Source organism: Mustela nigripes, chromosome 4, assembly GCF_022355385.1.
Source record: "Mustela nigripes isolate SB6536 chromosome 4, MUSNIG.SB6536, whole genome shotgun sequence".
Taxonomy (NCBI): Eukaryota; Metazoa; Chordata; class Mammalia; order Carnivora; family Mustelidae; genus Mustela; species Mustela nigripes.
In genome coordinates this window covers 185104835-185247883 of record NC_081560.1, presented here as the reverse complement: position 1 = coordinate 185247883, position 143049 = coordinate 185104835, and the positions used below count along the sequence as shown (strand labels likewise).

The window sequence follows — 143049 nt, the reverse complement described above, 5'->3', positions numbered from 1 at the left end:
CCACTTAGTTCCCAGCTCAGAGACCCATAGAAGTAAAGCCGGGGTGAGGGCGGCTGGCTGCGCAGGGGTGTGGACTCACCGTTTCGCTGCTCCCACATCCTTGAACCAGATCCATGCCACCACCCTCTCCGCAGCCCTGCCCCACATCTCCCAGCCCCCAGGGGCATTCTGGAGAACAGTGACACCAGTGGCCTCGTGGCCGAGGTTCCTCTCCTGTCGTTTGCTGGAGTTACTTAATAGCCAGGCATAAGTTGAATTAAACTGTTGACCCTCCCCTGGGTTGTTAAAAAACTTAAAAAGAAAAGGTGTTCTTATGCCCGCAGAGAAGCGTATAAGCTCTGAATATATAGCGTAGTGCGTTGTCATGCCAACGGGGCTCGTCACCCTTACTGGGTTTTGAGCTCAGGCAGAGTCCCACAGTCGTGGGACTTCCCTTTGGGTTCTGATGCTGGCATGGCCTTTCTGGAAGGGTCAGAACCTTGAGTCTAAGAACATTCCAGATCCTAGCTCATGGTGGGGAGAGTGGCTTTCCATGTGAGTTTTCTTTGTGTTAACAGGAGCTGGATTCCCACCCCCACCCCCACCCCCAGCCCCAGCAGCTAAACTGGTGAGCTCTCTGGGTGTTCTGTGAAGCCGCGTCCTGAGTGAACCACAGCTCACATGGAGGCTGGGTTCCTGTCCCAGCAGGGCTAGCTGCGAATGCCGGTGCCGGACATTTGCTTGCCAGCTCAGGCTGCTTTCCGTTGGCCCTGAAGCCAGAGAACTTACCTGGGGGCGGTCCTTCAGATAATCATTGGAGAATGGCTCTGCTTCATTAAGGAGTAAAACTAGCGAGGTAGGGACACTCTGGTGAAACTCAAACCCGAAGTATGCAGAACTTGGCTAAGAAAGAAGAAGAGAACAAAACTGGCTTTGAACTAAGTAACCAAACCAGAAAGGTTTCGTTCTTCTGTCTTTCTGTGACCTTGACCGCAGACCTCAGGCTGCATCCCCACTTCCTCACTCCTGGGGCAGGGAGGGGTCCAAGGTGACAAAAGACACATTGGAGTGGCCGGAAATGAGGAGAAATCAGCCAGCTGGATATACTAATACCCTCTCTGGTTTTCAAGAAACTGGTTTCTGTCTTTTTGTTTCAGGTTCTCCGTTTACGTTGGGGTGCTCCTCCCTTGAGGGTTGGAGCTCTACCTTTTTTTGAAGATTTTGTTTATTTGGGAGAGAGAGGGAGCACACATGTGCATCCGCCTGAATGTGTAGTGTGGGGCGGGCCACAGGCAGAGGGAGCAAGAGATTCTCAAGCAGACTTCTCCGCTGAACACATGGTGGGGCTGGATCCCACCACCCTGAGATTGTGACCTGAGCCAAACCCAGCAGTCGAAACTGAAAGTCAGACACTCAGCCGCCTGAGCCACCCAGGTGCCCCTGAGCTCCCATGCTTTGAAGAAGGATCCGTGACCCTCCAGTGCTTACTTCGAGCATGGGGGTGGGGGGAGCGCTTCTCTCCCAAGCATGCCCCCAAAGTTGGTTTCCCTCCCAAAGCCTGAATTTGGGGAGTTTGGAAGAAGTGCTTGCCTGTTCCCCTGATGGATAGACCGGAAGGAAACTTACCTGTCCGTGCCCCACCCATTGCAAGTTCAGCAAACACCAGCCCACCACTGTCCCAGCCACACAGGATGAGGGTCAGGAAAACCAAAGCAGCCAACTGAGCGGTGAGGATCCCAGGCAAAGTCTTCCGCTCGCACAAGGTGTCTTCTGCCCTTGAACGTGTGGCAGGGCCTGCCCTTGGTCGATAACGTGTGGCTTTCACAGAGTTGGGCTCCATCTAATTGCTGGACCATGCAAGTTGTTGATAAATTCATGGCTCTGGATGGAAATAAAAAAGCAGTCGACGGTGTGTTTTTTTTTTTTTTAATGCATTTTAAATCACTGGGTTCCTACGGGGAGGTGGAGATGGATATTAAATTACAGCGAGCTCTAAAGTTTGGGGTGTCTGAGGGCAGCACTGCACAGTGATGCTATAGGAGTGGGGTGTGTGACTCTGCTGCAGGTGCACATCCCAGGGCCCCACCCCAGGCCAGGGTTAGGGACACTTTGTCCTCCACACACTGTCCGGCCTTGAGAACTGGGGTGACAGACCTGGGGGCCTGCAGTGGGTCCGCGTGCTGCCTTGGTTTACTCGGGAAGTTTGTGCTCCATGAATGAATTTGCAGAACTTCCATTCCCAGTAAAGCTGTCACCGATGCCAAACATGGCAATAACTCAGGTGACAGACTTAAACCGCTATTGAGTTTGTGCCGTCCTCGAGTTGATAAATCGTAGAGCTTCATTTGGTAGGAATCAGCAATTTTATGTGGCAATTAATTGTTAACTCTTGGCGGGGAGCCAGAGGCCTAGAATTTCACCCTGGTTTTGTGCACGTCGAGAGGAGTGTGGTAGTTTTGCCGCAGCAAGAGCGGAGTGGGGAAGGCCCACAGGGGATGTGGGGGGTCGGGTGCTGGCTCGCACAGCCTGTCCTCTCTCGCTGCTTCCTCCCGGGCCAAAACCAGGCTGGGAGCAGACGTTTGCACCCCATTGGCACGTGAAGAGCCTCGTGGGGTATGTGTAACGTGCAGACTTGTGGCCTCCGGATTAACAAATTCTCCGAGTTTTCTTTTCTTTTTTTTTTTTTTTTTAAAGATTTTATTTATTCGACAGAGAGAGATCACAAGTAGGCAGAGGGAGAGAGGGAAGGAGGCTCCCCGCTGAGCAGAGAGCCCGATGTGGGACTCGATCCCAGGCCCCTGGGATCATGACCTGAGCCGAAGGCAGCAGCTTAACCCACTGAGCCACCCAGGCCCCCCCGAGTTTTCTGAGTATGATGTTGTCCCCACTTTCCGGATCTCTTTGAAAGGAGGAGGAGGATGTGATCACTTGCTCATTGTTTTTTTCTTGCTTCAGCCACCATGGGTTTGTGCGGGGCTGGTGGTGGGTCCAGTGCTGCTATGGGAGGCCACCTTTGAGCCCCTGTCCTCCTTGTAGGGACCCCGGCCCATGGTGTGGGACCCCAGAACCATCACCTGAGCACAGCTGTGCTCATGCAGCCTCCCTCCGGGCCTCCCCGGGAAGCTGCAGGGGGCCCAGTGCTCCCCATCAGGGATGATGCCCCCTGCAGCCCCCCGTGTATGGGGAGCCGGCCTCTGCCTGTGATGCCCGCGGCAGCTCTGCTGAGGAGAGGACACCGTCCCCATTTTACAGAAGGGGAGCTTAAAACACACACACACACACACACACACACACTTCAAAATCTGCAAAAGCAGAGAAAACTGTGTCCTGAACGCCCACGTCGCCGTCAGCCAGCTCGGCCACTCAGCGACGGCCGCTCTCATTGCGTGTGCACCCCCCGCACGGCCCGCCGGGCTGTCCTAAAGCGAATCCTAGCCGTCATTTCGTTGCCTTGGTAAACACTGCGGTTTATATTCCTGAAAGATCAGGACTCCGTGTAGAAATATCATGCCTAAAGAAAGTGCAACAATTTGTGACCTTTATAAGCCACTCCGGTGCCCCCTCCCCACCCCGGTCCAGGGTGGCCTTTCTAATTCTCTAGAGGTGAGGGGTGTGGACTCGGGGCCTCAGCGGCCCCCTCCCCAACCTGCTTTGCAGACAGCATTACAAATGTACTCGGTCCTGTGCTTGCAATGAGCCCCCGCAGAGGTGCTGTCCCAGATGCTGGTGACTGTCCACACACACCACCGCCGTCGCCTTGAGTGGGTTTTGCTCTGCTCTGGGCCTCAGCTTTGTCATTCTGAGTTGGGGCCGATAGCCTGGCAGTGATGTGTGCAGGGACCCAGGTGGGCCCATCACGGCTCTCTGCCTCCCTGCCCCAACTTGGGGCCTCCCTGCTTGGCTCTTCAAGGCCTGTGCTCTGTCACCTGGTGGCCGAGTTCTGGGTCCTTCCAGTAAGGACTGGGTGTGTCATTTCCAGCAGAGCTGAAGACAGTGGTGGTTGGTGTCAAACCTTGCCTGTGCCTTGGAGCTGGCAGCGGGGAGGAGAAGGAAAGGCCCCCACACCCCACTTTCCCTCCTTCCTGAAGCAGAAACCACCCCAGGGACCGTGTGGGTGCCCCACCCCCGTGTGCAGAGGGAGAGCCTTCTCCCTGGCCCGCGTGGCCGCAGCAGCTGGGTCCACCAGAGGGGGCAGTTCCGCTGGAAGTCCTGTCGGGGAAATGTCGCTACAGTGCTTGGCTGGCCTAGCAGATAAAAATAAGATGTTTGCTTTAGCAATTTGCTTAGTCCTGAAAACATTCCTAGACAATGCCAGGGCCTTAGTTAGAAAATAGTCCGCTCAGCTCCCTGGGATGGTCCCAGGAAGGATGTTTTGAGTGAAAATAAAATGATACATACCACGGCTGTTCGCCTCCGCGGGAATCCCGCGAGAGCTCAGGATTGTCAGGGCCAAGGGGAATGTGGAGGAAATGGGGGCTGGCTGCAGGTCCCCTAGGGCGCACCTCCTGGACAGGCCAGAAGTTTCTAGAACAGGGATGAAAGCCCCTACAGATGGGAGGCTGCACATCCTTCCCCGTCCCCTTTCACCTTGGCACCCTGCCCGTGAGGGAGTGTCCTTACGAAGCCGCAGCCCAGGATGACCCTCGCCAGTCCGCAAGTCCGAGGTTGGGGTGGGGACCTCCTCTCCAGGGGGCCTGGCTCACACCGGGGGATCAGCCTTTTCATGACTGTGAGGAACTTCTTGATCCGTCCGCGCGCTCCTTTTGGCCTCCTGCCCTCCAACGTGCTGGCTCTGCCCCCACGGATGCACTCTGTCCCCCTCCTGCAGGACTGCCCTGCACATCACCACAGCCCGGATCGGCTCCGGAACTTGCCGTGCCAGGCCGTGAGCAAGGCCGGCTCTTCCCCAGCAGAGCTCTGAGTTGCTCGCTCTCTAAGAACAAGGTTGCCGGTGAGCTGTGACATGCACACACGCACGCACGTACACGGTAGTGGGGAGTAAGAACGGGGCGTTTGCGGTTAAAAGCCACTTGTGACCTTTTTAAGAAAAAAAAAAAACACAACACAAAAGTGCTGGTATCCTTTGCAATGACTTCATTTATGACCCCTGCCTCGGAGTCCGGGTAGCTGGCGGGGTGCGGGGACAGCCCGTCTCATACACGCGGAGGCCCGCGTTGCCGAGGGCCGCCGCGGACTTGTTTTTCTTCGTGGACTCCCTTGGCAGTGTTTCGGGGGAGTATAAACATAGCACACGATGCCTTAAAAATAAGAGGCTGCGCGCTGCCACATATGTTCAGACCCTCCAGTCGCTCCCTCTGCAGGAGGATGACTTGGAAAAGTGGTTCACGGCGCCCGGCACATCGCGGCTCGGGGATTATGTGGACGAGACCTCCGTGCCTCTCTGGGTGATGGAGACAATCACGGGGTGCTGGCCCCCCGTGGGGTTCATCAGGGGAGGGCCTGGGGAAGCCCCTGTCTGTCCCGAACTCCATCTCACCCGCAGCAAAACGGGATCCACACGGGATCCTAGATGCGCCCTTTCCTGGCTCTGCCACCCTCCGGCTCCTGGGGAGCCCCGCCCGGGGCTGGCACCACCTTCTCTGACCCCTGGCAGTCCCTGCAGGCGGCAGGCAGGGCCCACTCCAGCCCTCGGAACGTCGCTCCCAAAGGCAGTGGTAGAAATGATGGGAGATGCTCTCTGCAGGCATCGGGCTTCGTCCTGCTCCGGGTCCAGAAGGGCGATGCTGTCGGGGCAGGTCAGGGTGGCGCGTGTCGGGTACAGATGAAATTTTCTCTCCATCCTGTTGGGTTTTTTTTTTCTTACTTGTTTTTAAAAGATTTTAATTTATTTACTCTGAGAGCAACTAGAGGGAGGGGCAGAGAGTGGGGGAGAGAGAACCCCGACCAGACCCTGCAGAGCCCGATCCCACAACCCTGAAATCAAGAGTCGGATGCGCAACTGGCTGAGCCACCCAGGCGCCTCAAACCCTGCTATCTTTTGAAGTTACGTGTTAGGTTTCTTCCCTATTTTTACTACAGTTGTCCCCAAAGCCGAAACGGGAGTTCAAATTCTTCACTTCTTCGATGAGAACACACGCGCCTTACTCTGCACCTAACAATGGCTGATTTTTCTCCTCCGTCAGCAACCCAAAACTCAGCAGAATGCTGCAACAACTTAGCACTTTCTCCTTACGCGTGGACCTCTATTTTTTTTTTTTTTAATTCCCCTTTGGGTCGCGAGCAACTGCATAGAGAAATTACTTACTATGGCATAGAGTTGTGTGTGTTTAATCTCTACATCCTACATCCAGTGTGGGGCTCCAACTCACGATCCTGAAATCCAGAGTCGCACGCTCCGCCGACTGGGCCAGCCAGAGATCCCCTGGAGTAAGTACAGGGTGTTTGGGGCCGGCTATATAAACCTCCTTGTGCCGTCCCTGGTGGTAAAGAAACCTTTTTAGGGTCCTAGAAGACCGATAGGCCTGGGGAAATGGAGTTAGGTAAACACAGAGTCTGTGGGCACGGGGCTGACTTGATTGTCCGATCTCCCTGTGTCTGCATTGTGTGGTTTCATGTTTTAACAAGGGGTAATTATGAAACACATTCACGCTTTGCTGTGCTAACTCGTCCGTCCTCGTGCTCGGTGGTTAGTAAGGAAAGGCAAAAATTAGCTGGGGCGGAGGTGGGCCTGGTCTTTGGGGCAAGGACGGGCGAACGGGATGGTGTGTGCAGGAGGCCTCCTGTGGACACGTGTCATGTGTGCAAATGCAAGTTCAAGTGCAGGAGTAGCGCTTGACTGCCGAAAGGGATGAACTTTCTGGGTCACCTCTTTGGAAGTTTCCTTGTGTCTGTGACTCTCGAACGTTGGACACCTCTGGGAAAAATGGAAACAGTAAATTCCTGGCCTCCTTCCAGCCTGATCTTGAGAAAGAGGCTCATTCTTTTGGACGAGGATGAAGCCAGGGACCCAGTTTGGGCCACTGCCTAGGGGTGGTTGAGTTCAGGGAATAGCCCAGAGTTTCGGCTCAACAGTCAGGACGTCTGTAAAGCTCTGTTAACTGTCCATAAGGAACAAACAGCATGAATTCCAGGCCTCCACGTTGTACGTGATTCCAAAGAGAAGCCCAAAGTGGGTCCCCAGTTTACAGAAGGCCCCAGGCCTGACTCCTGCAGTGGCCGTGCCAGCTTCCCCTGAGCCTGTCCACGGGGCTTGTGGACAGGAAGCGGGCCGGTCAGGCCCGGCTCCAGCTCTGTGACCTGTGTCAGATCCGTAACAAAGACCAGGCCAGCCTGTCGCCCGAGGGAACAGGATGGGCTCCTCGAAGAGGGATTAAAAGGTAAGTTGGATCGTGGACAAATCAGGCCAACAGGCTTAGGAGGCTGAGGTTTTGTCAACAAATGAACTTGGCTCTATTTTAAGCCATGTTATGTACCAGCACTTCCTGTTTTTCCAAAGAAACCTCTTGTTTTGGTTTTTGTAATGATGGATTTATTGAGACGCTTGCTGTTCAAGGGCCCCTGCGTTGTTTCCCAGCCAGAAAGTCGCACTGGAGATTCTGTGGTGGGGAGAGGCGACCCAGACCCACAGCAAGAGCATGATTTCCCCCCCGAATAGTTTAGCCTCGGTGGCTGGTCAGTGAAGGAACAAAGAACTAATTGCCAGTCAGGGTCCTGGACGGATTTCGTAGCTCAGAGTTTGGCCTCTGGTTTAGAGGGCGGCGGAGGCTGGTCAGAGGACAATTGAAAGGGGTTTTTTGTTGTTTCTCTGGGCTAAGTCGAGCCATGTGTGTGTCTCTTTCTAGGAGCTCTGGCCTGGCCAATCAGGCCGGCGTAGATCCCACTCACTTCCTGCCGACCTTTCGACACCGACAGATGTGTTTTCTTACAAGTGTCACGAGGGCTCTCCGCTCGCTGACCTCACTGCATTTTAGTGAAGCCATTTTCCCAAGTTTGGTTTCTCAAATTCCTTTCACCCCACACTGAGTTCCCGTGTAAGAATCAGATCACCTCGCCTGCATTTTGTGCCCCTTTCCGTTCTGCTTCTTGGACCCGGCGGGGGGATCGCAGCCCACGCCGGGCCCCCTCAGCCTGAAGCCTCCGGTGCCCCGTGACCTGAGGGAAGTTGTGGCTTGAAGAAAAGGTCTAATGGAGACACACAAGCCAGGATTGCGACAACGACCCATCATGTCCCCGTGAGAGAGAACCTCCCAGGATCTCTAGGTGTTGCACGTGGACGTGTGCCATGACTGGGGCTCATCAAACACTGGGAGCCCATGGCTGTGACCGCGAGCTGGGTCCCTGGTCGGTGACGTCATGGCAGCTGTGTGACCTGGACAAGTCACTGCCCATGGCAGGGGTGGGAGGACCATGTCAGAGGTCCTAAACCCCTGAAAGTTTCTGAAGCGGACACCCTCATGCAAGAGCAGACGCAGGAGCTGTCCTGGAGGCCGGAAGGCGGTGTTGGTGTTCTAGCCTTTTCCTGGAACTCAAACACAGCAAGCACTGCTAGGAGACTAGTGAGTTACTGGGGCGCCCGGGTCTGACCCTTGATTTCTGCTTAGGTCGTGACCTCAGGGTCCTGAGCTTGAGCCCTGTGTCGGGCTCCTTCCTCGCCCTGCAGGGAGTCTGCTTGAGAGTCTCACCCCGTCCCCACTTCCCCTTCTGTCATGTGCATTCGCACGTGCGCGCTCTAAAATAAATAAATCTTGAAAAAACAACAGACCAGCCAGTTACAGGAGGGGGTGAGTCTGGAGCCACAGGCCCTGACCCCTCAGGCCCTGATCTGGGCTTCCTCTGGGCTCACTCTTCTGAAAGCGTCTGGGCTGGAGGAACACCTGGGTTCGGTGATCACCTGCGACGTGGGGACTTGCCTGAGGTTAACCAGAGCAGGTTTGACAACTGAGGTGGTGCTGGGTATGTTTGCAGTGTAGACTGCAGAATTATTTCTCGACCTGAGCAGAGTGGAACTTGCCAGCGGGTGACGTCATGCCCGAAAGCACCTAGCGCAGCGCCTGTCGCACATGAAGCACCCTGCGAGTGTTGGCCCTTGCTGAAGTGCCAAACCTCCCAGGCACTCCGGGCTGGACAGTGCAAGCTCCTTGCTCCAAAGGCCGGGTGTGCTGGTACCTGGACGCTGTTTTCCTACTCAGTTTACAAACGGGCAGTCTTTGTTTCTGCGGATATTTCGGCAGACTGCAGGTGGGCCCTCCCTCTGGGGTCTGGATAATTCCAGATTGGCCGGGGGCAGGGGCAGGTGTTAGTTGTGTTTTAGGGACGGTGGGTTTAGCTCAATGGCATGTAGCTGTCACACACATTTTCAGCCTGGCTTGTGTGGCCCAGGCTGGCTCCTGGGCTTCCAGACTCTTGCACCTGCCCAGCTGCTGGGTGGGGAGTTTCTTGGGGACCCTGGGGGCTGAGCAGAAACAAGGTCTGTAAAGGCTGGGAGTGACCCAGCGTCCTTGGGTCTCTTGTTCTTCATCTGTGAAGGCAGCAGTTTGGATTTGGTAACTTCTCAAGTCTCAGAATATTCCAGAAATGCCATGGTTCCAAGAAAATATCAAGGCCCACACAAGTGTGTGACTGTGTGTGTATGAATGCACACGTGCACGTGCACACTTCTACACCACGGCCCCACTCCCTGCCTTTTTCTGCCCTTTGGGCTCTGGGTGAGGCTCGCTGATCATCTCCGAGCTCCCATCTGTCGTTCACGGTGCGGGAGTGGCCGGGTGTGCGCTCTGGCGCTCCGTGCAACCTGCCTTTCCTGTACCTGTGCTCTCCTCGGGCTGGGAGAGCTCAGCAGTAGCGAGGGCTGCAGGGGACCAGTTCTGAGCCCAGGAAAGCAGGAGCGCCTGTTTGTCCAGGGACGCGCCGTGCCGAGGGTGGCCTCGAAGGCTGCATTCTCAGTGTGGGGCCAAGCCCCTGGTAGATCTTGTTTAGTGTCCCCAGATTTATAGGTGAGCATGACTCAGAGTGGAAACCCTGGGTCCCTCCATGAACTGTGTGCACACAGAATGCAGCCCACAAGCGTACTCGAGCATTAGCCATCTGGGGTAAGGGAACACCGCCACCGGCTCTCTGTTCTCCAGGCCTGTGGGCCTTGCCCACACGAGGAGGGCGTCGTGTACCCCGGAGCTCACAGAAGCAGGTAGATCACAGTCCTCGTTTCGGCGTGGGCAGCTGAGGAGTGACAGCCTCCTGGCGGCTTTCTCTGAGCATTCGCTGTCCTGTGGGTAGCACAGATCTGGTGCTGGTGCTCTACAAGGGCGTCATTGTTTTTTTGGTTTTTTTTATCTCTTCTGTTGGACTCCCGTATCCGTGACCACAGTGTGTTGGAAACTGTGCATTCTCAGCTTGGGGAGCAGAACACAGTTTAAAGGGAAGGTTAGGGCATTTTTCTGTTTGTGTCGCTCCCTGAAAACAGAGGTCTCTTTCAGGAGGCATGGGCTAGGGTATTAAAGGTATCAGAGGAGGGGTGGGTAGGCTGGCAGCCCACCCTCACCAGCCCAGCCCAGTCCATTCTGCTTGCCTGGCATCGCAGCTGTGAGGGCCCAGCACCTGGGCCTGTCCACATTTGTTGGAGTTTGGGGGCACACGCCTGGACTTGGGTTGACTTGGTGTGGGTGTTGTGAACAAAGCCAGGATTCTTGACGGGCCCCCCACCGAGGTGGTCCTGTGCTTCCCTGAGCATCACTGGTGCAAGGTCCGATGGGATGTCTTGGGCCAACCATCCCCAGTATCCTCAGTAGACGTGGATCAGTCTGCTCTGGACACTGTAGCCAAGTGCCAGCTGCCGGGTGTGTGGTCACGTGGCTCTGGAGCCTGACCGTGTGAGCGCAGAATGTCAGCAGGGTTGGTTTCTAATGCAGGCTGGGAAGGAAGGACCTCTTCCAGGCCTTTTGTCTTGCTTGTAGATGGTCCTGTCCCCCCTGTGTCATCATATGCAGTCCCCGTGTCCGAATTTCCCGTTCTTAGATGGACTAGAGGGACTTAGAGGGACTCTGGCCCTATTGGACGAGGGTCCACCCCGATGACCTTAGTGTAACTAGATTATCTCTGTAAAGACTGTATCCCCCAAGTAAAGCCACATTCTGAGGTGCTGGGACATCTGACTTGAATGTCATTTTTGTGAGGGACGGTGCATAACTCAGTCCATATACCATGGCACTTACCCTGCGTGTGACCGAGGGCACTTAGCTGAAAATGTGTGTTAAGCTTTGGGGTGTTCTGATACCAACAGTGAGACCACAGATACGCAGTTTGGGCAGCAAGGAAGGGCATTTGAGAAGCTGCCTTCCCTTAGAATGACATCTTGTGCCATTTGCACATTTTGTTGGTCCGGGGACAGAACATCATGTCCTGATATCCCACCTTCTCCAAGCCTCGCTTCCTCTGCCTGTTCTTCTGCTGGCTGGGGCTCCAGAGCCTGCAGCGCCCCCCAAAATCAGCTCAGAACGGAGTTCTCAATGGTGATCACCTTGTCAGGAGTTCTTTGATAGGGTTTCTTGTAAAATTAATATCTCTGGGCAGTAGCACAAGGGCGAGCTGTAATTGTCCATACAGGTGACTGTATGCACGTGACCTGTCCCGTGGTAGCCCTGTGTGTGAAGAACCCAGTTTATTAGGACAAGGGTTCACACCTCTGGAACGTTCTCATGGGGAATGTTGCCACCTGCTTCCCTTGTTCAAGCAACCTCTCTGCAGCCATCATTAGAAACGTTCTGGGCTATAATAAATGTAAGGATTGTATTGCTCACCCACCAAAGACTCGGAGAACAGAACTGGAGGTTCCCTGTTTTAACACCGGGAAAGTACTCCAGGAATATTCCATTACAGAAAAGCGGAAGGCGCTCTCTAGAGGCTCCCCTTCTTGAATTTGATCAGCAAAGATGAATCTGTGTGACGTGTGAGTGTCCTCCCCCATCTGACGGACAGCCAGCTGCCCTCCTTTGGTTGCCATCATGGATACAGACCCTCCCCACCCCGCTGGGCTTCCAGTCCTCCTCCCCACCCCCAACCTCCACATTGAAACCTTGTCAGACAAAATGAACAGTGGCCCAGGGTTTTATTTCATTTTGTTAAATAGCGACATCGAAGATGAAGATTTTCCTTTTTGTGACTCAGCTTGAAAAGATAAGGTCCGGGCAAAAAGCATTTCAGTCAGAAGACCTTCTGGAGTTAGGGATGTCTGATTTTTGGAACCTGCCGCCTGAGATGGGGCACCCTGTGAGCCCACAGATGCCCCCACGACGATAGCCAGTGGGTTTTCTCGTAGGGAAATGTGGCGATGGGCTTCGGTTGTTTGTAAAGATCCATTGTCAGAAAACAAACCCACGACTCTGTCCCTGAGCTCTGAGTCAACTTTCCTGACTTCTGTCTTTGTGACTCCTCATTAGACTCTGCCCTGGCATGTGCCCTGAAGCACCGGCCCCTCCTTCCCGGACGCCGAGCACTTTCTCCCCAGGCTGGGCTGGCCCGGGCCGGGTTGCAGGGTTGCTCAGGAGTGTCTCTGGTTTGGTCCTCGACTGACTACTGTAACCCATTTGGCACCAGACTGGGCAGGCTGGAGCTCCCTGCTCCGTCAGGCAGGTGGGCCGGTTCAGAGTAAACTCCTCGAGCTGTTCCTCAGAGATCACCTTTCCAGACACCAGCTTCTTGGAAGCAAACAAGCCATCGTTTGGATGGCTAACTTCATCTCCAGTAGACCAACTCCATTCCGCTCTCCTGGCAGCCTTGGACCTGGTGAGCCATGCCTGGCAGCCTTCTTCTGTTTCTCCTGGGTTGTCTGGTGGCCCACATGCCATGCTGGGTCATCTCCCCAAAGGGGGCAGTACAGGACCATTGTGTCCAATGCAGAGAGCAAAGATGAGGGGACTCGTGGAACGCTCCCCAGAGAAGGCTGAGTTGGGGGTCAGGTGGGACACCGTGGCATCTCGGTGTGGGGTTCTTCAAAGACCTGGCCTGCCAAGTCGGGGCCAAGAGGCCGCTGTGCTGCCCAGTGGCGTCCTGTTGCGTGCCAACGTTGGCTTTGAAATGGTGCTAGGAAAGGAGGCTGGTCTTGGGGAGCTGTGGATCGGAGGAGGCAAGTGCCTTACCCCTACTTCAGTGTCTGTGGATGAAGCCAGGCGCGCTCACTCACTCGCTCTGTCTCTCTCCCTCCCACAACCTGCACCACCCAGGTGCCCGCAAGTGTGGAGAAGGGAGCTGATTTACTGCATCCCTGTGTTGGCTTCTTAGAACCTGGTGGTCAGAGAAGACTGGGGAGGTCCGCGCGCTCTCTGCTGTGCTCACGGAAGGGGTTCGGGGAGAAGGCCCTGCCTCCAGGCCCCCGCCCGCTGGTCAGAATTCACTCCCAGCTGTGGTTGGAAACATTCACTTTTTTCACCTCCCTCTCTCGGTTCATGTCTCCCGAAAAGTTGGCGTATTCTCAGGTCGTCTGTGGTTCACAACACACTGAGGCTGGGGGTCACGGAGAATTGCGCAGTTACCAGCTGACCAGGCGTGGGGAGCGCAGAGCCTCGTGGGGGGGGCACCTTTGCTCCGTTCCCACCTCACCTTCCCTCCCCAGAAACGGCACCCCTGCCAAGTTTTTTTTATTTTTCATCACTGTGGCTCATTCCTCATTGATGTGTCCTTAAACAAGGAGCATGGGCGTCATGGAAAACCCGTCCTTGAGGGGGGCTGTGCCCTTCCTGGATCAGGGGAGCCTCTGCTCCGTGACCCACCTCATGGGCTCACTCAGCCCCAAAGGGGCAAATCTCGGCCACCAGCCCAGGCCAAAGATGCGGGGGTGCGGGGGTGCCTGGGTTCCCTTTCCCGCAGCTGGTCATGTCATGGTCCTGAATCTAAACATATCCGTGGTTTTAAGTGTTCGTTTTGCATCGGAGATTGAGGGAAGATGCAGTGCGCCACCCTGAAAGCAGCTCGGGCCTTTCCTTCTGGAAGCATCTGGTTTCATTTTCTCCAGGTTCTTGGTAGAGTCCAAGTTGGGGTTGAAATGAACAAGGTGAGTCCCAGAGTCTCGTTGGGCTCTGGGGCCTGGGAAGGCCACGCCGGGCATGCAGTGCCCTCTGCCGGCCAAAGGGCCCCATCGCTGGCCTCCAGGCCTGCTCCTGGGAACGCTTAGCCTGAGAAGGTCCACCCCACACCGGTGGTTTCCCAGGAGCTTTGCATAAGAGCCAAGCCTGCAGAGAGCATCCCCTCACACAGGGATTCCAGACTGCTCACTGTCAAGAGACAAGCAGTCTGGGCTCTTCACAGAGGTAGCAAGACAGTGGTGTTCCCTGAGGAAGGCAGACACTCCAGGAGGGCAGCTGACAATTCGGGGCCTCCCACTGGCAAGAAATTAGGAGGCAGAGGTCTTCAAAATCTAATGTTAAGACTTTTTTTTTAAAGATCTTGGCGATTTGTTTGCGAACAAACTAATTCCTATAAAATGGTCCTTATTAGGCATTGAAATACAAGTGCAATTCATGTTAGAATAAGCAAATGATCCAAACTGCCTTAAAAGTGTTAAATCTTTCCTCTCCTCCCGTTCCTCCCCCATCCCATCCCACCCCGCATCCCTTAGACTATTTTAAAGTCGGTTTATTGGGGCATCTGGGTGGCTCCGTCGGTTCAGCATCTACCTTGGGCTCAGGCCATGATCCCAGGGACCTGCTTGGCGGGGAGCCTACTACTTCCTCTCCCCCTACTCATGCTTGCTCTCGCTCAAATAAAAAAAATTTAAAATTTTTTTTTTAAATTTCTGTTTTAAGTAATCTCTACACACAGTATAGGGCTCCAACCCCCAACCCCAGGATCAAGAGTCACGCGCTACTCCCCCTGAGCCCACGTGGCACCCTCTGTTGACTGTTTCTAAGTTCAGCACAGCGTCCCCTGGTGGCTCCTGCCTTACATGCCCGCCAGGTCCCGGCCCTCGGTGGCTGTTCATTCGCCGTGCTTTTACTCTGCCCTGGACCACAGCAGGTGCAGACATCACCTTCAGGTGACCTTTGGGGCCCTGGAATAGCCACCCCAAAAGCCTCCCATTGCTCACAAGCCCTGCAGGGGCCAGGAGAACTTTCCGATGTCCCGAGGTTTCCTCTGTACGGTGTTCACATCCGTTCACTCAGATCTACAGTAATTTCGTACTCTTGGTAGGTAACGAAAGAGGAGTTACCTGGTCACGATGGAACTTGAGGCTGCTCCTCCCTTCACTCTGTCCTGGCAGACTTCTCCTCTCCAGGTCGGGACTGTCATGCCGGAGGAGGGAAGGGTCAGAAAACTGGGGAAGGAAGCATCCATCTGTTCCCATGATTCCTCGGTCTCAACACCATGGAAAAAAGGGGGTATTTTACATTTCTTTCATTAAATGAAAATTTGTTTATTACCCTTTATCTTTTTTGTTGTTTGCTTTTGTTTCTTAAAGACCATTTCATTATAAAAATGAATATTAATTTTTGCTGCATACTTGTAAGTGAAGTGCCTTGGAAATGTGTGGAAATCCTGAGCAGGGAAGAGCCTCGTTTCCTGCAGCACGGGAAAACCAGCACTCCGTTTTCATTATGACACAAAACAACCAGTCGGGAGAATCACGAAGCGGTGCTGTTCACGTCCTCTGTTCTTGGTGATGGTTGCTAGCAAGTGAAAATACTGAGAATTCTTGAATTTCTGCATTTAACGCCGGGAAAGGAATGTCATGTACTAAGAATCGTAGACGGCGCAGGAGGGCTCACTTGGCGCTGTTGGCCCAGGAGCTGGTCTCAGCACAAGGGAGGCTTTGATATCCGCTCCTTCCTGGTGGCGGCCTCTAGCCTCACGGGACTGACGCCCTGCGCTGGGCTTCCTCGTGCTAGAAGTCTTGCTTTCTGGGTTGGTGACCTTACAGGCTGTCCACTCTTCACCTCTCTCCTTCCCTCAGAGCTCCAGCGAGTATTTTGCAGGGGGACTGGAAGGAAAGCCTTAAATTCCAGGCCCACAATTCTTAACCTCACATCCAAACTGTAGAAAGTTCTGGAACCTTTGATTCTTTGGTAACCCATTTTGGCAGCAGAGCTTTGACCGGGCCTGCACTGCTGAGTGTGGTCGCTGGGTCCTGTAGTTCGTCCAGTAGGGTGAGCACATTCTTCTGTCCTGGTGCAGTTTTAATGATTGATTTTGGGCTCTACTACAATACAGTGTAAGAACTCTGGCCTCTTAAAATCCAAACGCATTTGACTTTGGAAGCTCACCTGGCCCCTGGGTGCTGGAGGAGTGCAGTGGGTCTGTGCTAAAGGCACTTGACACTGGCCATGCACTTTGATTATCAGAGGGTAGGGCCCATGGAATGGATGGAGGGCGTGTGACCAGGGTGCCCTTGGCTTGGGCTCCTGGGGAAAGGTGAGGAGCCTTACGAAATGGTGTACGGGTCTGGTCCAGGAGCCAGAGTGAGGCTTCACTTATGGAAGGGGCCTGCTGCTTACCTCTGTCTGGGATCAGGACTGGGAGTCCCCTCTGCACCTTATGCTAGGCCACTTGTCCAAACCATGGGGGTTTCCCCTTTCAAAAAAAAAAACCCTAACTACGCCCAGAAGTTCCTGAAGAAATAAGGAGCAGTAGTAGCTTTGAAACATTTACAAAACTGACTTCAGTGAGCTTATTTCCCACAACTGATCTTGCCCCAAAGCATCCTTTTCTTCCTTAAAATGCAGTTTTAATAATTTTGTTGTTCATTGTGCCGTGATGTCAGCCACTTCCTGAAGGCTAAGCCAGTGTTTTTCCCAGTGATCCTGACCCTGTCGCATATTTCTAAAAAAAAAAAAAAAAAAAAACACACACACAAAAAAACCCACAGGCCCTGTTCAGAGACTTCTACCCAGCTGTCTCCCCAAGAAAGGAATCTGTTGTTCCACTTGGGCTTCTGAAAATGCTGGAACAGGTCCTTTTGGGGGTAGCCTGAAGACCAGCGACTCTGCTGAGTCTCAGCAGAGTCAGAGTGTCCTGGACAGTTGGCCTTGGTGGGCCCACAGTGTCAAGGCACTGAGTATGCTGACCTTGTGTGACACGGCAGGTGCCTGGCCTGCCGCCCTGCTGGGTCACTCACAGGTTGGCGAACAGGCCTGTGGTCCTTACTAGAGCCTTGTAGGGTGGGGTGAAGGGACCTGAGGAGGGGTGCCCTCGTCCCCTTAGGATCCCAGCTCGGAAGGGAGGGAGCCGTTGTTGTGCCCATGCTGCTGGGGGGCCCTGGGGGCCTTCTCTCCTTGCACTGGATCGTTTCAGCCTCTCAAGTGGGAACTAGCCCACTTGTGGGTATAACAGTGCGATAGATTGAGGACTCAGAGGGTTTACTCAGAATTGAGCGGCACCTGCTTAATTGTGATTCTGTTAGTTTGTCCGCACGTCACACAACTTGATCTCTCTTTATGAACGTGGTGTGTTTACATAGATTTCCTTAAAAAGAATTGAAGGTGATTGCCATGGTTTCAGAAGACTTTTCCTTTGGAAAGACATCAGTTACTTGGTGTGACTTCTTATCATCTGCCCAGTGTTTACGAAGACAAGGAATTAGAATAAAGAAACTGGGGGCATTTTTAAAATTTGGGATTTTATTAATGTAAATGAGCAAGGACTCGGGGTTTCTGTGCCTTGTGGAGTTTCGGTCCAGGCAGGCGGGCTTTTCATGGTCATATTTAGTAAAATCCGTCCCCCAGATTTTAGACCCCCTCACTCGTTGGATGAGGGGAACAACCCATTTCTCCTGTACTCCCTTTGGGGTGTTTGTTTTGTGTTTGATGATGCGAGCGAGCAGTCGGAAGATGAAGCGTCCTTCCTGTTGGCTGACCTGCTTCAGTCTCCAGTTTCTCTCGGAAACCCACGTGGAGCAAATATCCCACCCTTGCGGCTGCTTTCTGGTGGAGACCGGAACCTTAAGTATCTTTCCCACGCAGGCATCTTTCTCCTTCTGCAGTGAACCAGATTCCCTGACCCCAAACCTTTCAGCCCGGGATCACCGCTCTCATCTCACGCTCCTAGAAGGTCAGGTAGGGCCTTCTGGGGTGGTTTGCTCTGCAGTTCTGGGATCTCCGTTTTGGAGGAGAAGACAGTGCTGGTTTTTCTGTAAGATTTGGCATTGAGGACCCTCCTCCTGAAAAGACCTGACTTTCCTTCTGACCCTTTTCGAGTTCCACTGAGGTCACCCCCCCAGCCTCAGCTAGAGGGAACGTGGTCTACAGGTGGCTCCCGTGGGCAAGGAACGTAAAACATCCCTATTTTCTACAACCATGGAGCCTGCTTCCCCTTGGTCATCATGCAGGTGATTGTAGAATTTACAACTCCCTTGCGACAACACCACGATCATGGTTCAGAGTTGTACGGCTTGAGCCAAAGAGGGACAGTGGGACACCTCCCCCACCCCTTCTCCTCTTCTACGTGTACTCGATTTGTTGTTAAACACGGATCGTAGGGTCAGCCGATGATAGCAGTGATCAGTTCGGGGCCAGAAAAGGGCCTGATCTGTGAGTGAAGGCAGAGGGTGGCTTTCGCAGCAGGAGCTGTCCGGGAGCCCGGGGCCGGCATGGAGGCTGCGGGGTGCTGGCCGTCCCCGCGTGGACACCAGCGAGAGACGGTAGCTCGTGGTTTCGCTCCGAGAAGGGCCTGTCCCTGTCATGGGGAAGAGGGTTATGCTAATTAAGTCCTCATAAATAGCTTGTTCCCCGGGAGACCCAAGGAGGAAAATGTCACATTTCATACCTTCTTGCTTCAGAAGAGAGAACGGAGGGAACAGAGACGGGGCTCCACAGATCGGTGGTCACTGCCACAGGGTCCTGATCGGACTCTGCCTGGTGGCCTTGTGAGTCTGAATTCACTGTCTGCGTGGGTGGGTGCCACAGCCAGAGGGGCCAGCCACAGAGGGACAGCATAGAGCCAGCCCCCCACACACACACCCAGCCCCAAAAAATACCCAGTGGGAGTCCATGGCCATTTTTCTTTTTTTTTTTTTTTTTTAATAATAGGATGCAGACTATTTGTGTAAGCCGATGCCTGATCTTTCCTTTGATTGCATAATCGAGATTCTACTTATCAATTTTTCAGGACGCCATCTAATTATACAAATTAAAATTCAAAGGAAAGCAAAAAGAATGATTAGGCCTCACTTGGGGAATTGGAGGAGGAGGGTGTGAAAGCCAGCTTGCCTGGGATGATAATGCTGTCATTTTTCATCTCTAAGGCACTTCACAAATATTAACTAATTAATTCTCTCACCCCTCGGCTAACACGAGGCTCTGACTTTACGCCAGTGTGGCGGAGAGGGGCCACACTGCCGCTTGACCATCAGAACTCGGGACCCAAGCAGATGGAAATCACCGGGGCCCGGGGCTGCCCCGTCGGTGTCTCAGGAACACCAGCGCTCACATTCGGGGAGAGGCCCTGCCATGCCCCTCTGTCTGGGACTCTTGGCCTCAGTTTGCTCGAGTTAGGCACCCCCTTGGCTCCTTTGTGTTGTTGCCTTTCCTAAAGTTCAGCAAAAGCAAAACCAGAATTTTCTAGAATGTGTCCATCACATCTGCACCAGGGACCTCCCAGGTGTTGACCTGCTTGCTTTCAGACAAGCATCAGTTCCTCCCTAGTCTGGTGTGGCCAGTGCAGGTTTGGGGAACTCCCCGGGTTTGGAGAGGGTGTCGTATGTTGCATTAATTATTTATGTGATTGGAAATTGTGCTTTTTCCCTAGCTCTTAAAAAAAAAAAAATCGTGTAATTATTGCCATAAATCTTTGGGGTGCGTCTCGTTGCTGGGAAATTAGCCATTAACTACCAGGAAGTCTGCCTTCTCCTAGTCAGACCCGTATTCTGACCTTTGATAAAGTAAGTCCCAGCGTTTTGCATAATTGATGACGGTACGTGATCATCATTATTAGCCCTGGAACCTCACTTTCGTCTCCTGTCCCCCCGTCTCATTTGCCGGTTGACTAAGGACAACTTTCTCTGTGCATGTACATGTTGTTAAAATAAGACCACAGCCATGAGTCAAAAAGCTCGGACATTGTGGGTACAGACGGTGATTTGTGGCCTCAGTTGGTATGTTCCGTGAGCAGGAAGTGAGGGTCAGAGCCTTCCAGCCCCCTGCCCCCGCCTCCCTCCCTCCACAGACGAGCTGGGCAGCAGCCCAGCTCCGCATTCCTCAGGTGGCCTGTGGCTTTCCCTCCGGAGAGTCCCGCAGCCCTCGACCGAGACACGAGCCACCCCTCCTCAGCCTCCTTTTTGCCTGCAGGCGCGCTGGGACAGGCGTGGGCCCGGCCGCAGCTCCCCGGTGCCGAGGCCAGCAGCCTGGACCCTGCTGTCACGATACCATCTGTGGCTCCCTTGAGATGCCAGGGAGGCCCAGGAAGGTGGCAGTGGACACACTTGGCTTAAGTGGTTAGGTGGTATGTGGCTTCCTGCCCCATTCTCTTACAGTGGGGTCAGGGGCTCCCGTGCTGAGCAGTGGCTTTCCGGGGACTGGGCTGGGGGGAGTTTTGTAAACTGCTTGATGGAAGGCCTGGAGGGCACCTGTCCTGTCACCCCAGCTGGGTGTCTGTATCTCAGTGCCAGTGGGCCTGGGACCTGCTCCCCTGATGGTCCAGCATGGTCTGGCGTCTGCCTCTGCCTCTCGGGGCTCAGCACAGGACAGGCCCGGCGGGCCCCTGAGCTGGTGTCTGGCCTTGGAGAACAAATGACAAACAATTCAGGCTGTCGCAGTTGGTGTGGACAGCCCTGAAGCGAAAAGCAAGAGTTCTAGATGCCGTCTTCTGCTTGCAGAAACAAGTGACAATTGTCTTGGGCATGTGCTCCCTTCCTGTCCCAGACGGAGGAGGGTGGGAGCCCGGGACCGCGGACGAACAGCCTCCCTCTCCGGTGTTGGAGGAGAGTGAGCGCTGCCGGCAGGTGCCCGTGTAGGAAGTGGCAGTTCAGTCCCGAATGACCTGTTGCCCTTGCCCCAGGGTGTCCAGAGAGTAAGGATTCTTTTCTCCTTGTTTCAGGGTTCATAGTGGTGTAATGCCCGCAGACTCCTGCGCGTTCCCCTAAGTTCTTAGAGGACCGCTTTGCCTTTTGAATCAGAGAGTTGCAAAGTTCGATAAAGAATGGCCCTTGTGGATAAGCACAAAGTCAAGCGACAGCGATTGGACAGAATTTGTGAAGGTAAGAGCCAGCGTGATTGGCGGTTTGTCACCCGAGGTGCATAGCCCCACCCCCCTCTGACCCGCGGGGACCTGGTTTGTGGTTCGGACCGAAATCCATTACAGCCAGAAAGCCCCGGCCCGAGCACCCCGCGCCTGGGTCCTGGGCTGCGTGGTCAGCAGCCCTGCCCTGCGCGCAGGGGTGCCCGGCTCCCGGGGGAGGGGTGGGCGTAGGAGGATGGCCGGGGAGGGAGTGGCCCTGGGCCTGTTTCTTGCGCACACCCAGGTCACCCTGCAGATGGAGGACACCGTGTGAGAGGGCCATCTTTTTCCACTTTCTGAGGTTTCCGGACTTTTATCTGTTTCCGATTAAGATATTTACAGTGATGAATTCCAAGATATTCCTGAAGAGCCCAGTGTTGCCCCTCATTATGTGTTCACATCCCTAGTATCTTTGAAAATGTCTGGAAGTGTTTTATTCATGAAAGGAAAAATAAACATAATTAAAATCTAATGGAAACCTGGGGACGAACCTCTGAGATGTTGATTAAACACCATCCCCTCCTAATTAGGGAGCAGTAAGAAAGCCAGAGCACGCGGCCCCGGGCGTGGGGTTGAGCGCTCCAGCCGGCCACGGCCACACTGCCCACTGGGTCAGCCCGGCCTGGTGATCGGTGACTTGGCAGCGGGTCTGTGATGGGGGCCATGGAGGGGAGCTCCCCCACCGCACTGCCATGCGCTCACAGTCTGCTCGGCCCCCCAGCTGGCCACATGGGACTGTTGGCCCGGCCTCACGAGGTGGAGACATCAAAGATGTGTTGTACTGTGTGACTGTGTGTCTGGCAAGAGGTCTGTGGTCACTGGCCCCCTACAGCCCTGGGTTCCCCTGCCATGTCGGGGGTTTGGGATTGAAAGGTTTTGATAAACAGAGCAGAACTTTGAAACCTGCAGAAAGATCGATGAACTAGAACGGACACGGAGACTCCCTTCAACAACACTCACTAGTTGAGAACATTTGCTGTCACTTACATTCCTATAGATGTACAGACAGCGATTGTGTGTGTGTGTGTGTGTGTGTGTGTGTGTGTGAGTGAGTGTGAATGATGGGCAGGCTTTCCAGAACCATTGAAAAGGAAGTTGTAGATACAGCCATTCCCTCTGAAGGATGACCTGTGGCATGTGTCTCCTTTTAAGACCTCTCCTGATGTAAACACAGCTCCATAAACTCCCCCACCCTGGGGACTGAACCTCGCTGCAGCATCTCTAATCCAGACTGCCTGTCCTCACTGTCCCGCACACCTGTTCCAGCTGCTTGGTTTGTGCAGAAACTCAGCAAGGGGACCGGTTAGTTGTCATGTCTCCTTGGTCCCCTTCGTCTGAACCTTTTTCCTTGGCCTTTTTGAGTTTCAGAAGCATGGACACTCCTTGAAGAGCTTGGACCAGCTGGTTGGTCACATCCCACCCTCTGGGTTCACCTGATCGTGTGGGGATTTCTTAAATTTAAATTTACCTTTGACCTCCAGTGGAGAGGTGCTTCGTTTTGGGTGACTGGGGCCTCTGTTTGGAAAACTTAGTGAATCAACTCTCCGAGGCTCATGGCGGAATGCCTGTGGTGCTGATTCTGACCCCTCTTCCCCAGGATCCCAGGATTTACCTAGATGTACACCATCGGGGTACATTGGAGAGCCGGTGGCCATTCCCCCTCTGTATCATTAGGGCTGTCAGCAAGGGCAAGACGACTGACAGCTCTTCAGACCCCACCCTCCCAAGCATGGGCCGCCAACCTCCCACCCACTTTTTATAACCGAAATGTCAGAATCTGCTTCATCCGTGAATGGCAGTCCTCAGCTGGTTGCAGCCACAATTTTTTAAAATTTCTTGGTAGGCGCCATCAAGACAGACTTGGGAGTTCTCTGTGTTCCTCGTAATCCCCGATCCCAGACATTGGCTTGCTGTCCCGTTGCGTGTCAGCTGTTGGAAGACGCTTTGTTGGTGACCCTCACATAGAGACCGACTCAGCATCTTCTTTGGGGTCCGGGACCGGCGGCGCTCCTTTCCCAGCTGAGACCAGTGAGACACAGAGCAGCCAGTGTGTGTGCGCAGGAGCCCAGGCAGTGTGCTGTTCCTTATCTGGCTTTTCCCTCCCATCAGTGCTGTGGATTCGGTTCTTTCTCCTTCCTGAAGGCCTCATGTGTCTGCACCCCTAGCTTTGGACTATCCCCAGGGTCTGTTCTATAAACCTGAACTAACTGCTTTTCAGTATTCTTCTAGAAAGTCCACCTAGCCCCGCAAGCTGTTGTCTCCTTCCCGCTGCCGGTGCTCCCTTCCCCCGCCCCGCAGGACTTCCTATAGCTCATTGTTTTTTATTTTTATGATTAAAAGCATGAAAGCTGCCTTGCTTTGTTGTAGCCACTCTGGGCTCCTAGGAACTTTATCATCTCGGCTCTTGGTCTCGGGAAACAAATCTCCAGAATTCTGTCCTTCCAGCTACCTTAAGACCCCAGGGCATACCCCGGCTGTGGGATCCCACACCAGACAGGCCCTCCTGGGTCCCTCTCCTCACAGCCCCTGCCCCCCCGGCCCCGAACACTTCTGCTCTAGCTGAGCCAGTCTGGAGAAATCTGGGCATCATCCCTGCACAGATGCTGCTTCCAGGATTCTTACCTGCCTTCCAAGGCCCAGCCTCTTCCTCCTGGAAACCTCAAGGTCTCCTCCTGAACCCCACTCCCCGTGGCCACTCCTAGCCACTCTCCCCTGTGTGGCTCGACTCAAAGTCCAGGGAAGATGGGGTAGAGGGCAGGATCTGACTCGGCTGCACCTGTCAGCCCCCAGTCCCACCCCACCCCCACTCCCACCCCAGGATGTTTCTGTCGTGATCTAAGCACAGTGCAGAGCAAAGCTTAGCTTCTCACCAGCCAGTCTTTGGGACGCCATCCAAATCAGCTGGAATAATGGTCTTTTGAGCTGACTTAAAAGCCAGATTTTAACTTTTCTTTTTAAAGTGACCACTCTCTTCTGATGTTTATCATTTGTTCTCTGCTCTTTTGGATGCCTGGTATCAAACAGTCCTGGAGTGCTGTTGTGTAAGCACGGTGGAGCAGGGTGTGATAATGGGCACTGGTCAGGGCCAGGCTGCCATCCCCCCCTTTTGGGTGTATAATTTAGGTCTTGGTTTCCCACGCTGTTAAGTTTGTGGCAGAAGTGATACATTGCATTTGCGAATTACACCGTCCGAGTTTTGCTCTGTTGCTGCATCACGGCCGAGCTGGTACGACCTGCCCCAGACACCTGTCGGTCAGCTGGAGGGCTTTCTGTCACTCCGTGCCACACAAGTTGTCCAAAAAGCTTTTTTGGAAAGCATTTGCTGGGTTTGTAGAAGGGTGGTATACCAGAATGGCTTTGCTGATGACTTTTTGTCTGAACAGCTCATTGTGGGTTATGGTAGAACATCATTAAACACCATCCTTTCCTGTGGCTGTGGAGAATGTGATTTGGAAAAGGTAGATACTTCATTTTCCTTTATTTTGTGGAAATGTCTTACACATGTGGAAAATGGTCTTGGTGATGGTATCAGTTGAGCTGTGATGGGCATCCGCTTTATAACGTAACTCAGGACGGGACTCTCCCTAGCCAACAGGTCTTGCCTCCGGGATGTTCTCACGAGCACAGAGGTAAAAAGAGGTGAGAAGATGGGCTGCTTAAATGGACGTGGGAAAAAGAGAACCCAACGATATCTGTTGAACACATGAGTAGTTATAAAATCTGGGAATCTTTCTGTGTCCATTTTGTCACCAAGGAGGACAAGAGGAGTCAGAAAATGTCGCAGGGGTGAGGTTAAAAGATGTTCCTCGAGTTAAAAGCTCTTCTCAGTGGGATGAGCCTGTCACCATGAGAGTCCATCTCCATGCAACGTTCCCCCAAGAAAGTTTATTCATGGTTCCAGAGTGTTCTTGAAGGAAAGAGGTCTCCAAGCCCCCACGTTTGCCAGATAGCTGATGTGGTCCAGGGAGGCATTGGGTCGACTGGGGGGGGGGGGGGGCGGTCTTCCCTCATCAGGGCCTTCATGGCACAGCTCACAGCCACCAGAGCCCACAGAGCAAGACTGGCCAGTATTTCCCCGTAGGTATACCCGAGAGGAGTGGACAGTCCCAGGTCAAAATCGCTTTGTCTTTCATTCATACGCAATTTCGTTTTACCTGTTTTGGTCTTGAAAGCACTTAACAGCACTTTGTACAGAAACTGTGTTGACGCTGGCCATCTCTAGGTAGTCCACAATCGTTTCTAATAAATATCCTTAAATAGCCCCAAAATGTGGATTTTAAAAGGGGGATTCATAATGTTACTATACATTATAATTATATGTTTGGCTTAGGCAATTATGCATATTTCCAGTAATTATGTGATTAGCGATAATTACATTAGCTATGTAAATATACAATAGTCAACTAGACATGACTTTAAACTCCAAGCATAAATGAATATATTGCCACAATGAGCCCCATGTAAAGGACTGGTAAAGGAAGGGGGTGTGGTCAAGTGGAAGCTTAGTGGAAGTTACTTGCAAGGAATAGAAATCCACCTTTTCCCCTATCTGGTCCTCGCTCCTCTCCTGGGGAGCCCGGCGGTCTGTCAGCTAGGGATGGGGTTCCTAGAATTGCCCACCTTCAGGCAGGCCCCAGGTTCTGCACATGAGAGTCAGGTTCAAGGTTCAGTGTTTGCTTCTCTCGCCGCTCATGGGTAAAATGCAAACTTCAGCTTCTCTTTGCACTTGTCGGTGCCACCAAGTGGGCTCTCGCTGCAGCTGGCGGATTTGTTTTCACTCCCCCTGTTTACAGGAGCAGCGTGTCAGGGCCGCCCGCTTCCACCTGGGGTGTCGGGGTCTGCTGTGTTTAGCCAACGGCTGCTCCTTCTGCGCTCTCCCCAGCACAGTGGATCTTGCCCTCCCTCAGGCTGGCCGCACCCTGTCTCGGTCCTGGTTTGGCCTCAAACCTCCCGAGTGCCCGAGAGCCAGCTAGCTGGTCTCCCAGACTGCTTTGCTTTGAGGCATTTCATCTGGTCATGGCACTTTGGAGGAAAGTGAGCCTTTCGGGCTCAGTCAGCACCTCACAGGAACCAGGCTTAGTCTCCTTCATCAGAGTAGATCCAAGGGCAGCAGAGCCATCAGAGACCTGCACACTGTGCCCCCCATGCAAATGTGGAGGATGTCCCTGGGCCTGGGTAGGTCCCAACACAGCTCAACTAATAACAGGTATTTGGGAGACCGTGAAACCAGAACCCCAGGATACACTTGGCTGCCAGCGCTTTGCACCATGACTCCTTTTTCAGAACTTACGAGGGACACACTGAAATGAGGCCCCTGCTTCTGACTGATTTATACTCGGGCCACCAAAACTGTGATTTTTTTATGAACATCCTGATGTTAGTGGGGCTCTTGCTCTAACCAAGCTCAGGGTCCCTGGCATGTCTCTGTCTCCAGGGAGCCCTCAGGTGCCCAGCTGGGTCCAGGCAAGAATTTGTCTCAGCACCGCCAGCTGGGCTATGAGGTCGTGGGAGGAGGGGGGCGGGTTCGGGCTAGCACATGCGCCTGGTCACAGGGATCTCCATTCCTCCCTGTACCCCTTGCCATGTGACTCCCTCGTTGGGAGGGACTGGTCTCATTTCCCAGGTCCTGGTTGGAAAGGTGTGTGTACCAAGAGGGCCCTTCCCATGCACCCTGGAGTGGGTGAAGCAGGGTGGGGAGTCGATCTTTTCATCTCCTGCAGAAGGTCTTGGCAGCCCATCTCCTGACAGCCACTGGGGCCCGTGTGCTGACGCCATGCACGGCAGGCTGTGCCAGTCTGGGCTGTTGCCAGGCAACATTGGTGGGCGGGGCCCACTTAGCTCAGTGCCTGCTGTGCATGGACACTTGCAGGACCCTCGAAGATGGTGTCTGTGCTTCAGCATGGGCATGGGTTCAGAGGCCAGAGTAGTCATGGGTAGGGTCCCCCTGGTGACCACGTACACCTGTCATTTTTTCCCATCACCCGGTATGTGCCTTGAGGGCCTTAAGGACTGACTGTCCCCATCGCGTCCTGTGCCCTGTGCTGGCACACTGGTGTGTTCACTGTGTCAAAGGAACAAGCATGTGACAGAGAAAAGGGCATGTCAGGAAAAATAGGGCTCTGTCACCTTAAGTGAGAGACCATGGGCTGTCTCTAGCAATTGATGTATTCCCTGGATTATTTCGGTGGTGTTCTCCTCTTAATAGGTATCGATTTCTTTGGACTTAGGGACAAAGTGACAAAGAGGGAATTAAAGAAGGTTCCTGGAGGTAGGTTATTTGAGCTGGACCCTGGTGAATGGAAGTGATGAGGGCATCTCAAAGGTGAGAGGAAGGAATTCGAGAATATTCTGAACCCAGTGCAGGGGAAGGGACATAAAACACAGTGTGATGGAGTGAGGGGTGTCAGCGTTGGGGTTGGTTGGGGATTACCCGAGATTCTGATTCTGTGGGATTTTTTGCTGTTATTGGAGGTTTATTGTAGAAAAGAAGGAAGGAAGCAAGTGGTTGTCACTGAGCACCTGCCGGAGCAGACCTTGCGTGGGGAATTGTCGGCTTTTCCTGGTCGAATTTTGTCCTGTGGCTTTATGCCCAGACCCGCATCCCAGCCTGGGGTTCCAGCACACACCTCCCGCCCCCCACGCTCACCCCAAAAACATGCCCTAAAAGAGGAGCTGACTTTCTGCCCCATCACGAGTGGCAAACAAAGCTAATTCTCGTAATAACAGCTGTCATCGTATTTATGATCTAGTTAGGAAATCAAGTCAGGAGCAGTGTGCAAGCCTTTGCTTTCACTTTTCAAAGTGGCTACGTCTTCAGGGGTGCACTGGCTGGGACCGTTGGGAGGACGCTGCTCCGGAAGGCTTGGTTTGGTTCCAGGGTTGGTTACTGGGCTCCATGTCCGGCCTGGGGCGCCCTGATGGTCTAAAGCTTCCGTCTTCCTTTTTTATTTATTTATTTGACAGAGATCTCAAGCAGGCAGAGCAGCAGGCACAGAGAGATGGGAAAGCAGGCTCCCTGCTGAGCAGAGAGCCTGATGTGGGGCTCGATCCCAGGACCCTGGGATCATGACCTGAGCAGAGGCTTTAAGGCAGAGGCTTTAACCCACTGAGCCACCCCTTCAGCTTCCGTCTTTCTACTGAGAGATGGGAACACGCGCTCTGCTTCCCAGGATAGGCGTTGCTGTCCTTCCTTCTGTTGAAATGGTGTCCAGACGTTCTGATTTTCTCCTGGCATTTGTGAAAATGTAGATGCAGGCTGTCTTAAAACACTGCTACGACGTCCTGTCCACTGTTTGACCGGTGCACTTGGGTCCCCCACCCCCTCTGATTGTGATGAGCCAAGTGAGCTCTTTTGATCGGGGCACTGGGGGAGCAGAAGGACAGAAAACTTTAAAGGCAGGAAGCTGTTTCCAAACATAAATTCTAAAACACTCGACAGAAACAACCAACCAACACGGCCTATACACATTGAAAAGTAGGAAGCAGGATGTCCTAGGCCTATTTCTGGCGCTGGTTCTGCCAGAAAAGAGCGCGTAACCCACTAACCTCTGCGGTGTCCCCCAGGAGATGTCGCCTGTGGAAGGCAGAGGTGCGGGCGCTGCTGAGGCTCCGTCCAGGGATCCAGCCAGCACAGGGAAGCATCTCAGGGGCTCTCGTGTCCACTTTCGCTGGCGGAGCCTCCATGGTCTTGCGGCCTTGAGGGCCAGAAGACCAAGAGCTGGAAGGCCGGCCAGAAGCGCCGCAGAGCTGGGCCTGGCCGCCTCCCGAGAAGGAACCAGCGTTGGTGGCCACCAGGCGGGCGGGGAAACGACACAGCTGTCAAGGGACAGGCGGGCAGACCCAGCGCCCTTCACGTGAGCCCGGACTTCAGACCGCCCGCCTCCGCCCCGTCCTTGATATTTACGGAACCCGCTTCTGGGCGAGTGTGAGGCGTTCGGTCTCTCGTGCTTTTCGAGCAGTTTCCTAGGTCACCGTCGTGGTTAGAACGTGAAATGCTTGTTGGTGGTTTGCCCAAGCACTGCTCCGTGGAAGGGCGGGCGGGCTGGTTGGCTGGTTGTCCCCTCCTTGGTTTTCTTCCCTCTTTTTCTGGAACCTTCTAGATCCTCTCTCAGTGTTTTCTGGTCTGCCTTCCGCACAGGGACGTGAAGCATGGGCTCAGGGAGGTGCCGCCTGGAGCCCCTGGCTTGCCATCGGGTTACTCTGTTCCTGCAGCTTTCGCTTGGGTTCGTTTTATTGGCAAGAGAATGTAGCTTGTGTCTCTGGCAGTTTCCAGAAGATGGCTTTTTTACTCGATGCTGTTTTCTGTAGTGAAACTCTGCAGGATTAAAGAGTTAAGTCTGTGAGGCTCATTGCTCTTTCAGAAATTGGTCCCATCTTGCTTTATTTAGTCAACATGGGATTTTCAGAAAAGCGGCTCTCTCCAAAAGACGGCAGTGTGCTTTAAAAAACAGAGCTGCCGGAGTATTTAGGAAAGTGGGAGTCCAGTTCCAGGTGTTTTTACCTCACACAGGAAACATCTGTCATAATATTTGGCAGCTTGTGGAGCTGGGGCTGCGTGAGTTTGGGTGGCTTCCGAGCACGATGTGTTGGGTGACGGAGGGAGACCCAGGCCGCCTCATTCTGGCGTTGGGGGGTGGCGCCCACCTGGCAGCTTCTCCCTGCACCGGCTGCCTCACGTCTGGCATGACCCCTTCCACTCCTTCTCAAAAACTCGTCCGTGGTTTCTTAGGAGCTGCGGGGTCCACCTTCTAGACAGTCCTGCTTCCGTTGGGGAACTTGAACTGTGAACGTGATGTGCGCAAGCCAGGCGGGTCTCCCGAGCCACCCCCGCTGCAGAGGTCCTGCCCAGGCAGCTCTCGGGGTCCCTCGCCTGCCTCTGAAGGGATGCGCCTGCATCACGAATGGGGCCCCTGAGCCCTAGAGCCACACGATGTTATGTTTTTTTTTCTTTTCCTTTTATAATTTATTTTTAAATTTTTTAAAATTTTTCATTTTTTTTTTTTAGCATATAATGTATTCTTAGTCCCAGGGGTACAGGTCTGTGAATCACCAGGTTTACACAGTTCCCAGCATTCCCCATAGCACACACCCTCCCTAACGTCCACCCCCCCGGCAACCCTCAGTTTGTTTCGTGAGATTAAGAGCCTCTTTCGGTCCCGTTTTATGTTTTCTTTATTATAAGATGGGGAGAACAGGAAATGGGTGGATGGGCTTCACCCAACCCCAGGCTTCGGGCAGTTTCTCTCATCAGCTCTCGGCAGGGGTCCCCAGCTCCAGCAGCAGCCCCATGCGCTGAGTCCAAGTTCAGGAGTACTTTCTGATACTCAAGTAGTTAATTTTATAGGTGACCTCGTCAATACTTGGGAGTTTGGGAAACTCTTAAGCAAGTAATAGGATTACTGTGTTAAACAGGTTTCCTTTTCCAGCAGCGGGGCAGAGCCTACCCAGGGTCCGTGCAGGGGATTCTGGAATATAGAGCATTAGCTTTGGCTGAAGTTGGAGTTGGACCTGTGTCCCACACCCTGTGGGCCTGTATAGAGTCGCGTATGGGCAGAGCACCTAGAACGGCGCCTGCCTGGTACAGACATTGGCAGGTGTGGACATCCTCTGATAAGGAAACTGTAAGAAAGACAGGATACCAAAGATGCCTCGTTTCTGGTCACCTCTGCAGGATAAGGACTACGGTTGTCCATCCGCCCAGCCAGTGGGGGAGGAAAAGGTGACAGTGGGGTGTGGTCCTCCCTGAGAGGCCTAGCAGGCCCCTTTTGGCCCAAAACCCCAGGACCGGAAGGGGAAGAGGTGAGGAGGTAGAGGTGGGCAGAGGCGTCTCGAGCATATCTGGTTTTCGGTGTCTTCTCTGAGACACAGAGTGAGAGTGAGACATACTCTGAGGTGTGTCTCGCCCAACCCACAGGCTGTGTCCACACCAGCCTGTCCCTCCTTCTGAGAAGGGTCCCCGGTGCGGTGCCCCATCCTCCCTGGCCTGCTCCTTTCCAGAGGGAAGGATGCTTCAAGCTGCGCCCAGCGGAGGGGACAGCACGCACGAGGTGGGCTGGCCCAGCTGCACCCGGAGATGATCTGCCGTAACCAGATAGCGCTGTTTCCATTTGGTTCGGGCTCTGTAATGTGCGCCTGTCCTTTCTGGTGGATCTTCTAAAGGAACACGTCTTCCGGCTGCTGGTGAGACGCATAGATGCCATCTCGGTGTGGCCGGGCCTGTTTCCTCAGGCCCCTGCCCAGCCAGGCCTCTCAGCCCCTGGTGCCGACGGTGCCAACAGTAGAATTACGGAAATTGGCGCCAGCAGCTCCCTTTTCTACACAGAAACCCAGCGTTGGCACTGCGGCTTGTTAATTTTTTTTTTCCTTCCCATGCATCCCAGGAGGTGGAGGGGATTGGAGGGGGATTTAGGTCTCCTCTCCACCTGCCGGGGAGTTTTTCCAGATAACTTGAGGCTTTGTTGGTATTTTGGGGTCAGAAATGGGGGCGGCGGTGTTCGGGTAACAGCCTGCGTCCTGGGCTGCTTCCCCACCAGTTCTCCAACAGTCAGTGGGTGGACACCGAGCTTGTCCCAGAGTTGAGTTCGTGTGTGCCTCAGGACGCAGGGAGATTGGGGGGGGGGGGCACTGCGCCCCTGAAACTGCCTCGCAGTACCGTGTACCTCCAGCTCCTGGAAACGGACTTGGACCTACTTTCCTCTCCCACAGTAAAATCTCAGTACTCGTTCAAAAAGCAATTTTTCTTTTAACAACTGGATTTTTAAGTGTAAGATTCTAACTGAATCCGGCGCTGAGAGATGCGGGTGAAGACCCCGTTCGTGGGTGTCACGGCTGCAGGGAAGCTCATGATCTCGGTTTCAGATGTTCTCACCGGATCCCACAGTCGTGAGCTTTGGTTCCGGTGTGAGTTCGTGCCTCGGGGCTCCCCTCGGTCGGAGGAGCAGACCCTGCGACTTTGTCCACGGTGCTGCTTCTCGGACCCTTCGGGGTTCATGATTAGGAAGTGTCATGATGCTCCTGGTGGGGAGGTCTTTTATCTCGATTAAAAAACTGGTGCTGCTCGTGTTCCTGCACCCAGAGTCCCCAGTGAGGGATGCAGAAATCGTAATCCATGGGCATACTGGAAAATCGCCTGCAGAATCTCAGAGCGGCCAGCCTGCTGGCATGCTGCTTCCCCGCGGACAGACGTAGAGGCAGGCTCACCTCCGTTGCCGCTGCTCCCCGGTTCTCCTTCGTAACGTGGGGGCTTAGTCGCTGACCTGTGGAGGCAGTCTTAAAATGGTGAATTCTAGATGACCCACAGAGGTGTTTTTTGGTTTGTTTATCCCTGGCAGCATGAAGGGATCTGTATTTTCCGATAATAAAGTAAAAAATGCGTTTGGACTTGAGTGATGTAACTCATTTGACCGGTAACCAGTCCTCGGAGCCAGATTTCGACGTCGCCCGGAGGATCCAGCGGCAGACCTGGCCCATTTCTCAGGGCGCCTCGTGTTCTAGAATGTGTGTGAGACTGCACACCGCCCCTTTCTTATCCCGCCTGCCTGTTCCCATTTAATTTGTTCCTAGCCGTGTGCAGTGGATTAACATTTCATCAGGGTGGATTAAGATCGAATCAGCATTAAAGCGGTCTTTTCCTGTTTTCCTTCTGTCACTTTTAGGTGATCGCGGGCAGGGGTGGGGGGAGGCATCGGGAGGAGGGGGAGGCAGTGCTCATCCCAAAAGTACCCCGGTGAGGACCACGGAGATAAGCCAGAGCTTCCGTGTGAAAGTAATTGGCAGTTGCAGGTTGGCAGGCCTGGCTGGAGCCCTCTGCCGTGTTCCTCCATCTAACGAGATGTCACATGGAACAAAAGCTTTAGGGGTTTTATTTAGCTCCTAATCCCCACGCTGAGAGAGCTGAGGTCCATGTGAGCTCACCCCCTGGAAGGGAGGGGGGCCGGCAAGCCTGGCGCAGCCTCCTTTCTGGGACTGGAGCTGCCGCTGGGGAGTGAGGCGAAGTTACCGTGAGTGTTGTGTTTTGTCTACTAATGTTTCGGAGGATTAATAATTCAGACCGTACTTTGAAATAGAAAACCCCCGGTAGGTCTTTCCTGGCCGTCTGGGAAGGGCTAGAAGGCAGCGGGCCTGTTGGGATGCGTGTAACCGAAGATTAACAGAGACCGGCGTCCTGCCCTGCCTCGGCCTCCGTCCCTCCTTCCCGATGCCGGTCCCCAGCCGCCAGGTCCACATCGGCCGCTCCCAGAGCTGGGATGCCGCCGGCTGGTACGAGGGCCCCTGGGACGTGGCCGAGGCCCCAGCGAGGAGCAGTTCCGTGGCGGACGGCACGGCTGCAGGACCCTGGTACGAGCCACGGGGCGCCGCCGAGCCCTACGTCTACCGGGAGGCCTTCTTCAACTCTGTTGCTGGAGGGAAGAGCCCAGTCACCGACTTCACCTTCTATGACAGCAGACAGGCGGTGATGTCTGGGCGAGGTGGCCTGCTGCCGCGGGATCACTACGGCGACGTGGCAGGAGCCGCTCGGGCACCCAGGGAGGCTCGCCACCCCCGTGACCCGGGACTCGGCCGGTCGCTGCCTGGTTACGGTGTGACAGGTGGCAGGATGTCATGGGATCCGGTGCCAGGCCGGGTCCCTGCCCTGCAGGAGGCCGGCCACCTGTACCAGGACCCCGCGGGCAAAGGGGTGGCTCAGGGGCAGCGGACGCAGAGCCGGGCCCCGTCGCCCACGCGGTGTGGGGGGGAGCTGGCCGACGGCAGGTACGCCCCGGAGGTCCCCGCCCACCTTGCCAGCCAGCTCTACAATGACACCGGCGAGAGGCCTGTGGATTCTGTCCCCGCCAGGCAGGCAGCCCCTACCTGCCTGGTCGTGGACCCCGCCGGAGCCAGCGCCTCTGACAGCGGCACGGGGGTGGCCCCAGGAGCGCTGCACCGTGGCTACGGGCCTGCCCGGGGTGGGGTCCCCTCCAGGATGGCCGATGAGAACTATGAGGCGGACCCGTCCTCCTTCCAGGGGGTCGGGGACAGGAGGAGCGCGCTGCCCGAGTTCCTGGCGCTCCTGCGGGCAGAGGGGGTGGCGGAGGCCACGCTGGTGGCTCTGCTGCAGCAGGGCTTCGACTCCCCGGCCGTCCTGGCCACCATGGAGGACACAGACATCAAGTGCGTCGCACCCAACCTGGGCCAGGCCCGAGTGTTGAGCCGCCTGGCTGGTACCTGCAGGACCGAGATGCAGCTGCGCCGGCAGGGCCGGGGGGCGCCCTCCCCCCGGGTGCGCTCCAGCAGCTTCAGCCACCGCGGCGAGCTCCACGGTGACCTGTCTACGCTGGGCACCTCGGCTTTGCAGCCCCAGCCTGCGGGACCCCTGCAGGCGGGGCACCTGGCTCGCCGCCCCTCCAGCGCACCGTCCCAGCACCTCCTGGAGGCGGCAGCTGCCTACTCTGCCCCTGGAGTGGGCACCCAGGCCCCCCACTTCCCCTCCAGCTCTGGGTACAGCTCTCCCACCCCCTGCGCCCTGACGGCCCGGCTGGGCCCCACATACCCCCCGCAGGCCGGGGTGGCCTTAACTCACCCGGGCCCCGCTGCCCCCCTTCACCCGGGCCCCAGAACCGCGTACTCCACAGCGTACACGGTGCCCATGGAGCTGCTGAAGCGGGAGCGCAGCGTGGCCGCGTCTCCCCTGCCCAGCCCCCACGGCAGCCCCCAGCTCCTGCGGAAGCCCAGTGTCCCTGTGGAGCTGTCCCCACTGCCGCCAGCCAGCCAGAGCCTCCACACGCCTCAGCCGCCCTACCAGAAGGTGGCCCGGCGGACGGGGGCCCCCATCATCGTGTCCACCATGCTTGCTCCGGAGCCAAGTAATGAACCCTCCCTGCCCTTCCTCGCCGGGGACGGTGGTGAGGGGTGGTGCGGGCGGAGATGTGAGCACGGGACTGTGGGTCCTCCCATTTTTGTTGCTCTCCTGCCACGCCTGGGGAGACCAGACCCTACACCCAGGTGCACGCATCTGCTCCCATGCGGCCAGCTAGCCGAGGGGGACGGGTACTCTTGAGTGAGACGGGTTTACGGTTCAGGCTGACCCACGGGAACAGTGGCACGGCCTTCCCGTTCTTGGGTTCGGCCCCAGGTCCGTAAGTGACACTCTCTGTGCTGATGCGACACAAGTGTGTTTCTGGGAAAAACCCAGAAGCCACTCAGAACAGAATGAAGCCCTGGGCTCACGGGGGTGGCCTTCTCTCCATCTCACACCTTCGGTGGCTCTGGGGAAGGTGGGGGTATCTGTGCAGGGCCTCCCACAAATTGGGTGACCCTCACTTGCCATGAGGAGTGTACTGTGGCGTGGAGACGCACCTGTGAATGTCCTGTGCGCAGTATCTGAGGTAGGAAGCACCGGAGAGTTCAAACCGGGTGTGTTTTCCTGGCCTGTGTGTTACCCAAAGCAAGATGACGACATCCCTTAGAACACCCTGTTTCAAAGACAGATGTCGTCTCGTTTTGGAAAACGCAGTTGGGGGATTCTGTTTACTTGCAGGGAACGATACATTTTCAAGTTGAAGACGGAAAGCGCTGTCCTCGGTGGTTCTCTTCAAAGACCGGAGACACGTGGAATTTATTAGATGTGTCTCCTTGGGTTTTGTGGATGAGATTCCCGGTGGACGTTCTCTGAACACCACTCCACCTTGTGTTTTCGCCACAGACCCGTTACTGGTGATTCATGCTCCACATCAGGTGTTTCTTCTTGCCACCCCTTTTTAGAAAACTGAATCCCATTCAAATGAATTTTTTTTCTGAATAACTCGAGTTCTCAGGTGGAGGGTCTGGTGTTTAAAATAAGACGTACCGGTTTGAAAATGCCCCCATCAGCTGTGGGAACCTGATCCTGAAAACCTGAGGGGCTGGGTTGGCTCTCGTGTCCCTTCTGGAGCGGGGGACAGTGACCTCGTGGCTAGCAGGAGGCTGAAACGGCTCCTGTGGCTTTTAAGTTTGATGATACAATATATTTGACTTTTTTCTTCCCCCTCTCCCTCTAATCAACGTGTGGCAGGAGAAATTCAGATGGGCTCGCGGAGAACGTATGCACCTTCTCCCTCGCAAACATTCCTTCTTTGCAACCAACTAATTTGCATGGCGATGACATTTGTTGCTGCAGTAATTTCATCTGATAATGGCCGGGCTTGCAAAGCGGATCTGAAAACATATTCCTTAATTATGTGTTGCTAAGCAACGGGAGGGTTTGGTCATAATCACAGAAAGATTATCTCCTCATTGAAGTCCTGGAAAGGTTTTGCTGAAGGAGGACCTGTAAAATTGCCTTATTTTCTTCTTTCTTCTGTTTATCTTGCGCTGTCTTCTAACAGAAACATTCCCCGTTATTTGGGCGAGGGGTCGGGGGATATTATTTAAGTTGTTTGGAGTAGGATCGTTAACACACTGTTTTGCAGACCAAAGGATATTGATTTTTTGTTTCATTTCTGTGGCAGCCAGCCAGTGGCAAGGAAGCCTGCAGTCGGAAGTCTGCCAGCAAATAAATTTCTCTGTCAGATGATCTGTCCCGGAGCGGTCGTTCTCCTCCTAGATCCTTCTGCTACATTCAGTGTGTCTTTACGACCCTCCCCTGAACATGGTGTGTCAGGGACCCGGGCAGGAAATGGGCTTCTCCTGGGCAGAACTGGCATTGTTGGGGGACAGCCTTCACAGTGTCCACGGCCAGATTCGGATCTCTTGGTTCCTACTGCCAAGCCCCAGTGGTCGCTTTGCCCCCGAGAGGACAGCATGCACACTTAAGGGAAGCACGCCAGCCCTAAAGTCTGGGAACCCAGCATTCCCATGGAGCAGCCCCAGCTAGCCTGTGCGGCCAGGCTGAGCAGGGGGTGGCCGTCCTCAGATCCGGCTTTGGCCGCTGTGGCCATTGACTGCACAGCCAGCACGAGTAAATGTTCATTTTGGTCTTCTCCTAACCCAAAAGGTTTCCCTCTGATCCGGAGAGACAGGGAATGCTCGGGAAGGCGACTCTCTTCACTGTCTTGGGGGAGGCAGTCTGTAGGTTCCCAGTGGGCTGTGTGTTTGGTTCTAAGTGCCTGGTTTGACTTAGACATGCTTTGCGTGTTCTAACACCTCCTTGCTTTCTTCAGTCTGTGAACTACCTGCTTCACCGTGGTTGGCTTTGGGGGTGGGGTAATGGGCTCTTTGCTAGTCTGTGGAGCAGGCACTCCGGGGCGCCAGCCCCATGTGATGGGGTATTAGTGCACGTCAGACCCGGACGAGCCTTGGCATCTGGTGGGTCTGCTGTCACGTACACGCTGACCGGGTTGACAGTGGCCCAAGCTGCAGACCCCCAGCTCTGGCTGCCGCCCAGCATCATCCCCTCCCCCACATCACAAGGTGTCACGCAGCCCTCTCTGCGACCGTGCATCGGGGCGCATCCTGCCAGCAGCGGCGCTGCGGCCACAGTCGGGTTTCTGTCTCCCCCAGAGACTGCAGGGCACGCCGCCCACAGAGGGCTCTCCGACAGCACCGCCAGCGCTCACAGACTCCCACGAGCAATGCGGTGTGGCCCTCACGGCCTGAGGGTTTGTCTCCTTCCAGGCATGTGACCGCGTGCGGTTGGATTTGTTAAGTGTTGTGACCCCCATCTAGTGCCAGGGCCGCTGCCCAAGGGCACATCCAAGGTCTGTTGGCGCCAGGGCCATGGGGAGACGGGTGGTCGCCACCGTGTTCCGGGTCGCCAGAGCTGGTCACGTGTGTGTTTGATGCAGTGCCGACACGCGGTGTGGGCCCCTGGCCTCCTGGCTGGGAAGGCCGCGGGAGCAAAGGCTAGTTTTCAGAATCCGAATAGAGGGTTGGGTGCGTGCACACTTGGGGATTCCTTCCCTGTCCTTGGCTTTCTTGGAGGGACCCTCTGCACGCGACGGGCAGTGCTGGTAGGACGGAGGGGCAAGGCGCAGGGCTGGAGAGGGAGGACTCTCAAACCGCGAGGCAGGAGGGCGGCCACCACTAGACCCCAGAGGCTTCCAGAGCCAGCGGGTCACACCCATCCCCTACCTATATATAGGTAGAGCCAGCCTGGGAGGGCGTGGGATGGGGATCTGGGGACCGTGCCCCTGAGCTGGCACTGCGGGGAAGCGGGGTGATGAGATCAGCCCCTTCTGCCAAAGAGCCTTACTTTGGCAAGATCTCACAGTCTGACTAAAGAGACGTGTAGGGCAAATAGGGCAACGCCTAGGCCCCCCGACATGGAGCACAGACTTGAGTAAGGCCGCCTGGGAGCTTGGTTCTGGCTAATTGATTCTTCAGGTGTGTGTGGGCCCCAGGTCAGCTGTGTGACGCCCATAGCGTGTAACACCGAGTCTGGTCTTGGGATGCTGTGCCACCTGGGGTATCGTCATCGGATGTGGGGCGCTGCCTTCTGAAACAAGGGACACGCACAGGCCCTCCGGGAGCCTGGGGTGGTCTGCGGACTTGGTGTGTGCCGGAGGGAAAGGCAGGGCTGAGCACAAACCCCAGAGCAGCCATCAGACGGCAGGCATCGTGGGCAGTCCCAGGGCGAGGACGCGGCCCCCGCAGCATGAGGGTGCCAAGACCTGTGCACAAGAGTCACCACCGGAATGTCCCGGCTCTGCTCGGTAACTTCCCGGGGCATCTCTGGGGGTTTTTTTCTGGCAGAGGGATTTGCACCTTTGTGGCCGAGGAACTCCAGCCTCAGGGAGCAGGAAGGGGGCTCGTCTGAGGCTGCTTAGCCGAACTCCTCCCTCTTCTCTACAGTGCCCTTCCTCACACATCAAGCCTCGCGGGGAGCTGTGCGCTTCAGAGCTGCTGACGGCCCTTCCTTTCCCAGCAAGGAAAACACGGGAAACGTATCCCATGCCCATAAGATGAATGGGCCAGCTCTCGTCTTGCTTTCACACTCGATCCATCTCTCAGGGCAGCCCCGGTGCACAATCAAGTGGGACTCCTCAGTTCCTGTTTCTCCCTTGCACGGTGGCCCCCTCAGCAGTCATCTGCTCCTGGTCTCAGCATTCAAGATCCCCTGCCAGGGCCCCCATGAGCCCCACCCTCTGTTGGAGGTCACTGGACTCACCTGTCACCCCTGCCCTTCACTGACCCTGTTTTCCCGGAGTGGGAATGGTCATCTCCTACCTGTCCTTGTCTGGGAGAATTTGGACCCTGGTCATTTTCTCCTCACCGGACTAACCTCGGAGCCGGAACTTGATATCGCCCCTTGTTCTTGTAGCTGTTTTCACTGGACAGAGTCTGTGTTTCTCGGTTCTGCTGGGTTCCTAGAGAAACCATGCATGCCGGGGAACAGGACTTCAACCCCGGAACAGAAGGTAGTTGAACACGGGGTGTGTGTCTTGGTGAACATATTGGGTTCTCTTTCTACTCCCCTTGTCTGTCAAAGGAAGGTGGGAACTGAACCTGCCTTGTGGGCATGGGGGGGGGGGGGGGGGGACACAGCCTGCGTAGGAAGTAACTTGAATGTTGAGATCATTAGACCTGCGTGGCCTTGGCTGGAGCCTGGGCCTGCTTCAGGAATGGTGCTTTGCTCGTCGTCTTAGTTTCTTGGTCACTTAGGAGGCTGGACGCAGGGCTCTGGGCCGAGGGGTGCTGCAGAGCTCCGAGGCCAGGCCTGTCCCCCAGCTCCGGGTTTCTCAGGAGCCTCCTCTGACCTTCCAACTGTGACCTGGTGCTTCTGTCTGTGGAGGACCACATCCAAGTGGACTGTGGTTGGGCAGCCTGGAGAAGAACCTGCCGCTGGCTGCTCTAGAATGCGAGGGCCATGCCACCAGGCCTGGGTCCTGTGCAAGATTAGTGGGCCTTTCACAAAACCGGGTGTTTGGGAATTTTTGTCACCTTCTGTGCAGTGTGCCCTCCAGCCCGCACAGTGATGGCTCAGACCCCCTCCACGGGGGGGAGGGGGGGTTGTCAGTGATCGTTCAAGGAGTGTGGCCTGGGAATCTGGTTTTGACTAACTCCACTCCTCTGCCTCGCGGGGCAGGAAGCCCGTACCCCTATGGGTAAAGTGGGCTCCCTCGGTCTTCTTGGAGGGCTTACGGGGTCACCACGGGGTTTCTCCCTGGAGTACAGGACACAGAAGGTGGTTACTGCGGCCAGTCCTGGCTATGCTTTTCTCGGAGTTAGTCTGAAGGAGCTGGCTCGTGTTCTCACAGGGAGGGGGTGCAGCCTCGTCGACCCTGGGACTGGCCACGTCTGCCTGAGCTCCTGTCGCCAGATCTTGTTTCGTGTGGCCTGAGCACGGGCCATCCAGGAAGTTGCCCGGGACAGGTCGTGCCCTCTCTCTCTAGATGGGCGTTCTGTCTTCCTGTTGGAGAAAGATGGGGCCTCGCCCACACTCACGGGGTCCCGCCTTCGGGGAGGGACCTGGCAGGCTTGGCTTTGGCTTCCAGAGAATAGTTTGTGTTTTTCTATCTCTTCCCCCAGGGATGCCTGCCTCCCCAAAATCTTTAAAAGAGGTGGCAGTCCCAACCACCCCACAGCGTGGGCCAAATTTTTCTGGAGGATTTCCAGAGTTGGGGCACAGGGGACTGAGCTGAATGCACAGTGTGGGTGAGTATTGGTAGGATCATCTGCCCAAGAAAAGGGGACGCTGACTGAGCCTTTACCGTGGTACTTTCTCACCTGACCTTTATTCTTTAACTGTGTTATATTTAACACGTGACAGTGTTTAAGGTGTACACCATGCTGTTTTGATTGATTTGTGTACGGCAACACGATTGCGGACGAGGCAGCATCCGTTGTGTTACGTAACTATCATCTGACATGGTCTGTGTTCATTACCCTGCACATCGGGTCTCTGGATGACACGTGTCCCCCGTTGTGTATGGCAACACGATTGCGGACGAGGCAGCATCCGTTGTGTTACGTAACTATCATCTGACATCGTCTGTGTTCATTACCCTGCACATCGGGTCTCTAGATGACACGTGTCCCCCGTTGGCATCCTGAAGCACTGTCCCTCTTGGGCATGGCTCCGCCACCATTCCTTGGTATCAGCCAGTTCACTCTAGTTTTTACAGATTCACCCTTTTTAGAGTCTATGTACAGGTGACGTTGTACGTACATGTCTTTCTCTGTCCGATCTCTCCGGCATAGTGTGATGTGTTCACGGCCCCACCCGTGTTTTTGCAAATGGGAGACTGTCTTACTTCCTCATGGCTGAGTAATACTTGTACGTCTACATCTTCCCTTCTTTAGCCATTCATCTGTTGATGGGTGTTGGGGTTGTTCCCAGATCTTGGCTGTTGGGAGGAATGCTTTGATAACCACAAGGGTGTGTAGATCTGTTGAGATCCTGTGTTCATTTCCTTTGCATATATACCCAGAAGTGGAATGGCTGGTTGTATGATAGATCTTCTTTTAGTTTTTTTGAAGAACATCCATACTGTTTTCCACGGTGGTTGGACCAACTGACATTCCCATTAACAGTGACTGTGATTTCCTTTTTTTTTTTTTTTTTTAAGATTTTATTTATTTATTTGACAGACAGAGATCACAAGTAGGCAGAGAGCAGGCAGAGAGAGAGGAAGAAGCAGGCTCCCTGCTGGGCAGAGACCCCGATGCGGGGCTCGATCCCAGGATCCCAAGATCATGACCTGGGAGAAGGCAGAGGCTCAACCCACGGAGCCACCCAGGTGCCCCAGCACCTATTGTCTCTTGTCTTCTTGATGATGCCATTCTAACAGGTGTGAGTTGGTATCTCATGGAGGTGTTGATTGCATTTCCCTGATGAGTAGTGGTACTGAACGTCTTTCCGTGTATCCCTTACCATTCCGATCCCCTACGTGCCCTTTGCCCTACACTGTAGTTCTCTAACTTCCATTTGGCTTCATCAATCTCAGGGCTCACTCGACCTGGGTCTCACATGGCGCATGCAGCCAGGAGCAGACAAGAAGTCCTCACTAGCTTTTGTATAAGATACGTGCTTTGCAAGTACTGTCTTCCATTTCGGGGCTGTCTTTTCATGTTCTTGGTACTGTCTTTGAAAGACAGGTTTTGACTTAATTTCGTTGAAGCTCAGTTTATGTACCTGTTTACTTCTCTTGCCTTGTACTTTGGTATCATAATCCAAGGTCACAAAAACACATGCCTATGTTTACTTTCTTAAGAGTTTGACCATGTTCACTCTAACATTACGTGTTTGAACCATTTTGAGTCCAGTTCGCACATGGCTGTGAGGTAGGGGTCCAGCACATTCTTCTGCGTGTGGCGGTCCCGTTGTTTCAGGACCCATTTGCTCTTGCTTTCAGGGCAGCCGAGCTAGGGGAGGGAGCCCAGGCCGGGCAGTGCTGGAACCTCATACTGTATGTACTGCATCTGGCAATGAATCATCCAAAGAAAATAGACATTTTTAAAAGAAAACCAACATATATTAAAAGGGAAGCCTTTCAGACATTTGGAGCTAATTTCTTGTCCCCAAGATATGAAGCAAGAATTTTTTTTTTTTTTTTTAAGATTTATTTGACAGACAGAGATCTCAAGTAGACAGAGAGGCAGGCAGAGAGAGAGGGGGAAGTAGGGTCCCCACTGAGCAGAGAGTCCAATATGGGGCTCGATCTCAGGACCCTGGGATCATGACCTGAGTGGAAGGCAGAGGCTTTAATAAACCACTTGAGCCACCCAGGCCAGGCGCCCCTGAAGCAGGAATTCTAAAGCTGTTTCATAGGAGCCTAGCTGGTACATAGGTGTTTTTGGTTTTTTTGTTTGTTTGTTTCTTAAGATTTATGAAATAGAAATAATGCATGTCGTCTGTAATTGATCAGCCAGTGTTAGCCTAAATGTAATCAAACTGTTGCTGTTGGGTGTTTTCCCCATTTTGGTGCTGGCTTGCACAAAGAACTTTTTAGTTGTTTTTCGTGTAAAGGAAAAAAACAAGTCTGTTCACTTTTTCTTGCTCCCTCCATTGCTCAAGGAACAGGAAGGTACACTGCAGTTAAATTTAGCCAAATAGCGGTACGCAGTGTATGAATAAAACAACTTTTTTGGCAAATTGTTAGGAGAGCATAAAATCAAACCTGTAAACGCCCATCCCCACTGAGAAGGTGGGCGGCTCTGGGGACATGTTCTCCTGAGAGCAGTTGAGAATTGATCCCAGGAAGGGTTTGCCAAGTGTGAGTGGAACAACTTGTTGTTTAAGCAAGGTTGCTGTGGGAGGATGCATCCTGGGAGGCTGAGTTTGTGGGAAGAAATGAAGGTTCCTGACGGGAACTCTGACTGCTGGGTCCCAGGTGCGGGTACCTAGACAGCTGGGGGGGCGGGGGGGGGGGGGGGCTGTCTTCCCAGCACTGACAATATGAAAACGTCGCTTCCACAGGACTGCGGGTCTGGGGTAGGGGGTGAATGGGGCGGTGCTTTACCAGCATCGAGAGAATCCAAGTCTGAATCAGTCCCGTAAGTAATAGTGTGATGGTCATGGTTCTGGAGCATGTGAATTCCCGAGAAGGCTCTGAGTAATTCCCTATTAAGATAGCAGTCTTGGGGCACCTGGGTGGCTCAGTGGGTTAAAGCCTCTGCCTTCAGCTCAGGTCATGGTCTCAGGGTCCTGGGATTGAGCCCTGCATCAGGCTCTCTGCTCTGCCTGCCTCTCTGCCTACTTATGATCTCTGTCTGTCAAATAAATAAATAAAATCTTTTAAAAAAAAAAGATGGTAGTCTTGAGGCTTAGAGAGGTTAATACTCTTCCCCAGGTCACACAGCAGGGCCAGGACTTGAAACCAGCCTGTCTGATTTCAGACACGTGACTGGCCACTGTGCCATGAGGAGCCACTGAGCACAGGGCTTCGGGGTCACGTGGGATTCAGCAGTGGTATTGAGCGGGGGCATGGAGACCTGCCCAGGCCAGAAGCTGAGGTCTGTGTCCGCAAGAACAGTAGAGGGGGTGATTCCAGAGGAGTCCCATGGTGCTCCGAGGCTCATTTCCGCAAGTGTGACATCGGGGTGACGGGCTCCACTCGTCCCCAGAGACCCGAGTGAGGAGCATGTCACACCATGCACTAGCCCAGGCTTTGCTCCTGGCCAGACCCACTGCTCTGTGGCAGAGCCAAATCTCCTTCCTCCTACAGTGCTGCCTTTCAGGAGAGCCAAGGGAAGGAATTCTTCTGTCTTCAATGGAGTGTAAATGTTCTTTTGTCCTAAGAGGATTAAGCCTGGCTCTGGGAAATGGCTCTAAAACAGGACAGAGTTGAGTAGAGGGACAAGCAAGCATGTAAGGGAATTGGAAGCTGGGTGGGCGACCAGAAGGCAGAGCTTTCCCCGCGGTCTTATGCACAAGGAGGGCCCTGTCTCTCCGGGCTTCCCACCAACCCTAGTGAAGAGGGAAAGAAGATCATTCACAGTCCGCCCCTTGCAAAATGTCCTTCCCACCTGTCCAGAGAACCCACACTGGCTCCAGACGCGCCGCTGGCATTCTTATGTTCCCGCCACATCATGTCCCAGCCTGCCTCTCTCCGTTCAAGGGCTCTGGACTCGTGACCGCATCCTGTGCATTGTCTTCTAGTTTTTATAAAACGTTATAGCGAAAATTTTCAGTGGGCCTCACCCGGTCACAACTGCTAAGCTCCCATGTGCAGGTTTGGGGCCGGGGGAGGGGGCGCGGTGCAGGGGCTGCTGCTGTTCTGCAGCTGGCCTCTGATTCCCTCTCCAGGCTGCCTGCCTCTTCCCGGCCGGCCGCAGCGGGCATCGCCAAGGCCAAGGGGATGTGGCCATTTTCCTCAGTTGAAGGGGGCTGTGCCTGGAGAGGTGGCCACTGTTGCCAGCCACACACAAAGCGTGGGCCTGGCCACGCTCCCTCGTACGGTCAGCTCAAAGCTGACCTCTCAACCTAACCAACTTCCCCACTGGGGATTTCTCTATTAGGTGCTTTTTATTTGATGGAATAACTATGACTTTGTGATGGGTTCTCGTGTTTCCCCGTGAACTGGGCTTTGAGCCTGGAGCACTTTAGAAGTCATTAGGCTTTAAGAAAAAAAAGTTATTGAGAAGAGTGGGGAGGGGAGACCCCACCAGCTGTTGTGCTTGGGAAAATCAGCTTCCGGGCCACTCCAGGGCCTGAGGGCAACACGCCTGGCCGCAGGCCTGCCGGATAGCAAGGCTCAAGGCTGTTAAAGGGTCTTTAGAATCACTTCCCTTTTTGGTTTTAGGGCCGCATGAAACCAAAGTCGGCTGAAAGCCTTGGGCTTCTTTCCTCCCCCATCCTGGCCTTGGTGGCTGTCATAGCTAAGAAACGGGGCACTGTTGTGTTTTCATGGGCTCAGGGCCTGCGCAGTATGGTCAGAAGAGGAACCCCTGGGTCCGCCAGGCTCTTCCAGGGGCCTTTCAGGAGGAAAGCACAGTGTCTGCTCCTCAGGGGCACCGAAGGAGTCGGGCAGGAGCCGGCAACCGCCGTGGTGAGCAGGAAAGCAGGAAACCCCAGGGCGGCCGGCACGTGGGGGCAGCCCGAGCTCCAAGCCAGCTGTGGCCGCAGCAGGACCAGGGGGTGAGGCGAGCCCGTGGGGGCTGTGCCGTTCATGGCTTTTCTGCGTTCATGGGTCACCTGAGCACCTTCCTTGCTGCTTCCTGTTCTTTGGAAAGAAAGGCCCCTCCAGGCACCAAAAGGCAATGTGGGGTGTCCTCAGCCTGGTCGGGGGCCCAGCCCTCCGGGGGCTTCCCTCCCCTGTTGTATCCCCATCCCTGACTTGCCATGTTCCAGACCATTCTGCCCCCCTCCTCATCCATCCCCTGTGCATCCCCTAAACTGCCATAGCCCCCTGCTGGGTGCAAGGCCCTGTAAGTGCTCCCGGGAGGAGCGGCTGGGGCAGGAGAGTTCTGCAGCGCCCTGTCAGCCCACGTGAGCTGCTGACACACACCGACGGCACACAGACCAGCAAGTGGGCGTGCAAAGCTTGCCTCTGCCAGACTCTTCTGGCAACCGTCCCTTCTTTTCTCATCTTTATTTCATTTTATTTTTCTCAAACATCCCCTTCTGTTGTTGCCATGGGCACATTTTTAGAACTTGAGAAGTGCTTGCATGAAACACACACCACGGGCAGGTAGGGCCTTTTCCGGGAGTCCTGGAGGGACAGCTCTTCCCTTCTCGCCCCTCCCCAGGGCTGGCGCAGGATGCCCAGGAAGGCCCCCGGGGCTAGGCCCGCATCACACAGCCCCACGTTCTGGTGGCCGGGAGCTCGGTCAGACAGGAGCATGGTTTCCGATGTCTGACCACTCAGGAAAAGGCTGTGTAGTGGAGAACTGCCTCCGTGTGCCTGGCTTCTTGGAGCCTTTGAGGTGACGGCTGGTGTTTGCACTACACGAACCCCAGCAGCTCCCTCCCTCTCTGGGACGTGGCTCTCCTGGAGGCAAAGCCCACGTCCTAGGGAAGCAGTGACCTTGTGAGTGCCGCATGGGTTGTTTGCCGTTTTGCATCGGTCGCACCACTTGTGAGAGCAGTTTCACACTTGGCCGACTTGTCCGGGCCCGTCAGGGAGCGGAGTGAGACCAGAGCCCCAGCGCAGGGGTGGGAGAAGGCGAGCGAGGAGGGTTCTCAGGGGCCTCTCTGCGGCGCCGCTCCAGGCTCAGGGAGGTTGCCCAGCGCTCCTGCCAAAGGATGTGGGACACGCCCCCCCCCCCAGGCTAATTGAAAGCCCCAGGAAACAGACATATGGTAAATGGTAAACACCCTCCACACTCAGTAGTTTCTAGGAAAAATAGTTGGTTTGGGGAGCTCTGGGCGGCGAATACTCGCTTTTCCCTCCTCCATCCTCGGTCGATGAGTCCTGATGACTTGGTCGTCTCCCCAGTTACAGTTGAGAAGGGGCAGAACTGTGTTGTCTCCCCCCACACACACAACCTGCCCCCCGATCTGTCCAAGGCGGGTGGTGACTGGCTGTGAGAGACCCAGCACTCTGAACAGCCGTGTCAGCCACTGGCTCCTGCGCTGGTCGAAGCTCCCTCCCAGGGCCTTGGGGGAGGCACTTCCTCCGTCCGAGCCTGCACCTCTGGGACCTGTGTGGGAGGTCCCCAGTAGGTTGCTTCCTGTCCTGATGGTCTTGGAAATCATGTGTTGGGGGAGTGGCGATGTTAATGCTTTCAGGGGCAGAGGTCAAAAGCCGAGGCTGCCATTTCCGGGACTAGGATGTATGTTGGCCCATGATTGTATGCTTGGTCTTAGGGCACTGAGAGTGGCCTGAGGGATAGGGACCAGGAGCTTGCAGCGTGCTCACCATTCTCTGGTGTTCTGACAGGTGAATGCATCCTTTTAGTCTCCATGGTTCTGAGGCTCTAGGGCCAACCAGCAGAAAGACGGACTTGGGTGGGCTGCAGAAGAGGCCCCAGCTTGGAAGGTAGCAAAGAGAGGGAGGTGTGGTTCTTCTTCTGGTGCCACAAGATCATGTTGGAAGACACTTACTGAGATTCATCTCTTGAGCCACAAAATCCAGACCCACCCCAAAAGGAAGGGTCCGTTTCTGCTGTGACAAACCCCAGATCAGGATTCTTGATTTGGTGGCTGTGTGTAATTGACAAATGGCCAGTGTTGCTGTGGAGAGAGGAACTTGAAGGCCTGCCCATCTCCTGAGCTGGGATTACCTGTCTCATCAGACTAGATGACGCCTGGGCCAGGGGTCTGTGGCTCTGTCCAGTGCCCAAGGCATGCTGGGAAGTTTGGGAGGTGAATTTTGACCTTGTCCTTGAACATGGGTGTCCTCGGCTGTTCCCAAGCCCAGTGTCCGCCCAGGCCACGTCCCTCCTCCCCTCCTCCCTCCTCGCGTGCTCCAGGACCACCTTTTGGGGAGATCCAGAACAGGAATCACATTTCACCACAGTCAGAAGCAGAGCCTGGGGGCACCGGGTGGCTCAGTGGGTTAAAGCCTCTGCCTTCTGCTCAGGTCATGATATCAGGGTCCTGGGATCGAGCCCCGCATCGGGTTCTCTGCTCAGCAGGGAGCCTGCTTCCCCCTCTCTCTCTGCCTGCTTCTCTGCCTACTTGTGATCTCTGTCTGTCAAATACATAAATAAAATCTTAAAAAAAAAAAAAAGAAAGAAAGAAAGAAAGAAAAACGGGAAGCAAAGCCTGGCTTCGTAGGCTGCTTTGCTGTGAAAATGTGTCCCACAGCAGCCAGCTTGGTTTTCCATCTTGTCCCTGTGGCCCTGAGCCAGTCGAACCTCAGTCCTCTGAGCCTGTCCCTTCCCCGTGACCTTGGGGGAAGTACTTCCTCCTCTGTGTGTTTCAGCCGGTCAGGCAGGAGGTGCTCAGGGCTGGTGCTCAGCCCACCCCAGTGAAAAGCACCTGTTTCAGGAGCTTCTTCGGGGCAGAGGGATTCACCGGAAACACGAGGCCCCCTGGAGACTGGTGAGGATCATGGGCATAAACACTCCAAGCCAGGAGCCACTCTGGGAAGGGTGCGTACAGGTGGCTGGTCAACCCCCACCGGGCCACGTGTGACTATCCAAGGGGCTGATTGCAAGCAAGTCATCAATGGTTCTTGGTTTTGTTTTGAGGCTCTGCTGGAGAAAGCAGTTTCTGACCCTTTTCTCCGTTTAGGGTCTGCAGTGTGGTGTGGACACTGTATAGTTCATCAGACTGGTGACTCAGTTTCCCTGGGTGCTCTGAGGAACCAGTTAAAGCAGCAACAAATGCTTGTCTTTCTGGAGGTACAGAAGTTCTCCTTTTCTCTGAACAGGGTGTTGTAGACACCCACTTCTGATCCTGAATTGGGCACGCACATGTGCACTGGTTTGGCCGCGATCGCCCAGTAAGCCTCGGTGGGGAGAAGGCAATGGCCAAGGCTCCTGGGAGCCTCCCGCTTGGCCGGCTTTCTGTCCAGCTGTTACCTGAGCTGCAGAGGGGGTGGCCTGAAACCATCTCACTGCGAGGGCCACGACTCATTAAGATCCACGTTTTATTTAAGAAGCTGATCTCCTTATCCCGTGGCCATCTCTCAAGCTTACTTCAGAGAACACTAAAATCAGAGCCAAGGAGTGACTTGAAACCCGGTTGGTCTGTGGGACACAGCCAGCCCTGTGAGCGGTTGCCTTGGAGTTGCCTTGGGGTGGGGTGCTATCACCCCCAGCATCCCGGCCGACCTGTGCCCGTCGGCCCGGTGATGGGTACGATGTGGCGGTTATGAGTGTGTTCGTGGTCCCGTGGAAGATCAGTGTCTCGGGATCTGACTGCCCCCGAGGTGCTGTGCTCCCAGAGCACGGTGTCTGCTCAGAGTCACCCTCCTACCTAGTCAAGCTTCTCATCCCCAGGGGCACTTGGGGCAGCACCTAGAGGGGCTGAGGGTCTTCACGGGATGGCACGGCCATTGCCATGTTCTTTTCCTTTTTATTGCCCAGTGGCTGTTGTGTTCCTGACTCCTGCAGTTTTTCCAGCACTGGCCTGGGGCTAGCCCTTGCTCAGGGTTGAGTTAAGTAATTTTCTGCCATGCAAGGTCCTTGATGGCCTGGTGCAGGGAAACTGTGGAGCTCGGGGCCGCCGGGCTGGTGCTCTGCCCGCAGGCCTCTGCTCGCCCACCAGGCACCTCCTGCACCCTGGCGCCATCTGGGTTCCCAGTGTCTGTGGAGCAAAAGGTTGAACAACTTCCTTCCAGACCGGGGAGCGACCTGATGATGCAAGGCTCCTAGGGCCCTGGCCGTAAGGCTTAGTTAGCATCAGGTGGAGGTTCTGGGGTGTGCCGAGGGAGGAGTCCAAGAGCTGGGGGCTCCTCCAGATAGTGAGGAGACAGGGGTGCTGTTTCAAAGGCCATGGGAGGGTCTCCACTCCCAGTGGCGGCCTCAGGGCAGGGTGGGGGGAGCTCGGAGTCTCCCGTAGGGTGGAGCAGCCTGGCCCTCAGGGGCGCCTGTGATTATGAATCCTGTGACTGACATGCCCACAGCTCAGCCCTGCTTGGGGTGCCAACCCTGCACACGTCTCCTCGGCCTTACACAGACATGATCCATCCTGGTGACACTTGGGGACCAGCTTCCCCGAGGCTTCTGCAGCATCGGCGTGGGTCGTGTCCATGCTGCTGTCTTTATCAGATCGCAGGTGCAAGTGCGTGCACGCGCGCACACACACACACACCCGATGGGACAGTCTGCAGTGCCCCCCCCCCCCCCGCACCCTTGCTGGCTCCAGTGTGAGTGTGGATGGCCCGATGCCCTTGCCTTGGACTTTACATGTCCATTCTGCTATGGGACGTTGTTTAGAGCAAAGTTCGAGGCCAGTCTGTTTCCGGGCTGGGGAAGTATCCCAGCTCGGGAGGGCAAGGTCATGTTGGGGAGAGGGCTGCCTTCCACATGGAAGGCGGGTGACCCAGCCTGTCATGAAGGTTGACGGAAGCGACAAACCACGGTCCCCACTGTAGAGCCCAGCAGAGCAGAGGGCAGTCCTGAAGTGATGGAGGAGGTCACGGGACCCCTGGTCACAGGCCTGGCGGGGGTGGCATAGGAGGTCCCACTGCACACTGAGGCCTGAGCCTGGGCCGCGGGCCTGCCCTCCCTCCTTCTGGGGCCTTCGTCCATCTCCCGGCTCCCTTCTGACCTTCACCTTCCTTTTCCGGTTTCGAGAGGGGATCGGGCTCACTCAAGAGTGGCAGACACACGTCCCCCCAACCTTGCACGGGCACTCACTGGGGCATCATGACCAACAGGGACTCGGAGGCTAAAAGTGCTGAGATCCGTTAGTGAGGTCTGCCATGGATGCAGAAAAGGCACGCGTGTGTTTGCGTCCCTGGGGCGGGTGTGCTGTCCTTCCTTCTCTTCGGGGCTGACGCACCTCCACGGTGCCTAAGGGCGGCTCCCTTCCAGCCTGAGCTGCATTTTTGAGGTGTGCTCCTCTAATCTCTGTGCTAGAAAAGTTGGCCCTCCCACAGTTGGCCCTGATTAAAACCCACTTTGTGTTCCTGGTTGTGAAGCCACCCAGGGAAAAGCCGATTCCCGGTGCCTTTGGAGCTGCTGAGGGGAGCGGCCGCCTCTTGTCCATCTGCGGGTGCCCAGAACCATGCCCGCCCCGCGTGCCAGAGCCCGTCGGAGAGGAGTGAGGCCAGACCCCACTCTGGGGAGTCCGCGTCGGAGAGGCGCTGCTGCCAAGCGGGGTGGGAGCTGCGAGCTGCTATTGGTCTCCGGAACCGACCCAACTTAGGTGTCGGCTGGGACACGTGCTGTGTGTGGGATGTGCACCTGCTCTCGGCCCTTGACCCTTAGACTGAGAGCGTCCGTTCCTCCACCATCACCTCCAGCCAGGCCAAGCCAGCCTCCCCCGTCAGAACCGTCCAGCTGTAAGACGAGACCGCCCGAGAAAAAATCGAGTTCTCCATTCGCGGTGGGGGACACATACGTGCGTGTGTCAAGTTCTCCACATGATCCCGTGGTCTGGGCAGGGCAGGGTGGCCACCGAGAAACGCGTGTTTGCCTGAGGAGAACACAGACAGTGATGTGGACCCAGAGATGAGGTTTCTAAGAGGAGCTGTGTTTTTTAAGCCCGAAAACAGTGCCATGCTTACCAACACACATTCTGTTACAGTCGTGGCCTTGAAGACTCACCCTCGTCTTGCTCATGTTCCTTCTCATGAAAGGCAAGGGTGGCTGCCGTGGGCATGGGTGCCCAGGCCTCCGGACACAGGGACAGTCACTGTGCCTTTGCCGGCTTAACAGACCCACCTTCTGAACAAGCAGGATAGTTTTGGCTGAGACCCCGTGGCTGACTGTGTAGGACCATTTTTACTACGTGGATAAACCATATTTACAAGCAAGGAAGACCTCTCTCCTGGACATGAGGCTTCTGGAACCCCGTGCACTGGGGTAGAGGCTGGGACCCCCACCCAACACAGCCATGTCTGCAGGTCGAATGCCAAATGTTGGATGCAGGTGTATTTACGACCCGAGGTCAGCGTCAGCTCCCCAGTTTGACCGAAGTCATGAGCTTCAGCTCCAGACTGTGGAAATGCAGGTCTGCAAAATTGGCCCTTTATCAGGCCTTTGATCTGAGTCTGTGTCTGGCCTTCTGGAAATTGGGACTGCTGAGCCCAGCGAGGAGGGTTGGTTGGTGCAGGGGTGCGGGAAGTGACTTTGGTTGAGGGGCACCTGCATTTAAACTTTTTTTTTTTTTTTTTTTTTTTTAAGATTTTATTTGTCAGAGAGAGAGAACACAGGCAGGCAGAGTGGCAGGCAGAGGCAGAGAGAGAAGCAGGCTCCCCCACTGAGCAAGGAGCCCGATGCGGGACTTGATTCCAGGAGCCTGTGATCATGACCTGAGCCGAAGGCAGCGGCTTGACCCACTGAGCCACCAGGCGTCCTGAGGAGCACCTGCATCTGAGGGGAGGCCGTTCATGGGTGCGGGGACACCAGGATCGGATCCCCATGAAGCGGTCATGGCTGGGGAGGCTCCAAATGCAGACCTGAGTGTCCTTTCCCACCCGTGAGGATGGGAGCCCCACGTGCTGCCCTCTGCTTTCCAAACCGCCTTGCGGGTTCTGGGAACTGAGGATCCATTCGATGGGCTCTGGGGTCTCTGGCTAAGCATGTCACACGGTGCATTTTATCTCCGATCTTTCTCAGGGCTCCGTGGATCTCGTGGTTCTTTCCAGGTGCTCATTCCAGTGTCCACTGCCCGAACAGCTGGTGCTGGCCCTGCGAGGCCTGGCCTGTGTTTTTTGGCCCCGGAGCAGCAGAGAAGGCCTTGGTGCAAATCCATGCTGCTTGTGGCAGGTCTTCCACCCCCCAACCCATCGTCAAAGCGTACTTGGCCAGTTCCTTGGCCAGGCAAGCAGGGGGTGACCCCGCACCGGTGGAGCGGTCACTTGTGACTGTCATTCTGGCTGACCCAGCACAGATGTTGGAGGGCTGCGGTCTGGGGATGGTCAGCAAGATCCGGTCAGTTGTCAGGCCTCTGCCTGCTGGCCAAACATGTTTACTGGGGCCACTTCGCTCTGGGCTAAAACGGCTTCGTTTCTGAAATCTTGAAACAGCAAAATCAAAAAAGCCTCCGGGTTGACAAGCAACAGAGATCAACTCAGATCTTCAAAACCGAGGCAGAGTTCTGTTGGGAGCGCATTCGTGGCATCTCACACAATGTCTGGAAAGGCAGAAAATGGGTCTCAGACCCCACAAGGTGATGTCGTTGTGGGGTATCGTTTTCCTCCTCACTCACTCTGCTTAGGGAAACCTGTCCCGTTCAGCCAGCTGCAGCCCACTCAGACTGTGTCGTCTGGCAAAGAAGCAGCTCCTGGGAAACCTGCTATTCAGATAAGGTGGCTTTGAGGTTGGTTGACCAAAGAGCTGCCAGGGTCCTCCCTGGGGACCTCCCTTTCCTCCTTCCGGATCCATGGGGCCCACGGACTTGTTTTGCCCTGGACCATCAGCCACTTGTTGCAGAACGCCAGCAACACGGCCTGGTGCCATCTGTGTTTTCCACTGAATGTGTCTGATTTCACCACGTCTCACGTGCAGCTGCAGCTGTAGGTAACACCGGGCCCAAGGACAGCCGTCAGAGCTGGCCTAGAGCTGGGGCACCGGTCCCTGATGGGGAGCACATCTCTGCTTGTGCAGAGGCGAGCCTGAAACCAGCAAGTAATTGACACCAGGGGAGCCAGCGTTGCCCTGCAGAGTTAATGCTGGACAAGTTGTTGAAAGGAATGTGCTGATAGGGGTTTTGTGTGTGTGTGTGTGTGTGTGTGTGTGTATGTGTGATGTGTCTAATGGCACTGGAATTATTCTGAAATAGAAGGCGAGATTGCAGAAAGGGAGTAGTCGCTTTGATTCGGGAGCCACCAGGACCCCCGGCTCCTCGTCAGATATTTCCTCGGGCTCTGTTGGGTCCCTGGGACTGTGTGAGGTGGCTGGTGGTTTTCCTCGGTGTGGCCCATGGTTATGCTTGGCTCTGTCTCCCTGGCCATAAAATGGGAAGAAGAGTAATACAGTGGGCTTCTGAATGTCAGTCTTGGGGTTTGAGCCATGTCTGGTGATTGCTACTCTAGCTTTTGGGCACAGGCCTCCATTTTTAGTTCATTCTCATTAAAGATTCATCATGCCCTGGCTTTCCTCCCCAAGTTTCTCTAGATTCCCCTGGCTGCAGAGGAGATGGGGCACTCCCCCCAGGCCCCCCATTTCCCATAGTCCCTTGAAAGGTTATCTTCAGTAACACGTCAGTTGCATCCTAGTAGACAAAAAATGACTCCAGTTGTTAGAAGCACTGAGAGATGCGTCGGTTAACGTGAGGCAAGATGGAAAATCTGCTGACAGCTTCACCTGGCTGGCATTTCCAAGGCTCTTGTGGGAACCTCTGCCCCAACTTCTGTGAGGCTGTAGCGACAACAGGTGCTGTGTGGGGTGTGGCTTGAATTTCGCTGGGTTCTCCGGTGTGCAGGTAGATGGGAGCTTCGCGCTAGCACGGCACGGTCCTTTTTTCCATAGAATGAACTTCAGCAATGCCTTGGCTAAGCTTTCTCTCATCCTCTGTACTGGGGTTTCGTGCAGCCCCTATACCTCGTGCCGACACACGGGAGTCTTGCCCGTTCCCACCACGCATGCAGCCACCCCCCGCTCAGCATCCATCCCCAGCACAACCCCGTGGGCCTCTCCCTTGCCATCTTTCCCATACAGGGCTTACAGCCCATAGCTGAGCCCGGGGCCTCATCTGGGAGCCCCTGGCTCTTGGACAAGCCTCAGCTGCATTCTGCCTGCCCAGCCTGAATGAGGGCAAAGGGTGCATCTCGCCCAAGAGGAGGCGACCCAAGCCAGGGAGGGGGGGCGATCGCTAGGCAACCTGGAGCTTGTTGCCCAGGTAACGGGATCCATGCACTGATGCTGTGGACGGACATTTCTGTGATGAGGCCCCTCAGCCTCTCCAGATGTCTTGGATGGCTCTAGAAGCCTGCCTTGTGCCTGCCCGTCAATTTCCTCTGTGGCTGCTTTTTAATTAACAACTTGGATTTCTTACCATGATCACGAACTCCGTGAACGCGGTCTGATGAACACCCTTGCCGGCACCTCTGGAGTCCGGTCAGGGTGTTCTGCACCCTGTGGGAGGAGTAGCCTGGGACAGGCCGGTGAATCTGGCCCATAGTCCAAGACCATCAGTCCCGTGGGAGTCCGACCTGGGCTTGGCAGCAGCTGTGGGAAGTGAAAGAACCTGATGGAAGAATCCTTTCAGGATTTGGTCAAAATCTCACCCTTTTCTTGGCCAAAAGGAAGGGCAGAGGTAGGACCTTTAAATGTGTGCACATCAAGTTCACACGAGCTGCGCCCCCCACTTCAGCTGCTTATTCCAGGGGCCACTTCCCGTGCTGTGCCCCGGGGTCCTCCTTCTACTAAAGGGGCTAGGGATGAGACGAGAGGCTGTAGGCCACCATGCGAATTACTGCCCCTCACTGCCCTCTGCAGAGTTGGGGGTAAAAGCTGGTCTCCAGGGGTCCTGATTCACAATGGCACCCTTGGTCTTTGGGGAAACCTCCATTCGTACACACCCACCTTGACCTCTTGTGGAGCCCGCCTGCCAGTTAGGCCAAGAAGAACACTAGCCAAGGGCTTATCAGTCCCCCAGCAAACAGCTTTGGTGCCCCAACCCCCACCTGCCGTGGGGGACAGAGGCTGGTGAGGATATGGGGGAGGGGAGCCCCCGTTTTCCCACCAGTACAGAGGACGTGGGGGCTCAGCTTCACGTGGATGTCCTGCTTCGGGGCCCCAGGCTCTGGGTTAGGCGGTAGTTTGGTTACCACTCAGGCTCGGAGGGACTGATCCCTCGCGAGTCCCAGCTTGGGACTAGAGGAAGACACTCCCATGGGGTGCGGGAGCCACGACCTGTCCATCTGGTTTCATTTTGTACCCCCTCATGTTTGTTTGGAAGGTGTTGGAGTGGTAAGGGTTTGGGGGGAGCCCCTGCGGGTCCGGCTGGTGCTGGGAGCAGGTGTGTTGGAAACAGATGTCCTTGGCCCGAGTTCCACATGGCGATGGGCTTGGCTGCACGGTGGTTCCTGTTCGCTGTACTTGACATTGCTCACGGAGACCCAGGTCTCCCTCAGACATCCACCCAGGCAGACCCAGCAGACAGATGTTCCCCCGCCGTGGTCTATGAGCCAGGGGAGCCCAGGTGGCTTTGTGGGTTTGTGGTCCACCCAGGGAGTCGGGAGGAAGCCCTGGGGTCCAGCAGACCTGATGGATGTGGGTACAGGGGTGCCCTGTCCCCCAGTGTGGGACAGGCCACTGTGCCCGCCTACCCCGTCACCCTCCCGTCCTCACAGGTATCCGCCCCCAGATCATGAACGGCCCCCTGCACCCCCGCCCCCTGGTGGCGCTGCTCGATGGCAGAGACTGCACCGTGGAGATGCCCATCCTGAAGGACCTGGCCACCGTGGCCTTCTGTGACGCACAGTCCACTCAGGAGATCCACGAGAAGGTGGGCCCCACCCCCACCCCAAACGCCACCTCCCTGTCCGCCCTCCCCCTCCGCTGTCACCCACGGTCCCCGGCAGCCAAAGCACAGCCCCAGGCCACTCAACCTGGGGAGCGATCACACCCGCGCTGCCCCCTCTGCGGGGGGTGCCAAGTCGGGGTGGGGGGGGGGGGGCTCCAGCCTTGCTCTGCTCGCCCCGCCTCAGGTTCTCAATGAAGCTGTCGGCGCCATGATGTACCACACCATCACCCTCACCAGGGAGGACCTGGAGAAGTTCAAGGCCCTGAGAGTAATCGTGCGGATAGGCAGCGGCTACGACAATGTTGACATCAAGGCCGCCGGCGAGCTCGGTGAGTGCGTGGGGCCGGGAGCAGCTGTTCAGAGGGAGCCTTGTTGGGCGCCCCCGCCCCCCACCCTGAAAACACGGGCGGGAGCGCACCTGCCGGACCCCAGGACCCCACCCGGCGCCAGCACTGGCTGGGCCAGGCTGTCTCGCGTGGGAAGGACAGAAGCCAGATGAGCCAGGGGCCTGTCCTTGCGGTGGGGGTCCCGTGAGTGGCCACAGGCCAGCGCTGGCTGGTTGGGACCCATCACCCGGAAAGGCCAGAGCTGGGCGCACAGCGCGGGGCTCAGAAATGGGGTGTCGGGCGTTCCTGGTCTCGAGTCCTGGCAGAGAGCTGTCCACCCAGAAACCGGCTCGGGTCGGCGCCGATGCGGGTGAAGTGGAGCCCGGCACCTCCCGCTCAGCCCTTGTCAGACAGGGCGGGGTCTCCACAGAAAAGCAGGGGCAGCAGGTGGACCCCCACAGGCAGGTTCCCAGAGGTGGGGCCGCGGCCCTCTGCGTGGTCCCCGTCCTGTCCCAGCCGCTGCCGTGGGCTCTGCGTGTGAGGAGAGTTCACGGAGCGTGGACAGCAAGTGGCCCTCGGCTGGCCTGCTCGCCTTGCGAGGGTCCAGGGTCCTCCCATATCGGCTCCTCTGCTCATGTCCTTGTCACGTTTGCGATGTGCCGGATCCACGCCCGGGTGCTTGGGCCTGTGCTCCACCCACGTCCAGGGGCACCCGAAGTCCTGGGGCCACTGGCAGATGTCTAAGAACTCAGGCCTCTGCGGTCCGACAAGCTGTGGCCGTGCTGACACCCCGGTGGCCCTGTGGGTCTTGTCCGTCCCCACCCCTCTGAGGACGCAATGGATCCCAGCATCAAGCGCTTATGGCCTGCGCTTCCTCCTCCTTCGTCCTGGCCTGGGGTTTTGAGTGAAGTTTCCTGGTGTCCTCAAGTGGTTCGTTCCCCCACTTGAATTGGGGGTGGGAGCTGGGGAGAGGGAGCCTGGCCGGTGTCGAGTCTCGTGCTTCTTCATGGTGGCGCTCAGGGGCTCTGAGCCTGGAATATGGCAGTGGGGTCACCCCATAGGTGAACCCCAAAGGAAGAGGCAAGAGGTGGTCGTTCCCCAACAGATGCCTTTTTCCCCGCCCCCATCCTGGAAGTGGGGGCGCTGTGTGGCAAGGGGCTTGGAAGATCTTCCCTACACCAAAGCGAAAAGGGGTGGCATCAGAATCCAGACTCGTTATGGGGCCTGAGGGAAGCGACGGCTTCCTGTGTTGGCCCTGAGCGCTTGCTTCTGGCCTCGGGGTGCCCCTGAGCCCGCCTTGGTTGCAACAAAGAAACTTGGGTGATAGGAGTCCTCAGAAGCACTTCTAGCATTCCCTCAAATTTTCCATCTTTCCCGGGCGCCAACAAGAATGTTTTTGTTTGGAAACAAATGTTCTTTGTGCTCTTTGTAGAGCTGCCATCCCGAGTTCAGACAGCGACGGAGAATATCGTTGAACCCACAGAGCGGGGGCGGGGGGTCCTCAGACCTGCTTCCCTGCACCCGCCCCGCCGTCCGCGTGTCCGCCCCTCGCCGCCCAGGCTCGGGTGAGGTGGTGGCGTGGAGTTCCCTTGCTGGGAAGCAGCTGCTGCTTTCCAGGGCGACATGGCAGGTCTCCTGAGCGAAACGTGCAGTCCCTCCACGTGCACATGCTCCCCACGCAGCCGGCCTGGGCCAGGGGGGCACCTTGTTTTCCTACAACCAAAGGTGCCCCGCTCCCCCGGCCACACGGCTGCCCTCGACAAGGGGGCCCGGGTGGAGGAGACCATGTTCCTGGGGCCCTGCAGTTCGGAACAGCGGGCAAGGATGTTGGCTGTGGGGTTTCCATTGATCCTGGTGCGTGTGGAATTTGGAGAAGGGACATGGGCCTCTGTCCTGTCTCCAGATTGCACTGCACACAGCACTCTGTCCCCAGACTTGTGCAAATGAGGACAGTGGCTGTTACATGCTGCTGGTGTCTGGGGCCTGCAGTGTGGCCTTCGAGGGAGGACGCTCCCTTCTCAGTGCTCGCGGGAGCCTTTGCAGGAAGACCGTGGGCCGGACTGGAGGCTCAGAGTGGAGAGCGGGGCGAGCTCAGGAAACAGCTGTGTCCCCTGCCCGGAGCAGTTAGAGGGATTCAGCCCATCTGCAGGGGATCCCCAAGAACCGGGAGCAGGGGGAGCTGGGAGGTTGCTGGAGGCCTCTGAGCTTGTGAGCCTCTCTCGGGCTCCTTTATCTGGCTTCCACTTCAGCAGCGGGGACAGCAAAGAGTGAAACTGTTGATGGAAAAAGCAGCTCAGCCACTGGGCTCGGGCCTTGGGGTGAGACGGCTGTGACTCTTGCCCTACAGATGGTAGAAGCTTCTCACCTTGGCCTTTGGAGGTGCCCTGACCTGAAGAATGGTTTAGAAATCATCAGGGCTTTGGGGGTGTCAGAGGAAGGTGCCCATTGCCCTTGGGGCAGGACGGTCCCTCCTGGTGCCCACAGCCTCTCCTCCAGTTTTTGGTCTCTGCAGCCAAGGAGCGACATGTCAGAGTTCAAGGGGTGCAGGCTGAGCTGTTGCCTCCTGTGCCCTTCCAGGGAGTGGGCAGGTGCGGTGCTCTGTGTCACATGGACCCGCACGGGGACCCCCTCCTCCGGCACATCCCCTCCAGTCTCGGCTCCCGGGGTGTAGCTGGTCCCAGGCCCAGGTGGTTGCCTGGGCAGTGGCCAAGGGTCCACACTCTGCTCCTTCACTGTCGGGGCCCTCTTGCTGGGCTCCGGCCACACCACCTCAGGTTCCTCAGAGGGCTGGAAAACATCATGGCAAACGATTTCCATGAGCCCTGGCTTCTGGCGCAGTCCAAGTTCTAAGCTTGCCTGTTTCATATGGAGTGGCCTCCTTTGTGGCTGTTGGCAGAACAGACTTCTAGCTCGTGGAAATTTCGGCAGCCTAGATCTCAGTCACGTTGTCCCTCCAGCAGGTGGCTGGGGCCAGATGGGACCAGGTGGGACACTCGTGCGGGTTTTCACTCTCTGAGCTGTCTGTCCCCCTCAGGGCATCACTGAGACCCTGGACCTCAGGGCCGCCCGCGTGGAGAGGTCACACAGATGCTAGAATGGGGTGCTCAGCACAGGGAGTCCTGTGGTCCTCTCTTCCCTCCCGTGGAGTCGCAGTGGCTCCGGTGCTCTTGTCCCCACTGGCGGGCTTGAAGGAAGAGGAAGGCAGGGCTGCCTTCTTGGGGACCCTGCCCCGTGTGCTCCTGGGGTCTCAAACCTGGGATTCACAGGCGGTTTTCTGAGCTGGTCTGACAGGCTGCCTGGATACCTGTGTCCCCCAGAAAGCTGCTTGTCTGGCAGACTTTGCATTCTTCCCCAAACACCCTTAACCGAGGAAGGTCAGTGCCTAGCTCTGCCGGCCTGAGCCGTGGCCTGGGGCTGAATTCAGGAATCGGCTCTGTCCTGGCCGGGCCTGGGGCCCACGTTGAGGGGGACGTGCTTTTTCAAAACAAGTATTAACATTTCATCCCACGGGAAGGAGTCAGGTCAGCTCTCACGAGGGGCTCTGCGGCTCGGCTCCTGCTGCTCCACGGCGGACACGGGCAGGTTTCCAGCCTCTGGGCTGCTCACCCCTTCCAGCTGCCCACCGCTCGCTTCCCAGAAGCACCAGGTGTAGGAGCAGAGGGCAGGCGGGATATGGGCTGAGTGCGGGTCGGGGGCTGCGGCAGGGCTGGAACGGTTGTGGGGGCTGGAGGCCTCTGAGCATCGGAGCCTGACCTGCCGGCAGCTGAGGGGCCAGCTTCACCTCCCCGGCCCTCAGCTGGGCGCATGGTGTGCCCTGGAGCTCCCCCTTCGCCGAGGGTCCTCACGCGGGGCCTGGCCCTGTCGTCTCCAGGCATCGCCGTGTGCAACATCCCGTCGGCGGCCGTGGAGGAGACAGCGGACTCCACCATCTGCCACATTCTCAACCTGTACCGGCGGAACACGTGGCTGTACCAGGCGCTGCGGGAAGGCACACGGGTCCAGAGCGTCGAGCAGATCCGGGAAGTGGCCTCGGGAGCGGCGCGCATCCGCGGGGAGACGCTGGGCCTCATCGGCTTCGGTAGGTACCGCTGCCCAGCCCCCAGCCCTCTCCGGCCAGCCCCGGGAGCTGGGTCTTCAGGGCTGGGCGGGGAGCGGGCAGCGCGGGGGGTGGTCTCCGGCTGGGCGACGGGTAAGGCCGTGTGCCCGCAGATGGCCCTGGGCGGGGGCTGCTGGAGGTGCCCTGGAGAGAAACCAGCAGGCTTGGGGCTTGAAGGGGAGCTGGTGGCTGAGCCTAGACCTAGGCCATGAGCAAGGCCCAGCCCCTGGAGGCCCTCAGATGCCAGGCCAGGGTGGCAGCAGGGAGTCCCTGAATGATTCTGAGCCGGAAGGTGCCGCGGTCCGGCCGTCCGCTTAGAAAGCTCGGGATGGAGGCAGGGAAAGGTCTCCCAGGAGTCCGCTGGTGGCCCTGTGAGCATCTTGCACGGGTCCCCAAGGACAAGGTGAGCTGTGACAGGAAGCAGCCTGATGACCTGGTGCTGACAACACGGGGGCTCCAGTGGGCCACACTGCACGCAGGGGCCCTTGCTTTTCTGCAGATGCTCAGCCCCGCTGCTCGGCCATTCTGTGACCTTGAGGAAACTCGCTGACCTTTCTGCCTCAGTGTCGCAGTCTGTACATCAGGAAGGGCTTGAGCCCGGACTGCCCCTCAGGATTCAGAGGGGTCAGGAGAAGCACGTGGGGTGGGTCGCAGGTCCTTCGCAGGCTGTCACTCGACCCTGCGTTCAGCGCTCTGTTTCCCGAAAACCAAGGGTCAGGGCCCCTGGAGTGGGAGCTGGGTTTCTTCCGGGCGCGTGCACCTCACTCCCCAGGGTGAGTTAAAGACCCCAGGTGTCAGGGTGACCTCGCTCATGAAGGCGATCTTGCACAGGGTTTACGAAGGAGTCCTCACTTGAGGGGCCGCGCAGAGGAAAGGCGGAGGCGCCGTGGGAGGGCCGCAGCGCCCTCTGCTGGCCCCGCTGGGCCTCCCGTTGCTCTGCGCGGGGCTCCAGGGGACCGTTCTCAGGACGGCGCCGGCCTTCCGACACCCCGCGTGGCTGAGCCTTCGCCGGCTTTTGCCGGACTCCGATGGGAAGGGGCCTGGCCGGAGGCTGCCCGGTGCCTCCCCCGAGGACAGTCACTTGCTGGAGGCTTCGTCCGCTGAGAGGCCGCAGCGGCAGGATGCGGAGTGGGGGGCGGCCCGGCCCGAGCGTGGCCCCAGCGGGGGCTGGTGGGGGTGTGGGGCTCGGGCACAGCCAGCCCGGCCGCCGGGTACATGCAGATTTTTTTTTTTTTTCAGGCCAAGCCAGTTGGCTTCTGCCAGGCTCAGTTTTTGCAAGTTAGTAGCAGAGTTAAGTCACTGGGTGTCGGAGAAACTTAGGAACGCCTCCTGGCTAACGGGACGCCCGCGAGATGAGGGCTGGGGACTAAGGAAGAGCAAAGGCTGGAAAAGCACGCGGGGCCCCGGCAGCCCCCGCCGGAGAGCCCCGGCTCCAGGCCGAGTGGGGGGGGGGCGGGGTCGCGTGCCCCCGTACCTCGGGGACGTCGGGGGGCTGTGGAGGTCGCCCGCGCCGTTCCTCCCCCGCCCTCTCTGCCGTGCCCGCCTCCGGGCTGGGCTGTGCGGCTGCGGGCCCTGGGGGTGAGCGGGCTCTGGTGCCCCCGCGGCGGGCCTCCCGCCCAGGCTGCCCTGCGCCGCCGGACGGGAGCCCAGCAGGAGCGGGAGACAGTCCGCCCCCATGTTGCCCTCACGTGGGCTTCCTGTTCGGGCAGCGACACCTGCCCTGCGTCGTCCTCCTTCCCCTGCGCCACTGCGCGGTGGCTTCATCCGAAGACGGATTGTGCGTGCTTCCCGGAGGAGGCCGCTGCGGCCGAAACAGCTCTGGGAGGCAGGAGGCGCTGGCTCTGGGGTTTCATGGGGTTCCGTGGGTTTGTGCAAAGGACGACCCCTGGGAGTCAGGGAGGCTGTTGGGTGGTGTGGGTTACTGACCCGCTGGAGGGGGCCTGGGGCTCCCCGCACAGGTCAGAGCCAGCCGACACACCGGAGAAGTAGCTGCCCAGTGAGTCCGGTGCCTCTCTGCGCTCAGGACCCTCTGCAGGGGTCTGTTTTGACCACTCCCACCCCACCCCCGCCTTCATGAGCAGACCCAGTGCTAATGGGCAAGTGACTGTTCTCTGTCACTGCCCCCGCTGTCTGGGGAAAGGAAGCTTGGCTTAAGGCTGCTGTGGACCCAGGAACATCGGGGAGAGCGAAATCTGGGTGGGAGACTACAGGAATGGCTGGCGCTGGGGGAGGGACACATGGCATTCACCAGAACATTCTCTCTAGCTGTGCTGACGTTTGAAAATGTCCACCGTGGGCACCTGAACACACACGCCCCCCAGCGCAGACAGCGGGCCCCTGCACAGGTCACCCAGGAAGCCGAGGAGACATGCGGGCCGAGCGCGTCCCCAGGCTTCAGTTACGCCGCTCCCCCGGCTGGCGGTCCTGCTGCCGGCGGGGACAGCTCAAGCCCCCACGTGGCATCCGGAGCGCTGAGCAGTGGCCGGCGGGACAGTGGACTCGCTCACCTGGATGCTTGCTCTCTCCGCACAGGTCGCACGGGGCAGGCGGTTGCTGTTCGAGCCAAGGCCTTTGGATTCAGCGTCATCTTTTATGACCCCTACTTGCAGGATGGGGTCGAGCGGTCCCTGGGCGTGCAGAGGGTCTACACCCTGCAGGACTTACTGTATCAGAGTGACTGCGTCTCCTTGCACTGTAATCTCAACGAGCATAACCACCACCTCATCAATGACTTTACTATAAAGCAGGTAACGGACATAGATACCCTTAGCCCCTGGAGACTTCCATCAAAGCAGAAGGGGGTGGGGCGGGAAGTAGTCCATGGACACATGCGTGAAAAGGAAAGACCATCCCCCAGGACGTCAGTGAGGGGCCAGATGAGGCCCCAGCATGGGATGGGCCACCTGGAGCTGGGCCAGACAGGGACTGGCCCAGGACCCAGCAGGGACCTGTCTCAGTCGGGTTTGGCCTCCCAAGAAGCAACAGGCAGGTGACCGGTCCTTAGGGTGCGCTCTGAGGATACAGAGAAACCGACCCAGCTGTCCCCAACACCCCGCAGTCCCCTTCTGCCCAACCTGCTGCACACACACCCCACAGCCAAACCAGCCAGAGTCCTCCGGCCACGGCCGGCTTCTGTCAGCCTCGGGCAGGTGCCTTCCAGCGTGGTGGCGTCTGACGGCCTTCCTTTCGTCCCGCAGATGAGGCAAGGGGCGTTCCTCGTGAATGCGGCCCGCGGCGGGCTGGTGGATGAGAAGGCCTTAGCCCAAGCCCTCAAGGAAGGCAGGATACGAGGGGCAGCCCTCGACGTGCACGAATCGGAGCCTTTCAGGTGGGTGCGCCGGGCTTCCGGCCTCGCGCGGTGACCCCGGGGCCTGCTGCTGCCCTGAGCGCCCCCCACACTGGGACTGTGGGGCACGTCCCCAGAGCAAGGGCCCCCGGGGAGGAAGCTGGAGACCGTCTGACGGCCTCTCTTCTGAGGACGGTGCTGTACTTTGCGTGAGTGTAAAAGCGCCAGAGGGCCCCGTGGGGGGGGGGGGGGCGTCAGAAAGTGTCTCAAAGGAAGAACCGTGTGGAAGTCTGGAGCGACTGTGCACTCTGCTGACACGTGCGCCCTGCCGGTCCTCCGGGGAGCCTTTCTCCTGACACCTGCTTTAGCAGTTCCGATCAGTACGTTCTTTTTTTTTTAAATATTTTATTTATTTATTTGACAGACAGATCACGAGTAGGCGGAGAGGCAGGCGGGGAGAGAGGGGGAAGCAGGCTCCCCGCTGAGCAGAGAGCCCGATGCGGGGCTCGATCCCAGGACCCTGGGATCATAACCCGAGCTGAAAGCAGAGGCTTTAACCCACTGAGCCACCCAGGCGCCCCGATCAGTACGTTCTTAAATTCTCAGCCTTTAGGAAACGTACTACCCCCCGTTCCTCCATGCAGGCAAACTGGCCAGTAGGCTGCTTGGCCCGAGCTCTTCTCTTGGTGAATGGGGTAGGGCGCGACAGTCTTCTCATTTGCTGTTTGTGTGCATTTACCTAGCTTTGCTCAGGGTCCTTTGAAAGACGCACCGAATCTCATCTGTACGCCCCACACAGCTTGGTACAGTGAGCAAGCCTCGCTGGAGATGCGGGAGGCGGCGGCCACCGAGATCCGCCGGGCAATCACAGGTGAGCCCCGGAGCCCTGCGGCTCAGCCACCCCAGGCCTGATAAGGCGGGCTGGGGGTTAGAGAGGCCTGCTGCTAAGGGCACAGGAGGTTTTAGGGATCAAGTCGATGACATGTGGAAGGAACTGGGCCCAGTTAATCCAGGCTTTGCACTCGATTTCAGAGGAAACGGGTTCCTTTTGCACCAGTCAGCATTAAACATGCAAACTGTGGAGGGAGTTGGGAATGGGGGGCAGGGGCTCCTTTCTGTTCCAGAAGGGTGGAGTGGGCGGGAGTGAAGAGCTCAGGACTCAGGCCCCACGACTTCACCTTTTCTGAAAATTAAAGGGCTGGCCCTCATTCTGGAGTGGAAGACTCTACACTCGGGTTTCCATAGTTCAAACATTATAGGGGGTTCCCCCAGCAGCAACTACTGTGGTCTCTAACTCCCTGTGACCTTAAAAAAATACATCTGGTAATTTTAATCATCATATTCCAGGTCGCATCCCAGAAAGCTTAAGAAACTGTGTGAACAAGGAATTCTTTGTCACAACAGCTCCCTGGTCAGTAATAGATCAGCAAGCAATCCATCCAGAGCTCAACGGCGCCACATACAGGTGAGGAGTGGAATGGCACTGACCTCGGCTGGAGCCCCCTTGCCCCCCTACTCTAGGGAGAGTGGGGCGGAGAGGCGGAAACCACCGCAGACAGCTCCCTGCATGGAGTCTGTGCAGTCCTCACATTTTTTCCGATGCCCAGTTTCTGTGGAGCAAACACCATTCTCCGGATACAACCTAGAATTGGGGTTCCTATTTATGAAAGGAGTGGGAACGGGCATGCATTCCCCCAAAGGCTCTGAACACTGGGGGGAATGACTGGTGCATTCCAAGCCACTTCAAAGGCAGAGGGCTTCTGGGTGAGAAGGTACCAGAAAGATTTTCGGGGGAAGGGCTTGTTGATGAATCTGTTTTCTTTTCTTTTTTTTTTTTTATTTTTTTTTATTTTTTTTTTATTTTATTTATTTATTTGACAGACAGAGATCGTAAGTAGGCAGAGAGGCAGGCAGAGAGAGAGAAGGAAGCAGGCTCCCCGCTGAGCAGAGAGCCCGATGCGGGGCTCGATCCCAGGACCCTGGGATCATGACCCGAGCCGAGGGCAGCGGCTTAACCACTGAGCCACCCAGGCACCCCGATGAATCTGTTTTCTAATTTGAATTCTTCTGGCCCAGAGCCCACATAGCCCCTGGAAGGGAGCAAGGTTTCACTGGTGATAGTTCCCCATGGTTCAGTCCCCCCACCATGGCTGGGCTCACAGGGAAATCAGTGTTCTGCTTTTATAAAAGAGCTGCAGCCTTGAATTCCAGGAGGAAACTTCTGTCTTGCTTACTGTAGCCCACAGTTGCCCGTTCCCTGGTGGTATTCACTTACCGGGCTGGAGCTTTCTCCCCTGGGGCCCAGCCTTGGCACTGTGCGGTGTGTCTCGGCTCTAGCTGTTGCCTCACATCCCCCGCTGTGAACCGCTGCTCTAACCATGGGGGCCGGGGAGGTGTAACTAGTGTGTAGGGAGGACCCCTAGGTGAAGGCTCTCCTCCTGGGTCTCGTGTTTTTCTCTGCGTTTCAGTTTGCCGTGTTCTGTTAATGTCCCACCCCTATCATTGCTTGAACCTGCCTCTGCCCCAGGGTCATGTTCCTTATTGTTGGCAGCCTGTCCTTTAAAGGCCACATTTTACTTCTTCCCTTTGCCAGACCGAGACTCCCCGGCCCCATGAAATACAACATATGCTTAAGGCCTGTAGCTCCCCCAAGTCGCAGAGGGTCCCTGATTTCTGACCAGCCAGTGAGCGGCTGTGTCAGGCTGTAGGTTGGGAAGCCATGGGTCAAGGATTTGAGAATGTTGAGAATCCGTCTTTTAATTCTGAAGCACCTGCCTCCTAAGTCTGTTTTATCCTAGGAATGTTTCAGTACACTGACTCGAATTTGTGTTAAGAACCACATGTTCTGTGGGAGGCTTAATGCCTCGTGTCCTTGCACACACAGCAGCTTGTGTGCCCGCGATGGAAGAGGAGTGTGCGCTGGCTCCCCTCTGCCCCTGCTGCCGCGTCCCGTTTCCCACCTCTGGTCACGAGAGCATGCGGCGAGGTCGCCTAGGGAGCCCCATTTGGTATCAGAGTACTTCATCCTGTCTGTCGGGAAATCACTAGAAGTATTGACATAATTAATGAATGCTAAGGCACTCAGACAACTTGGGAAGTGTTTTTTTTTTTTTTGGTACCAAACATTTCTCAAATGCAATACAGGGTCTATGGACAGAATTAACACAGGCTATTCCCATTGTGTGAAGAGCAAAAGTCTTTGGCAGTGTTTTGATAGGACTATCGATTCTGTTGAATTAAGCATCATCGTTTTGTTTTTCATGTAGATTTCTCCTTACTTTGCCAGTAAAGTGACTAATGTATTTTTTAAAACAGTAGGCAGAGCCAAGAGCTCGGCTCCTCCCTGCTCCCGACCTAACTGGCCCTTTCTCTGTGTGCTCCTCAGATACCCGCCAGGCATCGTCGGGGTGGCCCCGGGCGGACTTCCTGCAGCCATGGAGGGCATCATCCCCGGCGGCATCCCGGTGACTCACAACCTCCCCACAGTGGCACACCCTTCCCAAGCTCCCTCTCCCAACCAGCCGACAAAACATGGGGACAATAGAGAGCATCCCAACGAGCAATAGCAGAGAATGACGAGCGGTCATCACAGAAAAACCTGGGACCAAGAGACAGTGAAAACTAGATGAACTAAGGAAAGGACTTGGACCGTCTTTTTAACGGATTCCGGACATACGCATCATGCACGCTGCAGTGTTCGAGCAAGAAGCCGAGGTGTGGGAAGGCTGGAGCCGCCGTCTGGTGACGCGAGCGCTGAGAGACTAGGACGTGATTTATTAACGACCAACTTCTGTTATTGTGTGTTACGTTCTTCATCTGTGCATCCAATCACAAAGAATAAATAGATCCTTTTCCTTTATCAGCCCCTTGGGCACAGCAGGTCCTGAACACCTTGCTCTAGAATGTTGCATCAGGAGTTCCAAACGTCAAAATAAAGAAATACTAAGAGGAAATCCCCCTCCTGTGACTCCAGTCCCTTCAGTCCATGGGCGCTGGTGACCTCTTTTGCAGAGAGGAAGATTAAATTACTACAGAGAATGGGGAGAAAACTGTGCCCGTTAGACCGCCGCGAGCGTACAAGCTCCTGTACAGAAGTCTCTCCCCCATCTGAACTGCATACTGAGCGGGCGAGTTGGTTGTGAATTCAGTAATACCCTCTTGATGATGCAAAAAAAGGAAAAAAAGAAAAAAAAAGAAAAAGTATGAAGTTTCACAAGCTGTTTGTACTCAAATATATTTTCTCAGTTTCAGATCCTCAGCTATTTTATTGAGTGGAAAGTCTTGAGCTGAAAGAGTTCAAGAAAAATAATGTTGCATTTCCTTATGTCTCAGGAAACACTTTTTATGGTAACTTGTCAGATTGTCTATGAACAAACCCACTTTTTTAGACATTGATAAATCTTCTTTTCTTCACGTGATATTTTATACAAGAACACTTCAGGTGTGTTACTAGATGTGACTGATTTTAACAAATCCTATTAGATTTGTATCAACTAGTTACATGTTATATTCATAGTCTTTTGTGAATCATCGCCTTTTTGTTTAAAAGATGGCCTATTTTGAGCCTTTGTATAGGTACATTCCTGTTTTTGTGACAAAAAAAAAAAAAAAAAAAAAAAAAAATCCTTTAAAACTGTCCCAAACAGAAAAATAATGGCTATCGGAAGTGTTTTGTTTTAGTGTGAGTTACCGCTACTGTGTCTGTTTATTGTAAGGTGGACATTTAGCGTTCAGTGCAGTTTTCAATAAAAAGTAATAAAAATTTGTAAAGTTCTGAAATTCAAGTACATCTCACCCAGGTAAAAATTCTCTACAGGAGATGTTTTAAAGGCAACTGTATCCTCTATTAGCCAGTTTTCAACTCGTGTTCCTTCTGGGTTCAAAGACGAACACTTTCCCATCTGCCCCTTCTATAACCAGATTCGGGAGCGCTGGTGATTACCTGTGATAGCTAAAAGGAGAAATAAGAAAACCGCCCGCTGTGGCCATCATTATCAAATTGGGACATCCTCAAGATGAAATAGTGGGTTGGAACTATGTCGATCCAAGAAACAAAATTGGTCAAGTTAGAGAGTTTTGATTTTAATTTACCCAAAAGCAAAATTACCTGGCTCAAGCATTAATGCAGGAAGGGAAGTGAATCTCAAAATTCTTTTAAATGATATTTACAAAGAAATGTTGCAAAATAATTAACATCATCCATTTCCATGTTAAGAACTTTTAAGTTGATGTAAAGGATTTTCCTTCATGAATAGCATTAAACTCCTTCACACTAGTGGTATCCACACGTATCAAGCCATCCATCAGGTCCAATGCCAGGTACCCAACTCCCTATCACTTTCTCCCTCCCCCTTCCCATGAAGAAAGGAGAGGGGAGGGCTGTGATGGGGTCGGTCCTCAAACATCGACCTCCTCACTCATTTGAAGGTGGTGGTCCTATCCCAACCCTCCCAGAAAAATTACAGTAAAACAACCTCCTGTGGATAGAGACAGAGCACATGGTTACTGATTGACCCATCACTCCAGTTAACGGAACAGGAGCTGAACATCCTTGTCACTTGTAACCAGGATGTTCTCAATGAGGGCATGACAGCAAATGCACAAAAAGGAGATTCCCCAACTGCCTAAAGAAAGCAGTGTTCCCATAACACGGATGAAGTCTGAAACACGGTGAGCCTAGAATCAAAAACAAAAAAGCCAGTTCAAATCCATGGTACACCTAGGTTTTGTTTAATTAGAACAGAAAACACCACACTGTATTCTCCCTAAAAAAGAACCATAAAGTTAAATCCATACAGGTAAGGTATTACTGTCCAGAGTCAACCAAGACCTCATCTTGGAGAAAAGGACTGTGTACTCTATCTCGGGACAACAAATATGGCTGTTTAATAGTTCAAGAGCTTAACATAGCATTGATTCACCAACATTTTGGCCATTAGCAGCCAATCTGCTATGAAAACCATTTAGAGCCCCATCCCTGTCTGGAGCCTAGGAAATGCAATGCTCTACCTTTCCCACAGGGAAGAATGCTGTACCCCTTAAACTAGGTGTGGTCAGGTTCACTGATCATAAATAAATAAATAAAGAGGCACCTGGGGGAAACCCCACTCGGCAGACCACCACACACAGGCTAACTACTGTGCTTTCTGGACAGCATTGACTGCGGTGTAGACCATAGTGACTAGATGCTTCTCTCAAACGTCTCTTTGGCTTCTTCAATTGGGAGGGTAGTTTTGCTTAACAGCAACTACAATAGGATCTGTGCCCACTAAAAAATTCTTCCAATGTATGGAGAAAAATTTATAGAGATGCTATGCTTAGTCAGAACGATAGCCTTCTAAAAACTTAATTACTGACCAAAACAAAAGCCAACCAGAGTCAATTTGTAGGGAAACCTAGCCACTTAGAACAGTAACATTTACCATTATTACACCAAAACTCATTTCTATGGAATCAAGAGAAGTTTCCTGCAAGTTTTAGCGCACAGCACAAGTGATCCTTTCATCTTGGACTCCCTCTGCACTGCTCAGAGAGGGGAGCAGGAACTAAAGACAGGACATCTCATGGGTGCTTTTCTCTCTTTAGTTTTCCAGCATCGAGTCAGAGGTTGCGCACATTTAAAACACCACCTAAACAGAACTTAGAAGAAAACAAGAAGCAAATATTTAAAGGTTTTTCACAGCCTTTTCATCAAAGGGAAGAAACTGCATGCATGTGTGTGCGCACGGGGCTGCTTTCCAAACTCCTTGCCACATCAAGAATCTACAAAGTGCTTATCAGGACACTAAGTCTTTTGTGTGTTCCTGAGATAGGTCTGAAATTTTTACCCAGTACTGAACATATACCTGAAGTGGTCAAATAATACTTTTTATAAAAAGATTTCTATCTAAGATTATAGTTTAAACTTTTAAATAAGAATGGCCACAATTAACCAACATGCAAAAATTCTCAGACTACTCTGAGAAATTCATTTTACAATGCATTTCCACCTTACTGCATTTTTCAATCTTTATTCTATGCTTAACTGTTCCCACTTAGCCCGAGCAAAGGCATGCCTTTCTAACACGATTTGCTTAAAGCAGAGCTGATGATAAAGCAAGAATCCAAAGAGCCTCTGCACGGCCATTTGGGAGAAGAACATTGTCAACCGAATCAAGTGCGCAAATCTCCCGCAGTTCATCTAGTGACAAGCGGGCCCATTCCCCCAGGCCCTTCCCTAACTTGGATCCAGGGAGTGACGACTCCCCGAGAGACTGCCACCCAGACTCTGGGAGAACTACCCTCATTTTGAGGGCACTCTTCCAAACAAATAAATACCTAAATACTGAAAAGGGGTGTACAGAAGCTTAAAAAAAAAGACGAAATGATAGAAACCAAAACCCTTTCTGAAACAAGGGAATGACGTGTGTGTGAAGTCCGCTCACACAATCCTACTCTCCTTGCAGTTTGTTCCTTGAAGATTTGACTTCGTTTTATTGGGCACAACAGGAACTAAATTAAAATAAAAGCTTATTTTTATTTTTATATTTGGCTGTGGATAATTTGTACAAAAAGTCTCCAAATCTTTAATGAGCTCTAATGAGACTCAACGTAAAGTGGATCTCTTAAGATGGAAGTAGAAAGCCAGGTTCTACTTCAAAAAGAGTATCTCAAAGGAACAAAGAGTCATCTGCCATGTGCTTTCGGAGGTGCCCGTGCAGGGAAAAAACTTCTCAGTAATACGAAGATGCTGGTACAACCTGTCCTATTACACAACTTCTTACACAACCACATGCGTTACATTTATAGACAGATTTACAATTTGAAAGGAAAAAAGTTCTGTCTTAATAAAATTAAGGGGGGGAGGGTTTCTTTTTCCTTTTTTTTTTTTTTTTTTTTTTTTAAACAAACTGTAGTCCAAACAAAGTTCTGTCTCCTCACACAGCAGATGCGTCATCTCCATGGGTGTGGATTAGAAAAGCCCTTCTGGGCAGATCCTGCCAGATCTGGTTCCTTCCATGCCTTGCGCTCTGCTTGGAGCGTGCACCACACCAGCTTTGGGGTCACCACAGAGCTGATACCCTGGTCTTTTGCTCTTTGATTTTTTTTTTTTTTTCATTCATCTTCATCATCTTCATCTTCCTCTCCATCTGACAGGGACGTACAAGGCCGGATCTGTCGGTAGCGGTCAAGCCATTTCTCCACCATCTGCGTGACTAAGGGGTGGTTCCGCCGCCGAGAACTCTTCTGCATGGCTACCAGCACACCCCCTTCGGTCACACAGCAGTCCAGCCACTCCCGGAGCAGTTTCTCTTGCTGCTCCTCGTTACCTAGCTTTTAGAGGAATGCAAAGAAAAGGGGAAAGAATACCACAGATCAGAGACCTGCTGGGAGTTTGATGAGAACACAGCTGACAGGATTACTAATGAAAAGGTCCAAGCAACAAACTTTTCACATAGTTTCAGCCTCTCATCAATTTTATGATAAAACCCAGTCTCCTATGGTTAAATAGAAAAATGTCTATGGGAAAATTCAAAGGAAAATCTCATGGGGGGAGGAAACCACCTACTAATGGGTTAATTTGTTTGAAAGAACAGGAAAAACCAAGTGTTACCTAATAAACTGATCTTGGCCAAGAAAAGGCTAGAAAAAAGTCTCAGCTTCAAACACATGACAAGGTAAGTTTATTCAGTAAACTATTTACAGAATGAAGTTATAAAAATTATGTTCTACTAATTCATGTCTTGATGGTAGAAGTTTTATGATTTCTAGTATATTAAATAAAAGCCCAGTAATTTTTTAAGAATATGGGTTTTCGAAGAGTGTTCTTTCTCCACAGCCTCACTGCCCCCTGCCTGGTCTACACCTCCCTCGCCCCTGCCCCCACCACTGCTCCAGGCATCTTGTCTGGAGTCTCCACAACAAGCAGCCAGTGCTCCTCTACTGAACAAACTGGCCACAGGCTTCCCAGCTTGCCCAACGTCTAAAACAAGCTTTCAAAGGCTGCTGGCAAGCCCTCTGCCACCGCGGAGCCCCTCAACCCCGTTTCCCCACAAACCACAGGGAGATCGTGCAGTACCCTCTCCCCCCAGCTCTCTTCCCCCACGGGCTGCTAGACTCTCTCCTCCCGCAGAGCTCATTTCAGGAGTCACTGCCTCAGACGCCTCCCATCACGGCCCGACAGCCATCACGAGTCCCCTGCCCCCCAAGCCCCATCTTTCCAGTCTTCTCCTCAGCACCCCTCCCTGCCTCGGGGCAGGGGCTGTCCTCTTACAGTCCCTGCGGCATGTGCACCCCACGACCTACACAGCAACTCGGGAAAAGGGACGTGCCACGGTCTGAAGGACCGTGTCCACAGGACAAGCCGAGTGCCGGCGCCAGACACAGCAGTGGGGCTGGCTGTGCGGAGAAGGCCACAGTGACAGCAAGGACACGGCGGCGGCCAGGTCCAGGTCCAGGCAGCAGGACTATTTCAGGAGGTTCACAGGAGCGCCCGCCTCTTACCTCCTGGGCAGAAAGAAAGTGCACGTGGAGTAACTTCCTCTCGCTGTCCACCAGAGGCAGAAACGTGACGGTGACGTCGTCATCGGTGTTCAGGTTAGCACCGGCACCTCGGTTGCCGTATCCGTCATTCTCCATGGCAACCAAAGCAGAGAAGTGGCCCCTTGTATAGCCTAGAGCGATGGGACTTTTCCAACAAAAACTCTGTTCCCACAACAAAGGCAAATAAACACCTGGAGGGAGGAGAGAAAACCCACGGGGTCATGAGGATCTAGCTGCAGGCCGCATGGGGAGTGACAAGAGACTTCAAAAATACCCTTGAACATGGGACACCTGGGTGGCTCAGTGGGTTAAGCAGCTGTCTTTGGCTCAGGTGATGATCCCAGCGTCCTGGGATCGAGTCCCGCATCGGGCTCCTTGCTCAGCAGGGAGCCTGCTTCTCCCTCTGCCTCTGCCTGCCTCTCTGTCTGCCTGTGCTCACTCTCAATCTCTCTCTCTCTATGACAAATAAATAAAATCTAAAAAAATTAAAAATACCCTTGAACATGGCTTACCTTGAAACCGAGTATATCCTAAAGTTTCTCCCCGGAAACTTTTATAATATTTTACTCCATAAACTATGATTGGTCGTCGAAGAATATGTGCAAGTACAAAAATGTGTGTCTGTTCCAAACTCGCTCCAGGCTGTATGGAATGAAATACAGAAAGCAATTTCACTTTAAAACATTTATTTCTGCCCTGGAAAACAACTGTGCAAAACACAATGCTGTTCCCCCCTTCAGTACACTAGACCAATGCTTTTATTAGTAGTAATTACTGTCAAGCTAAAGAAGAGTACGATTCTTCAAACAGCAACATCCAATGAAATAATAAAAGAAATCTGCAAGTTCTATGCAGACAAGATCGTTCGCTATCCAATCTCAAGAACCCAATGGATTTGGTTAAACAGTGATCCCAGGAACAAGAGATTCAGATAGCAAGGGACACTGGAGTCATTCATTGGACTCCTTGTTAAGTCACCTGTTAGATCAAGACCCTAGTAAAAAGAGGAGCTGTTATTTCTTACAAACATAAACATCAAGAATACTGAACGGGTCTATCACCCCTCTATAATGATTGTGACAACCCATTTTTAGGACGTACATGTCACAGGTGTAAAATAGTCACTGTGACAGAAGGTACTTCACTTTGAGTAAATAATGGTGCTTTCCGCAAAGAACAGGGATGGTTTGCTGTGTGTATATTTGAACGTTACAGCCCAGTATACTGACCATGCTTCACGGAATAAAACTAGTATGAAAGCTAGAGTCTAAAAGGAACAACCCTTACACGATTCATTTTTCTAAAAGTTCATTCCCAGGTAAATTTTAAAGAAATCCTTCCACCTGCCGGCCATGGCACCTTGCCCTTGGCACACATTACATGGACAGAGAGCCTCACACTCATCACCACTTCACCCTCCGGGCCCAAAAGCAAAGCATCAGTGCCCACCACCACCTCAGCAATCTCGGTTCAGTGCCCTCTAGGACACAGAATAGGAGCTAACCAGTAGATAGATAAACAGGCATAAAGCCACTTTGCTAAGAGGACAATATAAATGAAGAACAATCTGAAAAAAGTATATAAAAGCGCTTGGAATCATCACAGTGCAACTTTCATTCTGACAATTTCTAATCACTTAATGTAAGAAACATGTTACTGCTCTGTCCTGTGGTGCAGATTTGCCTCTGGTCATATAGTCGACAGACAGCAGTCATGGCCAGAACCAAAGTCACCTGATGCCGAATCAAGCACTCTTTCATGTACACCCCAATGCCTCCAACATAGTTCACGCATGTAAATCCAGGGGTTCAGAGCACGTAGCCTACTATTCTCACAGAGGCAACATGTCTCAAAGCATTCTTACCTGACTAGCAAGAGAGAGTATAAATGCCCAGTCTTCTTGCCACTGTTCCTCTCTCAAGGAAAAATGTAAACCAAAGCTCTGAGAATACCATGATTCCCAATCTTTCCAACGTGTGTAAAACCTGAAAAAGTAAGACAGTAAAACATAAGCCTTCGATAAACGCTGCTATCATTTATTTACTGTGGTCGGTAAGCAATTCGAGTAAAGAGATCAGCAACTGTATTAATTTTACCCAGTCTGCACTAAAACTTTCACATTAAAAATACCTACCTTCTGCTAGCAGACATCATTTAACACAATCTCACACACAATTTCATTCACCACCCAAGTTTTCAACCAAAACACTAATGATGAGAACAATCAATTTCAAATGTCTACTATTGGTTGACAAGTTCAAAAACAAAAACAAACAAACCAAAAAAACCAACAACAACAAAACCCCAAAACATTCAAAATCACCCGAAATACTGGATACAATCAAAGACACTACAATTTTCACATTACTGTTTTGTCACTGTATAAACAATGGACTAGAAATAGCCCATGTGTTCACAAGTAGAGGATCAAAACCACTTCCACAGCAAGGCCCTAATTCTCAATTCTGTGACAGCTCAGAGAAATGAGGAAACTATCAAAGAGAAATCTGAAACTAGCAGAGGTTGGCTTGTAAGGTTTAAGGAAAGATGCAGTCAGTCTCCAGACATCAAAGTGCAAGGTCCATCAGCAAGTGATACAAGAGCTGCAGCAGGTTTTCCAGATCTCGCTGAAGATCACGAATGCAGAGAGCTACACTGAACAACAAATTTTCAACGTAGGTGAAAGTGTCTTCTACTGGAAGATGATGCCATCTGGGACTGTCCACAGCCAGAGAGAAGTCAGTGCAGGCTTCAAAGGACAATCTGACTCCCTTATTAAGGAGCTCATGCAGCTGGACAATTTAAGCTGAAGCCAGTGCTCACTGACCATTCCAAAAGGACCCTTAAAAATGCTAAATGCACTCTCCTCTATAGAAGAACAACAAAGCCTGGATGACAGCACATCCACTTTGAGTGTAATTTGCTAAATATTTTATATATTTATATATATGTAATTTGCTAAAGATTTTAAATGCCTAATGCTTACCCCTCAGGTAAATAAAAAAACTTTCAAATTATGACTGACAGTCATAAGACATAATGACAGACAGACATATGACAGACAGCACTGATAGTTCACCTGATCACCCAAGATGGAGACAGACAGCCAGAATGTTTTCATGCCTGCTAACACAACACTCACTCTGCAGCCCATGATCAAGGAGTAATTTCACCCTTCAGGTCATTATTCCAAGTAAGCCCACAGCTAGCTGCCACACACACGGATTCCACAGAGGGATCTGGGCAAAGAAACAGAAAACCTTCTGGAAAGGATTCACCATTCTGGATGCAACTAAGAACATTTATGATTCATGGAAAGAAGTCAAAATAATATCTACAGGCGTCTGGAAAAAGCAGATTCTAACCCTCACAGATGACTTGGAGGGGTTCAAGACCTGAGTGAAGAAGTCACCACAGCTATGGTGGGAATAACAACAGAGCCAGAATGAGAAGCAGCGCGTCGAGATGGGATTGAAGCGCTGTGATCTCACGACAGAACTTGAACAGATGAGGACTTGCTTGGGATGGACGAGCAGAGAGTGATTTTTTGCAACGGACTCTAATCCTGGTGAAGATGCTGTGAGGCTGGTGAAATGCCAGCAAAGGCTTGAGACGGTCACATAAACTTGACTGGTGCAGGAGCAGCAGGATTTCAGAGGACGGACTCCGATGCTGAAAGGAATTCTGACTGGGTAAAATGCCATCAAACACATACATCACATGCTACAGAGAAATCATCTGTGAAGAGTCAACTGATGCAGCAAACTTTGCTGTCATCTTATTTTAAGAAACGGCCACAATCCCCTGATCCGCCAGCAGTCATCAATGTTGAGGCAAGACCCTCCACCAGCAAAAAGATTACGACTCACTGAAAGCTCAGATGATGGCTAGGGTCTCCTACCAATCAACTATTTTTAAAATTAAGGCATGTATAGTTTATTAAGACTTCATGTTGCACACTTGACTACAGACTACACTTTCATACGCACTGGGAAGCCAAAGTTTCCTTCGTTTCACTTTACTACAATATCACTTTACTGCAGTGGTCTGAAACGGAACCCACACTATCTCCGAGGTATGCCTGTGTGCATGATACATCCAATCATGTCACCATCATGGCTTGCCAGCCAGAGAGCTTTTTAATGTTTTTAAGGTGACCTCAAATTCTTCCTGCCTTACATTATGCTTTGATCTATACTTTAGCTCTCAAAAAAGAGAGGCTACTGCTTCCATTTACACTCACTGATACTTAGTATGTACTTACTCTGGGTCAGGCTATTGGAAGCACCAGATCTTCCACAATGAAACACAACAAAATCTCTATTCTCATGGAGTTTAAGTTCTAATGGACTTCACATAACCCCTCAATACGGACCAAAAAATTCACAAGTGCTGAAAAATTACACAGAGGCACTAAGGGCACAGTGTTTTTTGGAGTAAGGCCATTATCATTATTGCGTAAGCATTCAATTAAGTGTAAAAGGAAGAAAACACATTTTAATTAACTCAGCTTCTTTCAGCCTCAATTTTTCTCATTTATGATAACAGAGATAATGTATATACAGAACCAAGAAAACACTGTAAGTCAAGACCAGTCATATACTTGGTTGGATGCTGGGTAAAAAATATACATATATATACACACACACACACACAGGATCCCCCGCTATCTGAAAGATTGCTTCGTACCCCTTCACCTTTACTAAAGACCTATCTTGGCACCTGTTTTTGCTAGCCAAAAAGAAACCCGATGAGGACTGTCACTTCTACAAGATGGTAACCGCACTCTGCTTTACTCCATTTCAGCTAACAAAAGGATTCCCAGGAATGCTCTACTTTCAAATAGCAGGGAAAACGGTCTACACAAAGGACATTTCTGAGATAACTAAAAGATGTGTATCCTGGATAACAGTTCTTGCTGATTTTCTCAGATGTGGTAATAAGGACTCGCTTAGGTAAGAGACTATCCTTGTTCTTCAATGATATAGAGAGATACTGTCAGGGGAAAAGCATCATGGGGACTTAAACCAAATGGCAAAGGGAGGTGTTTACATATGTAGAGATGAAGCATATGTGGAGGTACAGATTAACAACTAGGCAGGAAATATTGGGGTCCGTTGCACAGATACATATATATTTTTTTAATGTAAATCTTTTTTTTTTTTTAAGATTTTTTATTTATTTATTTGACGGAGAGAGATGACAAGCAGGCAGAGAGGCAGGCAGAGAGAGGGGAGGAAGCAGGCTCCCTGCCGAGCAGAGAGCCTGATGCGGGGCTCGATCCCAGGACCCTGGGATCATGACCTGAGCCGAAGGCAGCGGCCCAACTCACTGAGCCACCCAGGCGCCCCCATATATATTTTTTTAACTTTACTGTGGATTTCAAAATTTGCAAGGTAAAATGTGGTCTGAAGATTATGTGCCTCAGGAAGAAAAGAAATCTCGTAATACAATGCTAACAATCTTAAATTTCAACATAAACATGAATTCATAATACTTAAAAATATGAGCAAAGACCTATTTAACTTAAAATGTTTCTACTTAAAAGCTTAGCAAAATCTATCAAAATGTTTAAAGCGTCTTAATGTGCAAAACACCAAAGTTTTCCCTCCAGCTTCCACAGAAAACATAAGAGGCAAAAAGTATCCCAACACACACACACACACACAAAGTATCCCAACACTAGGGAAATGATGCAGCAAGAGCACGTGGTTTTCCACAGGGAAGGACAGCCGCTCACCAATGTGAACAGTCATGCAGGCTGTCATGCAGGGCTTTCCGAAGCACCGAGTCCTTGTCGTAAATGCCCCAGGTAGCCTGGAGCACGGAATCAAGCAAGCAGTCTCCTGCAGTCCGGTTCCAAAGTGCGTACAGCCGACTGTCCAAGCGCGTAGCCAACTCCAAAGACCAGTTTATAATTGGGGATTCTTCTTCTAACTCTATATAAGGAATTTAAGTAACATGTTCATTTTCATGCAATTTAGGACTATTCACTGGAAGAAAGAACCCATTCTCTAGATGTTAAGCTGATGTTCATTTACTATTAAACAACTAAATAAATCTGATCAAGTGGAATACAAACCTTCCAAGTAGATGAAACATCTGTGGCCCTAGAATAATTTTCTCAACTTTTTTTTTTTTTAAAGACTTTAGTTATTTGACACAGAGAGAGAAACCACAGCAGACAGAGGGGGAAGCGGGGGCGGGGTGGGGAGCAGGCTCCCCACCGAGCAGAGAGCCCAGTCTCTCTGGGGCTCGATGCCAGGACCCTGGGATCATGACCTGAGCCGAAGGCAGAGGCTTTAACCTCCTGAGCCACCCAGGTGCCCCAATTTTCTCAACTTTTAAGTTCTTTACTATTTGCTGAGAATGCTTAACACAGAAATAGACACATTCTAGAACAGGTAGTAAAAAACCAAGGCTTAAAAACTTTTATACCCTTATTCCACCACAATTAAGAGCCATGAATGAGCATTCTTAAAATTTTATTCCAGTTTTATCAAGATATAATGAACAGAATGAGCATTTTTAACAGCACTATGTGACACTGCTCCTAAGGACTTTACATTTTCAATTAAAGTAAAAATAAAACAAGTCAACCATACACTGAACTGCTCTAAGCCTTAAAAAGCAAAGAGTGTATGGATATTGAACTAAATCACATTAATTCCACACTTACCTTTTTGAACATCTCTATCAAGCACCTCATCAAATAGTTTTTCCTGGACTGTTGAAGGCAAGTCTTCAATATCTACAAAGAAAAAAACAGACTTAGAAGATTTTCTTATGTCTCATAACTTAACAAATTTGATATAAGGATCTAATAGTGACTTCCTCTAAAATAGTTCTCTTGCTGGGACAGCTAGGTGGTTCAGTCCAACTCTTGGCTTCAGCTCAGGTCATGATTCCAGGGTTGTGAGATCAAGCCTCACACTGGGTGCTGGGCACAGAGTCTGCTTGAGATTCTACCCCCTTCCACTGCCCACTACTTATGTGCTCTCTCAAATAAATAAAAAAAATTTTTTTTTAAAAAGTCCTTCCTTGCAGTGAAGACTGTCAAGTGGCTTTTTGTAAAAAAAAAAAAAAAAAAAAAACAATATGCACGTATAATGTGTGTGCATGAATGGAACATGAAAGATTTCCTTTCTATACTTCACTAGCAAAACTGGTAACTAAAAACAATAAAAAGAGTATTTGGACCGATAATTACATGTAACTATTATCAAAAAGATAAGAGATAATACTGTTGGCAAGGATGTGGGGAAAGGGATCCCTTGTGCACAGGTAGTGGAATGTAAGCTGGTGCAGCCACCATGGAAAACAATATGGAAGTTCCTCAAAATGTCAGAAGTTTCACGATCCAGCAATCCCACATCTGCGCATACCTCCAAAGGAAATGAAAACAGGATAATGAAGAGGTACTAAACTCCTATGTGTGTTGCAGCATTACTCACAACAGCCCAGATCTAGACAATGGATGATCTAAGATGGGTGAGGCTCCACTTCCTCATGTCACAACTGAGGGTTGCTGGGGGGAGGGGGTTGGGAGAGGGTGGTGGGGTTATGGACATTGGGGAGGGTATGTGTTTTGGTGAGTGCTGTGAAGTGTGTAAACCTGGTGATTCACAGACCTGTACCCCTGGGGATAAAAATATATGATATGTTTATAAAAAAATAATAATAAATTTAAAAAAGAAAAGAAAAGCTGGGGGAGGCTGTAAAATGGAGTGTTACTCAGCCAGGTGAAAGAAAGAAATCCTGCCATTTGCAACAACCCGGGTGAACACTGAGGGCATTAGGCTAAGTGGAATTAGCCAGAGAAAAACAAATTAAATACTGCATGGTAACACTTCCATAAGGGCTCTTTAAAAAAAAAAAAACAAAAACAAACAAAACCATACACACAAAAAACCCTCATAAAAACAGGGTAGAAAAGAGGTTGCATGGGGGGTGGGAGGTAGTGAAGAAAAGAGAGATTGATAAAAGGGTACCAAAACACCTAAGCTATAAAATGAATAAAGCTGAACACCTAACATCAAAACCATGGATAAATTTGCTAGCAGAGTGAAACTTTTATGTTCTCACCAAAACAGATAAATAAACCAAATATGTAAGACAATGGGTGTGTTAATTAACTAGATGGAGGAAACCCTTTCACAATGTATGAGCCAAAGGCAGCGGCTTAACCACTGAGCCACCCAGGAGCCCCAAATTAGATCTTTAAAAAAAAGGAAAAAAATTGGGGTGCCTGGGTGGCTGAGTGGGTTAAAAGCCTCTGCCTTCAGCTCAGGTCATGATCCCAGGGTCCTGGGATCGAGCCCCGCATCCAGCTCTCTGCTCCACAGGGAGCCAGCTTCCTCCCCTCTCTCTCTCTCTCTCTCTCTGCCTACTTGTGATTTCTCTCTGTCAAAGAAATAAATAAAATCTTTGAAAGAAAGAAAAAAGCTTAGTTATTATCTCCCACCGTTTGTAAACGTCCTTGTTCATGTCAATATAAAAGCTCAAGACACTCAGAACCAAGTTGGAAGCTTTATTTTAGAAACTTCTGGTATATATAATGAGTGAAGAACATACTGACACTGCAAAAGAATGCCAGTATCTTTGATTCAAATAATGACTCCACCCATCAAAAGCCAGAGTTCTAATCCTATCTGTTAATATCAATAACCAATACCCACATAATTTTAAAATAGGTATGAAAAAGGAAAAAAGAGTACACTGATATCATAAACTAAACCTGAAGGGAAAAATAAACGCGTAAAACAGATTTTTTAAAATATCTAAGGCCCACACAGAAATCAGTTATATCAGCTGCTATCTTCCTACCAGATCCAAAGCATAAATTTACAAGAAGCCCTTGTACTGGTCACTTCTGGGTAGTCAAATAATTTAAAATGCACATATAGTAGCTTAAGTTACCTGCTTTCTAACAGAAACAATTTCACTCACACATTTAAAAAAAAAAAAGGAATCATAATAGAGTGAAAATTTCTTTTCACATTGAAATTTGGAGTTACCTGCTGGCAACGTAAATGTTACAAGGTCAGTTAGAAAATAGCAAGCAAAATCCCCCTTTCTCTGATGAAGAGAGGCAGCTATCTCTCGCCGGATCTGCTCTGTCAGTTCAGGACACACCATTGCTGGAATACATTTTGCTGCTTGTTGAGACACCTTAAATACAAAAGAAACTTTCCTCTGCATCTCATTTATCATTAACAAAAGCAGAAAACAACAGTATTTAAGAGAAATTACCAAACCTTCCCAGTAACTCAGGGTGGTGTTTAATTTTAAAACAGATAAGGGATTAACTCCTCAACAGTGGAAATATGTTTCGGTACAACTTTGCAGGAAAATAGCCAAAAAATGCTTTACCTTCTGACTCAGGAAATTCACTTCTTAGGAATTTATCCCAAGGAAATATATAAAGAATTAGATTAAAACATGATGTAAAATGGTAGTGTTCGCAAAGGTTCATCCTAGGACAGGGAGGGAGGACAGAAAACCACCTGAGACTAAGCATCATGCCCACAATAAAAGCATTCTTTAAAAAACAAACAAAAAAAAACTACACACAGGAAATTTCAGCTCATGGAGAAAGATGAAAAGTACAAACACTCTTCTGCTGGGTTAAGAATACCTCAAGTACCCTGACGTAGAATAAAGAAAGCATGGTATTTTTAAAGGGTTAGTTTTCCACTGACCTCAAATCCCTCCCCATTGGTTATAACTCTGAATATTTAAAGAAGTAATCGGCTTCTCTCCAAGTGTAGAACAGACAACAAACCTTCGAAGTACAGCCGGCCGGACAGGAATGAAATGGGAGCAGTGCCGTGCTAGTGAGCACTAAGACAGAGAACTTCTAAGTAAGAGCATGGCTAGAACTTTCCTTTTCTCTTTAATGATGGACAGCAACAAATGACGCAAAGATATTTTACATTTAAGCTGTATTCCTTTCATGGAGTTTAAGATATCTGCATATGAAGAATTTTGAAATCAAAGGTGAGCATCTGCTGGAGAAGAAATGAGTCTGGTGTGAACCCCGGATGAGTCAGCTCTGCTTTCTGCTGTCACTAGAGACTGCAGCCACCAAACCTGGACACCGTTCCCTATCCTTCATATCTAGCCTCTTCAACCTTATGACTCTCAACCATCTCCTTAGGTTACTAATTCTTACCGTAGGGCACATGAACTTGGGAAGGACCTGTGAATCTGAATGGGAATTTTCATTAGATTTAAATCCTTCCGGGGCGCCTGGGTGGCTCAGATGGTTAAGCATCTGCCTTCAGCTCAGGTCGTGATCTCTGGGCCCTTGGGATGGGGTGGGGTGGGGCTCCTGGCACAGAAGCGAGTCCGCTTCTCCCTCTCCCTCTCCCCCTGCGCCCAAGTTCATTCTCTCTCAGTCTCTCTCTCTCTCAGTATCTGTCTCAAACGAATAAATAAAATCTTTTTTTTTAATTTAAATACTTCATTTTCACTAGCCTCCTGTCTATATTTAAAATGCATTCTCTTATATATCACAAATCTAATATTCTAAAAACTATCATTTCAATATAACTGATTTCTGCAATCTTACTTTTATCTTAGGCATTTAAAAAATAGTATTATGAAAAGGAGTCCATAGGTTCCGCCACATTACCAACAGAGTCCACAATCTAAAATCCAATTAAGGGGCACCTGGGTGGCTCAGTGGGTTAAGCTTCTGTCTCTGGCTTGGGTCATGATCCCGGGGTCCTGGGATAGAGCCCCTGCATCGGAATCTCTGCTCAGCAGGGAGCCTGCTTCCCCCGCGCCTCTCTCTGCCTGCCCCTCTGCCTACTTGTGATCTCTGTCTGTCAAATAAATGACTAAAACCTTTAAAATAATAATAATAATAATAATAAAATCCAATTAAAACCGCAGCCCCAGACACAAATCCCATAATATAAATGTTCTTCTGGTCTCATCCCAAAAGTACCTGGGCTCCCTCTGCCAGCACATCCCTTAGTCCAATCTCCCTACTGGCCCCTTCAGTTCTGTCCTCTGGAGCACACATCTCTACTGAGATGACATTCCACAACCAATTTTGTTCTTACCCTGGAAATCTACCCCACTCCCATCTCTCCCACAGTTGGTCTAGGTGTTCCAGAGAATATGGGGGAAATGATGGGATGTTACTTCCTAAGTTTGGTTCCGTCTAGAAGACCCTGAAGCTTCCATCTGGATGACTTTCCTATGCCTTCTGTCCGTCAGATCACTTCTGGTGAAACCTGCCCTCTGGAGGGGCCCATGTGACCAGGATTTGAAGCTTCCCGCCACCAGTCATGCAAGTATCCCTGGATCCAGATCCTCCCACCTGTCAAGCCTTCTGACACCTGCAGCTCAGACAATGTGGCTGTAAGCTCATGAGACCTTGTGCCAAAACTGCTCAGCAGAGGAGCTCCTCAATTCCCTACACTCAGAAACTGTTCGTTGTCTAAATGGAGGTGCTAAATGAAGGTGACCTGTTTAGGCAGTAAATATTAAGTACCATGGGGTTCTATTGCCCTCTCACTGTTAGTCCCCAGATGCTCTTAGGAGGTAGTGACTTGTAACAGTCCCGAACTTTCTCACAGCCCTCCACCAGGCTGAGAGGGGTCCAGGAATCCCCCAAAGGACTTGAGCCTTGATTCACAGCTGCCCTCTCTATCCTGTCTCCTGCCACCACCATCAACTACAGCTCTACACACTTGCTCTGCCAATACAACAACGCAAATAGAGCCAGACCTCAAGTCCTACAGAAACTACCTCTAATTGTTCCATCCCCTGGCTCCAGAACTCTGGTCCTTTTTTAATCACATTGCTGCTTTTCAAACAGTCCCTTTTTCTATTACAGTAAACCTGCCCCTTGTTTTCACCATTACTATCCCCTAAGCCCTTCCGTTTCCCTTTTTGGTGCCTCTGGGGTCACTGGATTCTTATCCAACTGAACTACGGCTAGCCATTTCAATCATGTTTTCAGGTAACCTTCATATTCCTTAATCCCTCCCAGTGCTTTCTATATAATGGTTCCCAATATTGGCAAATTTGAATATGCAATATGCGTATGCGTACTACAGAAGCAATTTACTGAGAAAATCTGAATCCACAACTGATCTGACAAGTTTAGCATGAGTTTATAAAGGGAGTAAAAGAAATCTGAAACATTTAAGAACAGTTTAGGAAAACATTACATCAAAAACGAAAATTAATGAACACATTTCCTTCATATAAAATGTTTAACCAAAATGTCATACTGACCTCTGTTAGCAGTATTGCTAGCATATCCTGCCTCTGAAAACGTATAGCCAGATGTACAAGAGTATAGCCAACATCAAAAGCAGAAGGACGGTTTAGCAAACGCACTTCGTCTGCAGTGAGCTGACGGGCAATGTCTCCTCCTGATGACTTGTATGCTTCTATAGCAGCTAAATCACCTTCTACAACCCCTAGAACAAGGAGCAAGATAGAAAAAAGTTTATTTCTATTTTTCTTCAAAAAGCATAAATCTGTTACATTCACTCTAAACCCTTTTAAGTGTTTCTCCAGGATTTCTGGATCCCAGGACAACATTTAAGTGTCCTAAAGAATATTAAGGAAAACTAGTGTATTCCTCTCCCTTTAATTTCTTTCTAGAACTAGAACTACCTATTTAGGTACTTACCTTCACATCAGCACTGGCTCCATGCTCGAGGCTGAGAGGAATCGTTAGATTTTATCAACTGGACCAAAGATCAGCAATCCTGATATGAGAAACCAAATTTTAGGGGCACCTGGGTGGCTCAGTGAGTTAAGCCTCTGCATTCCACTCAGGTCATGATCTCAGGATCCTGGGATTAAGCCCCACATTGGGCTCTCCGCTCAGCAGGGAGCCTGCTTCCCCCACCCCATCTGTCTGCTTCTCTGCCTACTTGTGACTTCTCTGTCAAATAAATAAATAAAATCTTTAAAAAAAAAAAAACCTTTACAGAAGACACTAAACCTCTACTCTGGTCCTGACTACAGAAACCAAGGAGACAGGGATGTGCTTCCTGTCGGCTTTGGGCTCTCTTGCCTTTTAAACCTGCATTTTTTAAGCTGAATCAAAACAAATGCTGAGCCTTCCATACTACTGTTTAGCTATGAAATAATTCAGAGCAATTAAAACCATTTTCAGGAGTGCCTGGGTGGCTCATTGGGTTAAAGCCTCTGCCTTCGGATCAGGTCACAATCCCAGGGTCCTGGGATCGAGCCCCGCATTGGGCTCTCTGCTCGGCGGGAGGCCTGCTTCCTCCTCTCTCTCTGCCTGCCTCTCTGCCTACTTGTGATCTCTGCCTGTCAAATAAATAAATAAAATCTTTAAAAAAAAAAATTTTTTTTCAATATAAGTTAAAGTTAGTAAGATTTTGATTTCAGAACCTCTCAAAGCTGAATCTTCCTTATACTCATTAAGTATTACTATAGTAAATACTTGAACCAGGTGAGTTAGAAGAAAAAATATGCTAAAATAAAACATTACAAACTAGCTGGGGGTAGAGAGACAAAACAAGTATCACTTTTTCCAAATCCATAAAGAACTTTTTGTTCCCACTAAACCATGTTACTAAACTTAACACAAATTAGTATTAGGTGAAGACAGTACTCCTATTTACTGAGCAGTACAGTACACACCTATGAATAAATACCCTTGGCAAAGTACAATGGTGTAGGTAAGCTTCAAATTTAACCACAAATAGTGTTTTGCACAAACACACACACACACACCCCAAGACTGAAGGACCATATAATTTTTTTTTTAAGATTTTGTCTATTTATTGACAGAGAGAGAGAGAGAGATCACAAGAGGCAGAGAGGCAGACAGAGAGAGAGGGGGAAGCAGGCTTCCTGCTGAGCAGAGAGCCTGATTGGAGGCTCCATCCCAGGACCCTGAGATCATGACCTGAGTGGAAGGCAGAGGCTTAACCCACTGAGCCACCCAGGTGCCCCAGGACCATATAATTTTAATTTTAAGTGTCCTAACTTCTATCAAGAAAAATTTGTTGGGTAAAATGCTGATACCAGCTAAAAATATTCTTACTGTATTTTTTAAAAATTCACTTCTTAATGCCATCTTAAATTAGAAATCAAAGAAATAAGAGCTATTCCTTGGAGTCTAACAGATTGTACAATGCAACAATTCCTCCCAGTTATTAAAAATAACAAAACTTTAAAATAATTCCCATATTCCTAAATGCCCATGATCTGCAAAGCACTGTCTATGCTAGGCAATGTGAGAAACACAAATAGGAACAACAGGATTCCTATCCTCCAAACAGTCCTTTCTCATCACATTTACCGGCTATAAAAGGCCAGCTTCAAAGTTTTCAGACTCTGTAGTCGAAGATGCTTTCTGCAAATCTAGACCCACTCCCCAAGAAAGGATACCCTGCCGCCGACACAGACCTTTTTCAGGTGAAGAAATCCATGATATCAAATGAGAACAACTTCTTACAGGAACTTTTCTTTTCATGGCCACATAGGTTAATACTTCTTCAATATAAATGCCTAAGTACAACTGTCACTCCCATTCCCAATATACAAAACGGCTTTAAAACAATCTTAGGAGGCCCAGTGCCCTGAATAAGTCATCAGGGCTAAAATGTGATACGACTGGCAGGAATCTTCTCCAAAGGGCAAGCCTTAAGAATAGAAACAGAGGTGGCTCAGTTGGTTGAGCAGCTGCCTTTGGCTCAGGTCATGATCCCAGCATCCTGGGATCGAGTCCCACATCGGGCTCCTTGCTCGGCGGGGAGCCTGCTTCTCCCTCTGCCTCTGCCTGCCATTCTGTCTGCCTGTGCTCGCTCTCTCTCCCACGCTCTCTCTCTCTGATAAATAAATAAAATCTTAAAAAAAAAAAAAAAGAATAGAAACAGAGGAACCTCCATGCTGTGCTGAGCGAAGTCAGTCAATCAGAGAAAGACAATTCTCATACGATCTCCCTGATATAAGGAATTTCAGAGGCAGAGTGGGAGGCTTGTGGGGTAGGGAAGGAAAAAATTAAACAAGATGCAAGATGGGATCGGGAGGGAGATAAACCATAAGAGACTCTTAATTTCTCGAAACAAACTGAGAGTTGCTGGGAGGAGGCGGGTAGGGTTGGGTTATGGACATTGGGGAGGGTATGTGCTATGGTGAGTGCTCCGAGATGTGTAAGCCTGATGATTCACAGACCTGTACCCCTGGGGCAAATAATACAATATATGTTAATAAAAATAATAAAACACACACACACACAGGAATAGACACAGAAAGTCCTACTTGAAATAAAAACAATCTATGGTTAGAGTCAAGTACACAAAGAACTCTAAAATTTCTGCTTGTTTTAATGAACAGATGAGAATAACCAAAGAGAGCTCATAATTTTATGAATAATCTAATGCAGTTCTTCTCTTTAGAACCAAATATGCCCCACTGTTTCCTTCCATGTGTATGTATTTCCATACAGAAGCAACTACTTTTCATATCAGTCTTATCAAAGCTGTCACTATTTCTGGGTGCCTTCAGTATCACTGCACCTTTTACAGTTTATTATTTATAAAACATATATTTATAAAATTTCTTTATGACATAAGAAAAGCCACCTAAGGGCCAAAATGACTAATCAATTTACCTGAGAACACACACAAGAACCACTGCACAGAACATGGATACATCTGTGTACCTATATGGGCATGAGCACCCACATGCATGCACACACCTTCTTTTGTTTCCCAAAGACAAAGATGACTGCCAACCAACTTCTAAAATCAGTCTTCACTATTTTTAGCTAACTCACCATACAGCTGATGTTGGGAAGAATCTCATCTTAGAAATTATTGCTTAGGAATTCATTTCCTCTGTCATGTTTGTGAGGGATTTCTGTCATTAGAAACTAACTAACATAATGGGGGGGGGGGGGGGGAGTACAGACCAAACAGCACAGGGAAGATGACAAACTGTGCTTTGGAATTATGATTTACAATGTCACCCAGCTGCCTTCAAATTGAGCATTTAAAAAATATATATAAATAGAACTTCAAATGGTAACCAGCACAGTATATGAATTCTACCTCAATAAAGAGGATACATATACACAAAAACAGGATTTCTATTCATCCAAATAAAAAAAAAAAAAAAAAAAAAACACCACCACCACAAAACAATTACTTCCTCCAACCGCAAACTCTGCACTGAACTCCAGAGAGGCTCTGCCGCGGCTCTCCGGCATGGAGCAAAACCAGGAAGCAGAAAATGAGATGAACGGACTAGAGAGTCTGTGCTCTATTCTTTATAGCATAAAATCCTCCAAATCTTCTAGAACATGAAAAACACAAACATAAATATAGGCACAAAGTAGTATTTTAGAGAAAAAGATTTCATCATCTAACGTTTTGGGAATATAGGATTCCATTCTTTTCATTAACTATAATTAAGAACTTAGTTTTAGTTACCAGTGAGTTTTCAGCTACAAAGTACATTATTACAAGTTTCATGAGACTGTCACTGAATGGTCCAAACATTCAGTCTGTCTTTATGACACCTTGTTCAAAGACAGCTATTGATTAAAGTTTCCACAGTTTCTTAACAGATGGGCCTTCACTGTAAACAGCATATTTAAAAGGATGTGGCCGGGGCGCCTGGGTGGCTCAGTGGTTTGGGCTGCTGCCTTCGGCTCGGGTCATGATCTCGGGGTCCTGGGATCGAGCCCCGCAGGAAGCCTGCTTCTCTCTCTCTCTCTGCCTGCCTCTGCCTACTTGTGATCTCTGTCTGTCAAATAAATAAATAAAATCTTTAAAATAAATAAATAAAATAAAAGGATGTGGCCCATACTCAGGTAAGATAAAGTTTTAGCTACTAAACATTTTCTACTGAGGGGACAAAGTTTAAGATTATACGCAAAGCAACTTACAAAAATGTCTTTTTGGAGATATTCACATAATATTTTTACCTCTTATATCAGGGGATAAAGGAAAGAAGGAAGAGGGGAGAAGAGTTGGTAGGGAGGAAAAGACAGCAAAATAAACGCAGGGGTAAAATCTCACTTTCTGCAATAATGACCAAGAAAAAGCAGAACCGTTCCAAGGGAAGAGGTGCTGTATACATGCCTCCTAGTTACTGACCTCTTGCACTACCTCCAAGAGAGTAACTGAAGGATCTTTCTCTTAATATGTTTTCTGAAAATTTAACAAATGTCTATTACACGTTCTGTCCCTTCTTCTTCCGTGCTATGAAGGCAAATTAAAAGGACAGCTGAAGGCACTCTGAGAAGATTGACTTTATAAAACTAACCTACAGTCTCATCATACATTCGAAACTGACTGAATGAAACAAACACACAACCAAGTAGGCAGCGGTGCATAACACACTTCTAAACCCATTAATACCTAAGGGTAAATGAAAGTTACTACATCTTGCAAAATATAAAGTTTAAAAAAAAACAACTCATATTGTTCTAGAAGCTGGGCCAGGAATACAATTTAACATATTTTGAAGCCACAGGTCACAACTCACTGGGGACTTCACAGCTACTATGGAACTCCGTTGGTTAGAATATGGAGCTGGCTCATAGATGTTTAGAAAATAGACTTATTTTTTCCCCCATATATGGCACAGTTTTCAAAGTTTCGCCTTATTTTCTTTTATAACATAAGATCATAATGGTAACTAACTTTGAAAAGAATGCCAAATGGTAAAAAAAAAGCCAGGACTTACCTGAGCCCCCATGGGCCAGCTCAACACTACCCTGGAGTTCTATGGTAGCTGTGACATCACAGCATGCTTTATGCTGTGGGGTCAGGGTGGACTTGGAGTCAGCTGGCACAACTGCAGGAGCCCTTAAAAAGAAAAGTTAGTTTTAAGTGGTAATGTTCACAATGTGCTTTACCATGGTCAGTAGAAAGATGCAGATGCGGTGGCTACAATGTCTGGAATGCTGTCTTCTACCCAGAGTTTAAGTCACTTAGGTGGTTTCACATATTTAAAGAAGGAAAAAAAAAAGGAAAAAAAAACCCTGTACCACCCAGTAATACTTTTTCTTTCCACCCCTAACCATTTGGATATAGTCGATCATGAATTGGCTTAGATATTCATATTCACAACTAATTCCTTTAATAGTCAAACATGAGCTGCTTTTCGTAAAATGCCCTCAATATTTTTTAAGTGTATCTTCAAGTCAGCACAAGCTCAGGAGCAATCCCAGGAATAGTAAGCAGCCCAGACCACCTCCGAGAAGCTTTATTCACATAATAACCAATCGCAGCAAGTGAAAATGAACCACTTCTAGTTCTAGAATAGTGCTATAGAACAATAACCTTTTCAAAAACTGAGATGAAAACCACAAATTGGAAATAAATTCTTTAATATACACTATATCCAGATGAGCTCCTATTCAATTCGGCCAATAAACTCACTCCGTTATAAAAAACATTCTCTACAGAATAAAAGATTCAATGACTGAGAAGTCAAAATAATCTCTAACTAAGGCCTTCAACGACTCTATTATTTATCATGACAAACTATGCCAAATTTAATTCATACTCTGGCGCTCTTACGTCTTTACAGCTCTGATTAGACTCTTAACAACCCAACTGCTGCAGAAGTATAAATCCCCAAAGTCATGAAAAAATACCTGACTCGACAGATACCTTCAAGAGAAAGAAGATCTCGCCATATAGGAAGAATTACTGCTGAGAGCACCATGGAAGGACTTAAAGAACAGGTCACAAAGTTATCTTTGGGAAGGGGATGAGAGATGAGGGCCAGCGTGAACAGTTAAAGGAACGTGAGTTCGAATTACAAAAGTCACTGAAAATACTGGCCAAAGAGTCAACTGAAAAGATAATTAGGGTTCTTAAAAACCTAGGCTTCCAGTTATATAAAACACTATATGTCAAAACCACATTCACCACTGAAAAATCAAGTCCCAAAAGTTTTCCGACTACAAGTAAAAATTTTGCATACAACCGGGCCATGTTATCCTGGCTGCATCTGAAACCAAATTTTAGATTTTTAGAATTACACTATTTTAGATAGGCCCGAAGGAACTACTGAATAGTCTAGCCCACTCTCTTTCACACGTCATGAAAGAGTTTATAAAAGGAAAGACTCTTATGGACATATAATATTATACTGTTCATAGTTATGTCCATGTAACTCTTCTTCTAGCCAGAGATAGAATCAAGACAGAATCATCACACTGGAAGAGATGTTAAAAAGTTACTTAGTCCAAAAAAAAAAACAGTTCCTTAGTCCGTCTTAATAAGGCTCCCGGGTAGAAGCACAAAACTACAAAGTTCCTATGATTTGCCACCGCAAGAGTAAGTTCCAGTTTCAGTGAATACCCATGGCCACATGAGTATCCATGTTAAGTGGAGTGGTAGATTTTCCTCAAAAGTTTCAGGCCCACATATCCAACAACCCATTAGACAGTCCCACTACATCCTGTCTAAAATTGAACTTTCACGTCTCCTGTGTTTAGGAGAAATGATCCAACCCAAGTGTCCAAACCAAAACCCTGGACATCTTTCTTAACTCCTCTTCCCTTAGTCTCCATATCAATTTTGCCAAGTTTTGTCAATCCTGCCTTTTAAGTCTCTCTCAAATACATCCCCCATCCCATCTCCACTGCCTCTATTCTACCAGGTCAAGGCTGCACTCTCCCTCACTAAAATTACTCTAATGTTCTCTTTCCAGTGGGCAGCTTGCCTCAAGTGCTGCTCCATTCCAATCTAGTCTCCAAACTGACCACAGTGATCTTTCTAAACCACAAATCTGATTAAGGTGGTCTCCGTCTAAACGTTTACCACTGTCCTTATGTTAAGAGCTAAACCCCTCAACGAGGTCCACAGACCTTGAAAGGTCCAGCATCACCCCGCTGCATCACCCTGCGGCATCACCCCGCGGCACTACTCCGGAGCTCCCACACTACACCTCAACCCTGCTTAACTCCATCAGTTGTTCTCTTGACTCTAAGTGGTCTTAACACATGCAATTCCTTCAGATCAAAACACTCTTCCCTATTCTCTTTAAGGTTTTGGCGTCGATGTCACTTCCTCCTGAAACCCCTCTCCAGATCCTCTAGCACCTTATCCTCCCTCTACTAAGCTCATCACGCTCTACTGACTTACTAAATTTTATCTTCCTCTATCAGAGCACAAGCTCCCTGAAAGCCATGACTTCTTTCACAGTGCTTGGGAAAACACTCCATGAATATCTAAGTGTGAAAATAAATGGACCAACAAAGAAAAGGTAAAAAGTCAGTCCATTCTGAAGGGTGAAACAGAACAAACATTTGCCTTATCAGATCTTTAAATACATAATAAAGCCATAATTACTTAAACAAAAGTATGATACTGATGTAAAAAATAAACAAAATAGCCTCAAAACAAATGTAGAATCATCCTATGTATAACAGAACCACCCAAATGGTATGGGGAAATAATTATCTAATAAATCATATTAATGGAATTTAGGAAAATATTTTAATTCTTAGTTCAATCTGAAAGACTGAGTAAAACAACAAGGATAAAGCATCATTAACATAATTCTCCCCACACTCCCCACAAAAAAAGCGGGGAGGGGGGAATTTGCAAATCCCGTTGCAAATATGACTGATGCAAGTTTTTAGTGTTAAGTGTTTATATTTAGACTTCATATAACTTGCTATAAAAATAAAAGGAAAATGGGCAGAAGACATAAATCAACAATTCACAGGGAAAAATACAAATGACTAGGCAAGATAGTATGCTTCCCTTACTAACTAATCCTAGCAAAGACCCAGCCACAACGTCACTCTGACCCTGCTGATGGGTTACAATCTGGGCAGTTCTTCCAGGCAGCTATTCACCAATATGCATATGTTCGTATCATCTGATCATGTAATTCCATTTCGTCGAACCTAAGAAAATAGTTCGGAATGCTGACAATTTTGCTCAGCAAAACACAATCAGAATAAAAAATGTTCAAATAACCCAAAGGTGGGCGCCTGGGGGGCTCAGTTGGTTGAGCAACTGCCTTCAGCTCAGGTCACGGTCCTGGAGTCCCGGGATCGAGTCCCGCATCGGGCTCCCAGCTCCGTGGGGAGTCTGCTTCTCCCTCTGACCTTCTCACCTCTCATGTTCTCTCTCACTGTCTCTCTCTCAAATAAATAAATAAAATCTTTAAAAAAAAAAATAACCCAAAGGCTAAGGGGCAAGTTAAAGTATAGCAACTTAAATGTCCTATTACACACTCATTTTTTAAAAGATGAAACTTTTTTTAGATCAAAACATTGTTATTACTTCAGAATATAATGTTCAACAAAAGAAGTACAACTTCAATTACCTAAAAATAAATGTAAAAAAACTGAAAATACACAATAACATGACAGATTTCCTCTAAACACGGATGCTTTACACTATTGTTTTTTCACGGCTTTTCTTATCTCTGAAATATTCTACAATGAGCATGCTCTGCTTTTATTATTTAAAAATGAACCAAACTCTCATATACTGTTTTAAGAAGTCAGTACATAATGTCTAAACTTGACGAAACAAGAAGACTGGTGTGTCCTTCCAGAGATGAACAAAATATGGTAGGTACATACAGTATTATTCAGCCTTAAAAAGGAAGCAAGTTCTCACATGTGCTGCGACATGAATAAAGTCTAGAAACATTACACCAAATTAAAGAGAGTCACAAAAGAACACCATGTGATTCCCTTATGCAAGGTACCAAGAACAGTCAAATGCACAGTAGCAGAAACTAAAGTGACGGCTGCTGGGGGCTGGAGGGAGAGGGGGAGGGCAATCTCTTGTTCACGGATACAAAGTTCAGTTCTGCAAAATGAAAAAAGTTCCAGAAATGGATGGCGGTGATGGCTGCAGGATATGAACGTACTTAACGCCACTGAACTGTACATTTAAAAATGGTTAAGATGGTGGGGCACCTGCTTGGTGCAGTCAGTTACTTGTCGACTCTTGGTTTTGGCTCAGGTGGTGATTTCAGGGTCCTGAAACTGAGCCCCATGTCCAGGTCCATGCTTAGGGGGAGTTGGCTTGAGATTCTCTCTCCCTCTCCCAGCCCCTTCCACTGTGCTCTAAAATAAATAAATAAATCTTCTTAAATAGTTTGGATGGCAAATTTTGTCACGTGTATTTTACCACATTTAAAGTTTTTTTTTTTTTTAAAGTTTATTTATTTATTTGACAGAAAAAGATCACAAGTAGGCAGAGAGACAGGCGGTGGGGAAACAGGATCCTTGCCAAGCAGGGAGCCCGATGCAGGGCTCGATCCCAGGACCCTGAGATCATGACCTGAGCCAAAGGCAGAGGCTTTAACCACTGAGGCACCCAGGTGCCCCCACATTTAAAGTTTTAAAAAAGAGAAAAAAAAACATGACACGAAGACATAATTCAGACATATCAGAGGTGCTGCTTTAAACAGTATCATTTCTGTAGTATTTCTCCCTCCCCCCCCAAAAAAAGCTAAAACAACATTTTAATCTAATAATTTAATCTATTAATTTCCATATTGAGTGTCATTCTGTGAAAAAACTGCCTGGACTCTGCAAATGTTTATCTCATGAAAGAGTAAATAAAAAAACAACCAAAAACCATCTGAGGCACTGTTTAGAAATGAGGGGCCTAATAAGAGAACACTAATAGAGAAGATGTCCAGCCCTTGATTGGGGTTGCAGCAAAATCTATTAGTGAAACTGAGTATGGACTCTCAATATTAAATTTTCTGATAATCATATTATATAGTTTGCAGGGAAAATGTCTTTGTTTCAAGGACATACATGCTGAACTATATAGGGGCAAATGTCAAGACATCTGCAATTACCTCGCAAATTGTTCAGGAAATACAGAAAGAGAGTCAATGTGGCAAAGTATCAACAACTGGAAAATCTAGGTCAAAGGCATATAATATAGATAATACTTGTAACTTTTCTGCAGGTTTTGAGATTTCTCAGAATAGCGGCGCCTGGGTGGCTCAGTCGTTAAGTGTCTGCCTTCGGCTCAGGTCATGATCCTGGGGTCCTGGGATAGAGCCCCACATAGGGCTCCCTGCTCAGCTCTCCCTCTCCCACTCCCCCAGCTTGTGTTCCTTCTCTCACTGTCTCTGTCAAATAAATAAATACATCTTTAAAAAAAAAAAAAGATCGAAATTTCTCAGAATAAAAGGTTAATGGGGGGAAAAGTTGTCTCTGCACAGCAGGACTGGGAGTGAAAAAAAGAATAATGGTTTTTCTTTCCTTTAATAAGTGTTTTAAATTAAAGTGATTTAACAGTAAAGTTCACTGGAGACTAAACACATCTTTTTTTATTCAGTATTTAAGCAATACACTTGGATTTTATAACTCAATGTGTTCATTTAATACAATGTTTTTTAAAAATGAAAGCCTTTACTAAATCAACAATGCATATTTAAATATCAGTACCACAGAATCAAGAATCACCTGCCAGACTCCCTTTTTCAGCATAAGGAGGCACATTATTAGTTGGCGGGCCAGTGTAATCAATCATTTCTAAAAGACAGCAATTCCATCTCAGACCAGAGGCAACCAGAAGTACGCCACAGAGGCTCTATTTCTGCCATTCCCACCCATTTGCCTTAAGAGACACACTCATTCCTGGAAACTTCCTTCTCATCCCAGCTGTCAGGAAGCACCTTCAAAAGCCAGAATGAACTGGCCAGGAGAAAGTATGTGAATGTTCCTTACTGATTACAATCTTTAGTACATTGTTGAGAACTATCATGATTTTCTTAAAAATCATTTAACACAAAGTTTTATTTTATATCCAGAGTTCCAATCACAAGAGAAAATCCTTAGAAACTTGAAGAAAAGACAAAAGCTGTCTGTAGAGCTACTCCATTCACAGTGCTAAAAATAATTCTATTACCTATAATATCAACTACCTTGGAGAGGAAGGAGACCCACAAGTCTGAACGTGTGTGGAGTGAAAAGACCCCTCGGTTCTGACAGCTACACACACACATATGCGCACATAAGAGTACCACCGAGAGTTAACCAAGGACATACAAGGCATTGCCCGCACTCTTGCAGCGCACTTTCCTTTTATGGATGCACTGCCAAAGACCGGCGGCAGGAGTCTGCATGTATTTTGGATTCTATTAAAAGCTTTCAATAGGATATTTTAACAAACCATTTTTATTTCTTAATGGTTTTTTTTTTAATGTGATGCTTTTAAATGTCAAAGACTATTAAGACCCAAGGCCTTTTTTCAGTTTCTACTGGTATTAAGGAAAAAAAGCAAAGTATTAAGGGAAAAAGAACTCTAACTCAAAAGAGTATCTTTCAGTAAAACACTCAGCCTGGTACCAATACAAAATCAAGTTCATACTCAAAACAGCTCATTAGCATCCTGGTATAAATCCAGCACTTTAAAAAATACCATAATGTAAATCTATCAGAACAGTGAACTCTTTTACTAGCTCCCTCTCTGAACTCCCAGAAGATGATCTCTAAAAATTACACATTAGAACAAAGATCTGCTACTGGGCTACCAACTGGGCTACCAACTCGGAAGTGATGGTGGACGCGAAGCAGATCCACAGGACTGGGAGAATGACTGTCCAAACACCTACGGTCCACCAAACTGAAAACAGGCAAACACAGGCTAAGCTAAGCAAAGCAAAGTAAATACTATAGAAGTATTTTATTAAAAATCATCCAAGTTCAAATAACATGACCTAACCACAGAATGCCCAGAACTATTAGCAAGTGACAGACTATCTTGGGACTCAACAATCAGCTTTCATGCAGGTGTATTCAGTTAGGTGACTTGGAAAAAGGGCAAGACTGAAAACAGTATTCACAGGCATCAAACATTATTCCAAAGTTCCTGTAACAGTACTCCTTTCAAACACAGAGCAAAAGCAAAAAAAGAAAACTAACTAAAAAAGAAAAACTCACTGTGAGTAAGAAATATATACTTGATCTTCATCTACTGTTCCTGGCACATAGCTGCTAAAACGCCTGCAATTTCCTGAAGTAAGATCCCTAGGGGCATCTTTTGATGTAATATTTAGTTTTGTTCCCAGTTCCTGAAATAGTTCCAGAGAGATAAAGGGAAAACCGAATGTCTTTTGCTATTCATAAAACAAGCCCCTTTTTCTACTTCTGAGCTTATGTTAATGAGGTGACTTCAGGAAAACCCAAAGGATAGGGGCTGGTTGCCAAGAGAACCAACCTTGGGATTGCAGGGTTGGAACGTTCAGCCCCATTCCACTCCTATCTCAAGGGAGAGAAGAGCAGCAGGAGGGTGAATTAATCACCTGTGGCCAATGATCTGATTGATCTTACCTGTGTAATTACGCCTCGGTAAAAATCCTTGAACTACGGGGGTTGGAGAACTTCCAAGCTGCTGAACATGTAGAGGTACGAGGAGAGTGGCAGCCAACAGGACACAGAAAGGCGCCTCCCTTGTCCTCTGCATGTCTTCCATCTAGTTCTTGAGTTCTAGCCTTTTATAACAAACTAGTCATCTAGTAAGCAAAAGGTTTTCCTGAGTTCTCTGAGCAATTCTACCAAACTAACTAAACCCAAGCCAGGGTTATGGAAACCTGTGATTTATAACCAGTAGATCAGAAGCATATGTGACACCCTGAACTTGCTATTTGTGTTTAAAAAAAAAAAAAAAAAAAAAAAAAGTTGTATTAATTTCCTATTGCTGCTCTAACAAATTACTACAAATTTAGTGGCTTAAAAACTTTCCAAATCTTTTATCTTAAAATCTGGACAAGACCAAACATTCCACATAGCTCTCAGTAGCTGAAGCCCAAGGTGTGCTCCTTGGGGATCGTCTAGGGGAGCCTTGCCTTTTCCAGCTTATAGAGGCTGCCAGCATTCCTCAGCTCAAGGCCCTACACCACTAAGACCTCTGCTGCTCCACTGCCATATCTCCTTCTGTGACACAGGTTCTCCTGTCTCTCTCCTGTTTATAAGGACCCTTATGATTGTGCTAGGCCCGCCTACCCAGACAGATAACAGGAGATCATCTCTCCATTTGTTGGGCCTTAATTTAACTACACCTGCAAGATACCTTTTGGCACGTATAGCACGTATAGTAGCATATTCATATACTCTGGGGATTAGAATTTAAATGTCTTGGGGGGCAGGAAGGCATTTTTCTGCTTGTTACACTATATCAATCAGTCATGTAAATCAGAAAAGTGGAAAGGGGGTGGGTAGACTGAAAGCAAGCAGTAGTGGGCACCTAGAAAATACAACTTTAGACACGTAACTCCACTCCCTAATGGCTAATATTTTGCAAGGTATTTCATGTTTTATGCCTTCAGGTAAGTCATCAGTAAGGTATCGCTCTGCAGCAAATTAATTTTAAAAGCTAAAGAACACCAAACTAGATAATAAAAGCGTCTTCCATGTCTTTCCTTATAATAATTTCCATGCCCTCGGTTTCTTCTAAAGTTAAAAAATCAGACACAAAGACATCTTAATTAAATAGGTAAAATCGCCATTGTATCTTACGTCAAGGATTTCCAACTGTTTTGTTCTGATGTGGTGCTTTTCTTGTTACACATCACCTTATCACCATTCCAGTTCATAGTACTACCATCTCTCAAAAACTAATCATATAGGACTTTTTCTTCTGTTGAAGTTAATACAATTTTGTGTGGATTACTGCACAACACTCATGTGACCAGACACATTATATCTCTAAACTAAATAATACAGACACCATAAAAAAATTACCTTAGAACATTACATTTTGCAACACATTTGTTTTCCCAGAAAAAGAAAAACACTACAACCTTAATAGAAGTGAACTATTATTTCCTTGAGAAAAACCATCCATATCCATAATTCTTAATAATGATAGCAAAATAGAGTATTTTTAAATGTAATAAGCCTATACTTTGCTAATTTTTCATAAAATGACAAAAGTAAAAAAAATTAAAAATTAAAAAATACAAGGAAAACAAGAGTATCAGTGAAAGCAAACAAACACATTCTGACATGTGTAGCACTATATACATTAGAGGGGTTTCTGCAGTTGCATCTGGCACTCCGGAGTGGCTATGTAAGGCATGGTACACAGGCAAGGGACCAAAATACAACTGGCATCAGGACAGAAAATAACAGCCACAAATACTGATTTTCTACACAGATAGGAGAAAAGGGGAAATATTTGATCAAACAGAACTATCTTTGCAGACAACCTGAAAGAAAAAGTCAATTCTAACATTTTCTATGTTTTAAGAATCACAGTTACGGGGCACGTGGATGGCTCAGCTGGTTAAGGGTCTGCCTTCGGCTCAGATCAATGATCTCGGAGTCCTGGGATCGAGCCCGGCACTCGGCTCCCTGCTTCTCCCTCTCCTCCCTGCTCATGCTCTCTGTTGCTATCTGTTTCTCTTTCTCAAATAAAGAACTAAAATCATAAAAAAGAAAAAGAAAAGAAATCATTTAAGTTTTTAGACCCATCAAAATTTTGCTCAGGAATACCCCGGACTATAATCATCATGATTCCGTTTCAGCTCGTTCACTGGTAAGGAAATCGTGACTTAACCAGTGATTCTCAACAGGGGACACAAGTGCATGCTTCAGGTCACCCCAAAGCCTGGGAACAACAGGAGACTTGACTGACACACACATTTTCTATAATGCCACTGCCCCATAAAATCCAGTTTCAACCCTACACTACTTTACCCCTCCACCTTCACCACCACTCTGACCCCCCATCTCAAATCCTTCCCATCTTCATTAGCAGGGTCACTGGACAAGCTAAACGTAAGAAAGACAGAGCTGTTGCTGTAGACAGGAGACAAAGCGCCAAACCGCACCAACAGCTCCAAGGACGACTGACTATAAAAAGTGTCCCCGTAAAAAGTGCATTTGCTTTAGGACTTCAGGCACAGCATACACATGACTTTTTTCTTTACATCATATATTCACCAAACTGTCAGATATTCATCAGTGAAAGCAGGAAGACAGAGAAATGTAAGGTAAAGAAATCTGACTTCAGACCGTTCATATCCACAGACTGCCTAGTGATAAACTAGGGCCTGCCTCTTCTCAGAAGACTCTTGTTGTACCAACTTCCTATCTTTTCCTGATAGGGAAAAGTCAAATGGCTCCCACAGGGTCAAGCTCCAGGAATAGTCTGCAAAGTAAAAAATACAGAAAGCTAGGAAGAAAGTAAAAAATCTAGAAATTCAGAAAAGCAGCAGAAAGGTCTATTTTTCCAGATGCCAGTTTCGACAAGGGCGTATTCACTGAATGATTTAACAAATGCCTGAATGTCTGCTACATGTCAAACACTGTTTTAAGTACCAGGATATAGCTGTGAAGGAAACAAAATTCCTGCCACTCACAAAGCTTAAATTCTAAGGAAGAAAGAGACAAATAAAAAAGTGGCGAGTGTTGTGAAGACCATTAAAACTGGGGGAAGGGGATGAGGACAGGGCTGGAACTGTACGTACAGCAGTCAGGGAAGCCTCACCAAGAAGGCAGCGACTACGAAAAGAATTTTAAGCAACTAATAAATGAGCTGATCGTGCAATCCAGAAAGGAGCAATCCAGGCAGAGCAAACTGCAAGTATCAAGGCCTGAGGTTGATTTGTAGAGAAGAAAGGTGACCAGAGTGGCTAAAGTGAATGAGTGAAGTGGAGAGCAACAGACAGGTGGGAGAAGAAATGTGTTGGGGGGGGAAGGAAGGTGCAGAATACAGCTGTGGGGCCTAGACCGTCTTTGAGGGACTCTGGCTCTTACTCTGAGCAACACAGGCGATCACTGAAGAGTTAGTTCGAGCAGAGTTTTAGAAGAATATCTCCTATGGGGAGAACAATTTGTAAAAGAGAAAAAGGACAGAAGGGATTATGGAAGTGCAGACCCTGTATGTATTTCAAAGGTAGAGCCAGTAAGTTTTTCTCACAAGTAGGAAAGGCATAAGAGAAAAAGGAGAAGCAAGGATGACCGAGGCCTTGGGCACAGCCGGTAGGACGATAAACCAGCCATCGAGGGAGAAGGGAACTACGAAAAAATAGGTTTAAGGGGCAGACCAGTTCAGTTTCAGCTTCGATAAGTTGGAAAGAAGTTGGAAATACTAGCTATTCAAGGCAAAATGTGGTATATACAACTGGATACACAAGTCCAGAGTTCAGGAAGACAGAAAGCTATCACCACAGATTTAATTTGGGATTCTTACGTGACCCAGTACCTTTTCGAGGGATCAACTTGGGTCACAAATTAAAATGTTCTTCTAAAGGGCAACTGATTCAATACAATAGCAGAACTAAAATGGTGTGTTAGGTAGTAGCGCCCTGTTCTCTAGGGGCATTATCTATCCAGCCGGACAGGCAGTCTATGATTAGCACCAACATGACCTCCCAGAAAACACCTGGCACCAAACTGCACACATTCCAGAGACAACTGCACATTTAAATTCACACCTCTGTCTTTACCATCCCAGTTCCTACTCCCAGATTCCACTTTCACTGATGTCAGATCTTGGCATCGCTGTCCCCAATGTCCGCTCACTATATAAGATAGTAATAACGACTTAGGTGGAAATTATACCCAAAAGTCATGTAAAAAAGAAACTTGCTCAATACTGCTGGCACTTTGGTTTACTTGCCTTCTTAACAACTGAACTCTCCTTAATTCTATCTTAACCAACTACAAGGTTGAGACTTTTTCCAATTTCACAGGGGTTAAGTCTCTCACATTTTATACTTAGTATGAATTTTATACTCAGTAAATACTTTATACTTAGTGTATATACTTCAGAGATTATTTTTTTTTTACGCGCTACCAAGGGAACCACAGAGATGATTTTCTTAAATGCCTAACATGGACAAGCCATAATATACCACATCTAATGAAACCTGGAGAACATAAAAGAGGCAGAAAAAGGGAGGTAAAGATTAATGTTCAGTACATGTGAGCTTCTGTTAAACACAAGGTAAACAAAAAAAAATTTTTTTTTACACATATTTCAGTGATGTTTACAAATCAAGAAAGCACTACCCAATAAACACACAGTCATAATTTCTGGTACAACAGTTCAGAACCATATTGTATAGTAAAGTTAAAAGTATTTGTTGATAGGGAAAACAGAATGCACATTACTAAAAACTAAATACAATTAATACTTAGCCCTAAGAACCTAGAAACTCTGGAGTGGGTGGGAATAGGAACCTAATAACAAACCATTTGGTAAATGAAATAAGATCAAACACAATACTGGACCTGCTGGCATAAGTTTTTTGTTCCACTTTAAAATGAAATCACAGCCATCAAAATGCAAAGAGGTATAAAGATGATTATCCCAAAAGAAATAAGGGTATGTGGAAAGAAATAAAAGGTAGCAGCAAAATGAGAGTCATCATAAAGAAGTAACAGCCACACAGACAAAGTTATATTGATTTGTCTAATCTGTGTTTCAAGAGAAAATATTTCAAAGCAGAATTACTTATCCTGAGATACACTAACTTGAAGAAGGAACCTCTGGTTTCTAAAGGATTCTAAGACCCCAACATAAATTAATAATCATCACAATGTACTTCACTTCCATCTGTAAACTTACATGTACTATAAAACAACCTTGTACTAAATGTATGCATAGTCCATTACCACCTGCAAAAACGATTTAAGAGTTTCCAAATGGCATTCAGGTAATTTAAAGACAATCTACCTAGATACAAAAGGTCACATAAGATTCCATTTATATGGAATATCCAGTATAGGTAAATCCAGAGAGACAGAAAGCAGACATGATTGCCAGGGACTTGGGAGAGGAGGGGAGGTAGAGGTTTACAGGGTTTCCTTTTGGGATGATGAAAATGTTTTAGCACCAGACAGGTGGTAGCTGCACAACACTGTGAATGCTCTAAATGCCACTGATTTGTTCATTTTCAAAATGGTGAATTTTATGTTACCGGTCGACTTTGGCCTCAATAAAATAAATACAATGTATCTCCTTAAAAAAAAAAAAGGAAAATTATGCCATATACGGTACCCCAACTTGGAGGGGGAAAATAATCTATGGGATGAAATGGAAAAACACAGATAATCTAAAATGGGTCAGTGTGCTCTCATCGGTAGTCCTCAGACAGAAGAAAATTGGAACTAAGAGTTACTAAGTGCCTATTGTGTTTGGGTGTTCAGAAAGACTCACCTTCTGGGACATTCTTTTTACCAGAACAAAACTAAAATAAAAAACTCAGATTTCTTGAAATCTACGCTTAGGACTTACAAGTTCATATAGTTACATCTTCTGTTCTTGGAGCTATATTCAGGAGGGTAAACAAAAGAAATTCACACCTGTAAAAAACATACACATACAGCTAAGCTATATTTAAGGCTTAGCTATTGTTCCACACAATATTTAACTTTAGTCACTCCAAATAATCCTTTACAAAAATTTTCTCTACAAAACACAATGTCAGGGGTGCCTGGGTGGCTCAGTAGGTTAAAGCCTCTGCCTTCAGGCTTAGGTCGTCGTGATCCCGGGATCCTGGGATCCTGGGATGGAGCCTCACATGGGCTCTCTGCTCAGCAGGGAGCCTGCTTCCCTCTTTGTCTCTGCCTGCCTCTCTGCCTACTTGTGATCTCTGTCAAATAAATAAATAAATAAAATCTTAAAAAAAAAACAGAATGTCAAAGCAAGCACCACCCAAAATATCCCCAGTGGGGATAATTAAACCCCATTAAATTATCAAAAATTATGATAATTTAAATCATAAAACTCAAAAAGCTAACCTACTCAAAAGAAACAAAAAAGCACAGGGTGTCCAATAACTGCTTTTGTGAATTACATCACAAATATTTAATTCACAAGGTTGGTTAAACTAGAGAAAACCCTGCTCTCCAACATGTCCTGGTCCTTCAACAGGTCTGAACCAGTAACTTGGGATCAATATCCAAAATTTCTTTAGGAAGTACTAAAACCACAATACACACGCACATCATGATTTGAACTGTGGGAACCAGCTGGCTATGTGAAATCAGTTTTATAAAATTTGCCAGTATTAACTACATGACATTCATGTTAAATTAACATCAGTATTTTCAAGGTCAATGTTATGTTTGTTCAACTTCTTGGAGTCACATTTTTGTGATATTTTTAACATCTGACTAAAGCTTCTGTCATCACAAGATGCTCACACTGTTTACAAACACTCCGAAGCAGCAGCTGGTGTTCCTCAGTCACATCTTGTTAAAATAAACAGAGCAGCAGTTTCAAACTCCAGGTATATTTTTCTCCTATTGATGTATAAAAAAAACCTTACTTAAGAAGTTTTTCTCCTTAATGATGGAAAGACACACAATGAAATGGAGGCGATTTAGGATCAAGTTATAACAAGATCACAAATACAGATTATTATGGACAGTGGGAGTACAGCTATCATGCTGAATGACCTAAATCCTAAATAATATTGATACTGTTTATATCTTCCATGTCATTCTTAATACCTATTACCATCCCTTTCAAAAAATGTAGAAACTTACCCACACAAGCATTGAGGAATAGCCAATCGGTCTTTTTCATCCTGTTTTTAATTTGTTTTAGTTTTTTAAAGTCCACTTCAAGTTCCTCCTTGCTGCCAACAGCACCAGCCAATTCAATCCTCTGAAAATCCATTTTCATTTCCGAGTCCCGTTTTGTAGTGGGGGGTGACCTTCTTTGGCTATTCCCACTGCTGCAGCTTCCCCTCCACCGAGCTCGGTCTTGCTCATTTATTATTGAAGAAGCCTCTTCAGTCTCTGCCAACTCTATTGCTTCAATATTATTAGGTCTGGGATGGTCACAAACAACACATTTCTTAGCCTTGGCCCAGTTTTCATACGTGCAAATAGAACAAGTCCAGTGCTGGGTCCTTGTGTTCGGTTTATTTCTATCATTGTATTCCTCACAAGGATCAACAGAAAAAGCAACTGGTCTTGAACCAGATCCTGAGGATTGAGGAGATTCTGTGGGACTCCTGGTCCTACGCTGGGATAAGCACTGGGTACATCTGATTGCTCTTGGCCAGTTCAAATAGGTACACATGTGGCATGACCATTTATTTGCATTTTCCATGCTGTATGAAGACTTAACCCTGGGTCTTGCGCTAGAGTCTGGACATATCAAAGGACTACTTCCTCCTTCGGTGCTGGAAGGATCCCAATCTCTACCAACATCGCTTGAACCACTTTTAAATGGATCTTCTGTGATAATTGTTCCACTTGGTCTTTGGGCGCGACACATAGTACACTTGATCGCAGATGGCCAGTTTTCATACGTACAATATTCACAAGCCCACTTAATTCCACGTTCTGACATTGTGCTCTTCTTGAAGTGAGTTATGTCAGGCAGGAAGCTATAAATAATTAGGACATAGTTATTAAAACAATAACTACATAATTCCATCTCTGTGCCCCAAAAGTACCCTTCAACTTACAAAATATAAATCTCACAAAAGCAGCCTGTGAGATTTAGCAATGAACTATCCTTACTTTTCCAATTTCCATTAGAGACACCAGAGATAAGTTTCCAAAGAAAAATCTTAGACCTCAGGGATTTAATGAAATTGTACTTTAGAATGCAAAAGGGATAAGCAGAAGATAAAGGGAGGTTTGTTCTAAGAGGGAAGCAAGTTAAAACAGAGAAGCCACTAACAGATGTTTAATTTAAGCCAGGTCATCACCATCGATTTAGAAGAGTAACCAACAGTTAAGATTCAAAGAGAAGAGAAAGAACACAAATCACATAACTTAAACATGTAACCATTCTCAAATTATGAACAACATAGATTCTTATGCTATCTAGGTACAGCATCCTTATGCTTGATTCACTGAAGAATTCAGAAGATCAAACAAAGTCAACTCTATCATTTTTGCTAAAGGAAGAAAAAGCAGCTTAAAAGTGCTACTTATCCACTGCTCTTATTAATAATAAGCACAGGCAGAAAAGAAAAATGTTGAAGAGTAATCCTTACAATCAGAAAAGGAACACTATGAAATACAGATCAAGTTCCTTGATAGCCTAACACCCTTCAAAATCTAGTTAACTCTGAAGCACAAAAAAATAAAAACTATACATCATCTACTGGGACAATAAAATCAACAGAATGTCCCTAAGATAACTATTAGCATACTCATGCCAATAGAATTTTGAATACTCATACTCAAAATATTCAGTATTTAAAATACACTCAAAATTCAATTCATACTAAAAACCTATATTCAATATTTTAAAAGGTTCATAGGATTCTACACTGGGCTTATTACTAACTACACTAAAATGAAGACTTCATGATTTAATGCCAACTAATTTATGAAGTAACTTCCACAGCAAATTTAATAATTACTTTTTATTTCTTTTCAGCAGAACGGTATTCATTGTTTTTGCACCACACCCAGTGCTCCATGCAATCTGTGCCCTCTCTAATACCCACCACCTGGTTCCCCCAACCTCCCACTCCCCCGCCCCTTCAAAACCCTCAGACTGTTTTTCAGAGTCCATAGTCTCATGGTTCACCTCCCCTTCCAATTTCCCTCAACTCCCTTCTCCTCTCTAACTCCCCATGTCCTCCATGCTATTTGTTATGCTCCACAAATAAGTGAAACCATATGATAATTGACTCTCTCTGCTTGACTTATTTCACTCAGCATAATCTCTTCCAGTCCCGTCCATGTTGCTACAAAAGTTGGGTATTCATCCTTTCTGATGGAGGCATAATACTCCATAGTGTATATGGACCATTGAATATATGTCCGTTGTGTATATTCGTCCGTTGAAGGGCATCTTGGTTCTTTCCACAGTTTGGTGACCGTGGCCATTGCTGCTATAAACATTGGGGTACAGACGGTCCTTCTTTTCACTACATGTGTATCTTTGGGGTAAATACCCAGTAGTGCAATTGCAGGGTCATAGGGAAGCTCTATTTTTAATTTCTTGCGGAATTTCCACACTGTTTTAATGGCTGCCACTAAAGCGTGACTCTTCATTTACTTATATCCCTTCTCAACTAAATATCATCCTGCCACATATTTTTAACAAGAAAAGTAAAAAATCCTAAGCAGAGTAACAGAAGCTTTTGCCTCCCTTTCTCAGGGATTTTTCTGACCTGAAAAGCTTAATCTTTCACTTTGTATGTGTTTATTACTGTGTCTCTGTTTGCCAAGTCCTCACCCCATTTATAGTGTGAACTCCATTAAGAGGACAAATTCACTACAAGAAAGGCTATAATTTATTAGCTAAAATAAAAATCACACTTACTAAGGTTTTAGTTTCCATGCTATAACCTCCACCTTGCACATGGTTAGAATAAAAGTATGACTTATAAATCAGACCAAAGACAAGATTCAGTCTTCATGCTGGCTCAAGATTCTGACTTCCTCAGGAGACACTGGCAGAGCGTGCTAAGTAGTTCTGTCTGACTGTGAATAGCTAGTCCTGTAAAGGAAACCAAAACTGAGTTTCACTTGAAGCCTGCTATTTTATCCAGTATTTATTTTTTAAAAAGCCTTTATTTTAATCCTACTCATTTATTTTAATAATGAACTGTATTTAGCATTGAAATTTAATAAATTAAATTTATTTAGCAACAAAATTAGCTAACTCATTGTGCTGGTCAGTCAAATAGACATGGGAAAGACATTTTTCTCTAAAGCCTTAGCCGTGTGTGTATGTGAACTAATGGAATCCCTAATATTCACTGAGTCGTGCTAAATCAGTTCCTACCCATACTACTTGTTATTACTGAAGAGAGAAAGGATGTAAACTAAGCAGAAAAGCAAAAAATAAATACTGCTTGTATTTAGCGTGAAGTCTTTTTCTCCTTCAGCAACTGTATTTTCCCCCTAACCCAGGTTATTTATATTTATATTGCTTAGATTTTGAAATTTAGCTTGTACACAAAGATTACATATGCTCCAAAAGCAGTCCAAAAGTGTGCGAAAGAGCAAGAAACTATAATCATTCAGTTCATATTTCATATTCACTAGGCAGTTTCTTCCTTTAGTTTCTCAGGAATGAACTATAAATAAGTTGCTTGTGCTACTGGAAAAAAAAAACATGGTCAAGTAGAAACTTATCATGACAAGAACAAATGACATAATGAATATATATACAGGGCTACTATACGTAATTTCAGTATTTCATTCAAAATATTCACATTCAGAATTTCATGCCTGCTTCACTAAGTCTTAGTTTGATATGTTTATAGGCTCAACTGAACAGCTTGTAAATTTACATGATCTTAGCTCACCTTCATGGAACTAATGTGCCAGCACAGCGTGTTTAAATGTCCACATCTGACCAAAAAAAACAAAAAACTGTCATAAAAAATAGAGTCACTGTCATATATGCCTGGTAAGTAGCCTCCCTCTTCAAAAATCCAGGTAACTAAGCAATACCAAAACCATGCTCCAAAGTTTTAAGGCAAGTGAATTATATTAAATAATGATGTATACAGTGTCAACTCTATGGGAAATTGAGGCTTTGGAGAAATACCGTTTTTTAGTAACTGAAAACTAAAACTCACTGGAGAGGATTATCTGAGAGAGCCATTTACATCTGCTGTAATCAGTAAGTGGAATCGAAGAGTAAAGATGACTTTGGCTCAACTATATGATTTTGCATTACTAACAACAAATTAACACTAAGTACTTCTTTTCTTCCAGATGTCAAAAATCCCCCAAAAAACATAAAATTATTTTTAATAGCAACCAGCTCTGAGAATTAATACTGTACAGCAAAATAAAACTGTTACAAAATATCTTTCATGTTAACATAGTCCTATATCCAAGTAAATTTAATTTGCAAGTCTAATTCTATCCAAATTCTATCCAATGAATTATACTTGCATTAATTGGTGCAATAAAAAGCAAAAACAAAATCTGCACAATCTGGACCCTCTTTAAGGAGAACCACACACAACTTCTACTCTTCAAACAAATATTCCTTGGTTCGAATGCCACACCAACAATTCTCATCCTATGGATCAAAGAATCCATGAATCCATTCGTGCATCAAGCTCTACCTGCAGACAGACTGAATAATGTCTCCAACTATATCAATCAGTCTTAAACTGACAATTGCTTTTGAGTATATACTTCCCAGCTGAAATAATAATAAAAGCCCAAGTATTATGAGTATACAGACTAATGATCAGGGGAAAAGAGAAGCTATCAATTAAACATTTTTTATATTGTCATGCTTAATAATGAATTAATTAGCTCATATTAGTGAAGCATTACCAAACACTGTTGAAGAACCAGATCCCTATTAAAGGAAATTCCTCAAAAATCATAGCTACCCTACAAATTCTCCCAAGCACCTACTAAAACCCTATGGAAAAAAACGGGAGAAGTGAAATAATCCTCATCATGTATAAACTCCTTAAGAAAGAAACAGGTTGCCAGGGTGGCTCAATTGCTTAAGCATGTGCCTACAGATCAGGTCATGATCTCAGTGTCCTGGGATCAAGCCCCAGGTCAGCCTACCCTGCTCAATGGGGAGTCTGCTTCTCCCTGTCCCCCTCCTCCTGCTATGTATGCTCTCTCTATCAAATAAATAAACCTTTAAAAAAAATAAGAAAAGAAACAGAGAAGCCCCCTTGCCAGTTAGTTTCAAATGGTAAGTCATCCAAATGAAGGACTAATAGCAGTCTTTAAGGTTTTGTATTAGCCTTATTATTTTTTTTTTAAGATTTATTTATTTATTTGACAGAGAGAGAGATCACAAGTAGGCAGCGAGGCAGGCAGAGAGAGAAAGGAAGGGAAGCAGGCTCCCTGCTGAGCAGAGAGCCCGACACGGGACTCAATCCCAGGACCCTGAGATCATGACCTGAGCCGAAGGCAGCAGCTTAACCCACTGAGCCACCCAGGCGCCCCTATATTAGCCTTATTAAATATAAGTCTCTACTCAGTAATATAAACACTAACTCATTAATATAAATTGTTGATATAAATACTAATTAACATAAATCTATGGAAATTTATAAATGCTCAGAAAGCATCTTAGCAGAACAGAGATGCAAGTTAAAACTAGGTTATTCCAAGCATGCTGAATTTTCAGGTTCTGTTACAATATCACATGATAATTCTGAACTGTAATACTGACATATAAAAAGTACTATTTAACTCTTTAAACCAAAACTCCCACACCGTCATTCCCCTCTTTTCTCTTCCGCATCTTTCTACATCACTGTCCTTCCTCACAACAGTCAACAGAAAAAAACAACTGGCCTTGAGCAAGATCCTGAAGACTGATGATACAGTGAACCCTTTCTCCATAAAGCTGACCTCATTTCAGGGCTCCAATAATTTATCACATCCTACTTAAACCTCTTCTCTTCCTCTCACAGCAAACCCTTAACCCTGATTTCTCCTATATCCATTAAGGACACCATGAGGACCTCTGCACCCAGCACAGAATGGCAGAATCCTCTTGAATTCTGCCCTTCCCCCGACCAGGGTCTCTCTAGTGGTTTCTGTCCAATCAGTTCCTTTCTTCCCATTTCCCACTGCCATCAACCCTTCTCAGTTCAGGTCAGAACTACTGTAATAACCTTCTAAGTATCTTCCCTTTCTAAATCCACCCTTCCTGTAATCCACAGCTTACTGTTACCAGAAAAATCCTAATAGCAAAGCACTCTTTCCTAAGCAATTCCACAGCAGTAAGAACTCCCAACTCCTTCCCATAGTCACACACACAACCCACCTCACAGACTCACTCCCCAACACTTCACACATACCCTAGCCTCATGCAATTACTACCCCCAACCCGCCCCAGTGGTACATGAAGGCACTACCTTTACAAACCCAAGCATAACAGACACACGTGCCCAACCTGTGGCAAATCCCACCCCTTCTTCAAAGCTCAGTTCAAGTCTCCTCTCTCTTAGGAGTGTTTTCCAAATCACTTCAAGTATACCAAACCACCACACTTCCACTAGCATCTGGCACTGACTGTATTCCCTACTGGTACTAGTTTCCAGAATACTGATTTGTGTGTGTTGTCTTCCCTGTATTATTCCCTCCCTCAGTTTTCAATCAGGTAGCCAAGCTTTCAAAAACTGTGGGTCAGGGACGCCTGGGTAGTACAGTCCATTAAGGGGCAGACTCTTGGTTTTGGCTCAGGTCATGATCTCAGGGTCGTGGGATCAAGTCCCACATCGGACTAAGCTCCACAAGCAGCATGAAGGCTGCTTAAGTTTCTCTCCCTCTCCCTCTGCCCCTCAATATCCTCCCCACCCATGCTTGCTCAGCACACATGTATACATTCTAATAAATAATTTTAAAAAAACAAACTGTGGCATGGAGGGCATCAAGTGGCATGAAATGCGGACCAGCCCTGTGTTTAGTAAAGTCCACAGAACAGACCATACTGAGTGTACTGAAAAGAGACGGGAAAAATTTCAGGCACAAAGAAATTTTAGGGGCTGGGATCCACTCCTGCGGCAAGACCTCAGCAGACAATTTCCACCACCAACAACTAGGTGTATCAGACCCCAGGCACTCATGAGCGGGTTAACTATTCAAGTCCTGCGATATAAAGGACACAAGTCCTTTGGGTCCTGTAAAGGTCATAAAAACTTTTGCAATCACTAAATACCTTCTGAAAGTGCTAAATCTATGTGAAATTTTGTAAAAAGTAATCAAGAATCAGATCTCAAGGGATGCCTGGGTGGCTCAGTTGGTTAAGCGTCTGCCTTCAGCTCAGGTCATGAGCCCAGGATTCTGGGATCAAGCCCCTGTCAGGCTCCCTGCTCAGCGGGGAGCCTGCCTCCCCCTCTCCCTCTGTGCCTCCCCCTCTTCCTCTGTGGCTCCGCTCCCCCTCTCCCTCTGCGGCTCCCCCTGCTTGTGCTCTGTTAAATAATAAAATCTTTAAATAAATTTAAAAATTATACAGAATATTCCCATGGCATATCTAGATTGAGAACTATTACAAAATCTTTAAAAAGTTGAGCAACAAGACCTTAAAAAATTATTTATAAGGGGCACCTGGGTAGCTCAGTCAGTTAAATGTCCAACTCTTGATTATGGCCCAGGTCATGATCTCAGGGTTCTGAGATTGAGCCCCACTTGGGAAAGACTCTCTCCCTCTCCGTCTGCCCCTCTCTCTTAAAAAGAAAAAAAGTAAAAAAGTTATTTATAAAACAAAATATACTAAATTTAGCACCTAACCCTGAGTGAGGAAAAAAAACAACTTGGAAATAGTCAATATGGTTCTCAACTATAAAATACCTTAAGGGTTTTTTTGTTTTGTTTTGTTTTTATTTTGGAGGCAATCCCTGAGACAGAAAATATTACTAAAGCCAGCCTGTAGGCATCTGGGTGGCATAATGAGTTAAGCGTCAGATTTCAGGTCAGATCATGAGATAAGCTTGAGATTCTCTCTCCCTCAAATAAATAAATCTTAAAAAACAAAAAACAGCCCTCGACACAAGGGTTTGTAAAGAAAAGAAAAGAATTTTTTTATTATTATTTTTAAAATTTAAAAAAAAAAAAAACAAAAAACAAAAAACCAACCTGATTTCCCTTAAACTAATAAACTAATCCAAATTACTAAAGAAACCACAGTATATTGTGAACAGCACCTATACATAGTCTGTTTTAAAGGAAAGACTGCAACATAGCAAGTAAATCAATTTTCTCTTAGAGCCTCAACTCTCACATCTGTTAAAAAAAAAAATGAATTAAGATAATCTCGAGAATCTCCATCCCATATACTAAACTGTAACTATCAAAGCATCTCAATATTCTTCAATGTAAAGATTCACTTTAAAATCTTGTTCATTGAATTTGTTTTGCAAATAAATACTCTATTTCCAGAAATAATGAAACATTTTCCTAACTTTTCCCTGCTCCATTTGTTACAAGTTCTGGTAGCAAGCCCAATTTATTTTTTTTTAAAGATTTTATTTATTTATTTGACAGACAGAGATCACAAGTAGGCAGAGAGGCCGGCAGAGAGTGAGAGGAGGAAGCAGGCTCCCCACTGAGCAAAGAGCCGTATGTGGGGCTCGATCCCAGGACCCTGGGATCATGACCCAAGCCGAAAGCAGAGGCTTTAACCCACTGAGCCACCCAGGCACCCCAGCAAGCCCAATTTTTAAAATACATACTAATATCAAGGTAACAATCACTTAATAGATGTAAGCAGCATTAAAAACTTATTTTTAAAATAAATCTATTAAACAGTCATATACCATACCATCTATGAATTACTTGTGCCAAATAATAATAGTTATCAAACCTGAGTAAGATCAAGCTTCCAGATCTAATTACCAGTTTGCAGGATTATAGGGGATAGACAGAACTGATTCCACGGAGATGCAATCAGCAAACTCCTGTGTGTGGGGAGGGTGTGCATTAAAACTTAAATACATGTTAAAAATTAACCTCAACACTGATATGATATTAAGAAATTATTGAAATTTTAAGGTGTGATTAACAGTGCGGTACCTATGCTCTTAAAAAAGACCTTTTCAGGGCACTTGGGTGGCTAAGTCGGTTAACCGTCTGCCTTCAGCTTAGGTCTCAAGATGGAGTCCCACATCAGACTTCCCACTCTGCTTTTTCCCTCTGACCCTCCCCCTTCCATTGCTTTCTCTCTCTCTCTAATAAACAAATAAATAAAATCTTTTTTTTTTTTTTTTAAAGTCCTTTTCAGGGTGCCTAGTGGCTCAGTTAGTTGAATTTGGATCAGGTCAAGATCTCAGGTTTATGAGATCAAGCCCTACATCCAGCTCAGCAGGGAGCATGGAGCCTGTTTAAGGTTCTCAGTCGCTCTGCCAGCCTCTCACCCACCTTCCTTTCTTAAAAAAAAAAAAAGTCCTTTACTCTTACTGAAAATATTTACATTGCTGTAAAATGTCTGGAATTTGCTTTAAAATACTCCCCTGGGAGGAAGCAAGAGGAACATAAATGAAACAAGACCAGCCATGTATTAGTACCTGGGTGACAAGAGTATGAGAATTCATTTTCCTAGCCTCTCTCTATGTATGTGTGTATGCATGTTTGAAGCTGTTCATAATGAAAAGTTTTATTTTTCATTATTTTTCATCATTTTCAAATCTATTACAAAAGTAACAAATGCTGTTCAAGACTGAGAATTAAGGCTCAGACTATTAGAAAAAGAGCAGGAGGGGCATCTGGGTGTTGCAATCAGTTAAGGAAGGGACTCTTGGTTTCAGCTCCAGCTGTGATCTCATGGTCCTGGGAAGGAGCCTCAAGTCAGTCTCTGTGCTCAGCAGGTAGCCTGTTTAAGATTCTCTCTCTCCCTCTGCCCCTCCCCGCCCCCATGCTCATGCTTTCTCTCTAAAATAAGTAAATAAAATCTTAAAAAAAAAAAAAAAAAGAGAGAGAGCAAGGAAAGAAGTAGTACACTGCATAATATTCAGACTGCTACTCAAATGTTTGCCAGGGGCCTGTGACAGTCTACAAACTGTTTACTGGTCTATAGAGAAAATGAGAGTAAGCATTTTCAAACTTCTGTGGTAATTTTACAGAATTTTATGACTGTTGAGTCTAATAATAAATATTTGTGTTTGAGAAGCAATGTTTAAAACATTTGTAAAACTTACAAATACAGCTTCTTTCTAATAACTTGCAGGTACAGTTCATAAAATAGAAAAAATCTCTCAAAATATGAACCAAAATCTATTTCAATGTAAACTTGCACAGGTGAATGTCACCCTTCAGAAAACGAAGTTAAAAAGTGATTTTTAAAAAAAGGCCTTTTCAATGTCTCTCATGAACAGAGACACAAAAATCCTCAACAAAACAAACCTCAATTCCAACAATGTATAAAAAGAATTATACATCACAAGCAAGTGGGGTTTATCCCAGATATCCAAGGCTAGTTCAATTGTTCAAAAAAATCAATTAATGTAATCCTTCATATCAACATACTAAAAAAGAAAAAAAAAACACACAAGATCACACAAATACATGCAGAAAAGGCATTTAACAAAATCCAACAAGCCCATTAGAATGGCCAAATCCATGAAGCAGGGGGTAAACTCTCAGCAAATTAGAAATACAGGGGAACTTCCTCAACATGGTAAAGAGCATATATAAAAAACCCACAGCTAACATCATATATAATGGTGAAAAACCAGAAACTTTCCTATTAAGATCAGTAATAAGGGAAAAATGTTTCCTCTCACCATTCTTTTTAACAACAAATTAGAAATTCTAGCTAATGCTGTAGGAGAAAATTAAAAGTACACAAATTGCAAAGAAAAACTGTCTTTATTGACAGATAGGAACGTCTATGTAGAAAACCCCCCAAAATCAACAAAATGGCACCTAGAGCTAATAAAGTGATTATAACAAGGGAGTAGGATAAAAGGTTAATATACAAAATCAACTGCTTTCCTATAATAACACAATGAACAAATGGAATTTGAGATTAAAAACATTATCACCATTTACATTACCACCCCCAAAATTTAAATACTTGGGTATAACTCTAACAAAACACATACAAGACCTATATGAGAAAAACTATAAAACTCTGATGAAAAATAATCAAAGAGGAACTAAGTAAGTGGATTATTATTCCATGTTCATGGAATGGCAGACTCAAACAGTCAAAATCTCTCTTCTTCCCAACATGATCAAGAAATTCAATGCAATCCCAATCAAAATTCTGTGGGTATCAACAAAGCAATTCTAAGTTTATATAATTTCCAGAATAACCAACAAGTAGTGAAGAAAGAAAAAGTCTGAGAACTGATCCCCCTAGCTTCAAAACTTACTATAAAGCTACAGTAATCAAGACAGTGTGTTATTGGCAAAAGAATAGACAAATAAGCGAATGAGATAGAACAGAGCCCAGAAACAGACCCACAAATATAGTCACCTGATCATCGACAAAGGAGTAAAGGCAATACAATGGAGAAAAGATGTCTTTTTCCAAAGAAAAGAAAAAAAAAGGCACTGGAACAACGAGACATCCACACGCAAAGAATTTACGCACAGACATCACATCCTTCACAAAAATTCACTCAAAATGAGTAACAGACCTAAATGTAAAATGAAGAACCATAAAATTCCTAGAAGATAAAATAAAAGGATATCTAGATAACCTTAGCTATGGCAATGATTTTTTAGATAAAATACCATGAAAGAAATACTTCCTGAAGTATTTGTTACAATTTAAAACTTCCACTCTGCAAAATACAGTCAAGGGAATGAAAAGATAAAGCCAAAAATAGGATAAAATATTTGCAAAAGCCCTATCTGCTACAGGATTTTTATTCAAAATATACAAAGAACTCTTGAAACTCAACAGTAACAAACAATCCAATTAAAACATGGGCAAAAGACCTAAACAGACAAACCTCACCAAGGAAGACCTACAGATGGCCAATAAGCACATGAAAAAATGCTCAACATCCTATGTCAATAGGAAAATGCAAATTAAAACAACAATTAGATACCACTACACACCTATTATAGAATGGCCAAAATCCAGAACACTGACAACACAAAATGCTAGCAAGGACATAAAGTAACAAGACCTCTCATTCATTACTGACAGGAATGCAAAATGGTACAGCCACTTACAAAGAGTGACAGTTTCTTCATACAACCCAAGAACTGTGCACCTTGGTTATCTACCCAAAGTCGTTGAAAACTTATGTCCACAGAAGTCTGCATACGGATGTTATTCGTAAATGCCAAAACTTGCAAGTACCTTCAGTAGGTGTGACACATGATCTAAAGTGAATGGATAAACTGTGGTAAAATGAAATACTACTCAGGGACGCGTAGGTGGCTCAGCCAGTTAAACATCAGCCTTTAGCTCAGGTCAGGATCCAAGAGTTCAGGGATGGAGTCCCACATCGGGCTCCCCACTCAGCCAACTCTCCCTCTGCCTGCTGCTCTCCTCGCTTGTGCTCTAACAAATAAATAAATATTTAAAAAAAGAAAGAAAGAAATACTATTCAGTACTAAAAACAAGTGAGGGATCAAGCCATAAAAAGACACAGAGAACCCTTAAATGCCTATTACTAAGTAGAAGAAGCCAATATGAAATGGCTATATACTGTGAGATTCCAATTACATGATATTCTAGAAAAACCAAAACTAACGAGTCAGTGAAAAGATCAGTGGTTGCCAGAGCAGAGAGGATTTTTAGGATTGTGAAAATATGCTGTATGACACTATAATGGTATATACTTGTACATCCTATGGGTTTTGACACATACAGTATGGCGATATGAAAAGTGAACTTTAAATGATGGAATCTGCTGATAATGATTTGTCATGGCAGATTCATCAATTGTAAACAAATGAACCACTTTGCTGATTAATATTGGGGGAGGCTATGCCTGTGTTGGGGCAAGGGATATAAAAGAACTCCTTATACTTTCTGCTCAATTTTACTATTAACCTAAACTGCTCTAAAAATAAAGTCTATTTTTTAAAATCTGCTCCTTAATTTTTTTGTCACTAATACACTGGAAACTCTTCCCAAAAAAAAAAAAAAAAAAAAAATCAGCTCTCAAAGAATGATGGAGAGTTTTAAAAAGACCACAGTAACTTTTGGGTTGAACCTAAAGCTGCTCTAAAACATAAAACCAAATCTGAAATAAAGTCACACCTAAAAAATTTTAAAAAAAAGACAGAAATTACTACAAAGAGCTCCTACTGACCAAATTTGGATCAACTTGAGCATCACCATAAACAGTAACAACAAAGTTTTTTTTTATTTTTTTAGATTTTACTAATTTTTTTAGAGGACATAAAGAGAGAACAAGCAGGGGAGGAGAAGCAGAGGTTGAGGGACAGGGAGAGGGGAAAGAATCTCAAGCACACTCCACACTGAGCACCGTCAACCAGATTCGGGGCTTGATCCCAGAACCTTGGCATCACCACCTGAGCTGAAACCAAGGGTCATGCACTTGACAAACTGAGCCATCCAGGCGCCCCAACAATAAAGATTTTAAAACACTGACTAAAATAAAAATTTGTAAGTTTACATAGACATTGATAAACACACAAACAAGTAAATGAGAAAGCTCCTCCTTGCAATAAAAATCCAACTAATAAATGCAAAAAGGGTAACTGAATTCGAAAATCACTATTTGCACGCACCTGGGTGGCTCAGTCGATCAAGTGTCTGCCTTCACCTCAGATCCCGAGGCCAGAGTCCTGGGATAGAGTCCCAGGTCAGGCTCCAGGGAACCTGCTTCTCCCTCTGCTGGCAGCTCCCCTTGCTTGTGTGCTCTAACAAATAAAATCTTTTTTTTTTTTTAATGGCAGACTCCAACACATAGTCTGAAATTTTCTTTTGCCTTTATAAAGATCATTAACGGAGTAAGTGCCAAGTTTAAGTAAGATTTGTAGAATCTTGGGGCACCTGGCTGGCTCAGCTGGTAGAGCATGCAACCTGACAGGTCTTCAAGCATCTACTCGGTCACTGAAACACAAATACACACGCACTTCAAGAATATCCTACAGGGGCACGTGGGTGACTCAGTGGGTTAAGCCTCTGCCTTCAGCTCTGGTCATGATCTCAGGGTCCTGGGACTGAGCCCTGGGTCAGGCTCTCCGCACAGTGGGGAGTCTGCTTCCCCCTCTCTCTGCCTGCTTCTCTACTTGTGATCTCTGTCGAATAAATAAATAAAAATCTTAAAAAAAAAAAAAAAATCCTACATTTTCCTTTAGTAATTTCCAGTGCCTTCCACCAAAGTGTTAAGGTGAAATCTACTTTAATCTACTATGGGAAGATCAGTTCCATCTCTTGATATTTGTACTCATTTCTCCCATATACAGGAAAATGTACTGCACTTCTTAGACACAAATTCAAGTCCCTCTCTACTTCTTATTGAATCTCAGATATTGGCCAAATGAATAAGACCCAAGGGTCCATTGAAATACATTATGATAATGCCATACCTGACTTTAAGTAGGTACTAAAACCAATAACCTCAAGATCCATATCCCATAATTAATATTACCAACAACTGCCATCTTGAAATAACACCACCTTAAATTATGTATGGACCTTTAGGCCACAAAACACTTACATTACTTCCCTTTATCCTAAAAACCGTCAGGTATTCACCCCTAAGATACCTAGAATCTCCCTGAGCTACAAGTATATTCATTTTAATGACAAGGAATCCAGGGCACTAGGAAAAGTAAAAATGATTTGCCCAGGGTCACAAAGCTTTAGGAAGTAAACCCCAAATTCTGACTCCGGTTTTTTCTCATTAGTCTATCACAACCTTCCAGGATTACAAAAACATTTCCCTAGAATAAAACATGAATATTAGGTGACATGACAGGCTGACTATAGTCACTGTCTCTAGCTACCACAAGGCACTGATACTACCTCCAAAATAAATCCCAAAATTTTGATTTTCCTCCAGAATCCCCTACCACAGCCCTAGTCCCAGCCATCAACTCTCCTGTGGATTACTGCAAAGCCTCCCCACTATTCTTACTGCTTCCTACCCTATCCACCACCCATACACAGAAACCACAGGGATTCTTTAGAAAATGTAAACAAGATCACAACACAAGGATTTAAAGCCTCTAATGGCTTCTGATCCACTCTGAATAAAATTAAAATTTACCAGCCTTTCTTGAAAATCTCTACATAAAATTGGAGTTCTGTTCCCTTTTACCAGCAAGCTTGATCGCATGTTAAGAGTTTTGTATCTGAAATCTCTTCTGCCTAGAATGCTCTATCCCCAGACTTGCATGTGGTCAGCTGTGGTCACTGAGATCTAGGTTTTAACACCACCTCCACTCAAAGATTTTCCCGGACCACTCAGTCACATCCACCACGTGACCCGGCTTGCATTATCTGCAGGGCACTTATCACTAGTTGGTTGGTTTTCCTTGTCTGCTCCTAGATTGCCTCTCCATAGAGGAATGTAAATACAAGTCTTGTTCACCTGGGTATCCCAACATCCAGTATGGCTGCTTTTTTAAGGTGAGTAGGTCATTACTAAATGTTTTAATTCAGTAACAGTTCTATATAATCTACTTTTTTAAAATCCTAAATTTCAGAACACACAGTAGGTGCCCAAAAATTAATCTGCTAGATGAATTTCTATAAAAATAAAGCCTTCAGATTTTCAACTTAATAAATATCCCCCACATATCCCACCATACACACAAAGGGAGACAGACGAAGTGGGGAGACAGAATTCTCTCTTCCTATCTGTGAGGATGAGCCATACGGAAGAGGGTCACTCCACCTTTCTTTGGGCGGTCACTCCACCAGACCCACAGTACAAGCTCCGGGGAAAGTGAGACAAGGACTAGACAGGAGTATCTTTCCAACCTCATCCACATGCTTAGCTATCCTGAAGCCTCTGCTGGTCCTTAAGCAAGGCATGTAATTCTCAATCTCCATGCCCTCACACACAGGTTTGCTTCTGCACAGGATGCTTGCCCCTTCCCACGCACCACGGTTTCAGAAACCTACCACTTCTGCGAGGACCAGCTTAAATGTTTCCATCTCTGTAAAGCCCTTCCTGACCCAAACCCAACCTGTGCTAACTTAGTCACTTCTTTATCACTTCATACTACTTAGTTTTGTGAATTATGATTTCCTTCCAATGACTGCCTATGAAAAATTTACCTTTATGTCTCTATAAACAATGTCAACTCTGCAAGTCACTTACTCATCATTTAGGCAATAAAAAACAATGAAATATTCTACTAGTATTTACTGACTAATAGCATTTTTTGGGTAGCACTTCAAAAAAAAATTAGGCAAAAATTAGTTCTGCAAATTACTGCAGTTCCCATGTGAAAACAAACTTTAGTCTTACAAAACACCAAAAAATGAGTTTTTATAATAAAAATTTATAATAACATATTACCCACCCTGACCAAAAAAAGCAAAGGATTTAGAAGTATGTTTGTTAAAAACCACAGAAATGATGTCCTCCCTTCAGAATTCCAATCAAAGTGAATTGCTGCCACTTAACAGAGTTAACCATGTGACCCAGCAATTCTATTCCCAGGTATCTACCCAAGAGAATTGAAAACTTAGATCCACCCAGACACTTGTACACAGTTATTCAGAGCGGCCTACTTCAAAATAGCCGAAAAGTAGAAACAACCTGAATGTCATCAATCAATGAATGGATAAGCATAAACAAAATGTGGTGTGTCCATACAATATTAATTATTCAGCCATAAAAAAGTACCAATACATTTTAGCCACAACATGAATAAAGCTAAAACATTATGCTAAGTGAATGAAGCCAGACACATATTTATTATATGATTCCACTCATACAAAATGTAGAGAACAGGCAAAACCATAGTGACAGAAAGATTAGTGGTTCCCAGACACTGGGGCAAAAGAGGGAATGACTGGATGATGGGTACAGTTTTGGGGGTGATAAAATGTTCTGGATAGTGGTGATGGTTACACAACTTTGTGAATACACTAAAAACCAATGAATTATATACTTCCTTAAAAGGGTGAATTTCAGGGCACCTGGGTGGCTGAGCTGGTTAAGTGTCTCCCTTCAGGTCAAGTCATGATCCCAGGGTCCTTGGATCAAGTCCCATGGGGGGTTCCCTGCTCATCTGGGAGCCTGCTTCTCCCTCTCCCTTTGCCCCTCCCCCTACTCATACATATACTCTCTGTCTCAAACAAATAAAATCTTTAAAAAAAAAAAGGACTTTCATGGCATATGAAATAAACTTCAATCAAACTGTTACTTTAAAATTAAGAAAAAAATGGAAAATATGCAACTGATTCCCACAAACTTTATGTATTCAAGTATTTTTTTTATGTGCGTGAATTCAAGCCACATAAAATTCTGACTTACCAAATGGTGAAAAACCAAAATTATGTTGTACTGGTTAAGGAGAGAGTGAGACAGCCTACCCTTAATACAGGAACTATAAAAAAAAGGAAATTCATTTTTTCATTACTGAAAAGTTAAATTCACTAGGCAGCTGAAAAATTATCAACTTTATATTCAATTTACGTGACCAACATCCTTTTTAAAATTCAAACTTTTGTCTCTTGTCAAAAATTTCATCTTAACCAAAATACCACCCTCCCAGAAAGCAAAGAATGCTTACTGATACAGATTTCTCAACTAGTAAAATTACTGGTATCAACTCCAGGGAAGTGCCTTTTACAAATGCAAATAGCCTAAGTAAAAATTCTTAGTATGTCTGGAAAGGTCCTAAACAGACTAATTTCAGCTTCGATTATGCTAAAATGGTTGTTCTGACGCTTAAAAAAACGTCTTTATGTAAACTACTTTCTTAAAAAAAAAAAAATCCATCAATTACAAGGAAAAAATATTTTGATGAACTGGACAAAGAGGCCAAGTTCCCACATATATGCAATGGATAAATCAAGATTGTTTACTGCTAAGAGACTAGGTATCCATAAAATACCAAGCCTCCTACTCACTAACGCAACAGAAACATATACACCTATTTTCCAAATACACCAGCACCCACCCATGTACTATATAATTACAGGTTATCCTTGGTGTACAAAAATACTACGGACAGGCTTGTTTGTGTTTTCTTCCAACAGCGTTGACAGGTAGCAGTGAATCACACATTCTCCTGTGTCTCGTCTGCCTCATGATCAATGACACACGCTGCCAACATCTGAGGTTAAGGATGCAAACTGAGACTACAGATTATTTTCTCCTTCTCATGATGCTAAATGTTACCTGTATATAAATATGGGACGACCTCCCTTAGTGTCACTGGTGCGAAACGCAAACCGCAAAGCAAGTAACTGCGAGAGACTCAAATCTGAAGGAAACTACAGAACTGCAGTACTTACTGTAATTTGAATAATACATGACTACCAAATTGTTGAGCGCACGCTCCAGGAAGAAAACCAAACTAGTAATAGAAATAAACATACTGACCCCCCCAAAAAAAATTTTAAGAGAGAGACATAACTTCAAGTATTTTATTTCACAAATCATCAAAATTCCAGAAACCCTACTACTCAGAAGACTACAAACAGCATATCCTAGAACACATCTATAACAAAAAATATTTTGTCAAACCATGTATCCGTATTTCAGTGCTGAATATACTGTTCGCACAGAAAAAGAATTCACACCCATTTCTCAGAGGTCTAATTGGGGAGCATAATAAAAACATAAAAAGAGGGGCACTTGGGTGGCTCAGCTGGTTAAGTGACTGCCTTCGGCTTGGGTTCCCTGTTCACCTGTTCAGTGGACAGCCTGCTTCTCCTCCGTCTCACCCCCATGCTTTCCCTCTGGCCTTCTCTCTCTCAAATAAATAAAATCTTTAAAAAAAAAAAAAAAAGATAAATTGAAATCCAGCCTAGCATATGCTAAGAAAAAAAAGAGTCCCACACAGAAAAAGAAGTGAATAGATCCCTCGAGGTTGTGATCAGAAAGGCTTCTCAAGAGACAGGACTCAACTGGGCCCAAAGTAAAGGGAGTATCCATGAATACAGGGGAAGACGGTTTCAAACAGGAAAGAAAAAAAAAAAAAGCCACAAAGAAAGGCCAAGAGGAGGGACTCCACAGCAGCAAAAAACAAGTTAGTTTGGCTAGACCTAAGGATCCATGAAGGGAAGAAACAGGAGTTAAGACTGAAGTGGATCAGGTCCAGATTACAAAGAAACTTGAACACCACATCAAGAAGCTTACAACTTACTTCGCATGTAATGAGCATTACGGAAGTTTTTAATGTTGTGATGTGAGGGGATGAGAGTGTTAAAATGTTAAGATATTATTTACCCAAAGCATAAGCAAGCACAAATATTCCAAATGAGACTGCATATCACTGGGAGAAAATGTGTTCAAAACCCAGGCCTAAGAGTTTATTACTGGGAAGAAGGGAGACAGCAGCAATACTCAAATAATAAAACTTTCGCAAGTTAAATAAAAACCTAAGCACTCCACTTCTCCAACTCCCATTTAAAGTTTCCAGTTATTATAAAAGCAATAGAAGTGTAAAGCACATTGAAGAGCCCTCACTGAACAATTACACATAGAAGGCAATTTACCCCGAATATTGTACAACCGGATCCTTAGTTCCAGAACTGTGTTACCCTCAGCCCTTAAATGTGGTGTGCCATAAACCTTAATCCGCGCACAGAGGGGGATTAAGGCCCTAGGTTGAAAATACACCACCAAAAATGAGTTCATCCTATTAACCCAAGCACATTTCAAGAGTAAATAGGAGTGTCTCAAAGCTCTGAAGCATTAGTAGGTGTTGAAACATCAACAGAAATAAAAATCCCTCATGACATTCAACTATCCTCCCCAAAGATTAAAATGTGTCAGTACCGTCCTTTTAGTTTCCCTAATAGCCCAATAAAACCAGTGTCAAGAAATTTTAGTATAAGTGAACGCATTTCTTAAGATCCAAAAATCAGGAGGGAGCAAGGTTCTAAATTTCTTCAGAATTACCTCATTTAATTAATAACCACCAGGAGACGAAGATTCGGCTTTATTTTTCACACAATTTATGTGACTTTCCCAAGGCCCTTGGCACAAACCAAGATCAAAATTCTTTATGGTTTCCCCTGGCATAAGATTTGTACACTGAGTCATCCATGTTTGATCAAAACACGGGTACCCTTGAGGTCGCACAAGTGATAAAGTCAACTAAAAAAGAGACCACAGAGAGAACTACTCATTACAGAAGGTTTTCAAGACTTCAGGGTTTCTCAACTGTATTCCTAAAACAATATTCTTGAATGTTACATTTATTGACAACCAAACTGTGGGCAAACAGACCAAAATGCTGAGCAGAGAGAATGGCGCTTAACCTGACAGTCTACGGAGTTCATGGAAAAGACGACTCGATCGACACGAACTCAAAATTCTCAGCCAGAGAGTTTCAAAACACCGGTGCACCTCAAAGATAATGGGCCGGTTCAAACTTCCCCGGTGAACCCACACTGCCCGTCCCTGGTGCGTAACACAAGTATTCACTACAGTCCTTTTGTCTGTGAAATAACCCAAACCAAACCCCTGCGGAGAAAAGAAAGATACTTGCACTGAACGATCATTACGACGAGCGAGGGGCAGCCAGTTCTTCCCCCAGTCCCAGCTCCTCCTCCCCAGCCCACCCTCGTCGCCCACCGCCTCTATTTTCTTAGAAATGGCACCAGCCGGAGGCCACCTCGGGAGGCGGAGAGGAAGCGGCCAAAGGGCCGCAATCCAAGTTTGGAGACCAGCACCAACTTGTGGAGATGGAAGCAAGTATTACGGCCTATTGCAGAGCAGGAGCGAAGCCCCACTCACCCGCCCGCGGGGGGCAGGAAAAGAAGTTGGGGGGCGGGAGGGGGAATGCGGCGGAAGAGAGGTGGCAGGGCGGGCAGCGCGTCCAGCCGCGGCTCAGCGATGCTCGGTAAACAAGCTCGGCGGACCCACCCTCCCACAGCCCCGGGCCCGTCGCCGCACCGAGAAAGCCCACGATGGGAGCGCGGCCGCGGCCCACCCGGCCCCCTCGCCTCGCGTTGCCTCCCCTCGCCCGCGACGCCGCCCCAGGGGGCGCGGGCGGGCGGCCCCGGAGAGCCGGCGGCCTGGGCGCCGCCAGGGAGCGAGGGGCCGAGCAGGCCGCAGAGGGGGCCGCGAGGGCCTGCAGTGGGGCGCCCTACTGTGGCCCGGTTACCTGGCGGCGGCGGCTCCTCCAGCTCCTGCTCCTTCTCCCCGTCCGAGGCTCAGCGCCCGGAGGCGGCGGCGGCGGCGGCGGCGGCGACTCCCCGAGCAGCCCGCGGCGACGAGCCGAGCCCGGCCCCTCTCCGCCTCCCTCCGTGCCGCCACCCGTCCCGCTGCTGCCGCCTCCGCCCTCTCCCCTCAGTCAGGACATGGTCTCCGCGGGCCCGCGCGCAGCTCCGGACTACCGGGCGGGGTGGGGGGGAGAGGGAGCAGAGGGGCAGAGAGCAGGCGCGGAGGCGGGGGGCGCTTCGGGGGAAGAGCGGGGAGAGTGGTGGGGGGATCGGCCTCAGGCGCTGCGGCTCCTAATGGCGTCGGCGAGGGGCCCCGGAGCCAAATAAACCCCACGGCAAGCAGCACAACGTCAAGGCGGGACCCCGCCGCTCGCCGCCCTGTCATTGGCCCGGAGGTCGCCAGCAGCGCAGCCAATGGGCGGCCGCCTCTTTCCGGGCGCAGGAGGCGGGCTGCGGAGTGGTGACGTCATGCCGGCGCCCGGCCCCGATTGTGAGGCTGCGGCCGGTCGGGCTGCGGGCCCTCTGTGCCGTGCGGGGCGCGCGGAGAGGCGAAGGGGCGGCACGACGTGCGCGGAGCAGGGGGGGCCGCCGCCGGCGCGCCCGGGGCGGTCGCTCGGCTGGCCGGCTCCCATTGCTCTGTCCGTGCGGCCGATTCGCCCCACTTCCCAGCCCACCCCCGGGTCTCAGGTCTACCGGGTTACTCAGTGACAGATTCTCGCTCTAATACAAACCTCCTCGAGGTTTACCTCCTCGCTCTGATACACACTCTGCAAGACATCGGGAAAGATCGATGTTTAGGGGTTTACCGATGTATTTTTTGCGATGTCTATTTTTTACGTAAACCCTACCTTCGGGGCGTATATCCGTTTCTACGTGTGTGTCTGTCTGTAATATGTATGTTACATACGCAACATTAGGATGTGCGCAAACATGATGGAGCCGTGCAGTTCTATGCCAGCTCCACCTCAAAAAAATTTTTTTAAGTCTAAGCCATGGAGACTTTGCTTTCCCCTCTCTTCTGCGATCTCCTACCTCTCTCACGGTTGCCTTCTCTGTAGCATGGAGATGACCTTTTCTGTAAATAGTAAATTAAGACAGAGGATAAATTACAACCCTGGAAGTACTTCCCAGAGCCCACATCTCAAACAGAATATGTTCTCGGGTGATGTATTTTGTGTAGTTCTTCTTTTACTTTATTTTTTTTTTTAAGATTTTATTTATTTGACAGAGATCACAAGTAGGCAGAGACACAGGCAGAGAGGAGGAAGCAGGCCCCCTGCCGAGCAGAGAGCCTGATGTGGCCTCGATCCCAGGACCCTGAGATCATGACCTGAGCCGAAGGCAGAGGATTAACCCACTGAGCCACCCAGGCGCCCCTTCTTTTACTTTAAATATAGCCAAATAGATAAGTCATTTAGCCTTGTGCTTAAAGCCCGTTTGTCCAATTTTTCCAGCTAGAGAGCTTGGTTTTTCTTAGTTAGTGGGACTTCGCCTTGAGTTTTTCACACTTCAAAATTGTATTTCAAGAATTTGGAAGACCATAAAGTGCAACAACTCTTGAAAAGTCGTAGACCGCTTTAAGTTACCTGTGGAAGAACTGTAGCACTGTGATGGGCTTTACCAGTGGTATTGGACACTTCAGCTTCAACAGGAAAAATTACTGAGCATTTAACTGGATTTGGGAAACTGGGAGACTTCTTTTGGTAAAACTACTCGCAGTATTATTCTCATGAAAAGTTAAGGATATGTGTATAGCCTTACTATAGCCACTGAATAATACCTTGTAGACCTACCCCTCACCAACAACCTTCTTCACAGCCATTCCCGTGACAGAGATTTTCAAGAATCTCGTATTCCCAGAACATTATTTGGTCAAGGACTTGTCAATAAATTGAGTTTAAACCGCAAGAGTCATTTGCGTACAAAACTTAACACTTAATCTCAAACATAATTAACACAACTGTAGATTAAACACCACATTACTATGTAAGAACAAATGGTTCAACCAACATTTCACTTTGAAAGTATTTTAAGAGCTTCTGAGTACCTCCAGCTTCCCCTTCCTGCACCTCAGCTGCAAACCACCTCACCTCGGAGTCCATGAGAACAGCAGAATGCAGTGGTTTTGTTTAGTTTGAGTTGTAGTTGATTTTGTTAAAGGGATATAGTTGGGGTAAGGCTTTATGAACTCTTCACTCAAGTTAGCAAACATGAAGTAAGCACCATGTGCCAGAGAACAAGAAGTACACAAAGATGAGTAAGATAAATTCTACGTTTGAAAGACTACAGCATAGGAAAGAGAGCAAGACAAAAATAGCCACAATTATAATATGAGGTGGAATGTGCTAAGTAAATTCAAATGAAAATTACCTTGTAATTGAGAGGAAGAGCAAATCCAAAAATGACTCTATGTTAAAGCTAGGGGAAAAAATATGTGCTATTTTTAAAAAATAGTTCTTTTTCTTAGAACTCTTAAACTAAAATGTAGGGACAGTATAGTTTTGTTGACCATTAGTTTGTTTTGGCTTTGGGGTATTTCCCAAAAACTTGTAGAAAATGAAATTTCCATTTTAGTTATTGTGAAGGTCTTGGATTCCAAATGATGCATCTGTACTTAATTCCTTTACTAGTTCAAAGCCATGGAAAGGTTTTGAGCAAGAAAATGCCAGTACTGGAGCTATATAACCTGGAACGTCTGTGGGACAAACTAGGGTAGAACTAGAAGCAGGGACAGAGATCCAATTAAAAGACGAGAACCCCAAACCAAAGTAGCTGTTAGAATGGAAAGGGGGGGCAGACATGAAATAAGGTGGCAGGAGAAGGGTCAGCGTTTGCCAGTGTCTGAATCTGAAGCAAAAGAATCCAAAGTCTGAGAACTCTGGCTGATATGAAACACAGGAGAGGAACTAAAGAAGAGATCAGGTATGTCCAGCTCCTGGGCTCAGGAGGAAATGTGTAGCAAGCAGGGGAAATGCTGGTCTGAAATGTGATAGGCCAGAGCTGGAGATAAACAGATAAACATCGGGAGCTTATCGATGTAGAAGTGACCCCTAAAGGCGCAGGAATAGGAAACAAGATCTCTGAAGGAAGAGGAAAGACTGGTCAGAAAAACAGATTTAAAAGAAAAGAAAAAAGATATTCTCAAAGCCAAAGCAGCAGCAATTCTCAAGAACATGATAATAAACAATGTCTGATTCTAGAGACTTCAGAGAAAAGGTCACTGGGTTTGACCAACAAGAGGCTTAGTGACCTTCTGGAGAACCATTCTCAGTGGCATGGTGGAGAAAGAAGGCAGATTTCAAAAGCTGAAGGCATGTGTGGGCATTGAAGCAGTGATTATAGGCTACCAGTCCGAGATGTTTGCCAATGCAAAGAAGGCAGGAGATATAATAATAATAGACACAGGGAGTAACAAGAATAAGGGAAAGGTTTTGTTTTCTTTTACGTATTTTTTTTTAAAGAATGAGCATATCTGTGTACTTTTGTAAACAGAAGAGAGAAGGTGAAGAAAGAAAAAAGTGATTCCAATCCAATAGGGAGGTAACCCAGAACATAGTGCTTTGTCTGGACAAGCAGAAGGGCCCTTTCTTTCTCAGAAACAAAAGGAAAGGAAGACGTAAAAAAACAGTAGTGGAGGGAGATTCTGATCGGAGAGAGGTGACAGCACTGACTCCATACTCTTTCTCCTCCTGCTGGCAGCAGGCGCAGGTCACCTGCTCAGGGCTGGACTGGGAAGCTGGAGGAGAACCGACGGATGTCGGGGCAAAGGTTGTGAGGAAGCAAACCAAGAAGAGTAGAGAAAGAAAAACAACAAGGAACCACTTTCTCCGACAAGGTTGAGAAGCCCAGACCTCAGAGGTCACCTAAGGGAGATGACACTTCCAAATAAGGAAAATGAAAGGCACTCTGCTGAACGGAGGGACAGCAGGTCTAGTTTGCTTCGAGTTCTATGCTCCTATTTATAAAACCTCTAAAGCAGGTTTTATAAAATTGGTGAACTTCCCTAAAAAGAAATGCTAGAAGGATTGATTGTTACAAGAACAGATTCTCAGCCATGTTGCAGAAAATGTCAGTTGCATAAACTGCGAAGTATATTCCATTTACTATATGTGGTCAACATGATTCCTCAGTAAAAAAAAAAAAAAAAAAAAAATCTCTTTACAGTAGAAAATGCAGTATAATGGTGCTGTCCGATCCATTTTTATGCAATAAATGACACTGTTTTGAGGAATACGGGATTATAGGATTATCCTGTGACTGTCCTGGACACCAACCACAAATCTGACTGGGATAAAATCTCTCACGAAAGGGCCAGGTATGTGTGTAAGGCATCAAACAGAATACCGCTCACTTGATTTAACCAAGTCCTGGCCAGGCTGGGACTTGACTCGTCTCCATGGGTGAGAATTTAGGCTCATAGAAACAAGATCACTCTACATCTAGATAAAGAAATTTTCATAAACATCACCTAGGTATCCTTGTATAAGTTAGACTCACTGAGTTATGAGAGAATTGAAGTTGTATGGAGTCTTTGTAAGAAGTCTGGAGACATCAGATATCTGAAAGGACTTCCCTTGTTTTTCTCTCTGGATCTAGAAAAGTTTTGTAAGAGACAACAATGTGAGGGTGGAAAGAATGTGAACTTCGGAGTCAAACAGAGCAGAGTTTAAATTCTGCTCTGCTGTGTAGCTGTCCTGAGTCCCCATTCCCTCCTCTGAGAAATCCAGAGTTACTCTGGCAGTTAATCAGAGGGTCGATGAGATTAGAGGCAAAAATTCCTAGCAATAATCATAAGCATTGGACAAATGTCTTTTTCCCCCTTTGTGTTTTACTTATTTCAGATAACAGCTATGGAGGAATCATGCCATGTCAGGCTTGTGCTGTGTGCTGGTCTCAGCACCAAGGGGCTAACGGGTGGGGGGAAGAGGGGGAGAATTTCTTCACCTGGGGTCCCCGTGCCCCGTAGGGGCTGTAACCATGGATGGGAAGAAGAGACATCTTCATTTCCACTAACATTTAACCAAAATGAAGAAGTCACATTAATTATCAACGTAAGTCAACAAACCACAGTAATGTTAACAAACCTGTGGCTTTGGCGCCAACAGAAATCACAGATTTCTTAGAACACATTATAACTGCAGATGGCTCAAAATACACTTTATTCCCACCACAACTGTAAAACCATGGTGGCCGTTAGACCTGGGGCTAGCTTTTTATTTAATGTGTTATTTTAAAAGTGCTTAATGTTATAGTTTTTTTAAGTATTTGATAACAAGGAAACCAATTAAGTTGTAATAGAGTTACCTCATTTATTTTATGCATTTAAGAAATTATTCTGAGGGGCGCCTGGGTGGCTCAGTGGTTAAGCCGCTGCCTTCGGCTCGGGTCATGATCCCAGGGTCCTGGAATCGAGCCCCGCATCGGGCTCTCTGCTCAGAGGGGAGCCTGCTTCCTCCTCTCTCTCTGCCTGCCTCTCTGCCTACTTACGATCTGTGTCTGTCAAATAAATAAATAAAATCTTAAAAAAAAAAAAAAAGAAATTATTCTGAGACGGACATGACTTTTTTAAAAAAAAAGGTTGAGGCCCGCCTCTAGTTAGGGAAGTTTGAATTTTCTTCATTTCTCAGGACAAAGGCAAACTCCAAACAAAATAATCAAATTATTTATGTTCCAAAATAGGACACAGACTAAGCAAACCATGCCATTCCCTTGGAAAGTACAAATGCAAAAAGGGAAGACTGTGTTTTGCAGGTAAGTCTAATGAGCTCAGCAAGGAGAGAAGGGGAGGCAGAGCATAGTGGGGAACAGGATGGATGGGATGGGTCCACTGAGGAAACTGAAAAAGAGAAAAGCAGGACTGATATCTGGTCAACCTTAAATGTGCCTGAACTCTAACCTCTTGTGAAGCATTTTTGCTCAGTTTATAGTTTTTATAAACAAACCTCTTCCCATTCAGTGCTGACAAGTTAATGCTACCACCAGCACACTTAAAATACACACACATACACACAGCTGAAATAAACATACTGATCTAGGGTCTAATACTTTCTTACATGTCTTACTATATATATGCTCATGAAAGGGAGGCCTGGCTGGCTCAGTCGGTTAAGCGGCTGCCTTCAGCTCAGGTCATGATCCCAGCATCTGGGGATCGAGTCCCACATCGGGCTCTTTGCTCTGCAGGGAGCCTGCTTCTCCCTCTGCCTCTACCCGTCTCTCTGCCTGCCTGTACTCTCTCTATCTCTCTGACAAACAAATAAATAAAATCTTAAAAAAATATAATGCTCATGAAATTGAAACGATTTTGCCTCCTTGCCAAACACTAAAGTGATAAATCATCTGAAGAGTGAGGAATGACACGGTATTTTTCATTCCTCTCCTTCCATTCATTTCAGAGACCACAGTCTAAAAATATTTCAAAATATTTGAAAGCATTCATGATGCCATTCAAGTATTTCCTAAATACTTGGTGATTCAAGCAAATGGTCTCATTGGCTTAAAAAACAATAGGTAAATTCAAATTGTGGACCAAAGGGAATAGTCAGTATCATAGCTTCGCGGCTAGGAGGAAACCATAAAGTTCACAATATTTGGTTATCTTCAATGTATTCATAGTAGCTATAAATTTACAATATATAAGCTACATATTTAAAAAGGGGCCGGTCAGACAGAAAGGTAGTTTTAGGACCAATACAAAAAGTATTCAGTTGTTCCATGTAGGAGTAAAACGTGAATCTATAACTAAGGGAATCACTGGCTGGTATCCATATATTACCTGGAGTTTTAACAGCTTTCACAACGAATAAAAAGTATCATCTCTGTATGTGAGTTATTTTGACCCTGTGGGGCACCTGGCTGAGCATGTGACTCTTGATCTCAGCGTCATGAGTTTGAGCCCCACATTAGGCATAGATCTTACTTAATAATTATTTATAGATATTTTGACTGTTTGATTCACAGTTAAATCCAGAGTACTGAGAATGATTCTTGGCACATAAAGGTGCTCAAGAAATATTTATTGAATGAATTAAATTTGCTTTCTTTCTTTTATACTTCAGGATATTTCCAACCATCATTCTTCTAGTTCCAAAATCTAATGCATTGAAATTCCATTCAAGAACTCAGAATAGTTTGATATTTCCCTTTGATTCCTTTTTTTTTTTTTTTTTTGGTTTGTAATTTATATAGCTTATGCAGTATCTTTTGCAAAATTTTAACTGTCAAACCTTATAAATGAATGCAGATGAAAATTATATCTAACACTTTCACTTTTACACTTAACCACCTTTAAAAAAACAAGATTTAGTTTATGAAATTTGTCCAGGATGTAGTGAGCTTCAAAAGATCCATAGATGCCTTGAAATTTCATAAGAAAATCCTCTGAGGTGAACCATGAGAGACTATGGACTCTGAAAAACAATCTGAGGGGTTTGAAGGGGCGAGGGGTGGGAGGTTGGGGAACCAGGTGGTGGGTATTAGAGAGGGCACGGATTGCATGGGGCACTGGGTGTGGTGAAAAAAATAATGAATATTATGCTGAAAACAAAAAATTAAAAAAGAAAAGAAAAAAAAATCCTCTGACTTTCTGAATGGCCTATGCAGTTCCAGAGGGAGGGTCTATAAGTTTTCACCAATTCTCTAAAGGCATTCATGACACAAAAAAAGGTTAAAAAACAGAGGTTTAGGCTATGTTTTATAATTTTTTAGGCAACAATAATAACCTGTATCTTTAAAGTTTTTAAATTTTCTCTTTTTTTAAAGGGATTTATTAGTTTGCGAGAGAGAGGGAATGCAAGCACAAGCGAGGAAAGGGGTAGAGGGAGAGAGAGAATCTCCAGACGGCGCCCTGCTGGGCACGGAGCCTGATGTTGGACTTGATCTCAAGACCCTGAGATCATGACCTGAGCAGAAATCAAGAGTAGGACACTCAATCAACTGAGCCACCCAGGTGCCCCTAGGATATTTAAATTTTCATAGCACTTTACCATCCATCATCCTATTCTATCCTTATTAGTTTTGACAGATAAGTATTATTTCCAGTGATTAAACGGAAAGCCAAGGGCCAGAAAGGTTACAAGACTCTCTTTTTAGGAATTAGAACACAAGCTCCAGAAGTTATAACCCAGTAACCCTTCCCCAGAATTTTTCCTCGACAAAGCTGGGACCCAGAAAACACATTGCTTACCAAGGTTTTCATAAAATGTGTGGATTAAAACTAAATATCAGTGCCTTCTCCATTCTGAGATTACTTTTTTCAAGAAGCAGTTCTTGCAAATAGAATTTGCCAGAAGGATGAGAGATTAGTGACCTCATTGCATTTGTGAGATCAGAGTCTTCCCAATTGGGGGGAAAATGAGAAATAGCACAAGCACCAAAGCTGAAACCAAACTCATTCAGTGACGCACTGAGTGAATCTGAGTGCTCAAACTGAGTGACTTTCTCACGCAACCTTTCGGGATGGGTCCTTAGCATCAGCTCCACAGCACTTTGTTTCAGGAGCCTTGCCCAAGTCCCCTTGAAGTGTTAGTTAGGGTCAGCAGGCAGGACAGTAATGGGGAACAAAGCAAGGCAATAAGAGAGTGAGCTGGAGTGCACATGCCTGCAGGGTAGGTGGGTCTGGGAAAGAAGACGCTGATCTTAGAGCCCACTCAGTACTACACACATCGGCCCCGGATCACAGTGGTAAGACCACCACTCACAAGGGTCTGGGAGCTCTGGCAGGATGTCAGCAACCCGCCTTGAGACCTCGTTGAATTGTACAACTACCTTGCAGAACTACATCCTTCCTCTTTACGTTCTTGTGAAAATGTAAACAATTTCAACTCTAGTGGTAAAAACAAAAAAACAGCAGGAGAAACTTAAATCGTCCAAGGCCTTGCTTTCAATCTTATTCATGTTGAAAATATTTTCTCCAAACAAGTCATAGCCAAATGACTATTATCCCAGGCTTAGGGTTGTCATCAGGAAACTCGCCTATCCGTGTCCCAGGCAGAAACAGCATGCTCCACTGGGAAAATCGAAATTCTTTACAAACGTGTGGGCGAGGTTGAAGAAAACAAACAAGGATGGTGAAACAGCCCTGAGCCACCACTAAATCCTGGGGAGGGAGCCCTTGTAGGGAGGCCCACCTGGCAGGAACCTTCCTAGGGTAACATAGCCACGGTCAACCTGCAGCCCAGCAGGAACCAGCCAGAGTAAACATCCTGGTGTCTCTCTCCTCCCTTCAGTGTCTGGATAGGGCCTCCCACTGGCCAGACCAAATCAGTGGCCATAAAGCCAGGGAGCCATTGACATAGCCCTCACAGTCCAGTCTGCCCCAGGGGCACAGAGCAAGTGGATCTGGAGGGACAAATAAAAGTTCTCCAGCCAACAGACACTATAGCAGAAGACATGCAAAAGAACGGACATTTCCTGGGGTGCCTGGCTGGCTCAGTCATTCGGTTTTTAGTTCCGACTCAGGTCATGATCTCAGTATCGATCATGGGACTAAGCCCCGCGTCGGGCTCTGCACTCAGCGTGGAGTCTGCTTCAGATTCTCCCTCTCCCTCCAGCTCACTACCCACCCCCCAAAATAAATAGATAAAATCTTAAAAACAGAAAAAGAATGCATATTTCTAGAACTTCACTTGGAGGCAAAAACAATCGCTATTTTGCCTAAGCAAAGACTTTTCCACCCAAAGACAATGTATTTTGAAAACTTCTGAATTTTCCCTTTGTTACTTCAGCATGATTTCATGCTATAAAAAAGAATTCCATTAATCCATTCTAGAGCTGAAACTCAGGAAAGACGGATGTCAGAGGTGGTACAAACACATTGCAGTAAAATAATGGACAGTCACCGGGAACAGTCTTCCTAAAGCAGTAGGAAAAAGTTTAAGTCCACAAAGGTTATCTCTCCAGCACCATCTCTTCAGACTAAAAAGATTTACCACCAAAGGTAAGATTTGGGGTGCCTGGGTGGCTCAGTCGGTTGGGCATCTGCCTTCGGCTCAGGTGGTAATCCCAGGGTCCTGGGATCAAGCCCTACCTTGGGCTCCCTCCTCTGCGAAGAGTCTGCTTTTCCCTCTCCCTCTGCTGCTCCCCGAGCTCATGCTTTCTCTCTGTCAAATAAATAAATAAAATCTTAAAAAAAAAGCTAAGATTTGTTGGGGCCTCCACTGAAGTTGATGCCTGTCGTCCTCATATGTTAAGCAATTGAACTATATTTCCACAGTTGGCGGATATAAGAGACTTTCCTTTTATGATTTTGTCTTATGGAATAGGTCTGAGTCTGTCTGCAGGATTTCCATCCCTGAAATCAGGATTAGAGATGAAGAATCTTTTATTATGTAGAAAAGAATTATGTGAAGAAGCCAGCTCTAACTCAGAGATAACTATATTTTAATAAGGCAGAGAAATTCATAAAGGACATGTAGATTTGTGCTAACATAATACTCCTGGAAGCTTCGCTCATCAGAAGGAAAAACCCCCCACGAAGAAAACATTAGCAATTTAATCACCAGGTTACCCTGCACAACAGATACCTGATAACATAGTGGCCCACGGTCATTGTAACTGAAGCATGACGTTTTTCTTGTGTTGCTATGTTGAGACACAATGTCTGTCACCATGCGAAAGAAAGAAAATCAGTCTTTTAGAGGTAGGTATACTCTTGCTCAAGAACTGAGAAACAGGGCACCTGAGTGGCTCAGTCAGTTAAACATCTGCCTTTTGCTCAGGTCACGATCCCGGGGGTTCTGGGATCCAGCCCTACATAGGGCTCCCTGCTCAGTGGAGAGCCTGCTTCTTCCTTTCCCACTCCTCCTGCCTGTGTTCCCTCTCTTGCTGTGTTTTCCTCTATCAAATAAATAAATAAAATCTTATTTATAAATGAATCATTCATTCATTCATTCATTCATCAAATGAATGAATGAATGAATGAATGACGCCTGGGTGACTCCATGGGTTAAGTGTCTGCCTTTGGCTCAGGTCATTATCCAAGAGTCCTCTGCCACTCCCCTTCCTCCTTCTCCTCTCCCTCCCTTATAAACAGATAAAATCTTTTAAAAAAAGAAAGAGTTGAGAAATAGACCACTTAAAAAAAAATACATTCACTTTCCATCAGAAAGCCTCACTTACTTGTAGAAGATTGCCTGACCAGGTGCCCTACTGTGGCAGGAGTCAACAAGAGAAAAGAGCTTTTTTGTTGGGGATTAGTTTCCACAGGAGAAGAAAACAAAAGGTAAGATGTCCATTCAGAAACACTTTTGTTGGGACCTCCGACCTAGAACTTAAATTACTACCGTTGTAATCAGCCCATTATTATTTCCTTTCTCAAATGCATGTTTAAAAAATTATTTTGTCCTGTAAAATACAAAGTTCTATTTAACTACAGTGAAATCCTCTTTTATTTGACTGTACAACGCCAAAGCAGGCGAAATGGTAGACTACTTAAGTTGACATACACAAAAGCAGTAAAGATGACAGAATCTACATTCCCCACTGGAATTTCTCATCTGAATTTTAAAAAGCTAGAATGAGAACATTTTAAAATATAGTTTCTCTTGGCCCTAGGAGTTAGGTGTTGATTTATTTTCCTGAGATTTATAGCCCTTATACTTGAAAAGAAAAACGAGGGTGGAGATTGTGGCAGACATTGTTAGGGACTCTTTCCAACACCCGTTCTCCTTCCTCTCTGGAACAACAGAGCACAAGTTTCTAATGAAACTGTTACTCGGCTAATGCTTTTCCTGTATTTCCAAGTCTTTATTGTAGATAGGTGGGGCCATGTTATTAAGTTCTAGCCTATAGTGAGGTTGTGTGTGTGTGTGTGTGTGTGTGTGTGTGTGTGTGTCATGAGGGATTTGATGGCAATTTCCCTCAAAAGAAAGGAAACAGGCCATTCAGCTCACCCGATCTTCCTTCTTGGAGTGTGGATGTGATGGCAGGAGCTCCTATGACTGTCCTGAACTAAGAGGCGATTTTGAGGATGGTAGAGCAGAAATATAGTTCATGCATGGTCTGCCTTCCACCAGACATCTCTTACATGGGAAAGAAACATCCGTCTTTATTGAAGGCACTGTTATTTGGGGATTTTCTTTTTCAAACAACCTGACAGAATGTCTACTTCCTGATGTGGAAGAATTGCTCTTGTTCCTTTTCCTGCAACCTTACATTTTTATTATCTAACACTCTGTGTTTCTTTTTGGGGAAGAAACCCTAGTGAGCAGCTGAAAGAAGGAAGGGGAAAAGATCATTGCAAAAAATGTTTAATGCTCAGAAGATGCCAGAGATAACTTTCCCAAGTCTCCAAAAATATGACAATAAATGAAGTGTCTGTTTCAAGGAGAACTGAATTCATAAACATTACAGTTTAAAAAAAAGAAAAAGAGGGGGATTCTAACCAGAATATTTTTTATATGACATTTTCAAAGCTTAAAATAACTTCTAACTAAAATTGAATCTTACGCGGGCAGATTTTAACCGAACAGTTTGTGCCATTGCACACTACTCACAACTCCTTGTAATCCGGATGGAGCCCTGGGGAGGATGACAAGGAAGGTGACACTAAGGACAGCTGTGGTGCCTCATGTCCCCTCCTTCTCCTCAGCTTCTTGCTCAGACGTCACTTTCCCAAACCCCAACACTGAAAATCTTAACTCGCCCTTTTTCCATCAGCATCACCCCTGACACTTTCTCTCCCCCTTCCTTGCTTCCATTTTTCTTGTTAGTACTTACCACCTCCACACTTGGGGTCTAAAGCAAGTTTGGTTGCTGCCTTGAATTTCTGAATTAATTTTATCTCTGCATTTGTGTTTTACGCGTGAGATCTGGTGGGTCAGTGGAGTACGGTCCTGGATTCACTCACCGGCTAACCTCCCTCCACCTCTTCCCAGCCCCAGGATAGGTGCTCCGTTGCCCTAACCCCCGATCCAAGTACTGAGCACCTCTGCCTTTGATCTTGGTGGGATCCTGGGTGCAGGCACCCAAAGAATCAGGTAAGTCACATACGCCCTGTGTGCCAAGTCACCGGGCAAGACCCCAGGCAACTATGGGGTTTGGCATTCACCCCACAAAAATCCCCAAGTCCAAGAGAACGTGACATTAAATAGGAAATAAAGGAAGCTGTGAGGGGTGGAGAGAAAGAAATCATGGGTGAATAAGGAATTCCTTTTGAATGAGGAACCTGCGTTTTCACATCGCACTGGGCCTTGCAAGTGACACAGCTGGCTGTACCTAGCACCGAAGAGAAAGGGGCCAGGGAACAGACTCCGCAGGGTGTCCTGCCAAGCCTACCTAGTCCAGCGGCAGAACATCCCTTAGGGGCCGTCCTCCGCACGCTGTCCCTGTCTGCCAGTAGGTGCCGAGCGCAGGACGCACAGAGCCCCCAGGCTTTTTCCAGTTCTGGTCAGTGAGTCGGGGGGCAGCCTCTCCTGCATCCATGGGTCAGCTTCACCCTGATGCTGTTTTGGACCAAGCTCTGTCCAGATGTGAATGTGTGGAGGCGGTGCTGTGCCAGGAAAGGTTTAAAACCCAGCTCTCCAGGAGTGGGAGCCTTGATTTGCAGGATTTGCTGGCTGTCGCACCCTAAATGTCTGCACAGGGCTGATTCCGGGCTACCCATAGTTGAAAACCAGTTCACAAAATTCTTGGAAACTTAACAATTAATTGACTCTCATCAGCCAGCGCAGGCTGCTGCCCCTTCCTGCTTGGAGGGGAAAGGACAGAGAACTCGCTGTGATTGTGCCTATAATCTGGAACAACATGGCAGATAATTCACAAGAAACAAACAAACCAACCAACCCCAAAGGACCAGCAAATGAGAAAGATCCTCAAAGTGATTATGAAAACACAAATAAAACAGAAGAGTATATTACTTTTTAAAAATCAGAGATAAAAACACTAAATCTCTGGGCGCCTGGGTGGCTCAGTGGTTAAGCCGCTGCCTTTGGCTCAGGTCATGATCTCAGGGTCCTGGGATCGAGTCCCGCATCGGGCTCTCTGCTCAGCGGGGAGCCTGCTTCCTCCTCTCTCTCTCTCTGCCTGCCTCTCTGCCCACTTGTGATTTCTCTCTGTCAAATAAATGGATAAAATCTTTAAAAAAAAAAAAAAAACACTAAATCTCATGGCGGGGGGTAGATACATGACTGGAAAGCGTATAAATGCGTATCAAGCTAGCAGCTCCTCTTCTAGGTTTGTTCAGGGAAACCCCCCCACGCTGCGAGGATGTTCACCCCACAACATCACAGAGGGCACCCTGCCCCATCACCCAACTTCAGCAATTATCAACTCGTGGCCAGTCTTATTCCAGTTTTATCCCCATCTGCTTCCCCCCTACCCATGTGATTTTTGAAGTAAATCCCAGACAGTGTCTCATTTCATCCATAAATATTTCTGCATCCCTGAATTAAAGACAGACACCTGAACAGGCTTTTGCTGTTTATGCAGGAAAGAAATTCCAGCAGAGTGATCCGGGAAGGGTGGATAAAACGGCGAAGATAATTTTCTGAGCACTCGGAAGTTTGGTTAACTCAAGAGAAATGTTTCAAGAACATTCCCTGAGGAAATTGTCCCTGTTCCCTACCAGACACAGCAGGCTGAAGGGACAACCTTCTGGTGCTTGGCAGATTTGGAGGTCAAATAGAATCTGTGCTAGGTAATCAGCTTAGTGGATAATACACTAAGAACTAACGTTTGCGTGATACTTCCAAACTTCCGGTGTCAGGGGTTATGTCCTGTTTTCATAATGTCTCCCTTGAATAATACACTTTATTGTCACTCTTTGAAAATAGGTACCTGATTAGTTATACTCAGTCAATAAAAATACCAAATGTAGGGGTGCCTGGGTGGCTCAGTGGGTTAAAGCCTCTGCCTTTAGCTCAGGTCATAATTCCAGGGTCTTGGGATTGAGCCCCGCACTGGGCTCTCTGCTTAGCAGGGAGCCTGCTTCCTCTTCTCTCTCTGCCTGCCTCTCTGCCTGCTTGTGATCTCTGCCTGTCAAATAAATAAATAAATAAAATCTTTAATTTAAAAAAAACTTTAATATTAAAAAAATGTTTTAAATACCAAATGTAAAAATGACCACGTGAGAGGTCTTTAAAATGGCAGTGACCTTTGATTGCTAAATTCATTCCCACCTCTAAACTTTTGTCTTGATGTAATACTTCATACTTGAAAAAGTTACACTAATAACAGTGACCTTCCAGATTGTTTATCAACATAAATCAAAAGAATCCCTCTTTCCAGGGCACCTGGGTGACTCAGAGGGTTAAGCCTCTGCCTTAGGCTCAGGTCATGATCTCAGGGTCCTGGGATAGAGCCCCACATCGGGCTCTCTGCTCGGTAGGGAGCCTGCTTCTCCCTCTCTCTCTCTCTCTGCCTCTCTGCCTACTTGTGATCTCTCTCTCTGTGTCAAATAAATAAATAAAACCTTTAACAAAAAAAAAAGAATCCCTCTTTCCAAGTTGCTGTTTTGTTCTGTGATTTGTGGAAGAAGCTTCAGAATTTTGTTTTAACCCAAAAATGATTAGGCCAAAGGATGAAAAGGAGAAAAGGAAAAATGAGACAGTTTCTCACGTTAAGTGATGCTGTATCAAAACCTTAATAAACTGTTCTATATTTAGTTTCTGATTAAGTGCTAGGAAACTCCCAGAATACATCAGAGAACACCATCTCCCCGTGGAACATGGTTTCGTAATTCCTACACACTA

At 48.0% G+C, this 143049-nt stretch overlaps 2 protein-coding genes across 6 annotated transcripts in view; one reads left to right on the top strand and one right to left on the bottom strand.

The window, feature by feature from the left end:
* The window catches only part of CTBP2 (C-terminal binding protein 2), a 153755-nt gene extending 84766 nt beyond the window's left edge, over positions 1-68989 (top strand). For 3 of the 4 annotated variants that reach the window (XM_059398782.1, XM_059398781.1, XM_059398780.1), the window contains 9 exons: positions 20953-21112; positions 56325-56479; positions 56682-56826; positions 60695-60901; positions 63452-63666; positions 64117-64247; positions 64949-65076; positions 65553-65670; positions 67591-68989. In XM_059398782.1, the coding sequence (XP_059254765.1) occupies positions 21055-21112; positions 56325-56479; positions 56682-56826; positions 60695-60901; positions 63452-63666; positions 64117-64247; positions 64949-65076; positions 65553-65670; positions 67591-67771 (1338 nt within the window). In that variant the 5' untranslated portion in view covers positions 20953-21054 and the 3' untranslated portion in view covers positions 67772-68989. Of the gene's footprint in view, positions 1-20952; positions 21113-33313; positions 34974-56324; positions 56480-56681; positions 56827-60694; positions 60902-63451; positions 63667-64116; positions 64248-64948; positions 65077-65552; positions 65671-67590 lie in introns of those variants that run through there. The other variant, XM_059398783.1, reaches the window with a different exon arrangement.
* A 930-nt stretch (positions 68990-69919) lies between these two features.
* ZRANB1 (zinc finger RANBP2-type containing 1) lies at positions 69920-127738 on the bottom strand. Of its 2 annotated transcripts, XM_059398778.1 has the most exons (11): positions 127303-127738; positions 108947-109123; positions 106195-107045; positions 85983-86170; positions 82745-82898; positions 80407-80478; positions 79468-79666; positions 75592-75712; positions 74240-74369; positions 73689-73918; positions 69920-72518 (listed from the first exon to the last, which is right to left on the bottom strand). In XM_059398778.1, the coding sequence occupies exons 2-11, from the start codon at positions 108985-108987 to the stop codon at positions 72300-72302; spliced, it is 2205 nt and encodes a 734-aa protein (XP_059254761.1). In that variant the 5' UTR covers positions 108988-109123; positions 127303-127738; the 3' UTR covers positions 69920-72299. The 2 variants fall into 2 exon arrangements, with proteins under 2 accessions (XP_059254761.1, XP_059254762.1); XM_059398779.1 differs by lacking the exon at positions 108947-109123.
* Positions 127739-143049: the final 15311 nt, after the last annotated feature.

Excerpts from the sequence above, each read along its gene's own strand:
- ZRANB1 (XM_059398778.1), bottom strand. The coding sequence starts at position 108,987 with ATGTGCAAGGTGGAGGTTATAGCATGGAAACTAAAACCTTA. Across the intron at positions 107,046-108,946 it reads GCATGGAAACTAAAACCTTA|CTTCCTGCCTGACATAACTC; the intron begins GTAAGTGTGATT and ends AATTATTTATAG. Across the intron at positions 82,899-85,982 it reads TAGCAATACTGCTAACAGAG|GTGTCTCAACAAGCAGCAAA; the intron begins GTCAGTATGACA and ends TTTGTATTTAAG.